This window comes from Heterodontus francisci, chromosome 14, assembly GCF_036365525.1.
Source record: "Heterodontus francisci isolate sHetFra1 chromosome 14, sHetFra1.hap1, whole genome shotgun sequence".
Lineage (NCBI taxonomy): Eukaryota > Metazoa > Chordata > Chondrichthyes > Heterodontiformes > Heterodontidae > Heterodontus > Heterodontus francisci.
The window spans coordinates 67,881,413-68,025,591 of record NC_090384.1 but is presented as its reverse complement, the minus strand read 5'-3'; the positions used below and the strand labels follow the sequence as shown (position 1 = coordinate 68,025,591).

General features: G+C 42.5%; 1 protein-coding gene and 1 long non-coding RNA gene across 6 annotated transcripts; both read right to left on the bottom strand.

Annotated features, from left to right (window-relative positions):
• Positions 1-30,410: 30,410 nt before the first annotated feature.
• Positions 30,411-98,243, bottom strand: chka (choline kinase alpha). 4 transcript variants are annotated; one of them, XM_068046402.1, is made up of 13 exons: positions 97,633-97,722; positions 94,403-94,511; positions 80,279-80,366; positions 76,497-76,553; positions 54,631-54,744; positions 53,470-53,603; positions 51,430-51,534; positions 47,511-47,569; positions 47,156-47,243; positions 45,771-45,879; positions 36,675-36,781; positions 33,801-33,882; positions 30,411-33,597 (listed from the first exon to the last, which is right to left on the bottom strand). In XM_068046402.1, exons 2-13 carry the CDS (start codon positions 94,447-94,449, stop codon positions 33,538-33,540), a joined length of 1,050 nt encoding a protein of 349 aa, XP_067902503.1. In that variant the 5' UTR covers positions 94,450-94,511; positions 97,633-97,722; the 3' UTR covers positions 30,411-33,537. The 4 variants fall into 4 exon arrangements, with proteins under 4 accessions (XP_067902503.1, XP_067902500.1, XP_067902504.1 ...); XM_068046399.1 differs by lacking the exon at positions 80,279-80,366 and having other exon boundaries at positions 97,633-98,243; XM_068046403.1 differs by lacking the exons at positions 94,403-94,511; positions 97,633-97,722 and adding an exon at positions 86,609-86,631.
• A 17,568-nt stretch (positions 98,244-115,811) lies between these two features.
• Positions 115,812-127,719, bottom strand: LOC137377317 (uncharacterized). 2 transcript variants are annotated; one of them, XR_010976388.1, is made up of 3 exons: positions 127,665-127,719; positions 122,598-122,664; positions 115,812-116,699 (listed from the first exon to the last, which is right to left on the bottom strand). It is a non-coding gene; the product is annotated as an uncharacterized lncRNA (long non-coding RNA). The 2 variants fall into 2 exon arrangements; XR_010976387.1 differs by lacking the exon at positions 115,812-116,699 and adding an exon at positions 120,125-120,192.
• Positions 127,720-144,179: the final 16,460 nt, after the last annotated feature.

Here is a 144,179-nt window from a genome sequence, read left to right as displayed (position 1 = left end):
CCCACGTCCTGTTCCTAATGTTTTTATTTTCCCTTCTTCATGAAGTGCTAGGTGGACTTCTCCTCCCGATTCTCCATGACGATACCTCTTTGCAGGGCAAAATTGTACAGTATATACCAACAATCCTTGAAACCCTCGCCAGGCTGTAGTGTAGCATGCTCCCAAATCTGAAGCACTGCTTGAATGTGCTAATGAGTATATACACAATGATCACTATTGTAGATATCAGCACCTGATATTCCTGTGCTCAACTGGTGTCCTGGGATATTGTAAGGGTGCCATAAGTTGCACTGCAGAGGCTGACCTTGATCTCCAAGAAATTTGCCTTTGTGGAGCAAATAACGATATGCCAGTGGACTGCCTTTAAATTAAGTTACTGTGACATGTAGGAACCAAATGAACCCTATTTTTAACCCTCTAAGCCTTTGGGAGTCCTGCCACTCTATAAAATTGCATGTGATTCTTGATCAGATCCTTTGTCCATGGGGAAAGAGATTAAATGTTTTGCTCATTCAAACAAGGCATTGATCATTTGTTTGACACATCTAACGGTAGCTGATTGGCTTATATTGCTGATATCCCCAGTGGAAGCCTAAAAATATCTCAAACACAAAAGCTCAGGGCAGTTGTGACCTTGATAGAGTTATTTGCAGTGTTGTCCTCTGCAGTACTTTTGCTGCAGGTCTGGTTGCAGTATGTAGCCTAGCTATATCATAGTGTCCTTTATAAATTGCACCCATGCAAGCAGTGGCCTTCTGATGCATGTACGCCTTAGTCTATAGATTCTGGTGGTGTGTGCGTGTGTGGGTACAAAGTGCTTCTATTGTAGTCTGACCTGCCTGGCGTCCTTCTATTGGCTCTTCTCATATTCCTCCAGGAAGCAAAGATATAAGGATATTGCCATTGGAAAACCTACAGTGGCAATATTGGAGCTGTTGGTGGGAGCTGGTGGGGGAGGGATGTGGGGCTGAAATGGCAAACAATATAACTGACACAAAGGCTCCTCGAACTTAAATCAAAGAGGGAGGGGTGGTGGCGGCGGTGGTGCGGGGGACAAGCAAAACGGTTGATAAATGGCCTTACAACTTGGCAATTTTTAAACTATGCCCCTTAAACGATTTTCTTATAAGCACGGTGTCTAGCAGCTCAGTTTATATGAATGAGTAATGCTAATCTGCTGGAAGTAACAGAAAATCATTTGTCAAGTGTCCTGATATAATTTTAGCTTTATCTGCATGCATCTGGCCACAAACTGCCAGATGCTTCCTGCACACATGAAAAATTGGAATGAAAATAAAGACAGATCCAAAAGTGGGTGTGAATTCAGTATAACGGGCCTTTCTGAACAAGATTCTTTAATGCTTCATGTTGACACACTCATACAAGGTGGCTATTGTTCTGGGCTTTTCAATGTTTCATGTCAACACTTACATTCCTCTTTCTAAAATGTGTTGCTTTAACATCTGCTTGCAGGGAAAAACTGCACTAGGCAGAAGACAGTATCTGCAGACTGGAGGGGGTTCTCCGAAGCTGCAAACCTTGACTGTTTATGAGAAGAGTCAACATCGATGCAGAAGGGGAAGCGTGGAAAGCCCTATGATGTAGTGTACCAAGATTTCCAAAAAGGATTCAATAATATTCTTAACCAGATCAACTGGTTAAGCTCAAAATTGTGGGCCCAAGGATAAATATAAAGAATGTATTAAAAACATTGGTTGAAGGGTAGTAAATAGCAGGTACTTATTCCCCTTCACGTCCTTGTACTTTTTCCTTCCTTTCCTTCCTTTCCTTCATCCCTGACCCCTTTCCTTTGTCATTGGTCCCCTTGTTCATTGTCCCTACCCCTTCTTACTACCCTTCCTCTCTGCTCCTTCTAATGGCTGAACAGGCTGAGGCTCTTTCCTCTAGAAAAGAGAAGTCTGGCAGGTGAAGGGTTTCAATCGGGTAGAAATAGAGAAAATGTTTTCACTTGTGGAAAGTCAAAAACTAAGGATCATAAATACAAGATAGTCACTAGTAAATCCAATAAGGCTTTCAGGAGAAACCTTTTTTACTCAAACAGTGGTGAGAATGTGGAGCTTGCTATCACAAGGAGTGGTTGAGGCGAATAGCATCAATGCATTTAAGGGGTAGCTGGCTAAGTACTTGAAGGAGAAAGGAATCTGTTGATAGGACGAAATATGTTGGACCAAATGGCCTATTTCTGTACTGTAAATTCTATGTAATCCTATGTCCTAAGCTGAGTTTGAGTATTTACAGTAGAATCTGGGAGGTGGAAGAATTCATGGTAAATGTCAGCTTTTAGAGGGCAGAAGAGGAGAGTAATAAATACCATTCTGAGCTGGGGATATAAAGGAATAATAACAGATAACTAAAGATGATTTTGCAGACGTGCAGTCTATTTCTTCCACAGTGAAATGCATTTTAGTTTTGCACACAGTGAAAATGTTATTTTTAAATGTGCCTATCTTGTATACATAACAGAAATGTGTATCTTTAAACTACTGTGGTTATAATTTTTAGAATAAATCCTGGGTGCAAAATGCGGATCCGTAGCACTGTTGGAGATGACACCACGTAAGCTGATTGCCTCCTGAGGGTGCGTGCTATTGAGAAGGGCGCTCGCACTGGTGACACCTGCGTGCACTGGAAGCAGCTGAAGTGGTGCTATTATAATGTTACACAGCCCGACTGGCTGATGTGACACTTCTTTTCCAAATTTGGACCACACAGATCCATTCAATGAATTCAAGTGTCACTCACCAAAGATCAAGTATTCATCTGCAGGAGGGGCCCAGCACTAGTTTACCTATTCTTAACTTACCTGTAAGTCGAACTATGTTGTTGCTATCCCGAAGTTAATCTTTGTTGTACCTGTCTCAGGTGTACAAATAGTCGTTTGATAGTACAGAACTTGAGTATTGCTGAAAATAGAGAAATGTTATTGAAGCTTACAGGTAAGTTAAGAACAGGTAAGCTGTCTATCGAATTTCTCCAAGAGTGTATTAAACCCAAGGTTGTGCCAGTTTTCATTTCCAAATGTAATGATAACAGCTATTCGCTGGTTCATTACTCAGGGCAATGCCTTGACCAATCAGGGTCAAGCTGCCTGGTTTAAATTTCAAATAAAGCTTGACAGTTAACTGTTAGTCACCACAAACTGATGCATTCTCCATGGCAACGCCTCTACCAGAGTTCGCTTGACAACCAATCAGCACTCTCTTCTCATACAGTATAAGTTGTTGCTTTCCTTTACATTGGTATTCTTGCGGATTGTCCTGATGAGTGCAAGATGAAAAGCTTCGACAACATAACTCTATTTTCAGCAATACTCAAGTTCTGTACTACCAAACGACTATTAATCCCTTTTTTCTTTTGTGGCCATTTTGCAGCATTGTTCTCTTTTTAAAATAAAGGTTCATTTTTAAAAGACAAAATCAGCTTTTTATAACTCTTCCAAATTTGTTTCATAATTTGTATCATCACACTTCTTGTGTGTATGACTCCTCTCCCAAAAGAGAAAAATAAAATTCCTTGGATTTCATTTTTATGTTGTTTGTTTTTTGGGGTTTAGAAAGAAGGAAAAAAGACAGTAAGAAGGTTTAGGGTCACACCACTGTGCACATTCATTTCATTCACTCCTCCATCTTACAACTGCTACAGCTGGCATTGCTGGTAACAGCCATTTCATGGTCAAGTTTAAGTTTTTTCATCATCCTACCTTTAGATGAAGTACCATTAAAAAATTGCATTTCTTTTGGTTACATGTTGTCAAATCGGGTTGTAGTTGCTCTCATATCAGTTTGTACTATTTAGGAATGATAATCTCCATAAACATGCGATATTGGTGAAGTTTGTAGTAAGGACAGCAGATTTCCTTCCCAAAAGGACATTAGTGAACCAGATGGGTTTTTATAACAATCGTCAATGGTTTCATGGCCATCATTAGACTAGCTTTTAATTCCAGATTTATTAATTGAATTCAAATTCCACCTTCTGCTGTGGTGGGATTCGAACCCATGTCCCCAGAGAAATACCCTGGGTCTCTGGGTTACTAGTCCAGTGATAATACCACTACGCCACCGCCTACCCCCATTTTAACTAAGGAAACCTTCAAGCATTTTCCAGTAAGCCTGTTTACTAATATCATGCTATTTGTTCTGCTTTCAGATGGCATTTCTGTCAATTTGGCTGCCAGTAAGGTTTGAAAACAACCGGTATCCCTGAGGGTGGTTTTCTCCTTGCCTTGGGCCTATGTCACAAAAGGGGTTATTTTTCCTTTGTGTAAAATGTTCTGGTCTGTGCTCTGCTCTTGAGTTATATTGGAATATAGGCTTACCACTTTCATAGCCACACACACAGGCTTGACTGCTGCATATCCTGTTGATTTATTGCCTGGACAACCCCAGATTTGCCACACTGGAAACATGTCGGGCAGACCTGGGTTCCTTCTTTAAAAGTTGGAGACTAATCTGGTCTTCCTTCCCTATTCTTCTTTTCTCTCAAGTTCATTTCTGCTTCATCTGCATCCCTGCTATCTCTCCCAATCTTGTTACTGGACCCAAATTTATTTGGAGTTAGGGATTTGTGTATTAATTCATAATCGTCAGCCAATTTAGCTGCTTCCCTTACTCTTGTGACTCTTTGTTCTTCGATGTGGGCTCTTATACGATTTGGGATGCTATTTTTAAATTGCTCCAGCAACATCACTTCTCTCAAATTTTCATAGAGGGGTCTAGCTTGATCGACCATACCCAGCAATCAAAAGTCATATGTTAATTCTTTTGAATTCAGTGTAGTCTGTGTGGGTCTTTTCAGATGTGTTGGAATCTTTGTCTATATGCTTCTGGCTCACATGCATTTAGAATTGCAGTTTAACTTTGTTCATAATCGGAGGAACATTGTTCTGATAACAGGGAAAAGTTTCACGAGCCCTACCCAACAATTTGCCTTGTAAGAGGAGAGTCCAAAATTCTTTCGTCCATTTTAGCCCGGTAACTATTTTCTCAAATGAGAGAAAATATGACTTAACCTCCTCCTCATTAAATTTTGGCACTAACCGTGAGTGTCTCAGTACATTAAAGTTTTGCTCTTGTTACAACCAGGTGAGAAAGGTGTCTAGGGTTCCCTCTCAGCCTTCACCTGGTCTTACCGTAACAGGTTTTAGCTTCCCCTTAGTGAATCCTTGTTCACTAACTTCCAATTATAAGGCAAAGAAACTGGCCAAATAGGTTTTCTTAGGTTCAAAGAAAAAAGGTTGAACTTTATTGAACTTAAACTCTAATTCGGTTAACACCTACGGATACGTGATGCGCCCACGCTAGCGTGCATATACAAATAGAGACAGAAAAGAGCATAAGCAATAAAGTGGAAAAGTTTGAGGCAATATCTGAAGATGGTTTTGGTTACTGTCCTTCGAGCTCGTTGTAGACTCCTTGATTGTAGGTAGGTCTTGCTTTTCGTTGGGATCCAGTATTCTTCTTAAACCTTGTTCGATGTAGGAGGCCTTTTTCTCTTGAAGTTCATGTGTCCACAGTGGGTCCAAAGGCTTGTGAGAAAGAGATGGAAGCAGATAGGAGGTCTTCTCACTCCAGGAGCAAACTGTAGTCTCTTCTCTGTTCAAACTCTTTGTACAACTTAAAAAACCCAGGTTGCCAAGCAGGTTAGTCATGTGACTAGCTAGTCTGACCACGTCTGTTTGTGGATTCTCTTGTCTTAGCCAACCCTGGAATGTCTCTTCTTACACGCAATACCTGGAGCTCAAAGTCCATTATGGGTTAAATTAGAGCAGGGAATAGCCCCTTTGTCCCTCCAAGCACTGTCTGTTAGTATGCAAAATATGTTTTTCCCGTCAAGTGTCTGGTGATTTTTTTAACAAGTTCTTTCTTTACTCCAGCAACAGTTTAAAATCAATGTTCATATGACAAAATTAATATGGCTCATTCTTGGCAAGTGGGAGCCTGCATGACACTCTGAATTGGGGATAAGGTTTGAGTGGCTGGCAGCATTCTCATTTTGGGTTTGCAGCCTCTGTAACTCAGTCCTCTGCAATTTTACTTTGTCTCTTTTCAACTGAAACTCTCTTTCTTTCCTCTTGAAGCTGAAACTGTATTTCTTCCCTTTTCATTTGCAACTGGATATAATTAGAATTATTTTGCAGACTCTGATTCCATGCTGTCTGCTTCCAGTTCAGAGGTAAGTTTAAAATGGCTAGCTAGACTTTTCCCAGTTCAGGTTTCTTTGTTTTTTTTTATCTGAAAGTGATTCCCACTTCTGTAGCTAAGTTTTTTAAATCTTCAACTCTTAATTTGTTTAACTTATCATGGGATATCTCTCCCTGCTCTAAAAACTCCTTAGCATTAAATGTGGCCATCTCTTTTGTTTCTAATTCCATAGAGAAAAAACAGGGATACAAGAAAACCTGTTTGTTTATTTTTCCACAACTTTGGCAGTCAGTTTTCCTCCCGTTTTCCAAATCTGTTGTTTGTCTGGCGGTTTAGATCCTGGCTTTGAGCCCCCAATTTGTTATGGCCATGCGGTGAGATGTGGGTGGTTCCCACTGTTCAACTCCCCACCTACTGCAGGTTATTAGGGATTAACCCCTTCGTGTTTTATTTGTCAAATAAACAGATAATGACAGGTTTTCTTGTAGTTTTAAAACCAGAAAAATCAATTGTTTATTGATCAATACGCCTTATCCCAAAATTGTTGCAATCGCATCCACTGATGCTTTCGCTCACACATGTGCGCACACACACACACACACACACACACACACACACACACGAAAAAGAGGTAAGTGTTTATAAGTGAGGGTTAGGTTTCAGGGGAGGTCACATAAACCTGTTGAATTCTCATGGAATTCGAGTTCTTGTGGGTTACAGGCCTGAAGTGATTGTAGATTTCTCTCTTGGTTAAAAGTTCAGTTGAAGGTGGTAGATCACTTCTAGTTCACTTCTTTCTAGTGTAAATGTTCTACAGCAAGGCACGTGCCTTCTGGTTTGCTGGAAACAAGCTTCTAGAGGCTGCTTTTCTTCTTTCTCTTTCTGCCAGGGTTTCTCTCTAGGCTGCTGTTTTAAGGTAAAGCTGTGTTACTTCTCACCTCCTGGTAGGAGATGCTTTGGTCTCTTCCCCATGGTGATCGCACAATGGCCCAGGACAGAGCTACTTCACACTTTCTTTGTTTCAGAAGAAGACATTCAATTCTGGAATGTTTTGGGATGGGTGTAGGATGAGTACAATTGACACGCCTTAGCTTTGAAGATTTTCCTTTGTCCCTGTCAGTTTGACAGGCCAATCTCTTTTTTTCTTCAGTGGCCATTTTGGAACATAGTTCACTTTTTAAAATAGAGGTTCATTTTTAAAAGACAAAGTTTTTTTTATAACTTTTCCAATTTTGTTCATAATTTGTATCATGGCATTTCTTGTGTCTGTGACAATATCGTTGGCAAATTTGGCTAAATGAGAGTCAGTTCTTTCATCCAAGTCATTAATGTAGATTGTAAATAGTTGAGGCCCCAGCAATGATTACTGTGACACTCCACTAGTTACAGTTTGTCTTCCTGAAAATGACCCATTTATCCCGACTATCTACTTCCTGTTAGTCAGCCAGTCTTCTATCCATGCTAATATACCACCCCCAACACCACAAGCTCTTATCTTGTGTACTAACCTTTTATGTGGCACCTTATCAAATGCATTTTGGAAATCCAAATATGCTACATCTACTGGTTCCCCTTTATCCACCCTAGTCATTACATCCTCAAAGAACTCATAAATTTATCAAACACAATTTTTCTTTCATAAAACCATGTTTACTCTGCCTGATTGTATTATGTTGCCTAAATGTCCTGCTACTACTTCTTTAATGATGGATTCCAGCAATTTCCCTATGACAAATGTTTGGCTAACTGGCCTACAGTTTCCTGCTTTCTATCTCCTTCCTTTCTTGAATAGGGGTGCTATACTTATGGTTTTCCAATCCACTGGGACCTTTCCAGAATCAAGTGAATTTTGCAAGATTACATCCAATGCATCCACTATCTTCTTTTAAGTCCCTACGATGCATGCAATCAGGTCCAGGGGACTTGTCAGCCTTTTGTTCCATTTGTTTTCCTAGTACTTTTTCTCTAGCGAGTGATTGTTTTGAGTTCCTCCCTCCCTTTTGCCCCGTGATTCATACTATTATTGGGATGCTTTCAGTGTTTTTTTATCATGAAGATAGATACCAAATATTTGTTCAAAGTCTCTGCTACTTCCTTGTTCTCCATTAATTCCCCAGTTTCCAGTCTCCTCCTCTAAGGGAGCAATGTTTACTTTAGCTACTCTCTTCCTTTTTATATACTTGTAGAAGCTCTTACTGTCTGTTTTTATATTTCTTGGTAGTTTACTCTAATATTCTAATTTTTTCCTTTTTTTTAAGTCATCATTTTCTGGTTTCTAAAATTTTCCCAATTTTCTGGCCTACCACTAAACTTTGAAGAACTGTACACCTTTTCTTTCAATTTGATACCATCCTTAACTTCCTTCGTTAGCCATGGATGGCACATCCTTCTCATAGAATCTTTCTTTCTCATAGGAATGTATCTTTGTTGAGAGTATGAAATATTTTCTTAAATGTCAGCCACTGCCTATCTATTGTCTTACATTTTAACCTATTTTCCCATTCCACTTTATCCAAAACTGTCTTCATACCTTTGTAATTGCCTTTAAGTTTAGGACATTAGTTTCAGACCCAAGTTTCTCACCTGCAAACTGAATGTGAATGTTACCATATTATGATCACTCTTCCCAAGAAACCCAGTCCTTGGTATCTTCCCCACTAAACTTCTTAGTTAAGCCTGTAAGACCAGCTGCTATTACTCTTCACAGGCCCAGGATTGTTGCTGATTCTCAGCACTTATTAGAATTTCCTGTGCAAATTCCATCCTTAAAAAATGGTTTCTATAACTGGTTTCAAAGTAGAGCCATCAGAAGTCCCAAATCTTTTCCCAAAGACAAAAGGAAACAATGTATATCTGAGGGATTTTCATTCTTTATTTAAATTTATGCCTAATTGGATTTCATCTTGATCATGAATGAGAAACAACCCTCTTCTTGAAAGCTCATGACCATTATAATAAGTTCAGTGGGAACAACAAAGATAGTTTCAGAAGTGATGAGAATAACATTATCTCCTTTTTGTATAAAGTGATTAGCAACCAGTCATATTTTCAGGGACCAATAAATCATCAACTTCCCTCTAGCTGGCCTGAACCAGTAGCAGATAATCATGGTTTACCTCAGAATTTTCCAATCTTAAGAAAGGATAATTTTCAAAGCAAGAGTTAAAGTTAATTTGTTCCAACAAGGAGAAGGGCAGCAGATGCATGGGAACACCACCACCTGCAAGTTCCCCTCCAAGTCACACACCATCCTGACTTGCAACTATATCGCCGTTCCTTCACTCTCACTGGGTCAAAATCCTGGAATTCCCTTCCTAACAGCACTGTGGGTGTACCTACCTCATATGGACTGCAGTGGTTCAAGAAGGCAGCTCACCACCACTTTCTCAAGGGCAATTAGGGATTATTAGGCAATAAATGCTGGCCCAGCCAGCGATGCCCACATCCCACGAATGAAGATGTACTCAGTTCCTTGAACAATGACTTAATTTTGGGGCAGTCAGAATGATTTCCTTTCCTGATGCTGCTGCGCTACTCTTTGTTCACAATGGAATTGTCACTCTCCATCCAATTTTGGGTTTACCTTTAATTTCTTTCTTGGTTTTTTGACTGACCATCTAAAACCAAATCACCTGGGGGTGGAATGGTGACACATCTTCCATTGACAACTACCTGATTCCAGTCTCTAAATTTAGGCTGCTATTACTGTATTATGAGACCAATCAAGGGTGAGTGGCCTCAATGTAATGCTTCATCTAGGCTTCTTCCCAAGAACAATTAGATTTCCCACTCTCTCTGTGGGGAGGTTATCTATTATTTAATTTCGGAAGCTGTACCTGTACATATTAATTAGGGATTCATGTTTGATCTATTGATATGAAGGAAGAATTATCTTTCTGATGTTTGGGATACCACAATAACAACAACTGGATAGATCTTTTAAGATAAGTACATGAAAATCATTCTCGGGTGGGGGTGGGGGCAGCGTCAGTGGGTGTGTGGTGACAGTTTACAAAAGAATTGTGGCTCTTTTCTTCATTGCTTAAAGCTTCTTCAAAAATTCTCATCAACTTCCCTCCTTTATTTTTTTCCATCAATTTTTGTTCCCTCCTTCTTTCCAAAAGAAAGACTTGTATTAATATCGCACTTTATTGCATTTCGTGGGAACGTCTCCAAGTGGTTCATGTGAATTGATTATTATCCCTTGGCTTGTAAAATCTATGAATGCTGTTCAGCTAGATGTCACACATCACAAGTGCGATGATACAATGTTCATGGACGATCTCTGAAGAGTTATGAAACAATGAACTTTCTCTTTAAAACATGAACCTTTATTTTAAACAGTGATCAATGATCCAAAATGGCCACCAAAGAAAAAGGGGATTGGCCTTTTGTGTATTCAAACTGTCTGACAAAGACAAAGGACAAATCTTCAAAGCCAAAAAGTGTTAATGAAATTTATTTTATACGTATTCTAAAAACATTCCAGAGTAGAATGTCTTCATCTAAAACAAAGGAGGTGTGAAGTAGTCACATCCTGGACCATTGTGTGATCACCATGGGAACAAAACCAGAATGTTTTGAAACAAGAGATGAGAGATGGCAAACAAAGACAGCCAGAGAGAGAGAGAGAAAGAGAGAGACTGACCCAGAAGGTGAAGCTACTTTTAACAGTAGGCATTCCAGCAATCCAGAAAGCACCTGCCCTGCTGAAAAAATCCAACATCTATATAACACAGCAGAGAGAGCTGGAAATGACCCACCATCTTCAACAGAACCTTCAATCAAGAGAGAAATCTACAATCATCTCAGGCCTGCAACTATCTGGAACTTGAGTCTCAAGAAAATTCAACAGGTTTATCATAATCCCTCTCCTGCACAAAAATTCACCTACCTCATTCCCTTCTGTCTCTGTTTCTTCTTGTTCGTCTGTGTGCGAGTGAATGCGTGAGTGAATGAAGTTGTAATAATGTTAGGATAAGGCATATTGATCAATAAACAATTGACTTTCTGTTTTTTAAAACCTAGAAGAAAACATGTCGCTGTCTGATAATTTGAAAAATAAAACACCAAGGGCTAAACTCTTAATGCAAATATGCTTGCTGCAGTCAGGTGGGGAGTTGAACAGGGGGAACCACCCATGTCACACCATGTGGCCGTAACACAGATTTCACTTTCTAACCCAACGTCCTAGCCATCACCAAGACAATTAACATCCAGGTCTGTAAGGTCACATTCTTTAGGCCTTACTGGAACCTTATCAGAGTTGAACTACTGACCACATATTTTTCCATCCCCAAGGCTGCTTACTTCCACCTTTATAATATTGTCCTTTTCTGCCCCTGCCTTCACCCATTGGCTGCTGAAATCCATATCCATGCCTTTGTTACCTCAGACTCAACTATTCCAATGCTCCCTTGACCAGTTTCCCATCTCCCAGTTTTTGTAAATTAAACTCATCCAAAACTCGGCTGCCCATAACCAGAATGAAACCAAGTCCTCTTCATCCATTACCCCTCTGCTCACTGATCTACATTGGCTCCCAGTCCTGCATTGCCTCAATTTTACAATTCTGATCCTTGTTTTCAAATCCTTCCTTTCCTCACCCCTCCCTATATCTGTAATCTCCTCCAACCCTGCAGCCATCCAAGATCTCTGCACTCCTGCAATTCTGGTCTGTTGTGCATCCCCAATTTCTAACTCCCCAGCATTGATGACCATGCCTTCTGTTGTCCATGTCCTAAGTTCTGGAATTCTCTCCCTAACCTCTCCAGCATTCTACCTCTCTTTCCTCCTTCAAGTCACTTCCTAAAATCCATCACTTCAACTAAACTTTTTGGTTACCTGTCCTAATAACTCTTTATGTGGCTTGGAGTTAAATTTTGTTTGATAATGCTCCTGTGAAGCTCCTTGGGATGTTTTACAATGTTAAAAACACCATACAAGTGCAAGTTGTCGTTATTACCTCAGCTGCACTCTGGTCAAACTCTTATTCATGTTTTTATAACATCTAAATTGTTCTCGCCACCATTTTCCTTCTGACCTTTCATCCTTAATCGGCTGATTTTTTACAGCTGATATACCCTTCCCCCACCTTCACTCCAGCTTAGATCAGGTGCTGTATCTTATTATGCGCATTTCTGACTTCAGGTTGGCTGAATGCCAGGTGGCCTTCTGGGTTGAGCTAATTATCATGTGTCAGGTTAATATTAGATTGGATTATTGCCTCACTCACCTGTAATGGGGGCAGAAGTTTATGGGTTTTATTCTATGGGCAAAGATTCTACAAGCGAGGCATTAATCTTTCTTTTCTTTTAGACTGCGATGGATTTACACTATATTTCCAATATTCTTTGGTGATGTTTCAGTTTTCCAGTTTTACCTTTTTAGGATTGAAATTCAGCCTAATGTCCTAACTGGTGTATACTAGCAGACCCATTCATTGTAACCCCATGAAAAGATGTAAATTGCTGTTCACACCCATTTCCCTAGGGGTTCCACCAGTCTCCCACTGGAGTTACAGTGGGAAATTAATGAAACCCCTGTAGATTTTTAGTTCCTTTATCTCATCAACATCATTTCACTTCTATTTAACCCTTATTATCATTGTTTCATTGTCAAGAATATGCAATATTAAAGACAATTACAGATTGTAAAAACCAAGTATGGACAACATTTATAACCAACTTGTTAGTGAGCCACATGAACTCATAGAATAAATTAGTCTATTCCTATTAAGCACCCACTGTTACATGTAGCCTGCAGATATCATATTGATATCAAGGTAGCATAGTTGTTATGTTACTGGACTAGTACTCCAGAGGCTTTGACTAATAATCCAGAGATATGAGTTCAAATCCCTCTATGACAGTTTGCAAATTTGAATTCAGTTAATTAAATAAATTTGGATTAAAAAGCTAGTACCACAGATTATTGTAAAAATCCAATTGGCTCATTAATCTCCTTTAGAGAAGGAAATCTACTGTCCTTAACCAGTCTGCCCTACAGGTGACTCCGGACCCACAGCAATGTGGTTGACCCTTAACTTCCCTCTGAAATGGCCTACCAAGTTAGTCAGTTTATAAAACGGATACAAAAATGTCAAATAAGAATAAAACCGGATGGACTACCCAACATCAAACTAGACATCAGATACGACAGAAGCACACCCACCCCAGTTGACCCTGCAAAGCCCTGCTCACTAACCTCTGAGGACTTAAGCCAAAATTGGGAGAGCTGTCCACAGACTAGTCAAGCTATATCCTGACACAGTCATACTCACAGAATTATACCTAACAGTCAACGTCCCGGACTCCTTCATCACTATTCCTGGATATGTCCTATGCCGCTGGCAGGACTGATCCACTGGAGGTGGCAGAACAACAGTTGGGAGTCCTCAGGATTGACTCTGGATCCCATGAAGTCTCATGGCATCAGGTCAGACATGAACAAAGAAACCACCTACTGCTATCTACCAGCCGACGAATCAGTACTTCTCCATGCTGAATACCACTTGGAAGAAGAACTGAGCAAGGGCACAGAAAGGAACTGAGCAAGTGTACACTGGGTGGGAGACATAAAATGAAAGCTAAACAGCAAACAGATCTAAGTGATCCCAGAACCAATGGATCAGAACAAAACTCTGCAATCTTGCAGTTCAGTTGTGAAGGGCAGTGGACAGTTGAACATCAGGAGGAGGTTCCATGAACATCCCCATCCTCAATGATGGTGAAGCCCAGCAAGTGAGCACAAAAGACAAGGCTGAAGCATTTATAATCTTCTTCAGCCAGAATTGGATGATCCATTTTGGTCTCCTCTACTGTCACAGATGCCAGTCTTCAGCCAATTCGATTCACTGCCTGCTGAGTGCTGTTAGGGATGGATTTTTTTACCCTCTTTCGGGGTTGCTCACCAGCTCCTTGAACATTGCTTAGTTTTCCAACTCACAGCCTGTGCTCACAGGACTGGATTTCTACTGCCAATTCCCCGACTCTCTATGGCCTCTTCCCGAGTCTTACAGCTTTGGTGCTTTTTGCAGGTCAGACCTTTTGAAATAATTGCTTTAAATTCTTTCAAATTCTTCTTCTGGGTGTAGTACAGTAAGAACAGCCCCCCCCTCCCCCTCAACCCCCGCCATTGCTCTCAATCTCATCACTGATCACCATGTTAGATGTTTGTTTGGTATGCTGCCACCTTAGTTAGTCTAGCTTAGAGAGATTGTTTAGTCTGGAGTAATTAGAACATTAACCTTTATGACATTATAACTGTGAACAATTCCACACTTGTCTGTGTGACTCCTCCAAAGCCACGCTGCATCTCTCTTCAAGTCTCTTTCACATGTGATCTCTTATATCATCATGGTGAGAGGCATTCTTTACACTCTCTCAAAATTAACCCTTTCAGCCCCTTATACTACAGGGTGTACCGCCCAAGAGTCAGCAACCTACAAATGACAAAGTGCCAGTGCCGTAGGATGCTGCGCCTATCCAAGCAGATGGTCCTGGAAATTTGTGCCCTGATCCACAATGACCGGTAACTGTGGCATTGAATTTTTATGCAACTGGGTCATTCCAGGGATCTGCTACGGTCTTAGCTGGCATCTCACAGTCGGCAGCTTATCATGCCATCAGGCACGTCAGGGATGCCCTATTCCAGATGGTGGGGGACTACATTCATTTTGACACAGATGGGCCATTGGAGGTACCGAGGAATTGGGGTTTGCCGCCATAGATGGATTTCTTCAAGTCCAGGGCGTCATCGAATGCATGCACATAGCCATAAAAGCACTCCACACCAGCTTGTCAGATTCCTGAACAGAACATGCTACCAGTCTGTGACCACAGGAAGCAAATCTTGGTTCCCAGGCAGCTGCCATGATTCCTTTATTCTCCGAGAGTCCCAGGTCCTGCACCTCTACAGGCCCACATACAGACTCCATGGGTGGCTGCTGGGATAAAAGAGTTATCCCCTAAAGATATAGCTCCTGATGCCCGTCCGCTACCCAGACACGGATGGAAAGAGGTGCTACAGCCAGAGCCATCTATTAATGTGGACTTGCACTGAACAGATCATTGGCATCTTAAAGATATGCTTCCATTGCCTTGACCAGTCAGGTGGTGCCCTCCAGTACGAGCCAGCCAGAGTGTCTCATATTGTGGTCATCTGCTATCTCCTGCACAACATGATCATACAAAGAGCTCTGAAGTTGGATGAAAAGGAGGACCTGGAACATCACTCCACCTCAGAGGAGGACTGGGAGGAGGAAGAAAAGGAAGAAGAGGAGGAGGAAGAGATTGCTCCAGAAGTGGCCGGTGCCCAGGCATTGGAGGGCACCTGCCGATGCCATCCCAGACCTCAGGGTGAATGGCAGGCTGGCATGGCCACAAGGGCCATGCTGATTCAGCAGTGTTTCACCTGATTGCCTCCGAACCCTTATGACAGATGATCCCAAATCCCACCTTCCAGCATACAGAGCTATCATTCTGCAATGACCCAAATCTGAGGAGTCCCATTGCCAACCACGACCATGGAGAATGAGGTTTCCACCGCCAGCATTCTCCAACATCATAGAGCATGGAAACAACAGCAATCCCAGGCCCCCCGCCCCCACCCCCCCATCCACCCACCGAAACTCCATCCCCTTTTGACATGAAGCAGCAATAACATACAGACTTGTCGGCAAGTTAGAGCCCATGGAATAAAAGGGACAGTAGCAACATGGACACAAAATAGGCTGAGTGACAAGAAACAGAGAGTAGTTGTGAGTGGTTGTTTTTTGGACTGGAGGAGGTATATAGTGGGGATCCCCCAGGGGTCGGTGTTGGGAGGCCTGTTTTTCTTGATTTTTATTAATGACCTAGACTAGGATGTGCAGGGTGCAATTTCAAAATTTGCAGATGACACAAAACATAGAAGTATTGTGAACTGTGAAGAGGGTACTAATAAACTTCAAGAGGACATAGACATAGACATGTAGCAAATGAAATATATTGTGAAAAGGTGCGAAGTGATTAATTTTGATAGGAAGAATGAGGCGAGGCAATATAAATTAAAGGGCACAATTCTAAAGAGGGCGTTTGCAGGGCAGGTTGAGAAAACGGTTAATAAAGCATACAGGATCCTGGGCTTTATAAATAGGGGCAGAGAGCACAAAAACAAGGAAGTTATGATAAACCTTTATAAAACACTGGTTTGGCCTCAACTGGAACATTCAGCTGAATTTTACCGGCCCCTCGATGCTGCGGGTCGCGGCGCGGGGGCCGGTAAAATTCTGTGGGGAAAGGCCCACCTTGACCCCCAACGTTGAGATGCGCCAGCCACATATTACTGGAGGCGGGGGGACCTCGGTGCTGCCCCCCCCCCCCCCCCGCCGCTCAGTGGCGGCACCCCAATATTCAAAACAATACTTACCTCTGCAGATTATGCAGCCTGCCGTCTCTCAATGCACTCTGCCGCATTTTACGTTGAATGGTTGGCCGTCGCGTCCCATGCCGCTCACGAACAGAAAAGCCAGCGGGTCATCAGAGGCGGAAGTTTTCGCTGGCGAAGGTAAGTTCAGATATTCAGGGGTCTCACTCTGCAGACTGGAAGGGAGGAGGAAGGAGGGAGTATTACAGGGGTCTGACTCTGCATATTGGAAGGAAGGAGGAAGGAGGGGGGATTACAGGGGTCTCACTCTGCATATTGGAAGGGAGGAGGAAGGAGGGAGTATTACAGGGGTCTGACTCTGCATATTGGAAGGAAGGAGGAAGGAGGGGGGATTACAGGGGTCTCACTCTGCATATTGGAAGGGAGGAGGAAGGAGGGGGGATTACAGGGGTCTCACTCTGCATATTGGAAGGGAGCCACTGAGATTCCACTCTCCATAATGGTTGGCAGCTCTGTGCCATTGACTGTCTCTGCAAGTGAAGGAGCAATGGTACTCGAGCCACCATGTATGTGCGGAGTGTGCCAGAGACAGTAGGCGTGTGAAGCTTATACGTCTTGTGAGCCAATAGATGCAGCTTGAACAATCTTTATGTGGTCGTGCGGTGCCACTCTTAGTGGGAGTTAAGACGGGCAATTCCATGCCATGCCACTTAGCTGCTGCATGAAAGCACCTGATGTACCACTCAACATCAATCTCTGCCCTGTCAGAAACCTTCAAAGAATTGAAGGAACCGAGTTGAATTGCAACTTGGAGATGGGAATGGTTCACCCTATAGTCATTGATGTGCTTCTTGAGAGGATCCATATGCACTGCAGTCAAAACCAACAGGCAGTTGCAACACACATAGAGGCCCCGGCCATGAGCAGCAGCACCCAAGGAGAGCTCGCCACTACAGATCGCTATGCATCTACAGGTGCCGCATGACATACTTGCAGATATCAGAGCGCCAGTATCAGAGGCGACTGCGGATGTCGAGAGAAGTGGTGACACATCTCTGTGCCCTGCTGAATGATGACCTGCAGCCCAGGGGCTTCAGGGAACATTCTATGCCTGTGGCCCTCACATCTGGTCACAGACCTGAAACGTTAACTCTGCTTCTCTCTCCACAGATGCTGCGTGACCTGCTAAGTTTCTCCAGCACTTTCTGCTTTGCTGCCAGATTAACAGCAGCCCCACTCTTCAACAGTGAGGTATTTCTTTGACAGCTGTCAAAAAGTTCCTCACTGCATCAGATGTCCTGCCTCTCCCCATGTAATATGGGGTGTGGGGGAGGGGTGGCGCTTTGCAGTGATGCTAATGAGCACTCGCGTGTAATATCGCGGGGGCTCGGTGGCGGCCGCTGAATGCGGGCATCCCGCCGAGTTCAAAGCGGCCGCCACGGAGCGCAGCACATGAATAAAATTCAGGCCATTATATCCAGTTCTGGGCAGCACACTTTCTGAAGGATGTTAAGGCATCAGAGAGGGTGCAGAAAAGATTCATGAGAACAGTTCCAGGGATGAGGAGTTTCAGTTATGTGGATAGATTGGAGAAGCTGGATCTGTTCACCTTGGAGAAGAGAAGATTAAAAGGAGATTTGATAGAGGTGTTCAAATTCATGGGTCTGGACAGAGAGATAGGCAGAAACTGTTCCCATTGGCTGAAGGATACAGAAGCAGAGGACACTGATTTAAGGTGATTGGCAAAAGAAACAACATGAGGAAAAACATTTTAGGCAACGTGTGCAATGCACTGCCTGAGAGTGTGATGGAGCAGGTTCAATAAGGCCTTTAAAAGAGAACTGGATAATTATCTGAAGAGAAAACATTTGCGGAGCTATGAGGAAAAGGCAGGGGAGTGGGACTTGGTGAGTTGCTCTTGCAGAGAGCCAGCACAGACACAACAGACGAATGGCCTTCTGCTGTGCTGTAACTATTTTATTACTCTGTGATTCTGCAACAGATTGAACACATAAACAATTGATATTGAAATGAAAACAAAAGAGCAGACAAATATAAACAACAGCACCCTGGTGACCTATTTAAGTACAATCAATGGCATGGCATATTTCTCTCCCTACAACTTCTACGGGGTGCTCCCCCTGAGGCAGAGGATGAGGTGGAGGCAGCCTGCTTCCTACTCTGCCTTGGGCTGAGATACCCGTGGTTTCCGTCCTCATCGTGCAGGTGCCTGTGGGGGCTCCTCCACAGGCTGCTATGCCTGCATCATTGCAGGGGTTTCTCTGTCACAGGGCCTTGTGGCACAGATGGTTCCTGAGTCGGAGGGAGCGAGGGATCAAAGGGTGATCCCAGTGCCTCCTCAGGGGGTGGCCCCTTCATCCAGCTCTTCGATTGCCTCAGCCCTTTCCTGGCACCCTTGGGTGCTGGATGGAGCCACCAACTGGAACACGACTGGCATCCACACTGAGCATCTCAGCACTAACAGCGATACTGAATGGTCAATGCTACAGAAAATTTGACTCTTACTGAGCGTATCAGCATGCTGCTCCTGCACCCGCTCAGAGTGATGCTGAATTTGGTTCTCCTAGAGATTTCCCAATCTCTCAATGGAGGAACTCATGCAATTGAAACCCTGAGTCATGATGGATCACATGCACTGCATGGACTCCTCCATTGCCTGCCCATGGCTCGTCAAGGTCTCAGGGAACCCCGGACAAACAGGAACTTATCTGCCTCTGGTTGTCAAGGAAGACTCTTCTTATTTGTGACACCTGAGGCCCAGCACTTTCGCCCAACGAAGCATTGCTTTGTCTGTCCTCCGTCCTCCTCGGGGGACTGCCCACAGTTGACTCTGCCTCACGGTCCTCCTCCTGCTCATGTGTGCTATGAGGTTCACCCAGTGCTCTCCATTCGAAGTTACTTTAGGGCCCATCCGAGGTGAGTGTGTCTGCGCTGGTGGAAGGTGCAGAGGAATGATGTAGTAGTGCTGGCTCCGTTGAGCCTTTCCCTGCTGAGGAGGGTGGCAACCATTGTGTTTGGACACTTTCCTCCCCCTCTGCCCTGTGGGAAACAAGAAGGTAGTTATGAGAACTTGGCCCACTCAGCAAGTGCTTCAGCACAACCAACCCCATAGATGATAGTGGTTGAGGAGCCACAGTACGCATTGGGTGGGAGTGTCCTCCATGCCCTTCACCTCAGGATAGAGCTATTAACTGACCCTGCTGTTCATGGCCTCCTGCCTCGCCATCATCCCATGGACTGACGTGTTGTCACCCTGGTGATTTTCAGCGCTGCCTCGTCCATCAGTGTCAAGGTGTGGAGGTTGGCTACACCACCACCCGTTCAAGCCATTTCACCTGAGTTGTGCACTCTCTTTTGTTACAGGATGACGGGAGAATGATTCATGAGTAAGCTGTTCTCCTTCACCTATTCCAGCATGACATTCACATGAACTGCTGCACGCCTCAGTGATGCCCCCTTCTGAATAGCGCCCCACACGTGAGGGTGGCTGCCCTCTCAGTGATACAACTGGACACTTGATCTGACAATGTTCGGGAGGACTATAGACATTCTGTGAGTTCAACTCGTCTGCATGTGCATGCTGCTGTATACAGAGTTGGTCACCTGTCGCTCGGATGCCACCTGTCAGTCACCTTTCCAGACTTTATCAGGTCATTGAATCTTTTCCGACATCGTCCATCGTGCCCACGTCCTTTGGTTCACTGCTCGTCTGCTGACCTCCATCCAGGCCCTCTTTGTGTCTCTAGGAGGATTCCTTTTTCCAGATGCTGGGAATCTCGCCTGTCCCCAAATGCTTTGGTTAATGCCTCAAGGGAGGTATCAGAGAAGCATGGGGCCTCCTGTGGACCCCTGCCCATTGCAGCGCTGGCCCTTTCACTCTCTTGCAGATCCATCTTTTCAGCGAGCAGCAAGCTGCCATTCACCTTTTCAAAAAGCCCTCATTTTGCAAGTCCCGCCTCCATGCCGGTTCCGCTGTTACTAATGGGGCACCACACTTGCCCCCATACCAATTAGGATGTCTATATTTAAAATAGCATGCACCAGTGTTGCCAACACAGCGCAGGGCCAGGTCTGGGCTTCGGGTTCCAGACTCTGGAACGAAAATTCAGGCCTAAGTTTCTGTGTATCTATTGGGTGGAATTTTCAAGTCGTAGTCCCTGGAGAAATGATAGGAGCTCTAGTGGGTTGGAAACACGATTCTGCTGGAGCAGGCTTTGTCATGACTGTTTCCTGGTCAATCAGAGAGGATGGGGGGAGGATCACGTGCCAGATCTGCCAATGAAGGCTTTTTGTTTGAAGGGACCCCGGCAGGGGTCTGAACGGCTACAGGAAATCTTGCTGGTGAAGCATCCAGAAAGGTGCAAAATGGAAGGAAGACATAGAAGACTGCCCTCAACTCATCCCTGAAGGTCATGCTGGAGGCAGTAGGGGCCAGGAAAGAAGTCCTCTTGCCTGAGGACAGGAGGAAAAGACCAGCCAGCTGAATGAAGCAGGTGTAGTTGTCAGCAGCAGGAATGTGGTGCCCAGGACCTGGATTCAGTGCCGCAAAAGGTTTAATGATCTCACTAGGTCCAGCAAGGTGAGTGTCATACTACACTCAGCTGGCAGCCCTCACTCTCTCACCTCCCAAGCATTCTGTTTGACACACCTTTACACACATTCCTTTCCTCTCCAGCCACCTCTCAAATCTCCATCTGAACAGACAACACTCACACTCAACCTCACCCTATTGCCCTCACACCCATTCCTCACTGTCACCTTCCTCAAATGTTCTCATTCCATTCTCAACATTCATTCCACTTCATAACTCTGCCTTTTCTCATTGCAGAGGAGACTACACAACTCCAGGGAGAGGTAGAGAACTGGGGTGTGGACCGGCAGCCATTGCCACCCTGACCTCAATGGAGGAAGATGCCCTTGAGATTGGCAGGGTGGCATACGTACTGGGCAGCAGTGATGTAAAGGTGGGAGTGGGGCAGGAACCTGGTCACAACATTAGATGATGCACTGCCACTTGGCACTTAACTGTCAGTCATATTGAATTGATGTCACCGGTAACTGAAATGTCATGATCTGAACTATGCTGAATTTGTACCCTTTTTCACTTTGAACACTAACTCATGTTATTTGTCTTTCATCTCCCACAGGTCCTTCGCAGTCCTGATAGAGATGATGAAGTATCTGCCCAAGAAGTCCTCAGAGGAGGACAAGCACTCTGAGGATGTGCCATCACATGACTCCTAGATACACTTCAACAGCACAGATACACACACCTCAATGGGTCCAGCCTCTCAGATTGATTGGGCGGTACATGGCGAGGAGCACATTGCACGTAAGCAGGAGCAGATGCTGAGCCTCAGATGTCATCAAGGAAAAGGTAACTTGTGTACTAGCACCAGGAAATGTGTGTGCTGCTGTTAGCATTTCCAGAGGCAGTGCACACCCTTGGAGAGACAATGGAGGTGCCCATCTCAAGCATCAGTGCCATGATGTCTCAGGCATTTGTGCTGATGTTCACCTCCTTGAAAAGAGTGGCCTTCCTCATGGAGAATCAGACAGGGATGGCCGTTGAGTACATGCTGGCCTAGGCCAATGGCCTGCACATGCTTGACTGCCACTTTACAATAGATGGAGCAAAGCCTTGCCCTGGTGGCTCAGCACCTGACTGGCATGCAGCCAAGTACTCTCCAGATCCTGGCTAGCAGGGAAATGCAGGTGATCCTTGAGACGGAGGATGGAGAAAGGACACATGGCCTCTCCCCAGACAGAGGTGCATGTGCTGCCTCCTGCCCCGATGACCAAGTCTGCCCCTGCACAGGTGCAGGTGGGGCAGTCTTTGTTGAGGTGCTCCCGGCCTTCATAACCCAGAGAACCTCTGCCACGGGTATCTCATGTTTCAGAGCAGGGGATCGGGCAGCCTGTCTCCCACTCAGCTGAAACCCCAGAGTTTGCACTGCATAGGAGTAAGAGGAAACAGATCTGAAAAATGACTTAGTTGCAAAGGGGGATTCATTCCTGTGCTTATAACAGTGTTACTCTGTCATTAATGATAATTGAAAGCAAGAGTTGATGTGAACTCCTCATTGTCATGGCCTCTACTTTCTTGCATCCCCCGTTTGCCCTGGTCAGTTTCCTTCCAGTAAATGCTATGATCAACTTTAATGAGGAGGGAAGGGTGTGACTGTGATGGTTAACAGTTGACTGCTGCAATGAGGTCTGCCTTGGAGCAGGATGGGGGCACAGGGTTTGTGATGGAACTCTCAGATGGCTGCATGCACCCATATTAAGTGGTGTGCCTGGCTGTGTCCGTCGCGGGCTTTTCTGGCCAACAGGTGTGCAGCTGCAGGCTCTTCTTTCTCCTCCTGCTGCCCTTCTTCAGATGCCGGCTGCTCTCCATCTTCCTCTTGCTGTAGCTCCACTCCTGTGCAGCACCATGTTGTGAAGAGCACAGCAGATCACAACAATCCTAGGGACCCTTGCTGGGGCAATTGAAGGGCACCTCCAGATCCGTCAAGGCACCTGAACCACAGCTTGAGCAAGCCAATGGCTTGCGTTATTACACAAGCAAAATACTGCAGATGCTGGAAATCTGAAATAAGAACAGAAAATGCTGGAAATACTCAGCACGTCTGGCAGTATCTGGGGGAGAGAGAGAGAGAAACAGTTAACATTTCAGGTCTATGACCATTTAGATGAAAGGTCACTGACCTGAAACACTAATTCTGTTTCTCTCTCTCTATACAGATGCTGCCAGGCCTGCTGAGTATTTCCAGCATTTTTTGTTCTTAATTTGGCTTGCTTTATTGTTGCCCTGGTGGGGAGATGGTTTCTGTTGTCTCTGTCCTATGGTTCAGTGGTAGTGTTCCTCTGAAGGAGTCAGCAGCCAGGTCTTCAGTGGATAGCCCTTATCTCTCAGCAGCCAGCCGCTGAGGCTGTGTGGTGGATAGAAGACCTGCAGTAGATGAAATTGTTGAAGAATGAGGGAGTCATGACAGCTCCTTGGATATCAGGTGACCTTGTGGTAGTCACAAACTAGCTGGCCATTAAGGGAGTCAAAGCCCTTCCGATTCAGGAAGACGCCTGGCTGGTTTGACGGCACCTTGATTGCCACATGCGTGCAATCAATCACACCACCCACCCCACCCCCCCGACCCCAGACCTGTGGGAATCCAGCCGATAATGCGAAGCTGACAGCCCTATGGATTTGAGGGCAAAGTTGATATAATTAGAAAACTTGGCAAACGAGGCATCAGTAACTTGGGTGATGCACTTGTGGACAGCTGATATCCTGAAGATGTCTCCAGCAGATCCCTGGAAGGAGCCAGAGGCAAAGAAATTCAGGGTTTTGGTGACCTTGCAGACCTCTTTGGAAGAGGCCTGCTTCCAGAAGACTGCAGATGTCTGCCACAACCTGCCATGAGAGCCTGAGCCTCCTGAGGCACTGTTGCTGTGTCAGGTTGAGGAAGCTCACCCTCAGCACAGGGTATAGAGGCAGAGGCTATCACCTCCTTCAAGCTATAGCTCTGTCCATTCCCTTTGTCTCTGGAAGAGCATGTGGCTGCAGAGAAGGCAGCTGCTGCAGCTGGAGTTGCTACTCCTGCTCTTGTTGTCGTTGCTCCTGCTGCTCCTCCTCAGAGGTTCAAGCTACTGCTCCAGTGATGTCGGACAGCGAGGAAGGTGAGATGCAGGTCAGTATGCTCCAAGGCTCCTGAAAGCAAGCCCAAAAAGTTGAAATTGCCTCTGAAACTATTGACTTTCAGGCTGACAGACGAGATCCTGTCAGCACAAGCCTTTCACCGTAGCTAACCACAAGCTTGCTGATTTCAGTCTTTAAAGCCTTCCCAGCAGATCAATTTCAGTAAGCGATCACTCCTCGCTATGCACTCACCTCCTGCACCCTGGCGAGATGCAGAGCTTAGGGCGGCACAGTGGCGCAGTGGTTAGCACTGCAGCCTCGCAGCTCCAGGGACCCGGGTTCGATTCTGGGCACTGCCTGTGTGGAGTTTGCAAGTTCTCCCTGTGTCTGCGTGGGTTTTCTCCGGGTGCTCCGGTTTCCTCCCACAAGCCAAAAGACTTGCATGGTGGTAGGTAAATTGGCCATTATAAATTGTCACTAGTATAGGTAGGTGGTAGGGAAATATAGGGAAAAATGGGGATGTTTGGTAGGAATATGGGATTAGTGTAGGATTAGTATAAATGGGTGGTTGATGGTCGGCACAGACTCGGTGGGCCGAAGGGCCTGTTTCAGTGCTGTATCTCTAATCTAATCCCACGCGCTGGCTGTTAAAGCCAGAATGCAGTGTTAAAGTGGGACTTAAAAAACTAATTAAAATGTTCAAAGAGGTTATTAACTGCTGCATAGGGGTTTCCTGCTTGCCTCTGAATCGGCTTGAGTCAAATCCCTTTTTAGGGATTTCACCCCACATCTGCACCAGTGTCCACCTCCCTTTATCCATTAACATTTCCCCTATGTTTCTCAGACTAGTTCACATAAATTCATTGTTGATGCAGTTGACAAGGTAATGGCCAGTCAGAACCCTTCTCCTACAATGTAAGTTGGCTTACCTTGCAGGCATGCATTCCTTATCTTCCAAGTAATACAAACAAAAGGATTCCCATAAGGACATCAATTTTAAGGGGGCTTCTGCAGTATTTTGCCTTTATTTTTTTTTTTGTTTAATTCACTGCCACTTCTCTTCCAGGAATGCCTACCTTGAAGAAATTCTGCTCGGCTCTCCGATGGGATTTCCATTTGTCTTTATCCCTTTTGTTCGCTTCCCCACCCCTCTCTTCACTTGCTTAAAACCTAGTTCTGTGCCAGTTCTGATGAAAGGTCACAGACCTGAAACGTTAACGCTGCTTCTCTCTCCACAGCTGCCTGACCTGCTGAGCACTTTCTGTTTTTAATTTGGTTTTAAGGGGTATGGTAGTAAAGACAAACCCAAAAATGTCCTATAAAGCTCCTTGACCTACATATTTGAACAGGAAAAAATGGTAAAAAAAAATTATCCACAGCTGAAGAAACTGGGGCTGTACTTCTTGATATCTATAGCACCATGGTATTGAAAGGTTTATTAGTTTGTGTATGTTTCCCTCTCAGATGTAATGCAGGTTGGAGATTTTCAGATTTTATCCAATAGTATGTTAATATTATGGGATAGTTTTCTAGGGATTTTCTCTCCACAGGTACATGAAAAGCAGATATAGCTAGTGTGTACACTCAAACTAAACCACAGCTTGAATTTTCACTGAGTAGTTCTTGCAGGAAGCTTAGTTTTTGGGCCACTGCACATCCTAATGGTTTAAGCCCCGACCAAAACTCCACAATGTGAACCTTTTCTCTATCAGGAAATTTCTACCCAGATACCATTCCTCTAGAAGCTTTACCAGTGGTTGGGAATACAGCAATGGAGTAGAATTTTTTCAGCTTGCTATCTGGGCAAAAAAAAATTAATCAATGAAAATTAGGTGCTTTCCATAACGGGCAGCTGATCCACACACCAGTTTTACATCAGGCGGCAAAATGAAAACCTACTCCAATAGTTGAAGTAGCATCTGTGAGATTAGTTAGAACCACCCCAGTAAAGCCTGGCTACCCCACCCGAACACGACTAGACCCGCAATATGTGTCGGGTTTGGTTCGGATCAGGTCAGGTCTTTCTTCCGATTCCAGCATTCGGATTCAGGTCGGGTCGGGCTGGACAGTATTGCCTCTGGGAAGTAATCTTCAATTCAACATTAAGGTCAAGGCAGGAAATGTGCAGTCCAGACTCTGCATGAGTGAGTGAGCGTCTCTATGACGCCATCGCGCTCATGCTGTAGCTTCTGTGTTCCAAAAGTGATTCAACACTACAGTACACTATGGATGTAAAACGAATACTGTCTACTGGAGAATGTTTAGCAGTGGAAAGTCCTGTAGCCGGAAAAGGTTTGGAAACATTTCAATGCTGTTGTTTTCCGCAATAGTAAAAGTTCAAGTGGATTTGTACAATGAAATTCTTGCAAACTTCTACTAAAATATGACAGCAAAAAGATGGGAAATTCATCTTTGCAGTGGCACACTGAAAAAGGTTGTTCTTGACCCGCAGCAGGGCCAAGTCAGTCGTACTGAACTTTGTTTGTACAGATGAGTGAAAAAAAATACCCGCCCACAAGAAATCAGAAATTACAGACAAATGCGTGAATCTGTGTTGCAAGGATATCCGATCTTTCCAAACTGTCTCTGGTGAAGGGTTTGTTGAGCTAGCACAAGAGCTCATCAATGTGGGTGCTACATACGGTCGAATATCAGCATCAAGTGTGTTACCAAATCCAAGTACAATTTCAAGAAGGTGTCGTGATGTGGCTGAAGAAAAGAGAAAACAACTAATGTCTCAGACTACTGACATACTAAAGGATGTGAATGTGGGAATGACAACTGACATGTGGACGGACGACTACCGTAAAATCCATTATATGTCGATAACTTGTCATTATATCACTGTAGATTTTAAACTTAATGCCAAAGTTTTAACAACAGCAATGCTTCCCCTGGAGGACGCCAAAACTGGCAAAAAACATCAGGGGTGAGATTTTAAAGCTGCTAGTGAATAACTTTTGGATTTGACCCAGCAAATCTAAATAAATTAGTCTGGGTGACAGATCAAAGCGCTAACATAGTGCTTGCTCTTAGACCATATTGACATCTGGATTGTCAGCACCACATATATAACATGGTAAAGGCCTACTTAGGTTGGGAAAAAGAACCCGTCCATCCCTTTAATTAACTTCCAACTGGGAAGCTCCAGGAAGCTGCAGCGCATGCATGATGACATCATTGTGACGTCACCTGCTCACTGTGCAAACTCAGTTTCATCCCGGACTCCCAACTCAGGTAAGTTTTTTATTTTTAATACTTACTGGCAGAGCACTTACCATATGTGTCCGGCCCGAACTGACCCGAGCACGACCCAGACTCAGCCCGACCCGACCCCGAAAGAGGGGCCCGATCTGACCCCAACACATGCCGTTAGGTCCTGTCAGTTCATGTTGGGCAGTAGTCCATTATAACACGGTCCTTGGACATTCACTTGATCCAAAGGAATTAGCTTCTGAAGCTCTGGATATTGTGGAAACTATACATTATGCCAAAACCTTGGTGACATATGTTAAGCAGTCTGGTCTTGCTGCATAGTTGTCTAAAACTTTAAATCCAATGGGAGAAATGGGGCACAGTACTGTGTATCTGACACTGAATTCAATTCAGGATATTTATCATGAGCTGCACAAGAAACTGGAACAGCGTGGGGAAAACTACAGGCTGGAAAACATCGTCCCCGATGTCTTGCAGTTTTTGGTTGATTTCCTCCAACCATTTTATGAAGCTTAGAGGGAACTCGAGGGAAGCTAGAATCCTACATTGAACAATTCTGTATACAACTTTCTTCAGATACTCCAATGCAAGTAGTTGTCAGGCAACGGCAAAGAGAGTGGCTTCTGAAGAAAGTTGAAGTAAATGACGTGTTCAAGATAGCAACATTTCTCTGGCCTAAATTTAATCAGCTGCGTATGTTGCCCAGCCATGATAGGGAAGAGGTTTATTCTGAAGTGCACAGACTGACCAACAACTTTAAAACAGAAGACACTGTGCAGGAAATGAAAGTGGTTGACAATGAACCTACAGCTGCCAAAAAAGCACTGATGGAATTTGCTGAATGGGAAAATGTTCATGAAGAAATGAACACAAATGAAGTGCAGCAGCACACAGCACAGAGGGCTGCTGTGTTGGCGTTGGCAGACAAGCGTAATCTGTTGCGCTGGTGGAAGGAACACAGTGTTGCATACCCTAAATTGGCCAGGCTGGCTAGAAGTATACTTTGCATTCCGGCGAGCAGTAGCAGCAGTGAGAGGAACTTCAGAGTAGCTGGAAGGATAATCGACCAGCAGAGGACTGCCCTTAAACTTTTCACTATTGCCTTTTTTTTTAACATGACCATTTATAAGACCTTTTGTTCTTTCCTTTTTTGTTGCCATGTCTGTAACTGAGACTACTAAATCTAATGTTCACCTGCCTATTGGGTGCTTCATTGGAGTAGGCTTTTTAATCTACGGTTTGACGTGATTTGTTTTATCTGGTTATCAGTGCTGTTTGTGGGAGCTTGCTGTGGGCAATGGCTGCTGCGTTTCCTATTTTACAATAGTGACTACAATTTACAAAGACCTTCACTGGGTGGAATAAAAACAGAAAGCATTGGAAAAACTCTGCTTCTCTCTCCACAGATGCTGTCAGACCTGCTGAGTTTTTCCACCATTTCTTGCTGATATTTCTGACAAGAGAAATACTATGTGTATTTGAAAGTTATCTACAAAAACTTAGTTAGGCTCCTAGAGTTGGGATATTTAATTTTAATTACTCAAGGAGTTGGAAGATGTTCCAATAAATACATAACTGTATTTGATAGCAGTTAGATTTTTTTGCATTTTAATACTTCAAATCAGGGCTTCTGGGATGCTTTATCTCTAAAACTGAACTGTAATTTTCGGGGAACAAGACAGTCCAGTGTGTAAAAGCAATTAACAAGCAGGGCTTTCTGATTTTTTGTAGGACTGCCAGATAAACACAAAAGATCTCAAAGGATGGATGGACACTCTGAAAGCTTTGGAGGGTTGAGATTCACTCATGACATCAAATAATCTAGGGTATTATTTTTTTTTAAAAAAGTGATATTAACCTTTAAGTAAAATTGTATTAAATGTGAATGCTAGAAATTGTTCAACATACTTTGTCAACAAAAATATCTTTTTCTTTTGCTTTGTTAGCTATTTGAAAAAGCCTGCTATCTGAACTGCCATTTTTCCAATCAATCAATCTTTCCTTTCATTGAAATTTAGTTTCCAGTCCAATGTCTCTGTATTGAATTCACTCAGCTTAGGAATAGCTGTAAGAAAATGATAATTGGCCTCTGCATTGCTCATATTCAAATCTTCATGGCCTTGCACAGTCCCCCTCCCCTCCAAAAACTGTGTTGACTAAAAAAAAAAGAGGGTAAGGAAATCACGAGGTTTGTACCCGATCACTATCCAATGAACTCAGCCACAAAGTACGCGTGTGTGAAAGCTGGTGGGGGGGGGGGGGGGGGGCGTGGTGTCAGGGCGTTGGTTCCTGGTGACAGCATCAGGCTCAGATTCCCAACTGCATCTGCACAATTCTGCAGGAATAGCCTGCTGCCAGAATGGATGAACAACATCAAAACATTTGGACAAGGTAGAGCACAATAACCTGCTTGATATCATTAACTTTATTACTGTAGTTAGGTCGGGTGCGAAAAGAAATTAAAGGACTCGGGCCCAGGTCAGGTTGGATGTGGTCGGGTCAGGCTTCAATTCTATACCGGAGCAGGTCACCCCAATAATTACAAGCTAACTAGAGGCAAAATTCTTCATGCTTCCCCAAGATAGCAGGCCCACTTGACAGTGAACAGTCACCAGGAGGAAGAAAAGGTCTAAAAATTATGGTTTTCACAGTAGTAAAAGTATATTATGGTTTCCATTCTGGATTTTGCCATTGTCTTGGAAAGGAACTATAGGAATTTTCATTTTTGTTTTATTAGCATTGTTCACATTTCCTATTTCAAAAGGGACTCAGCAACAAGCCCTGAACTGCTTTACCACATACTGTAAATATATGATAGGCCACATTGAATTGTGGGAATCAATTTTAAAAGGACAACAAAGTTGTATTCACTTGAGACTTTAAGTTTCAATGCTCTGCATTCATTGTAATCACCGTACAAAATGGAACTATTAGAAACGTCCATTAATTTAATCAGAATTCATGGTCATCTTTAGCTGCATTGAGACAGTAAAGTGCAACTAGTATTTCCTTATGCCATTAGAAAAAAAGCTTTAATAAAAGATTTGATGTCAGTACATAAACTGTGCATACAGTGACATTTTACAAAAATACAACTGATTTGGCATTAACGTAACAAACATAATGCATCACATCACTGCATTAAAAATTTAAAAGCATTCATCACATTTTCTTTACAGTAACAAATCAATACCTCAACACACAAGGTAAAATTCTGATTGCTTATACTGCAATTCCACAAGTGCAATTACTCTGTCTTACAGAAAAAAATCATTATGACCCCGCATCTTCCCAGTAAAGCAAAAGTACTTACTACACAAAAGTAACATTGTTGGCTATTATCAGAAACAGTGGCCAGAATTTAACTTCACATCAGTGGCCCTGCCCACTGGCTGAACAGCTGGGTAAGAGCCTGCCTTTGGCAGGCCTGGAAGCCATGCTGCTATTTTGCATGGCCCAGGCCCTTAATTGGCCTCAGTCGGGGCTTCTACCCTTCCGAGGCAGCAAGTCCCACCTCCAAGAGCTGCTGGCCGCTCTTCAGTCCCTGCAGCATCACCAGGAGCAGTGGTCACTGCTGTGACTGCACCCAGCAAGAGGAATAATGGAGGTTGCCCTTCAAAGAGTAAGTGGGAGTCGGGCCTCGCCAGGGACAATTGGCAAGGCCTTGGTTGGGAGGGGGAGGGTGGAGAATGTGCGTCAGAAAGCAGGGCATGGGGGGTAGTTTTAGTGGAGTCAGCCCAACGTGGGGCACACCAGCGGTGGCAGGAAGAGGCCCTTAAGTGCCTATTAATTGGTCTGGGGCAGATGGGCAGACCATTTGCCACATTCCTCCCCCACTGGTAAGATAGCAGCAGGGGCAGGTAGGCGACAGGCACACCACCCCCACCTCCCACATGATTATATGCTCTCTCGCCCATCTCCTAGCCCAGTCTCGGGTGAGTGCGTTAAATTCCAGCCAGTGCAACAGTTATACCCAGATTTAGTGTTACCAAATGAAATACTGTACTAAAATTTTACATTTCAATCCTAGTTTATTAGCTTAGTTTGACTTGGGAATAGCACTTTAAACAGTATTTTAACAAACAAGTTATTACAATAGGATTTAGTACTTTACTGGACACTGGCTTTTATTAAGTCTGCATCTTAGTAAGAAATTAAACAGTTGAGTTAAAACCTAGTCATCTACTGTGTAATCACCTACTTCAAAAAATGTACAAATATATATGTACATATTAACTTGCATGTTAGTGGCAGCATTAATAATATTTTGCTCAAGATACTTCAAGTAGTAGTGTCAATGCAGACATATCACTAACTAGTTTGCAAAGTACCTCATTCCAATCAGTTTTGGCTTTGGTCTTAACTTCAGAGCTCAATCGTACTATTTACACAATATACCATGGTCAACGAGAAAGAAATGGCTCAGGTGTTAGCTTACTTGACTCCATGTGATGCATCAATTGGGTTACAGACAAGAAACAGAATACAAAATCATGAATAAATATTTGTCACTGTTGTTCTACCTCATGCACAGCAAACTGAAAACAGTAGTACTAGACGTTCACAAAGCAATTGGCCTGGAAATTAGAAGTTGCGACTGAAACTGCAGAATAGGTCACCTCAAAATATTAGAAAGTGACATACTGGGGCTGAAATGCAGTTTCAGCAAGAACGCAGAACATGCGTAACAAATTGGCTGTCTGTTATCCTGCCCGATTTGCTCTGACTTGAACAGAAAGAAAGAAATATTGGGCAGGGTATATAATGGGCAACCATTTTTCCACTGTGCATTTTGGATTCTTGCTGAAATTGAATTTCACCCCCATTGACATTTCAGAGATGTAGCTGCAAATAGTACAGGTTCCAAACGCTCAACTCCTGTTACCAACAATTAAAAGCATATTATCTTTTTTATTCTACATTTGTTATTTAGTATGATGGAATAGCAGAGACTTAACTATGTAATGGCATACAACATACAAATAAGAAAGGATAAACAATCATAAAACCATGATAACTTGATACCCTAAGCTATGATTTTTATGATGTCAGCTGGCTGTCTGACAAATCAGAAACCATCACCACACTTGAGTCTCTAAATCAATCTACAAGAAATGTGGACTTTCTGTTGCACACTCTCCCCATAGTAACATACCCCATATACCGAAGATCAGAAAATTGTAGGCACAGGTTGGCACTAGCTAAGAACTAGAGATTACCCTTAGGTGTAGGGATACTCCTGAAGTTTAACTAGCTAAAACTGCGCAGATATCAGCACAGATCACTGAAAAGCATTCTGGTGCTTAAGAAGCTAGGACCACCCTATTGCAAAGTTTTTCTAGAGACGAATGAGAAGCTTCTAGCCCCCCAGTGAGAGGTCTATCCCTCTGGGGCACTATCAGTCAGCCATGCTAACTGGTTAATCATCAAAGCCTTGGGTACTGTTCCCCTGTCTGGCTCAGATATCTGCTGTATTAGAACAGCTTGGTTTCAATATTCTTTCACGAGGTGCGTCATCATTAACAAAGCAAAATTATATTGTACTGTATATCCTAACTTAACTTCAGTAGCATTACTGATTTTCACATTGTACTACAAAAAACAATTAATCTGTCTTTTAATCTAGATTTATAGGCAAGTATTTTAGAGTTTAAATTAACTTTTAGCTCTCATTCGTATTTCTACTTTACCTAAAAGTTGTTCTGCTAACAAAAAAAAAGGAACATGCAAAAATCATTTTTAAAAAGTCAAGAAAAGTCACATTTTCCAGCTGAAGGATTATCTTGGTGTACATTACTTAATTGCTCACTAAACATCTACCTAACAAATGAAGTTGTTCCAGAGAATTAATCAGCAATTTTGTACAGGATTAATGTTACATTACTGCACTTCTCAAATTCTATTCATAATCTATGAAAAAAGTAAACAGGTCATCATTTTTGCAGTCCATAAATTTGCATTATTTAAATTCTACAGATCCATTTTCTAAACTTCTACCACATGGAACAAATCCACACAGTCCACATCTCTGCTGGACACTGCTGTGGTTTTCCATAGTTGGTCCTGACACTTAATTTTTCTCCTGTCCTTGTCTTTACTAAACAGCATTGGCTCCTCCCACAGATTTTCCAATCAAATATCCAGCTGCTTCTTCTGTTCAAAGTATATTTCAAATCTTGCTAAAGCATAATCCTGTGGGAGAAATCCATTACAATTAACAATTAAAATATTTCAGAATGGGAATTTATGTTCTATTTATATTCTGTCTCCTATTATGGAGAAAATGTTTTATTCCAATAACCAAACTATTACTTGTTTGTATAAGAAATGTATAAAAGTAAATGAAAGCCACTAGTGCCTGTGTTTCAAACATTTAACCATTATATTTCACTCACCAAATATCCAAATTCAATTGCTGAAATCCGAGCCTGAATAATGGACCACAGGCCCCAAAAGAAATGTGATGCCAGTGCATATCTGGAAAGTTTAAATACATACAATATCAATACATGTGCACAGTTGAATTAACAGATCACAAAGGAATAGCTTTACTTAACACAACAATGTAGGAATGTACAGGACTGGAAAGGACCATGACATACCATTTCACTAGTCCCAGAATTCCAAATGTACCATATACACACTCTCATTATCCTCATTAGTACTTTTTGTCACTGAAAAGCTATCCTAATTTGCCAATTATTCATCTCCACAAGCTTATTTCAAAAGCTGATGTGTATTTAAATATTTCAAGAACAATGTACCATAAGTATCTTAGATACAACTTATTTGCTAATTACTTGATTAAAATGGTTAAATGCATTACAATGAAAATAAAATCTCAATTTTGACCAGTGATGTCTTAGTTATTAAAATATCACTTAAAAGCTTGCTAGAATTACGATTTCTGATCTGCAGTTGGGATGATGGAAGCTTGTAAAATGCAGATCTGGCTGTGTTGCTTTTGCTGCCTATTGATTTATCGTGTTATAGGCCACATTCCTTGTGCTTTAAATCACAGCATAGGACAGATTTTATATTTTAAAAACCATTTGGAAGCAACAGAATTTAAAAGAAACTTACACAGTAAAAAAAAAAGCTATATTTCATATACTTTTGATTCAGAGAATGCTCTGAATGACAGATAATAGTGTGCCAGAGGACTTCAGATTACACTGGGTTCAATAAGGTCCTTACAGCACTAGAGGTTGGGTTTGAATCCAGCTGGATCCAATGGGATGAAAATCAACTTTGTCTCTGCTAACTGCAATGATCTTAACTGACCTCAGAACATTTCCAAATTGACCGCATAGATGACACAAAGCTGATCATAATTCAGCACAGATGATACCACTGAATTTAAAAATTAGAATACTGAAAAGGATACAGAGTGTGGGTAATGAAAAATTTCACACAGGCGCATTTAAATATTTGAAAAGAATGATGTGCCATAGGTATCCCAGTTTCCTTTCCTAGGGGCTTCTTTTCTTAAGATTTGTTGTTGGAGGAGGAGCTTTATTGTGCATCTGGCCAAATGGTACTTGGAACAAGGAGTGCTTGAAGTCCAGGGTTAATTAGATAAACTTTCAGATCAAACATTAAGCAGGCAGTGCTTTATTAGCATCCACCAAGTTCTCAGTGCACTCATCTTACTTGATGTTGTGCCGTCAATTGCACTTACATATTGTGCTTAATCTCCAAGCTCACATTGGGCCTGGTGTTGGTAGCACATAATTGCATGTTGTGACTGCTTACAAGGGGTACAGCCTCCTAAATATAACTAGCCACATGTTGAAATATTCATTTCAGTAGCCTTCACAATGGCTAATAAATATTATGTATATTTCAGCCTCTGCAAACAGTATTTGGGCAAGAATGATGCGCAAAAAGCAAAAACCAGTGGCTGGCACAATAAATTTTGGGGCAGGAACCACAGTCCGTGGCAGGATAACACTCAAATCCCTCATTCAATGGCTGGCAAAGTAGCGATGATGCAGGTGGTTAGTAAGGAAGGGAATCCTGCTGCCTCTCCGGCCACAGCATTGAAGCATACTTGGAAGGAAGTGGAGGAAAAGGCTGAAAGGGTGCAACGGAGTCTAATGCCACTGGCACACTGCAATGCTGTCCATGGTCATTACCAGGTCATTACACCTGTACTTGCAAACATAGATGGTTGGGTATCAGCAGATAGCCACAGTCAACCTTTAGTGCAGCCTGACCTGCCTAATATTTTCCATTAGTCATCCGTTTCCAAAGAAAAAAAAAAGTGAGCCAATAGACACTGGATTTGGAAATCCATTGTACCATTAATGTAGATATACAAGAGCAGATTTTAATTCAGGGTAGTAGTAGTAGTAGTGTGGTTGGGATAGGGAGGAGAAGTGGACAGCAAACTGTCTGGACCTCTACACTACAAGCCTTGGGATCAGGTACCAACACCAGGCCGCTGTGCTGTGCTTTGGCGATCTTGATCGGGACGCGTGGGACTGGTCCTTAGCAGACAGATCTAAATTGCCTTTCAGAGCCCGAGAAGAATACTTCTGTTCCTCCTAGGCCCACAAGAAATAAAAAGGTAAAATACTTACCACTAGGCTTCCCCAACAGAAAACTCACTTCCACTTCTTGCTCAGACAGCTGAGTCAAAACCAATGCACATGCAAAAAAAGTACCCTGCTGACTGTTTGTGGGCATTCCTTCTGCCTACTCAGCAGAGCAGCTTAAAATTCCAATCAGTCAACTTTAGGGTGGGTAACCTGGGGAATTTTATCTACCCACCTATCCAAAGTTTCAGAAGTATCCTTAAAATGGTGCTACAAATCTTACAAAGGGCACTCCTCAAAAGTAATATCCCAGTATGGGCACCCATTTTCCATGACAGCTAGCTGACTAAATGCTCGAACATTAAGTAGTCTGAAATCTGGTATAGCAGCTCTCCCCCCATATTTCTGATCAGTTACGTGCCCTTTGTGTTCATTAATTTTGTATAACCAATCGGAAAATCTACAAAGGTGTTCAATTTCCCTAATACTGGCACGCCCAATCTAGATCAGCATAAAAAATTCAAAGTAGTAGGTAGTAAGTTTACTTTAATTGCAGCCATTTATTTGTTAAGTGAATTGATTCACTGGAATGTTTTCTCACTTTGAAATTTGGTTTTACAAGTTCACGATAAGCAGGTTGCACTTTTTAAAACATACTTGTGTGTACTGAACTGCACAAAAGATAAACAAAGGTTATTTTTTAAGAAAAGTACCAATTATAATAATTACCTATTTATTTCTTCCAGCATTTGGTCCTCCATAGTTGCCATCTGTTTGTCATCTAAGTTGTCAAATTCATTCTGGTACTCAGCATGGTAAACTCTGATAAAGTGGAGCTGTCATGGAATACAACAATAAAATAGATTTTTTTTTAATGATAAACCAGACTGGTATGCTTTATTATAATGGTCTGGAACAAGGGTAACCAAATTAAACAAAGCAAATGCTATTTGTAGATCTTTTAATTTGTTGGTTGGACCTCATTCGTAAAGTCCAAATCAGAACACTCAGACGTTAGTAACCGCAGTTTGAGATATGTGCAGACTAGAAAAAATTAATCCCAAGCACTATTTTGTGTTAAACCACAATTACAAGATAAAAGGCATTACCGGTACAATTTGGTAAAAAGCAAGTTCAGAACTGATGTTAGGAAGCACTTCTTCAGACACAGCATAATTATTACCCAGAATGGTTTTCCAAGTGGAAAGGTAGATGCAAACACAAGTTGAATATTTAAGAAACAACTGGATGTTTTGATATATGGAATTGTAGTTTTAATGGGGATGAGGTAGATGGGCCAATTGCCTCCCTCATCATTATTATCTTTCTGATCTTTGTGCAATAAAACATCCAACCTGCATTGCTTTATATTAAACAGAAATTTCTGCAGAATTTTTGGATCTTGTAAATAAAAGCTCAAACTGACATTTTGAAGAAATTTAACATTAAACTGGTCTGATACAATGAGGTCTATTTTCCATTAATAAAGTGCCTGGAGCTTCACTTCCCCAAACTGGGAAAGGCTAACCATGTTGGATCCTCCAGAATCAAAACTCACTTACCTGGCAAGACGGGCTCCCACCTACAGGCCCAATCTAAGCTGACTGTTACTTAATTCTCAATTTGGGTGACTGAAAATTGAAAGGACAGAAAATAATGTGCCTCATTAGTCCTTAAAGGACTGTGCACCCAAATTCTTCTGCAGTCTTTTCAAAAAGGGAGCATGGAGCAAAAGAACTGACTGGCAAAGAAAACAGTGGAGGATAGAACGAATAGAGGCAGGAAACTTGAGTCTGAGGGCAAGTGGTGTCATGGTGCGGCACTGAAACCCTTGGATTCATGATTACAATGTGGAGGGACTACTGCATTTGTTGGTGCAAGGAGAGTTGTGATACTTCTCAGCATCCTCCCCAGGGAACAATCATGTATCATGCTTTACAGCAGGTGGCAGCTAGAATCAATACCATATAGACTACCAACTGGGTCCAGGAACAGATGCAGAAGATGATGGCATGCATTAAGGAAGCTAGACTGCCCAATAGTACTATTTACCAGGCAGGTTGTTGAAGTAAACTTTTTCCCTCCATACATGCTGCTGGCATAGGCCAAGCTTCAGAAATCAGTTCTCTCATGGCTTACCATGCACAACCATATACTGGCAGGACACACATTCAAGCAGCAAGTGACACATTTCAACTGCAAATTACAACTGAAAACAAAGTGACATTCTCAAAAGACTTCAGACATTATGGGCTAAATTTTCACACTGGTGACAAGAACCAGGACTGTTCCTGGTGTTACAAGATTGTTTCAGTTTGTTTTGTAAAATCTGTTTTAAGAACTTATATTTGAATTATGGACATTGAGCCATCTGGAGATTGCTGAACTTTGTGTTTTTTTAAAAAAGGGGAAGGTCAACTAGTAAACAAGCCTTACTAGCAGTCATCTGTTTTCCAGTAAAAACTGGAAGGTTTTTTTGGGTTGAAGAAAGAATGACAGGTTAAGATTTACACATGTCACAGGACTTGCTGTTGAACTCCTAAGACTAGTGGCCAACTATTTTTCCCCTGACTCTGAAGTAGTAGAAACAGTGTTGGAAGCAGTCTCCAACAGGGTATTGTTAGCAAAGATACAATTAGAACAGAGGAAACTTGAATTTGAGGAAAGAGAGGGAAAAAGAAAGAGCCTTCCAGAAAGAACGTGAAGAAAAAGAGTGACAGCGGGAAATTGCGAGAGCGCGCTAGAGGGAATGCGCAAGAGTGGGAACACGAGAGAGAGAACAAATGAACGCAAAGAGTTCTCCGGAAGGAATGCGAAGAAAGAGAGCTTAAGTGGCTTGAGTTAACTAGGGGACGACATAGTAACCCCAGTGAAAACATGGCCAATATGGAGGAGCATAATTCAGGGCTGGGTACAGAATTGTTAAAACTAGCTCAACTAATTCCAAAATTCAATGAGGAAGATGTAATTTTGTGTCCTTTGAGAAACTGGCAAGGCAGCTAAAATGGCCAGCTGAGACCTGGCCTCTTTATTACATAGCATGCTAACTGGAAAAGCCCATGAGGTTTATTCCCTGTTGCCAGATGAGTGTTTATCAAATTATGAACTGACAAAAAATGCTATCCTCAGGGCATATGAATTAGTACCCAAAGCCCATCGCCAAACGTTTAGAACCCTCAAGTAGCAAGCTTATCAAACTTAGCTGCAGTTTAAAAGAAGTAAGCAGCTGGCTTTTGACTAGTGGCTGAGGGCTCTTAAAGTACAGCTCAGCTATGAAAATCGCAGAGAAGTAATTCCGATAGAGGAATTTAAAACCTCTTTCCCACTCTCCATAAAGACCCATGTAGAGGAGCAGCAGGTTCAGGGAGCTCAGCAAGCAGCTGTTCTGGCCGATGAGTTTGCTTTAATTTACAAGTCAGTCAGTTTGCCAGGGGAGAACCTTTCCGAGTCACCGCCACAAATCCAAAAGGGACAAAGGGTGGGAAGGTGATAGGAGCCCAAGCAGTCCTGGGACAGAAAGGAAAGCAGGAGACACAGGAGGCCCTCCTCTAGCCAAAAAGGAAGGTGCGGTGAGCAGGAGTGAGGCCTGGAGACCTGTGTGCTTCCATTGTAATAAAGCAGGGCATTTAAGAGATGACTGCTGGAAATTAAAGGAAAACCCTATAGGGTTAATCAGGGCACACCTGCTCAGTCAGGATGATGTCTTTAACTGCAGTAAGAGTGAGACCCAGGATGTCTACTGCTACAAGTGCAGGAAAAGTTAATAGGGTTCCTGAAGGTTATCAGAGTTTCATATCTTCAAAGGAGAGTAACCCCATACCCCTTGAGTGTGGCAAGCAAGCCCATAGTAATTCTCAGGGACACAGGGACCATTAGATCCTTTTACTGGGAAAAGGCCTGACCTTTCCCCCCCAGATAGTGCAGTGAACACCAGAATGGTGGTGAATGGTATTGAAGGGCAGTGTATGCCTGTGTGCCAGGTGCACCTGGAGTGCGACCTAGTTTCGGGACCGGTGACCGTAGGGATTGTCCCTAGTTCGCCAGTGGACGGGGTTGACCTGCTCCTAGGTAATGATCTGGAGGGGGCAAAGGTGATAGCCCTCCCCAGTAGTGAAAGAAAGACCGCAGGAGGTCAGGAGAGACAGGGCAGTGGCAGGAGACGGACCCTTGCAGTTTCCTCGAATGTGTACTGGATCAAGCCATGATCAAACCAGCTCCCCCAGAGAAGACTGCATTGGCACTGCAGGCAGATGATCAGGTCTTTCCATCTGATACTTTCTTGGAAAATTAGGAAACCCAGGGAATGAATTAAATGGATTTTCCCTAGCTGAGGCTCAGCGAACCGACCTAGTATTGAGAGAGCTAGCACAGGCTGCCCAGTCTGAAAGTGAAGCAGACAGAGTTCCTGATTGCTACGATTTAAAGAATGGGGTACTGATGAGGAAATGAAGTTCTTCTCAGACCTGAGAGCAAGGAGTGGACAGCAGTTCACCAGTTAGTGGTGTCGCAGAGGTACTGGAGAGAAATATTAAGAAGGGTCCATGAGACTGCAGTGGCTGTACATGCCGGTATACGAAAGACCAAAGCCCGCACAAGACAGCAGTTTGACTGGCCAAATCTCCACAAAGATGTGGTGGAGTACTGCAGGAATTAAGGGGAAACCCCAACCTATAATGAAACCTGCAACCTTAAGTCCTGTACCGGTGTTAGGAGGACCCTCCAGCAGAGGGCTGGTGAACTGTAAGGGACCCCTGCTGAAAACAAAAAGGGACAGGCAGCCACAAGGTTGACAAAAGGTTAGACAAAGAGGGGGAAAAAGTGACCAAGATGGCCGGTTAAAGGAGGTCTGGGAGGAATCCAGGATGAAAACTCTTACCCTCCAGTTAGCCAACCCCAAAAAATGTGAAAAGTTAGCCTCCACATCCTCCTATGTAAATGCAGACACTAGAAGCACCCCACCAGAGTTTCTAACAGGATTTACAGGAACCTGCGGAGACAAAGAAAGACCTCTAGGAGGCAGAGAAACTGAGGGCGATGCCTCACCTAGTCAAAGTGCCACAGGGCAGTGCAGTAGAGCCTGCACAAATACCTGCTGGCAGGAGTGTCCCGGAAGACAAAGGAGTGATTAGCAAAGAATCCACCCCCACAGTCAGAAAAAAATGAACCACCCATGACTCAGCAAAGCACTGAAAGAGTTCAGGATAGACCAGTCCACTATGGAGTCTCCTGAAAAAAAAACATTCCAACTCAGGGCTAATTAAACCCAACCATCTCAAAGATTCTAGGCAGCCATGGAACCGGGCAATTTGAAGAAAAACTTCCCCAAGGAACCACATGTTTATTAGGAAGCCAAAAAAGGGGCAATTTTAACAAGTTTTAGGATTTGTGAATGAATGAGAGAAATGCATGTTTTCTCCCCCGTAACACATTTTTTCTCGACCCTTTGAATGAAATGCGCTTTCTGCAAATCGCATTTCATTCCGCTGGGTGTGGAGGTGCCATGCTCGGCCCCCACCTGCCAAGAACGATGCACATTAATTTCTAACTGTTGCTGCAGCAAGGAAATGATTTACTAAACAGATGAGCCGCAGCTGGAAAAGACAGTTGCATATTAAAAGACAGTGCTTGAAAGGACAAAGGGCCATTCCCTGACACACTGAAACCAGAATGGACCTTGATCACCAGGTAGTGGGTGTAAGAGGAGCATTTCAGAGACTGCTAAGGAGATCTAACCAGTCCTGAATTGTACCATCTGGTCACATGTCTAACTGGCTGTTACAGGGGTTTTTTGAACTAGTCAGAGAGTTTGAACTCAAAGACTGTTTGCTCCTGGATTGAAAATATCTCTGTCTGCTCCCATCTCTTTCTCACAAGCCTCTGAATCCACTGAAGACACATGAACCCCAAGAGAGAAAAGTCTCCTACAGCGAACAAGGTTTAAGAATAACACTGGGACCCAGCAAGAACTACCTACAATCAAGGACTCTACAGAGAGCTCGAAGAACCGTAACCAAAGCTCTTCAGATATTGCCTCAAACATTTTCCACTTTATTTTTCTTCTGTTCTTTTCTGTCTCTATTTGCATGGGTGTATCGTGTGTGCATGCTAGCGTGGGCGCGTCGTGTATCTGTAGGCATCAACCGAATTAGAGTTGAAGTGCAAGTTTAATAACTTTCAACTTTTCTTCTTTAAACCTAAGAAAGCCTGTTTGTGCTGGTTTCTTTGCCTTATAGTTGGAAAGCAGTGAACAAGGATTCACCAAGGGGGAGCTCAAAACACGGTGTGTTTAAAATTAAACCCTGTTATTGTGAGACCAGGTGAAGGCTGAGAGGGAACCCTAGACACCTTTCTCACCTGGTCGTAACACTACCCAGACTGATCTTCAACATTGTCTGGAAGGGACTGTTCTGGGAAGCTCCTAGTGACAGCCGCCTTTTTGCATTTGGGACATCTTTCCATACCTTCTTTTCAGCACAAGTTTTTAAAAAATTCCTTCCATTTTTTTGTAACAGCTGTAAACAAAAATCCCTCTCCTCCCCGCCCCCCCCCCCCCCCCCCACACCGGTTAACTGGTTGTGTGTGTGGGTGAGAGAGAGAGAGCGAGAGGGGGGGTGCTGGGATAAATAAGGGATATTAATATTTCCATTTGTGTGTCTGCTTTACTTCATTATTGGGTAAGACTTGGTTTATAATAAATGGATAGTTTAGTTGTTTATGAAAGAAACCTGGTTGGTGTGCTTTATTCTGGGAGAAAAAATAGAGTATCTAACTGACGGTTAGGTTGGCAGACAGGCTTGTGAAGCTGGTGGGCCAGAGGCCTTTCAGCTAGAGAGCAGTAGCTGACTGCAGTAAAGAGTAAGTAACTGAGGGTGCTTCAACATGAAGATGTCCTCTCACCAACTTTTAAAAACAAAATTCAAATAAAAATAGAAAAAGCAGCCAGGCCACCACTGTGGGTGGGGGTGGAGAGTCCCTCTATAGAGCAGCCTTCAGCTGCACCCGCACCCAGGCAAGCAGGGAGGGCCTGTAGGCCTGCCTGGAGCACTGGCATGCCATCCTGCCGCTGGGTGCCCACCTTGAGGCGGTTAACCTGCTCCTGTCGCGTTGGGAAACCGGAGACCAACTGGAAAATCCCAGTTGGCCTCCTTTAACTATTGTTAACAGTGCTCTTAAATGACCCTAATTGGCTGCCCTCCTTGTGGGGGACAGGCAGCGTTGTCAAGCCCTGAACCCACCTCCCCCAAAATAGCTGTCGCCAGGAACGGAGTCAGCAAACTGGCACGCTGGAATACATTGGTATTTTTGGGCTCCGTCTGTCTCAGTTCCTGACATTGGTGGGCTCTAAAATCCTGCCCTGTGGATGGAATTTTCCCTGGTAAGGGTAAGTGTATTTGGGTGTGTGCAGGGAGTTAAATCCTCAGTGATGTCAGGTTGGGAATTCCTCCCACTTCCAGGTTTGAAGGAGAGTGGGGAACCCCTGTGCAGCTGTTGGGTAAGGTAATTAAATATTATAATAGGTGCTTAACATAAAAACACAAGAAATAGGAGCATGAGTAGACTATATGGCCTAGTGAGTCTGCTCCGCCATTCAGCATGATCATGGCTGCTCTTGGGCTTCAATTCCACTTTCCCACCCACTCCCCATATCCTTTGATTCCCTAAGACACCAAAAATCTGTCTATCTCAGCTTAAATATATTCAGCAATGGAGCATAAACAACCTTCTGGGTGAGAATTCCAAAGATTTACAACCCTAGGTGAAGTAATTTCTCATCTTAGTAGTAAAATGATCGGCCCCTTATCCTGAGACTGTGCTCCCATGTTTTTGATTCCTCGATCAGTGGAAACAATCTCTGTGTCTTCCCTATCCAGCCCCTTCAGAATCTTGTATGTTTCAATGAGATCGCCTCTCATTCTTCTAAACTCCAGAGTATAGGCCCAATTTACTCAGCCTCTCATCATAGGACAACTCCCTCATCCCAGGGACCAATTTACTGAACCATCGCTGTACCATCTCCAATGAAAGTACATCCTTTCTTAAATGTGGAGATCAAAACTGCATAGTGTTCCAGATGTGGTCCCACCTAAACCTTGTACAATTGTAGCAAGACTTCTGCATTCCTGTACTCTAATCCCCTTGCAATAAAGGCCAATATGCCATTTGTCTTCCTAATTGCTTGCTGTACCTGCATGTTAACTTTGTGATCCTTGTACAAGCATACCCAAGTCTCTTTGAACATCAACACTTCCAAGTTTCATTACTTAAAAAAAAAATCTGCTTTTCTATTCTTACGACCAAAGTGAATAACTTCACACTTCCCTACATTATACTCCATCTGCCATCTTGTTGCCCATTCATTTAACCTTTTTTTTTTATTCATTCATGGGATGTGAGCATTACTGACTAGGCCAGCATTTATTGCCCTCGAGAAGGTGGTGGTGAGCTGCCTTCTTGAACCGCTGCAGTGCTTGGGGTGTAGGTACACCCACACTGCGGTTAGGGAGTTCCAGGATTTTGACCCAGCGACAGTGAAGGAACGGCAATATAGTTCCAAGTCAGGATGGTGTGCAACTTGGAGGGGAACTTGCAGGTGATGGTATTCCCATGCATCTGCTACGCGGCACTTCTAACTGAAGATGGATACAAATGCTTCAGCTTTGTCTTTTGCACTGATGTGCTGGGCTCCCCCATCGTTGAGGATGGGGATATTTGTGGAGCCTCCTTCTCCTGTTAGTTGTTTAATTGTCCACCACCATTCACGAGGGAATGTGGCAGGAGTGCAGAGCTTATATCGGATCCATTGCTTGTGGGATCACTTAGCCCTGTCTATTGCATGCTGCTTCTGCTGTTTGGCATGCATGTAGTCTTGTGTTGTAGGTTCACCACGCTGACACCTCATTTTTATGTAAGCCTGTTGCTGCTCCTGGCGTGATGGTAATGGTAAAGTGGGAGATATGCTGGGCCATGAGGTTAGAGATTGTGGTTGAATACAGTTCTGTTGCTGCTGATGGCCCACGGTACCTCATGGATGCCCAGTTTGGAGTTGCTAGATCTGTTCACCATTTAGCACAGTGGTAGTGCCACACAACACAATGGTGGGTATCCTCAATGTGAAGACAGGACTTTGTCTCCACAAGGACTGTGCAATGGGCACTCCTACTAATATGGTCATGGACAGATGCATCTGCGACAGGTAGATTGGTGAGAACGAGGTCAAGTAGGTTTTTCATTCTGGTTGGTTCCCTCACCACCTGCCACAGACCCAGTCTAGCAGCTATATCTTTTAGGACTCGGTGCTACCGAGCCACTCTGGGTGATGGACATTAAAGTCCCCCACCCAGAGTACATTCTGTGCCCTTGCTACCCTCAGCGCTTCTTCCAATTCGTATTCAACATGGAGATGCACTGATTCATCAGCTCAAAGGGGCGGTAGATGCTGATCAGCAGGAGGTTTCCTTGCCACTGGTTGACCTGATTCTAAGAGACTTCATGGAGTCCAGAGTCAATGTTGAGGACTCTCAGGACAACTCCCTCTTGGCTTTATACCTCTGTGCCACCACCTCTGGTGGGTCTGCCCTGCCGGTGGGACAGGACATACCCAGGGGTGGTGATGTCAGGGATATGCAAGGTTTGATTCTGTGAGTATTGCCCTATCAACAGTAACCTACTAAAAAGTGAATGATTTACCACCAGCATGATGATTGAAAACTTTAAGCTAAGATGTAGAATCATTACTGATTGTGCTCCGGAATTAAATAATTTTGTGCACGGCAAATAGGATTAAAAAAAGGACTCACTTGAAAGTCCAGTACTCAAAGAACATACCTGCTGCATTTTGGTCGGGTAATTCTTGATATCAGCTTTGAAAAATGGATACTCATCACAATTGTAGTCATACATCCATTCACAGAAGTGATTCCCAAAATCAAACCCTCTAGAATACAAAAGAAAATTATGTGCAACTGTATTGCTTTATTTATTCAGAAACACACTCATTACTGCATGCAATGAAGAACCAAGAATTGTCACAGCCAAATATTTATGGTGATCTTGTATTAATGTTAGGGAACTGCTCACAAAAATAGATAACCGTTACTATAAGTAAGGTTACTTAATAGCCTACTAGCACCTTCTGAGAATATCTACTTTATACATAGCTCACATTCCTCACTAACCGAAGACCCATTTAACCATTAACCAAGACTCAGTTAATCATGTGAAGTCAAAGGAGGGAATTTTATGCTCTCCCCTGTGTTGGGTTTGGAGGCGGGGTGAGCATATAATCAGGCAGGATGGTGGCAGGGGGGAACCCCATCACCTTTCCACCTCCACCCAAATTATGTCCAGGGCGGGAAGGCCTGTGAATGTGCCAATTGTGGCCCTTAAATGGTCAATTAATTCCCAATTAAGGGCCTCATCCTGCTGCCAGAATTAGCCCAGCAGTGGGCAGATGAGTCTGTCGCTATATGGGGAGCATACCAAGCAAACCCTTACGGGTTGCTTGCTGGCTCCAGGACAGGGGTCCCTCATTAATAGGCACTTAGTGCCTGAACGAGGGACCCAGCATCGGGAAGGGTGGCCCACTGAGAGCCACCCATTTGCTCTTCCTGCCGACCCTACAAAACCCCTCCCAGTGAGACTTACCTATGGCCTGGGTTCAGGGCCTTGAGGGAGTAGAGTACTGGCAGCAACCACCGCCAGTGCAGTGGCGCTCCTCACTTAAAGAGCTGCTGACCTCCGAATGGCCAGCAGCTCTCAGCAGGTGGGGCTTCCATTGCTGGGGTCCTTGATCCCAGGGAAGGCCTACAGTTAACTATTTAGGTGCCCAACTGGCACCAGATCCGGCAGGCTATCCCCGTCGCCCGGATAAAATCCAGCCTTAGTTTTTATACTAAATTGAACACAGTCTCTGAAACCATAAGGTTCCTTGCAGTAATATTCTCTGAACTGATGAAAGGCCCAATGAATCTTTTGGGACTTTATAATCAGGAGGAGATCTCCAACATCCAAAAAGAAATGCCATAAATACTCTCAAATTCCCAAGGTTAAGGGTTCAGCAGAATAGGTTGTGCAAATCATTCTAAAAGTTATGATTTCCTAAAATGATATTGCATAACCAGTGATAGCCAAGTAACCAATCTCATATCCTGAATTACAGTACAACTTCCTTTGATTAATCTCATCTGCATGTAAAACAGTACTACAATTACCTAAAGTTGTAACTGCTGTATTCAAAGTCAATGAGCATCAGCTTCTGATCGTCAGAGTCCTCAGTGTTGTTCAATAGCAGGAGATTACCTGGGATGAAAAGCAAAAGTCAAATGATATATTGGATACAGGCTGCACTGCCCCAACAATCTGCCATGATCCAATCTGTACTTTCATTTTCCACACCAGGTTATTGTCAAGATGCTGAGATATGACTTTAAAGTGAGGAATTTACACTTTGACCTGATTGGGCATTGCAAATATTTTCAAATTAAAATATCTTCCAAAAGAGTAAACATTGTAGCACAGCAAATGAAGCAACTTTTAATTTAATGCATAAAATCTAAACAATCTTACCTTCCTGACAGTCATTGTGACAGAAAACAATCGGTGAAGGAGTTGCTTGAAGCAAAGACCTGATCAGAATGAAAAAAAAAGTGTCACATTAAATTACATGGTAAAAAAGTTGTGCTCCCAATGCTGGATTTCCAAAAAACAACAGATACCACTCCCTTGGAATATTCACTGCTCTGTCTGAAAGGAACCATACTTTACCTTGACAGTGGACAGAATGTACTGACACGCCAGTTCATGTGAGGGATTGGCAGCAAAACAGGTACAAATCTCACTATTTAAAAGTTGTGCTCATTAGAAGCACTTTTTCAATTTAAAACATTCAAGCTATCTTCTCCATAAAACGGTAGATAAAAATTTGTTATTTCTGGTAGTAGTAACTGCCGCATTCACAGCAAATTGCACAATTATAAACAGAGCTTTAATTAGAAACTAGCAGAGATGCACAAAACATTTGCGGTCAAATTAGTACCTTTATTCCAACAGTACATCTTTAAATACAGATTTCTTGTTATTCTTTCACCAAAGACTAACAATCAAAATTTCTCTCTGGAAAAAGCTACATAAAGCTATGCAAGTGGAAAAACAGGCTTAGGAATATAAACACAAATCTTGTTAAGAGTCTGGCCTTGTTACCAGTTAATAGTCAAAGAATATGAAAGTCTAATTGGGAACTGTATTCTCCTGAGTTGAAAAAGCAGGTTCAATATTATTTGAGGAATAAACACTATTTCCTTGAAATTTGCCTGTTATAATTTCAGCATTGCTCATCAAAGAAAACAGCTTCCCAACTACCAATCTTGTTCCATGACAAAGTTCTTGTTTAGAATTCAAGTTTCGTAGCAACATTATAACTGCTCTGGCCTGGAGTCCAAGTTTGTGCGGTGGCATGTGTCATAACTCTGGAGCGTAGAGACGGTTATCATCTTCTTTGTCTACAAAATCAACACTGATGTATTCTTCGAATTCACCGGACAGCTTTTCCAGAACTTTTTTATTCAAATCTAGTGAATCTTCACTTTTAGCACAAAGAATAGCTTTCAAATAATAAGTTGCATCAAATAATTGTTTCTGCCATTTTGTCACACTTAACAATTCCATCATCTCATCCATCCCTCCCATGCCATCCCATTCCTTCCATCAGTCTCACACCACCGCCCTCATGTTCTCCAGCCAGGGTAATTTTGTTGTTGGGCTCCCCTCATCTTCTGCTGTTTTTGTTCTCCACCAACCCCCCCTACCGCCACCAACCATTGGCAGCTACATGTGCATCACACGCTCCAGTCCTCCATGGGGTCCATATGCCTCCGCCTGTGCCAGGCACTGTCCACCAAATAAATCTGCCAAACACGCTCCTTAAAATGATCAAAATAGTCCGGACAGACAAAAACTGAGTCTTATTATAGATTTCTTTGATCTGAAATAAATATTGCCAGGACATTCCCTGTTCTGGCCAGTTTTAGTGCTTTGTTCATATATTTGAAAAAAGATTGGATATTTTATTCATGGCTTAAGTGTTTTATAGCTATTAGGATATACTTGAATTTTATGCACATGCACTCCTAGTGTGAGGGCTCAACTGCTTAGGTTAGGAGGGCTGCAGATCAAGAAATCACAGGTATACCCCATATGCCCATTGTCTGCTCATTCATAGATGAAAGATCCTGAGGAACTTGTCTGCGATTATTCCCAGTGAGCAAGGCTCAATGTTGGCATCATGCATTCATCACATTTACCCTACTGTACCAAGCCAGGCGATGCCTAATGTTGCACAGTTTCGGTTGAAATCAGCTAACCCCAGAAGATATAGTAACAAGGCTTCTGAAATTGAACTTAGTATAAAACACCCACCACTGCAGATGTGTACTGGAGAGCTTTTGAAAAGAAGGAACCTATCTCTGGAGTGAATGCTATGTGGGAAGCAACAGCATAGGCAGCATTAGTTTTAGTCTCCCTAAGAAGCCCCATTGCAATTCCACAGTGGGCAGGCAATTAACTGCCCACCATCAGGGACTCAGTCCCTTAAAGGGACTAGCGCCTACCTCTAAGAACTGCCAGCCAATCGGAAGGCTGCCGTGACTCTCCAGTACTGGCAGCATTTTAGGCAGCAGTGGTCACTGCCGGTACTGCAGGTGGCCCTGCAGCATTGAGGACAGAGAAGAATCCGGGAGAGTCGTTGTGGCCATTTAGGCAGGCCTCAGCAACGGGGTGGGGATGAAGGGGTAGGGTTGCAATCACTGCCAGGGACCCTGGATAACCCCACTAGGAGGCAAACAGGTAACACCTGGTGGTGTCTCCCTGCAGCGGCTGGCCCCTCTATCTTCTATTAAATTGAGGTGCAGGCAGGAAGAGGCCTTTAATGGTCTTGATTGGCCTGGGGTGGGTTGCTCGCTCTGGATGAACTTGGAAGGCGAGAGACACTCCGTCCCCCGCCTTCTGATGCAATTTTATGGACCCTGCCCAAACTCCTTTCCCATCCCAATTCAAAAATTAAAATGATACTTTTAAAAATAAGGCAGTTTTGCAGATGCGAATAACGTTGAAGGATAAATAGAATGCAAGATTCCCACATCCATATGCTATTTCACACTTGCTGCTAGTTGTGGAATGCTGGGACATCATTTATAATAAATATCATGCCATATTGATAATCGGAGAAACCAAACAACGAGGCCATGTGTTACAGTTGATATACAAAATTCAAAGAATAAACTGATTCAAGGGCACATAAAATCTACCCTTATTGTAGCATTTTTGCATTAATTTATGTAATGACAGCCAAAGACTTGCAGGTGATGGGTAAATTGGCCACTGTAAATTGCCCCTAGTGTAGGTAGGTGGTAGGCAATATGGGATTACTGTAGGGATAGTATAAATGGGTGGTTGTTGGTCGGCACAGACTCGGTGGGCCGAAGGGCCTGTTTCAGTGCTGTATCTCTAAATAAATAAAAAAGGTGAAATTCAGCTTATAAAGCATCACTTCCTGGGGACACAGCATTTTTTGACTTAACATTTAAAGTTAGTAGACATGAGACTAGCGTGATTTGATGTACTAATGTGGGACTGAATTTTATGGGGCCCCGGAGATGTGTTTGGAGTAGGGGGGGCACCATAGAATTATGACAGGAGGCGGCGTGCCCGTTGCATCTGAATTTAGTTGGGAGCGGTATTCCCTTCCAGAGGCCAATTGAGGCCCTAGAGAGGCCACGTAACGATGCTTCCTGCCACTGCTAGAATTTAACCAGCGACGTGTGGGGCCTCCAACAGAAGCAGGGAGGGTTGGCCAGTAAAACAAGGCGATCTCCCTTTGGGCTTGGGGGTGAAGACCAATTTCCGGGTGACACAGGAAAGTGGTAGAGACTAACAAAGGAAACGTTAGTTTAAGACTAGTTAGCTTGAGAATGAGTGCTTGCTTACAACAGTGGTAGAGTCGTGTGTTTTATTATTTTCTGGTACAAGAAGTGTGGGAAATAGCTGAATCACACTGTGAAAACTGCATTCTTGTTCATTTGTGTATTCATATAAACAGATTTATTGATTTACAATCATGCTTAATTTTGCTGAACTATTTTTCAGTCCACCTTCCAAAAAATTAGAACACATGTAGCAACCATAGCCACTACAAACAGTAAGAGTTCTGTTATAATCTGCAGGTCACTAATTATTTAAACTAAATAATAGTCAGCAAAAATGCACTCCAGATCATAGAGACACAAGATCTGCTAATGAGATTGACTGCAGAGACTAAACCTGAAAGAATACAGTGTCAGAACTGTTAAATTTGTAAGAACTGTGAAATTCATAAGGCCTGTTTATAACAAACAAGTTCCACTCAATATGAATTCATTTGTTAAAATGTAAAATATAGTACTTTAGATTTTAAAGGCACAAATGCAAATGTATTAACTCAATAAAACCCTACCTCAGCTTCTCAATTTCCTGTGGCAGGTTGTAACTGAGAAGTTTGTGGAATGCTTTAACATGAGACTCTCTTGTGAAGCTGATTCGCATCACTTGCTGCAAGTACCTGTCATTAATGATAAATAATAAGTAAACACAATGTTGAGATAAAAGTCAACTGTACATAGCGATACAAATGCTTTGTTTCTAGGAAAGTACATTTAAGCTTGAATTGCAGAAAACAATGTAAGCATTGATATTTACAGTATATAATTCAAAAATAAATCCATAATCCTCAAAATATGCATAAATATAGAGAAGCAATGAAGAATTTTAAAGATTTATGGATTGTAAAATATAAATTAGTCTCAAACAGAACTGCACAAATAGCTTGAGTGTTCCTCTTGTTTTGGATTGTGCTTCTGAGGTAAGAATTCCTCTGGTTACTATTTGTAAAAAAAGTTGTAAATGTGTGTGTCAAGATCTCTGTTCACAATTTCTAGTAGAAATCTATTAGAAATATTAAGCAGCGGAAATCTTCACAAACACACTGACATCATTACTCCAAATACCATTCTGAAGAATTCTTAATGCTTTATGTTTTGTTAAATACAACTAAAACATCTAGATAAATCAAATTGGTAAACTGAAATTAAATGGCAAAGGTCGGATCTGTCCAAATTCATTATTTTATACAATAAACAGCAACCAAAAACTGCCACTTAATTTATTAAAGCAGAAAGTACCAAAAATTAAGGTCAAATTGTTGTTTAATTTCAGCTAGGCAGTAGTGTGTAGTATAACAATTGGCATCAGGATTTCCAGGCTGGGGTGGGTGGTGGTGATGTAAATAACTATGATACAGTTCCCTCTCCCGATTAGTGTTCAGTGAACAAAGCTGTATTTCTGTGAATGAGGATTCAAATAGGATTACACTTGGCTTGATGATCTCTCCAGGCAAATGGCCCAGTAACAATGATTTTCCTGGTTCTCACAAATAATGGCCATTTACAGAAGGTACCAGAAAGCCAATGTCCACATGGAAGCATGAACCACTGTTTTCAGGGGAAGAGGGTAAGGGAAGAGGAAAAAGTAACTCTGGAGGTAAGTACTATAAAATCTAATGTCTAAGCCATAACTTAAAGATGCTTTTATGACTGACAAACCAAGGATGCAACTTATGCACATTTCCACAAATGTCAATGGCAATATATTCTCAACCACTTATTGCAGACGTGAAGGTGTTAGCCCAATTTGCCCACTTAAAGTGGTGGATGGTAATTTCTCAGCTTATATAGAGGAGATACATACACATGGTTTTAGTGGGTGAGTGCCCAAAGTACTTAATTCAGCAAAACATAAAATGAAATAAAAACAAATAAACCTGCTCATGACAAAAAATATCTATTTTGGGTGTTCAACACATCTTGCAATTTGAATGAATAGATGACTGGTATTTTGATCTAGTTCACAGTATAAGAAAGATACGCGACTTCAAGAATTAACTGATTCATGCAGTCAAAATGTTCTTTTTATCGCAAGTGCAAGTACAGATGGTTATTGTGACTTAGCAACTCATTGTTATTTCTGCAAAATAAGTAAGTTTCTTTTGATTTCTTTAATTCCCTCTCCCCTCCCTTAGTGGTATTGACACTGAAATATCAGTGTTTTAAGAGGGTTTCAAGTGACAAGGAAATCTGTCAGTGTTTTCAAAGTTAATTTATTCCTTTCAAAATGCAATGATCAGAGCCATTAAATGGTAGGTACAGAAGATTAAGTAAGTGCACTTTAACATGAAAATAACAGTGCCTTTGAAATATGGCGAAAGAAATGATTATTGTTGGTCATAACCATGTAGTGGAAGTGGTGGGGACTGAAATTACAGAGTTACTTTCTACTTTAAAATCACAGAATTTATACACATACAATCTTAACTACGAACTAATCCAAATCTTCCATCAAATATGTAATTTCTTTGCCCATAAACCACAGTCAAGTTGAAGATAATACTCATATTTTGTATAGGTTATACCCAAGTTAAATATGCCAGTTAAGTACTCACTTCTCCATTGTACAAAACAACCACGTTGGCTCTTTGTTAAATGGCATCGTCATTCTATGGAATGTAGCCATCTTTTTTGCTATTTCTGCTGAAATACTTGGAATAGCCAATTCTCTGGTCTCCAATTTCCGACTCTAAAGTAGTGATACAATATTCATGTAATAAGTCAAATACATATAATATGCTGAATTCTAGCTGTTGTTTTACTCCAGTATGCATCATTTATAAACAATAAATCCCTATCTATGCAAACTGCCAGCGTACTGTCTGAATGCCCTTCTTACATTTTCAAATTCACACCTTTCCATACATTTAAATGCCAAATGCTTTTTATAACTTAACATTAGTCACTACTTCTATGTACATTGAGGATAAAATACAGGGAAGTGCAATCTCAAACCTGAAGAAAAGGGCAAGTATCTTTACCATTTCTGCACATTCATTTAAACATTTGATACTTCTGGCACAGATAGATGCTCGTTATTATACACTGTCTGACAAATGTTATTAGATATTGTCTGCAATCAATTTGTTGGTTACCAAATTGGTAATAAGGGATATACAAACACAGGAGAATATAATCCTTCCTAAATAATGTCGCTATTTGGTAACACTTGCAGCATACTTACAAACGCATGAAATTCTAAAGGAGGTCTAACTGAAGTGAGGTTCTTGTTCAAGTCTCATGAAATTTAACTCAGTAAATACCTAAATATCTTGTTGACTACAAATTATTTTCAAGCATTTTCTAACATATATTCAGTCATCATACCGCTCCGTAGTTTGGCACAAAAGACAATTTTCTTACTTCCAGATTGGGAATCAATTTCCATTTTGGGGGTAGGGGGTGGAATTTCATCCTTTGTGCAGCCAGGTGTTACTACCTTCATAAAATGCAACTGTAGTAGCTGCTTTTTTTTTTAAATTAGAGTTTTTTTGTTTAAATGTGCTCATTTAAGATTGTTCTTTTGGAAGAGATGCAGAATTTTTACTGTGAAACATCTAATAATAGCAACACTAACAGCACACAAATAATGGCTGGTTGCCAAAAATATTTTTTCCCACGTCTTTCATTTTCCACAAGCAGCAGTTGCCTAGTGAAAGCTCAAAGGCAACAGAACACAATCAATGATTAACACTGCCAGAGATAATCAGACTTACTGCAATGAACTGTTCCAAACGACCCTGAGGAAAGATTCCATATAGCTTCGGACCAAGTGATCGTTCTGCCAAGATAGCAAACATAACACTTTCCAACACCATGGCTTCGGCTCCCTATGTGAAAAAGACAAATGACCGTCACATAATTTATGATTTTCTTACCAAAAAAAACTTGTACATTAGGTATCAGATATTCTGCAATGAGTTGTGTATCTAATTAAAGTCTTCATTCTCTTATTTAAAAAATTAACCTAAAACTAAATTTGGGAACCTTTATACTCAGCAAGATGAATAAAACAGGGGTTGGAATTGCAGGGTACGACCTCTTTCAGTAACTGAACACTATTTGATCCCAATTTTAAGAACAGCCTGTCCTACCACATCACCAGGTCATTACCACTGATTATTTCAAGTTCTCTGAATGATGAATGTCCTTCGAGGGGGAAAGCTACTCTTACAAAGTCAAACTGACTCCAAGGTGACATGATTGGCGATGGGCAATTGGGACCAAGTTGATGGTCTCGGTCTGACTTGTCAATCTAATACCCAAGCCAGGCAGGTCCTCAGTATTCCAACGCATTGCTATTGATGAGCTTGGCTCATTGATAGTACGTGATAAATAGACCAATGATGAAACATTGGAATATTTCACATATAGAGTAATCCTAACTGGACAAGTAGCAGGAGGTTTACCAATACTCCACAGTTCGAATACATGTTTTTAGCTAGTTAAACTCCAACAATATTTATGCACACATTTGGTGACTCCTAAACTTTGGCATTTGTTAACCTGTGCTCAATTTTAGTTTACTAGGGAACTTCCCTAGAATGACAAAGTCTGCACAACATATCAACCAAACAGAAACTCTATTTGCATGAATTACTCAATAGTTTGATTTGAAGACTCAAACATCAGACACATGGATGACCAAAACAGCTTTTCTTGTAAGCTGGAACCCTCCTTGCTTACACTTACATACATCAGAAGAAATGGAAGCCAATGTAAGTCTATGAAAATGGAGTCATGTTTATCAATTATCCAGGTTGGGAAAGTAATAATTAATGAAGCAGCCATTATATAATGGACATTTTTTCACAAGGTCGCCAATAAAAAAAAAATTATAAAAACTCAAATAAAATCTCAAGACATAGAAGAAATTAGCAAAATGAATAAGAGGTAGGTTTAACAGAAACCAGACAGTAATTATCAATAATAGTATTGAAATTGGCAATTTCTGATAAGCAGAATCCCACAGAGATCAGTCAAGAGTATCTTGGATATTCTCATTTTTCTTAATGGCCTTTAAGAGGAGATTATGAACAGATGTTAAAGTTTCAGCCAGCATTAAATAGTGTGCAATGACTGGGTGCACCAAAAATATTAGGATTTTATTGAAATTGTCTTGCAAATTAATATAAGGGATGAAATTGTACAACAGCTTAAATGGGTTAATGCTCAGTTAATAGCCAAAAGGGAAATTTGATACCTACATAAAATTGCTGAAAACATAAATTTAAAGCCATAGACATCAAGGTGGATTTCAGATACAATTCCAAATAAAAATATATAACTCATTAACAATACTATATTTATAATAACACTGCTGGGAATTTCCTCCGAGCTACTGCTTCTCTGCTGCTGTGATATTGCTGCAAGTTCAGCAAAAACCGCATTTAGTCTACCATTATGTTGCCCATTTACAGATATTATAACTCCTTTTGTAGGTCCCTGCCTGTTTTCTCCAACATGATTGTCTCGATGCTAAACTAAGGTGGTAACAGAATTAGCTAGGCTGGGCTGAATGGCATTTTCTTAATAGGAGTCATCAGTCTTTGTAATGTTGCTGCTACATCAATGCAAAAGCATTTCTATTCCCCACAATTCAAGTTCACAAACATTATCAATCAGAACTACATTTAAGTCATAACATGTGTCATTTTATTCAACTTAAACTTTGTATGTCATTAAAATTTCTGGAACTATGACATCAATGGACGAAATTTTAAGTCACTCAAAACCCATTCACTTAGGAGGTGCAATATGTTTAATGCAGCTCCAGTGATCTGATTTTAAGCTATTCACAAATACAAATGATACATCTTGTTACGACCAGGTGAGCAATGTGTCTAGGGGTCTTTTGCTGTCTTCACCTAGTCCTAACGTAACAGGGTTTAATTTTAAACACTGTTTTGAGCTCCCCTTTTGTGAATTCTTGTTTACAACTTTCCAATTATATGGCAAAGAATTGAGCACAAACAGGCTGTCTTTGGTTTAAAGCAGAAAGATGAAATTTAGTAAACCTTACACTTGAACTCTAATACGATTCACACCTATGGATATACGACGTGCCCATGCTAGCATGCACACGTGATATAAACATGCAGATAGGGACAGAAAAGAGAAGAAAAAAGATAGGTAGAACAGTTTGAGGCAATATCTTGTTACTGTTTCTCAAGCTCGCTGTAGTCCTTGATTGAAGATATGGTCTTACGTTTCGTTGGGGCCTAGTAGTCTTCTTAAAACCTTGTTCACTTAGTAAACATTTCTCTTTGAGTTTCACGTGTTTTCACAAGATTCAGTTCCGTGGGAAGTGATGGAGGCAGGCAGACAGGAGAGGAGATGTTCTCAGTCCTAGGAGAGATCTTTACTCCATGAGCACACAGTTTTGTCTGAGTTCAAATCCTTTTATTGAGTTCAAATTTAAAAAAAAACTCAGGTTGCCCAGCAGGCTACTCATGTGACTAGCTCCTTATATGGAAGAGTCTCTTCAACATTGTCTGGTACTATGCAAATGTCCTTCCAGTCAGGGCTTGCAATTTCAAGTTTTTGTTCATGTGGCGAAATAAGGTGTGCCTCAGTCTTGGCAGCTGGGCGGGTGGGGGGGGGGGGGGGGGGGGGGGTGGCGGGTCTTCCTGACAATTTGCTTCAAAATTTTTTTTTAAAAAGTGCAAATGCCTTCTAGCAAAGTGTTACAACATGCACATGCATGAACACAGTTGCACACTGAACTGCACTCTTTTAAATAATTTTCCAATAGATCAACGTGACATTCAGCAATGGTTTGAAGCCAACAGTATTTTTTTTTTTAATTCTTTCACAGGATGTGCACATTGCTGTCTAGGGCAGCATTTATTCCACATCCCTAATTACCAGAGAAGGCAGTGGTGAGTCAGTCCATGTGGTATCGGTACACCCACAGTGTGTTAGGAAGGGAGTTCCATGATTTTGACCCAGCGACAGTGAAGGAACGGCGATATACTTCCAACTCAGGATGGTGTGTGGATTGGAGGGGAACTTGCAGGTAGTGGTGTTCCCATGCATCTGTTGGCCCTGTCCTTCTAGGTGGTATTTCACAAACAAGCATATTACAGAATGTGACCTGTAGTTATCAGTCATATTCCTTTTCTCAATAAGATAGCTTGGATCTGAAAAAACGTCTCAGAGCCGATTCCTTAATTTGAGGTAAAAGCATCCATGATTGTGGCTTTTGGATGTGTTCCCATGCTCTAGACTGATGTGCAGATCTCAGGGCATTAGGCAAGATGATTCAATTTAAGCATTTTCAGTGCTCCCTGTGCATTACCCTGGTATGTGAAAAGAAGGAAAAAAAAAAGTGTCCAGAAGTTCTTAAAGGATTGCTGGCCATTTTGTGTGGAGCCTAACTGACTCGGCATAAATCCGGATCCAGTGGAAGAACAGCCCTTTCACTGAAGAAAGTCTAGTTGAGCTAAGGAGGGATGGGAGTGAAGCAGAAGTTGCCCATTTTTAGGGCCGAGAGGAATTCTCCCACCTAAGTCAATGTACAACCAGCAAGGCAAGAGATGGCCAACCATGTAAATTGCAGTTTCCATGTCCATAGGTTGAGGGGAAAAACAAACGAAAATCAGTTCTCCAGTCTGAGGAAAAAGATCAAGGTATGGTTTTCTGAAGTATGCCTATTCACGATGCATGGAATGAGCAGACAGCATGCAGCCATATCAACAACATGGCTAGAAAGCATTGGCCCTCTGGGAGGATTTTTAGCTCCCGATGGAGGTGAGCACTGAGGTAGGCGAGGGCGAAAATCCGCGTTACCGACCAGTGTACCGGTTTGCCATTTTCCTGGAGGCAGGATCAGAGACAGCAGGGTTACCCACCCGCAAGCCAAGTGAGCTACCTGAAGGCCAATTAAGGCCTATTGTCAGAGGCCGAATGGAATTTTCCAGAAGGCCTCCAGATTCCTGGAGACATTGGGGTAACAGGTCAGCTGCCTCGAGTTGGCCTCCTGGAGGCAGACTGGGAACCAGTGTCCCAGGCAGGCTTTTGAGGCCCTACCCGCCTGCCTGGCTTCAGCTATAGCCGCAGGCTGCCCTGTGGAGAGTTTGACTCATCATAATGGTGGCCCAGCGGTTAAGGGCATTTTTCTTTACTTTAAAGTTTAAAAGATTAGAGAGAGGGCATCTCAAAATGGAGGTGCCCTCTCTCTCTCGCTTGAAAAGGCAGCCTGCAACTTCTATGGTGCTGGAGGGCTTCCCACTTAGACAGCCTGCCCGTTGTACTCAACTGAATGGCAAGCCTGCCATCTGGCCACTAACTGTCCAATTCAGGAAAATTCATTGCCGAGTGACCGTTCCCGCCACCCCCCACCCCACCACCACCAACAGTGCGAGCTTCTGACCTCCATTTGACCCCAACGTTGGAGTCCCGAAGCATGTGGGGAAAATCCTGCCCATCACATCTGTAAAGTGTGGGTTTTGAAAGGAAAGTCACCCTTTGTCTCATCCAACTGTGGCATCTTTTGCCTGCAAATGCCTATGGATTCTCAAACTACTTGCACGATCTGTAATAAATCTTTCACACCTTTGGTAGGCTTGCCATTGAGGTGCAGATCATGTCATATCTAATGCTGAAAGCATCAGTTTTGTATGGTTTTAAAGAATGCTGCTCAAAATGATCACACTAGTGACAGACATGCCAACTTTCAATGCTTCACCCACCAAATTACTGGATGGAGGCCACAGAGTGGGTAAAGACTTTGATGGCTACATTATGCCGATGAAATCCCTGGACTTTAGGAAAGCCAGACACATGGTAAAAAGTAATGAATCCTCTAATACTGTGACCTTCTTTCCATGGGAAACAAAAGTATTATCTCTGACAAACAAGGTTTCTGTTACTTGCTCAACGCATCGGTGGACCAAAGTCTGATTGACGTAGCAAACTCGCCACTGGTGACTTGTAAGGATCCTGTATAATAGAAGTTCAATCCGGTAATAGCTTTCACTGCAATGGGCAGGGCTATCTATCTTGTCTGCCAATCAGGATCCAGTAGACAGCACAGCTCTGTCACCACGGGCTGGATTTTACTTAGGGCGGACAGGAGCTGGTCACCGGCGTAAAATTTGGTGGCGAACCTGCTTCCGCCTACAGGGATCCATCCCACATTTTACCCGGGCTTTAACTGTTCCGAGACGGGGCTGCCACCTGCTTGAGGGAGGAAATCCCGTCCCATTGAGCTGCAGGTCGATCATAGGGTCAGCAGCTTAGGCCCAGCAGCACCACTGGGAGCAGTGGGCACTGCTGGGACTGCAGCCCAACTGAGGGCATGGAGCCAGGACTGCAGGCATGTTTGGTTTGCCTCACCGGGGTAATTGGTCAGGCCCCAACGAGGCAAGGGTGGTCTTTTGGTGGTGGGGGAGGGGGGGGGGGGGGGTGGTGTCTTGGGTACTAGGGGGCGGCCCTCAATCCGATCGTCAGGGTCCTCTCCGCTCACCCCACCCCACCGGTGCACTGAGAGGCTTCCAAGTTTCACCAGGCGGCCTTTCACATCTCCAGGACATTCGCTTGCTGTTGTGTGGTGTAAAATCCTCGTGGAGGTGGGCGAAGGCCCTTAAGTGGCCACTTAAGGGCCTTGATTGGCCTGGGGCAGGCGCCCCATTTTTCGCCCCCCCCCCCCCCCCCCCCCCCCCCAGGTAAAGTGGGGCAGAGGCGTGAGCAGGTTGGGAAGGCCTCCTGAAGCCTCCCACTCAATTTTACAACACCCCACCGCCACCATCCGGCTTGCTGGGGTGGTGTAAAATTCCTGCCCATGTCTCTTGTGGAGTACAGAAGGCAGCTGATGTATCAGTATCTAAATACAGAGCTCCTGGGCCAAATGTAAATGGGCACCAGATGCCTGAGGTGCAAGCATTTGCTTGCCTCTGCCTGTATTCTCTGTTCCAAATCCATGATAGCCATTGGCACGAACTATTGAATGCTAACACTGAGCACTGTGGTTGAAGCTGAGGTTGACAGCCTGTGACAGCAACAATGCGGAGGATGGAGGTCTATACAAAGGGACCCTTGTATTGCAAAAATTCAGCAAAAAATTCAGGAACATCTACGTGGCAGGTCCAAAAAACAATCAATTCTGCCTTTAAAATTGGATGATCCCTTGGAGGATGCGACTGGAGAATTGATAACAGGGAACAGCGAAATGGCAGATAATTTAAACCAATATTTTGCCTCGGTCTTCACAGTGGAGGACACTACAAACATCCCACAGATATCAGATAAGCAAGGAGCTAATGGGAGGAAAGATCTTGTAACAGTCTCTATCATGAGGGACAAAGTATTTGACAAACTAATGGGACTAAAGGCAGACAAGTTGCAAGGACCTGATGGCCTATATCCAAGGGTTTTAAAGAAAGTGGCTAGAGATAGTGGAGGCATTGGTTGAAATATTCCAGAACTCACTGGATTCCGGGAGGGTCCCAGCAGATTGGAAAACCGCTAATGTGACGCCCCTGTTCAAAAAGCGAGGGAGACAAAAAGCAGGAAGCTATAGTCCAGTCAGCCTAACATCAGTCGTTGGGAAAATGCTAGAGTCCATTATTAAGGAAGAAATAGTAGGACATTTGGAAATGTTTAACGCAAACAGAGGCAACATAGTTTTGTGAAAGGGAAATCATGTTTGACAAATTTGCTAGAGTTCTTTGAGGATATAACAAGCAGAGTTGATAAAGGGCAACCGGTAGAAGTAGTGTATTTGGATTTCCAGAAGGCATTCGACAAGGTGCCATATAAAAGATCATTGCACTAGATAGGAGCTCACGGTATTGGGAGTAATGTATTAGCATAGATTACGGATTGGTTAACACACAGAAGACAAAGAGTCGGGATTAATCGGTCTTTTTCAGGTTGGAAAATGTAACCAGTGAATCCTTGGGCCTCAATTATTTACTATCTATATTAATGACTTGGAGGAGAGGTAAGAGTGTAATATATCCAAATTTGCTGAAGATACAAAAATAGGTGGGAGGGCATGTTGTGATGAGGAGATAAGGAATCTGCAAGGGGATTATAAATAGGTTAAGTGAGTGGGCAAAACTTGGCAGATGGAGTTTAATGTAGGAAAGTGTGAGGTCATGCACTTTGGTAGGAAGAATTAAAAAGGCAGATTATTTAAATGGAGAGAGACTCCAAAAAAAAGTGCAGCACAGAGGGATCTGGGTGTTCTTGTGCATGAAACACAAAGTTAGCATGCAGGTGCAGCAAGCAATTAAGGTAGCAAATGGAATTTTGGCCTTTATTGCTAAGGGGTTAGCATTTAAAAATAGGGAAGTCTTGTTACAACTGTACAGGGTGTTGGTGAGGCTGTACCTGGAGTACTGTGTACAGTTCTGGTCCCTGTATTTAAGAAAGGATATACTGGCATTGGAGGCAGTGCAAAAGAGATTCACTAGGCTTATTCCTGGGATGAAGGGGTTGACTTATCAAGAACTGCTAAACAGGTGAGGCCTTTATTATTAGAGTTTAGAAGAATGAGGGGTGATCTTATTGAAACATACAGGATTTTGAGGGGGCTTGACAGGGTAGATGTTGAGAAGATATTTCCACTAGTGAGGAAATCTCGAACTAGGGGGCATAGTTACAGAATAAAGGGACACTCATTTAAAACTGAGATGTGAAGGAATTTCTTCTCTCTGAGGGTAGTGAATGTCTGGAATTCTCTACCCCAGAGAGCTGTGGAGGCTCGATCACCGAAAGTATTTAAAGAGGAGGTAGATAGATTTTTGAAATATTGAGGTGTTGAGGCTATGAGGAGCTGGCACGAAAGAGGAGTTGAGGTCTGGGGCAGATCAGCCATGATCTTATTGAATGGCGGGGCAGGCTTGAGGGGCTGAATGGCCTACTCCTGCACCTATTTCTTATGTTCTTATGTTTAAATGAATCGGGAGATCGGCAAGCACCCATTTCCAACAAGCGAACAGTACATCGAGGTTAGAGACCAGTAATTGGCCTTTCAATCTCTCTTTAAAATGCAATACAACAAATTTTCCTGTTCCTGCGTCTGAAGGTACTGAGTCACCTAGGCACAGCACAAAGATTAAAATATGGGTGGGAAGGACCACACCCCCAGGCAGGAACAAGCCCAATTTTCTGTCCATTTAGGTGATTGGATGGGAAATTGGCTGGCTCCCTTATGGGGATGTGATCCTCCCCACCCGATTTTTCTCAATGTTCTGCACCTTGGAGATTTCATATGCCCAAGCTAGAAACCTGAACATCTGTACCATTTTTTAAAAAAAGATTCAATGAGAATAATACATAGATCGCATTCAATCTAACCTCAAATTTTGAGTGGCAACATTTCTTTGTACATCAGTTTTTCCTTTTTCAGCAAGCTTCGGCTTTGCAGAAATTATAATACTGCAGGCAGTGGAACAGCCACAAATAGCACAACAATGTGCCATTCTCATCATTATAATATCATACAACAGTTGAGACACAAACTCGCACATATAGAGCAACAGCACTAAAAATTCCATGTTACAGCAGGGAATGCATGGAGCAATGCAAATGCAATGGCACAATGCCACCTTCTGAAAACCTATCACAAGCTACTTGCTCACTGCATCTTTGGGTGTGCAATAGCATTACATAAAAACAATTCGTAAAAGGTTAAAACTAGGAATTTTACTATTATTGACATCTGCTGCAAGATTATAGATTGTTAAATGAATGTCAATTCTTTTCCTAAAATTTGCAGTTTTCCATCCTTGTTCTGTTTAATTGTGCCTACTTCATTTCACCTAGCCTACTTCAATGCAGTGTTTTTTCACTGTGGTTTATTGAAGCAGACTAAATGAGATTCTGTGCAAACATTATTCACTCCCCATGGTGTCACAAGCTCTAGACGCAAATGGGACCTGAACTGTTCCACAGAACATTGCTACACTGAAGCACTTAAATTGACCAATTGTTAATTGAAGTAATTCAAGGTCTTACCCTAGCCATAACACAGATATGACACAGTCTCACAGTAATAGCATATATATGGACAGATTCCAGAGATGTGTCTGAACACTGAATTCCAACACTGTTGCCAAGGTTTGAATGTGGCCTTGTTGAAAAATACAAAAAAAAAACACTTAGCACTTTGGGTCTGAACTACAGAAATCTTACTTATTTTAACATCTCAGGCAGCTTTAATGCAGAGGGATTGCAAGTGAACCAGTTTTCTTACTGCAAGTCAAAACTTACCATAGAAATTCAGACCTCTTTCAAAGAATTTCTGGGAAAGGCATGCATTCTTCACTGTAATCTAAGGTTTAACAGTAAATATGAATTTTTGGTGACAGTTGTCTGAAGACAATTAGTGCAGATCTTTTGCAGATTCCTGCATTCAAATATTATTCTCTGTGGAAGCTGGTTAGGGCAAGGAGCACACAGATGAGTAAAATATGCATACTTTATATGAGGGATTTTAAAATAGCCACTGTAAGTTTGCTATATCAGCACATTCTACAGAAAAGATTTTAAAATGCAAGCAATTGGCATTTGAACAAACCACAAGCTTTGAATTGAGTCTAACAAATTATAATCCTTCTGTGTTATCACAATGTTTCTTTCAGAAGCCAGACTAAGAACAGAACAGTACTTGCAAAACAGAGGACAATGGACTTTGGACTGCAATGCAATAGAAAATGTATCCTGGACTCCGAGGTCCAGTCAGCAAAATAACAGCACAAATCCTTCTGCAGTAAAAAAACTGAGATCAGATGATGCTCATCATCTCATGAATTGAATACTGCAGTTATTATTTACAGACTGATAATAAAACATCACAAGAGCATAAAAGTAGGTCTACCCTAAAAATACCCACTTCACCCATCATCTTAACAGAGTTAGTTAGTGAATGCCATGAGAAGGCAGGGTAGCACAATCCAGTATCCCCTGTTTATGAATCTGTGTTACTCCCCGTTACAAATAAGTTACATGTACACATCCTGCTTCAAACAAAACGAGTTGGCTATTCAGACTACGGGTCTATTAACTACAATGTGATCACAAAGTGATATATTGGTAACCAAAGATCAGAATTCTCTACAGATAAAGTTAGACAACATTTCTATCAAGCTATTATACAGTATTACCAAGGCAAACCATTAGTATAATGGTTACATTTTTCTTTAAAGACACTCCCTCAAGTTTACACTATTTATGAGTGAGTTCAAACATTTGTTTTCTTTTTACTTCTCACCCGCAAATTTAGTCCCCTTTAACATCACCATGCAGCAGTCTTTCCATATCTGCAATGGCAAGTCTGATCGAATTTCAAGTCTGTACAGCAGATGTGATTTTTTGTTTGTAATAAAATGTACATTTTCTTTTTAAAATTAGCTGCTTAGGTCATCAAGACGATAACTCATTGGCATCTGTGGTGCTTGACCATAAATGGACCCTCCTACTTGTTGGACAAATGTCAATGTATTTTGATTTTTTTTTAAAAGTTCTTTGATTTAAGACAGTTGCACTAGTACAAAAGATCTTACTAGCTCTTGTGCTTAATCCTGCTTCAATATTATGAAATAGCCATGGTGTGAAGTATTTAAATTTTAGTATCAGGTCAAATTTGTAGCCATAGTAACTAACAAATAAATGAATATAGTTAGTCATGCTCAAATTTTCCATCCAGGATTTCATAAATCTGCTGATTCAATCATAAGCTGTTTAGCCCTAATATTATCCCTAACACAATCAAAACAGCCCCTACACAGTCCTCATTTCAGTCATTCCTTCTTTATTAGAAGGTGTACATCTGCTTACATCTCTGAACATTTAGATTGGTTCGCAACCATTTTGATCAGTCTAAGTTTCTCTCAGACTGTCTCCCCCCCCATTTTCTGGAACCTAGAAATGTTTTTGCAACAAGTCACTTCTCTAGTAATCTTTGCTCATTTTCTGACCAAAGGCACTTTGTTCATAATTATGGCAAAAATGCCAGCTTTGGAATTTGACCTTTAAAACAATTCAACTCTCCTAGCCTCTTCTCTGCCACTGTTCTGATTGAAAATTTGTGAACAGTTTGTTAATTTCTCTCAAAGAAATCAGAATTGAAAATGTATTTTGTTGGTGATAAACTCTTTAAGACATTTAAAATGCACAGAAAGGCATGAAACATAACTGCCACTAAACTACTGGGATTCTAAAATAAACTCAAAATATACTTCAGGAGGTTAGTCAACAAAAAAACGGTTTACATTTTGTTAAACACCAAGTAGCCACCTTCCCTAAATAGTTTTATTGTTTTCTATATCTTAGATTAAAAAAATTATTTTTCCTTGATGGCTCAGTGAGTAAAGTAACTGCAAGATAGGCGGCACAGTGGCGCAGTGGTTAGCACCACAGCCTCACAGCTCCAGTGACCTGGGTTCAATTCTGGGTACTGCCTGTGCGGAGTTTGCAAGTTCTCCCTGTGACCGCGTGGGTTTTCGCCGGGTGCTCCGGTTTCCTCCCACAGCCAAGACTTGCAGGTTGATAGGTAAATTGGCCATTATAAATTGCCCCTAGTATAGGTAGGTGGTAGGGGAATTGAGGGAAGGTGGGGATGTGGTAGGAATATGGGATTAATGTAGGATTAGTATAAATGGGTGGTTGATGGTCAGCACAGACTCAGTGGGCCGAAGGGCCTGTTTCAGTGCTGTATCTTAAAATAAAATAAAAAAAAGTAAAAGAATGCAGTACCTAAATAGCCAGCAAGGTTCCAGGGTCAAATTCCGGTCTGGGTTGACCCAACGATCTCAGTCAGGATGCACCAGGGCTGCTGCAATTGCCCTGAGTTTGGGAGAGGGGATAATTACATTTTAAAGTAAATCCTTATTGATACCCCAATCACCCTTGCTTAAGGTTCATGTGTGTAATTAGATGAGGGCAGCTTTGCATTTTGCTGCATTGTCCCTTATAATTGAGTAACTCACATTAGAAATGCCATTTGGCTTATATCCATGCACAAGTCAGTATTGGCAGGAAATGAAGAAAAACTGGAAGTGAAGAAATTTATATGGAGGTCCAACATGTGCACATGTATCCTATAATGGTTTACCTTAGTGGCAGACTTGGCTTAGTGGTAGTACGCTTGGCTGAGTCAGAAGGTCTGTGGGTTCACCCCCACTCAAGGACTTGAGCTCTTATTCTATGCCGACACTGACGAGTACTCCCATCGTTCGGACAAATGTTAAACTAAGGTACCATCTGCCTTCTTAGGGGGATGTGAAAGACGCTGTGTAACTGTTTGAAAAAGTGAGTTGTCCAGACAATATTCGTTCAATATAGCAACTGCATAGATGCCAACTGCTTGCATAAAGGCAGGCCACTAGGTCATCAGGCTATGGTTAGAGAACCCAGAAGGTAGTGTAACACAGGTTGGGATTTTATGTTGTCCCGAGGCGGTGGGGGAGAGGGCACAGAGTATCACGAGGCGTGGAGGGCCCATTGCCAAGCGATCTTCCCAGGAGTGGGTAGGCTGACGATGGCCTTCCTGTACAGAGGCCAACTGAGACCATTAAGTGGCTTATTAATGACCAATTAAGGGCCTCTTCTCACATCCACTGGGATCTTACCAGCGATGTGGGGCTGCCTTGTAACATGAGGTGCACTTCCTGCAGGCTTGGGGATCCCTCATCCATGGGCAATCTGTGGCCCACAGAGGAACCCCACCAGGACTGCTTTACCCCCTGGGAACTCCCCTCCCCCAGACTGCACCAACACCCTCCCCTGCCCACACCCTCCTCTTGCCGGAGCCTTCCAGACTGGCCCCGGCGACCCCACTTCACTTACCTGATGTCAGAGTTTCCAGTGTTGGGCCTGGGTCCTAGGCCCCTGCAGTACCAGCAATGGCCACCATTCCCTCAGGACGGAGATCCGGCTCCTCAAACTTAGATTTAAAAAGACTGGAGGATCAGCCGGTGGGGTGGACGGGGAGGGGAGGGGAGGGGGGCGGGCACGAAAGGCAGAGGTGGGCTTTTCCCGGCCTTTTCAGCCCAGAGCTGGGAGCCCCACCTCTAACAAAATCCAGCTCACAGAATGCCAAGCAGAGACCAATTATGATGATCCTAGATATTCTACAAATTTCAATGTAAATCAACTGGCAGTTATCAGCCAGAAAGGGACAATGTAGCAATTAATACAATAAGTTATAAGTATTAACCAATAATCCTGTATGTTAGAATTACCGGCTTAATGATCTTATTTACACAATTTCTTTGCATACCAAATTTGCGGGCAGTGAATTTATCAGACAAGTTTCTTGCTACATTAACTTGTTCACTGGATCATGCAGTGCAATGTGATGGCAGATACTGGTTTAATTTCTACATAGCTATTAAGATCAGAGAACAAATGTCAACAATTTGTGGAAATTAGTTGTTAGTGTCTGTGCATAGCAGTAACAGATGGATCTCAGAGTAATGAGACAAATGTACACTCAGGACTTATAATACCACCTAAACCTCAGTTTGCATAACTCCATTAAATTTTTGGCCACAAAATTTCAGCTCCATAGCTTCAGTGCTACAGGTGCCGTTTTGGTTCCAAATGTTATCTGTGTGCACAATTCCAGCACAGCAAAGCACCAGATGCCATTTTGGGTAGGGCAGTAGCGAAGGAGTTTGCATCTGATGCAAGGTAGGCAGTTTGTGACATCAGTCTGTGTAACTTTGATTTGACGCCAGCGCTGCCATTTTTGATCTCGCCGCTCCAGCTAACGCCCTCAAACACGTTCAGATGTACATGTGTTCAGCAACAGGAAGCACCCCGCACAAGTGATATTTAAAGGGATCAAACACTCTTAGGTTAGGTGCTGATTAATTTGTACTGGCTCTGTCCGAGTTTGTAGAAGTGCTTGGCGCTTTTCAGAGTTGTTTAAAGTTGATGAAGTCATGGAGACATGAAGTCTTTGGTTCTGATTTCAAGGGTTCCAGTCAGAATACTTGCTCCCAGTTATGGGTACTGTAATCACCATCCCCCTTAGCCTGCAGCATGCCAGGGAGATTGAGCAGAGGTAGCACAGAAGAGGATGAGCTGCTTGCAGAGGGGAGGAGGAGGGTTCTCAGCAGGAGGCTTTATACACCCAGGATCATTTATCTTATTGTGACCCAAGGCAGGAACAGTGTGTGCATCACCTCCGTTTTACAAAGGAGGTGCTCACTGAAATATGCCACCTCTTGCGGGCAGACCTGAAACCTGAGCAGGGCAAGGATGGTGCTGCCAGTAGCGGTGAATTTCTTTGCTTTGGGATCCTTCTTGGCTGGAGCAGGTAACATCTCCCAGTTCGCCCTTTACTGTTACACAAAGGAGATGACTGACACTATGCCAGGAGAGAGAAGTACATCGTGCTCTTGCTGACCAGGGAGAAGAAAGCAGAGTGTGCATGTGCACCGCAAGGGCTGAGATGTAACTCAACCCCAAAGGCATCCAATCCCTTAATGTGCAGTTGGTGTGCAACTGTTCTCAGCATATCATGCAGGTGAATGCCTGGTTCCTAGCAGCAATCATGATGCCTTTATTCTATGCCAGTCTGCTATTCCCTCAGTATTTGAGCCACATCAAACCAGAGGCTGATGTTTAGGCGACCTAGTTCATGAGTCTGGTGTACAACCCAACTACATGTGGCCAGCATGCATACAATGACAGCCATATTGCTACACAAAACATCATAACAGCAGACCACTGGGGTGCTCAAGCAACAGTTCCACTGCCTGGACTACTCCTGGAAGAGCCCTGCTGTACTCCCCAGAGTGTGTGTCCTGATACACTATCATCTGCTGTATTCTGCGTAATTTAGCCCGTATTCTGCGGACAGCCATAAAGGCGGGGCTAAAGTGTGGCGAGTCGAAGAGACTTAGCAGTTGGCAGGAAAAAAGACAAAAGCGCAAGGGGAGAGCCAACTGTGTAACAGCCCCGACAAACAAATTTTTCTACAGCACCTGTGGAAGAGCCTGTCACTCTAGAATTGGCCTTTATAGCCACTCCAGGCGCTGCTCCACACACCACTGACCACCTCCAGGCGCTTACTTCTTGTCTCTCGAGATAAGGAGGCCAAAGAGATTCTGCGTAATTTAGCCATCATGAGGATACAGCCCTTGCCAACAGGGGATAGGCATGCAGCTCAGGAGGAAGAGAAGGAGGAGGAAGCCAACACACACCCTTTCCAGCCATGATTGTCTCATCTGACTGAGGTTCCACTGAGCACAATCCCAGATCTCCATTCTACAACAGTAACACACCTTAGCTTTTATTTCAGTCTTGTGACAGAGAAAAGGCATCACAAAACAACCATTACAACCCAACTTTATCTAACAAACCATCCAATATTCCTTGCAAGAGCCAACTAATCACACTTGTGATTTCCTTAGTGCCCATCTTGAAGGTGCCTTTGCCTAACCTAGTCTTCCTACAAGGTGCTACCTCAGTGGCTGCAGCATGGCTGGTGGAAGGCTGCTGATTTTTAGTGGAAAAGACAACAGATAGCCTTACAGGATGACCTCAAGCAGCTCTGGGCCTAGAAGGCCCAGCTTTGGATTGCACTACCTCAGCATGGGTGGCAGCAGTTTATGCAACACAGATAGGGCACTGGCAGAGTGGCAGTGGTGGGAAGATGAATGATGTCATCCTGAGAGGACAGCAAGTTTGTGCTCCATGGAACCACTGCCACTCCATTCGGACCGGACCTCGGCAATGCTAATAATCTGATGGAGAACAGGTTGCTGGACTGCTGAAAGACCGTGCAAGCTCCTTTGAACACAGATATCTGCAATCATGGCAGCAAGTTGCACTTACACAACAAGCTGAGATTTCATCACCTCAGTCTGAGTTTCCAGATAATGGGTGGCTTCTGCTTGTGCTGCAGTGGAAGCTGAGACATCAGCCATCAGATGCTGCATTATGGTCAGATCCACATGGTTTCTCATGGAGTTGGTCACCACTGCCACGTTGGAATGAATGGGTTCCAAGGTGTCTACAAGCCTCTGCCAAGTTGGAGCCTGACTCCTCCATGCTCCTCGACAGTGACAGCAAGCTGTATGGCAGGCCTTCCAATACACTAAGAATTTGATTGTGCATGCCCATCAGTCTTTTTCTGTACACTACCCCATCGACGTCCTCATCGGAGTCCTTTGCAGCAGAATTAGTGACCTTGTCCTCCGGGGTGCTGGCACCAGTGCAAACTTTCCCCCCGCCCTTGACTGCAAGATACTCGTGCCCACTTTCTCACCACGCACAGATCCTACCTCTGAAGTACACACAGTGTCAGTATCTGAGCTGGTGGCTACAAGTGTCAGAGCAAGCAACGGTGTTTCTTCATCATCAGTCTCTTCTCCCTCTACCTCTTCTTACTCCTGCACCACTGCCTGACCAAGCTGCAGTTCTTGGTATCAGAAAGGAGAAAGGCACAAGGGTATGGTTGTGAAGAAGGGAGATAGAGAAAGTAAGAGGTGTATGCTTACACCATCTGCAGATTATAAATCAGAAGAGATTGCAAGATGAGGGGGAAGTGGGATGCGAGAAGGATTAGGTAGGAGTATCCAGCTCAACGGTTTAAGCTCAGCTACTGACCACAACTTCAGTCATAGTGCTTGCCATCATTGGAGTGGTCATCTCCTCCGTAGGTGTAAGGACATGCAGCTGTTCCTTTCCCCCACCATTTAGTTCCTGCTGCCCCTAGTTATGTGCCACCTTGACCTGCAAGAACGAGTCCTTTAAGAGGTGCAGGCAAGCTTTAAGTGGTGCCAGCCTCGCATGAACGTGGGCCCCCTGCTGAGGAGCGCAACCATTCAACAAGGCGTTTAGCACTGGGCTGCTTGCAGCCATCACTTAAGTGAGCAGGCAGCATAAAGTTGCATGCTATCTGCATCTGAAGGAATGGGCGCAGGGTATCTCTGCATCACAATCCTCACACCTGTTCTTGGGGACTAGCGTATTTTGCCCCCAGCATTTCCCAACCACTGCTAGGGTTTGTGTTAATCTGACTTTCAAAGCACAGCAACTTGCATTTACATAGTACCTTTAACATTGTAAAATGTCAAAAAGCACTTCACAGGAGTGTAAATCAGACAAAAGTTGACACATACCAAAAAAAGGAATCATTAGGATAGGACACCAATAAAAAATAAAGTTTTACGGTGAGTCTTAAATGAGAGAGAGGTGGAGATGTTTAGGGAGAGAATTCTAGAGCTTAGGGCCAAGACAGCTGAAGGCACAGCTGCCAATGGTGGGGTGAAGGAAATGGGAGAAGATCAAGAGGCCAGAATTGGAGCAAATAAGAGGAGTTCTTAGAGGGCAGTAGGGTTGGAGGAGGTTACAAAGTTAGGGAGGACCGAGGCCATGGAGAGATTTGAACATGAGAATGAGAATTTTAAAATTGAGAGGCTCAGCAATTTGGAGCCAATAATGGTCAGGGAGCAGGTGAATGGGATTTGATGCTGGTTAGGATAAAAGTAACAGAGGTTTGGATGAACAAAGTTTATGGAGAGTCAAAGATGGAGGCCAGCCAGGAAAGCACTGGAATAGTTGAGTCTGGAGGTAACAAAAGAATGGATGAGGGATTCAGCAGCAGATAAGCTGAGACAGAGGCAGAGACAGGCAATATTACAGAGGTGGATTAGGCAGTCTTGGTGATATGGGGTCTGAAGCTCAGATCGGGGTCAAATAGGACACCAAGATTGTGAATATTCTGCTTTAGTCATAGACACTGACCTGAGGGGGGAATGGAATTGATGGCTAGGGAACAATGTTAGAGGCAAAGGTCAAAAACAATGGCGTCATTCTTATCAACATAAAACAGAAATCTGCCATTTTCAGTTTTTACTAGTTTCAGTAGTTTGGATGAGCTTGAGGATTATTTTCTGATGGTGCAAATATCAAAGGGTCAGTTGCAAATTGTAACTAATTTTAATCAAACATTTAATATAACTATCACAGAATACATTATAGGCTTCAAATGCTAAATCTCAATACACTTCAAAATGCAACAAGTAGTGTCAAAATCAAAACTTCTAGAGGAAGTTTGACTCAAGACTTCATAGGGTATATAACTTAAAAAAAATTAAATCCACCACACCAAAAATAACGTATATTTTACAAAAAGATTACAATTTCATGTCTCACTGCACTCTTACTGTAACCACTTCCTTTTGTGTGTCATGCATAAGGCCATAGGGTTTTGTTTTTTTGCAGAAAAGCAAACTTAATTGTGAATGTGATCTCACTAATAAAAAATCTCGAAATACAATGCAATAAAAAGTAATTTAATTTATTCAATGAACTTGAAACAATGACCTTGGTCACAAGACCTTTATTCGGGGATACTTCCCAGTTATACATTTTATTTTGGGTTGTCAGCTTTTTAGGATGCCAGATTAGCGGTTTAGAAATGGTTTTGTCAGCTTTTCTCACTGTTGTAGGTTGGCATAAAAACAACTGCTCTGACTGCAAACGTAGAACAAACAAATGGCAGTGGCAAGATCAATCTTATTAACGGCAACATTTTTAGATCTTCTTTAAACCAAATATAAAAGCAATTACAGTAGAATATTCTGGTTTACACGCTTCCAAATTTTAACAGAATTGAGGCAACTGGCAGCAAATGTGAGAACTGCTAAGGGAATAGGATCAAGAATGAGAAGACCATGAAGTAAAACACCCATTTACTATCACCAACCACCTTGAATGTGCATCAGGTAATAAAACCAAACCATCTTAATTATGCCAACATGATACTTAATGTTTACAGCTACAGTGTGTAAGGCTACAGACTATACTACAATTGACTAAACAAATAAAGCAAAATAAGCATGGTTCCTATGCTTAGAATTACTGATGACCTCAGGAGATAAGTGTTACTATGGTAACAGCTTAGTCTGTTCCAGTACGTTACCACATCAATAGCAAGCCTGCCTCTTCCCTTTTACAACCCAGTTGAAATACCTACAATTTCTGATGACTTTCTAAAATAGTAAGTGACTGTTTATCTCATCCACAATGTGGTCGACATTTAGCCCTTAGTATCACCAAAATAGATTAACTGCTCTCCATGTCATTTTTGTACATGGGTCCTCGATGTGCACAAGTTGGCTCCCAGATTTGCCTACCTAACAATGACTATATTCCAAAAATAATTTTGGTTGTGGAGTGCTTTGGGACATCCTGAGGTTGTGAAATGCATTATTTAAACGAAAGGTTTTTTTTTAAGTTTACAAGAATAGTAATTGCCTCCCCCTTCTATTGTGGTTTTTGCATGTTTGTCAAAGTTTAAGTACTTAAGTTTAATGACTGCTAGAAACTTTATTTTAAAAACATACATTGGTGTCATGTGTCTCAACTGTAATAAGCTACAGCAAAAGATTCTGATACTTTTGCCTTTTTCCTGAATTTTGTGCTGATCAACGAGGGATATTACTGCTGAGGAATGGAACATTTCAAGCATTCAGTCTTCATATCAAACAATCCCAGCTAAAATAGAGCTCCCTCTGCTCTGTACCAACAATATGCCTCAATTCAAACCTCAGTCACTTCCTACTATATCACTTTTACATTTCTGACAGCATCCAATCTGTGGCTTCACTAAGTGAGATGGTCAATTTAATGCAAATTAGGTGTAGTTTTATGTTGTAGACTAACATCCACTAGGAACTGCACTGAGACTGCCCAAACTCATTTCACATAAATCTCCTACAGTCATCAGACAGATGAGATGGTCATCCTAATTTCAATACTTTTAAAACATAGAAGCTATAATTGTACATCTACTACAACTTGCATTTATATAGCACCTTTAACGTGTAAAACGTCCGAAGGCACTTCACAGGAGCGTTATCAAACACAATGTGACATCAAGTCACATGAGGAGATATTAGGGCAGGTAACCAGAAGCTTGTTCAAAGAGGCAAAGGTGAAGGAATGTCTTAGGAGAAAAGAGAGGAAGAAAGGGAATTCCAAAGCTTAGGTCCTTGGCAACGAAAGGCATGGCTGACAATGGTGCGGCAATTAAAACAAGGGGTGCGCAAGAGGCCAGAATCGAAGGCGCATAGATATGAGGTTTGTAGAGCTGGAGGTGATTACAGACAGAGAGGGCAAAGTCATGGAGGGATTTGAAAGGATGACAGTTTTAAAGTTGAGGCATTGCTCAACTGACAGCCAACGTAGGTCAGTGACCAGCGGGATGATAGGTGAATGGGACTTGGTGTGAGTCAGGATTTCGGCAGCAGAGTTTTGGATAAGTTTAACTTTATGGAAGGTGGACAAAAGGAGTCCGACAAAGAGTGCACTGGAGTAGTCAAGTCTAGAGGTAAGAAAAGCATAGATGAGGGTTTCAGCAACAACTGAGCAGAGACAGAAGTGGAGTTGGGTGATGCAATGGAGATGGAAGAAGGTGGTCTTTGCGATGGTGTGGACATGTGGTCGGAAGCTCATCGCTGTGTTAAATATCACACCAAGGTTCCGAACAGTCTGATTCAGCCTCAGACAGTTGCCAGGGAGAGGGATGGAGCTGGTGGCTAGAGAACGGAGTCTGTGGTGGAAACCGAAGACAATGACTTCGGTCTTCCCAGTATTTAGTTAGGAGTACGTTTCTGCTTATCCAGTAGAGGATAAGCAGTCTTACAATTTAGAGACAGTGGAGTGGTTGAGAATTTATGGCAAGAAGGAACTGGGGGTTGTCAGCGTACATGTGCAATCTTACGTGTTTTCGGATAACATTGCCAAAGACAGCACATGGATGAGAAATAGGAGGGGCCAAGGATAGATCCTTGGAACTAGAGGCGGGGGAAGGCAGCAGAGGTAACCGTGCATCAGCAGGAAGAAGCCTTTGCAGGTGATTCTTTAGCTAAGACTGGATAGATAAGAATGGGATCAGTAAAGTGCAATCCCACCCAGCTGGAGGGCAGGGGAATGGCATTGGAGGAGAATGACATGGTCAACCGTGTCAAAAGTTGCAGCCCAGTCGAGAAGGATATGGTCATTGTCTCAAAAGGACAAGAGCCAATTTAGTACTGTGCAGGGGCAAGAAACCCAATTGGAGAGATTCAAATATGGATTTTCGGGGAGGACGGACACAAATTTGGAAGGTGACTGCATGTTTGACGACTTGAGAGGAAAGGGAGGTTTGGAGATGAGCCAGTAATTTGCAAGGACGGAGGGGTCAAGTATTGATTATTTGAGGAGAGGCGTGATGACAACAGATTTGAAGGGGAGGAAGACCGTACTTGAGGAGTGAGAACCCGCAACAGCATCAGCTAACACAGGGGCCAAGAAAGGAAGTTGGGTGGTCAGCAATTTATTGCTAATAGGGTCGAGGGAGCAGGAGGTGGGTCTCAAACAGGATGAGCTCAGAGAGGGCATGAGGGAAGATAGGAAAGAAACTAGAGAAAGATGCAAGTTCAGGGCTAAAGCAGGGAAACGTTACTGGCCCAGTAGGTGAGGGGAACAAAGGGAAGTGGCAGAGACAGCTGAACAAGTACTTGTCCAGCTTGATCAAGTTGGGGGGTGGGGGGGAAAAGGAACCTCCTTTGCAAATGTGCATAAAGATATATTAATTTCTGAAGACAATTTCAAGTTAAGACAAACTTACCCGAATACCAAATGTTTCCTGGTTAGTCTGTGTGGACTCCCCTTTATTACAGGTCATCTATCAACAAGACAGAAAGCAACTCATTTTAAAAAAATGTGTAAAGCAAGCCTAAGCTCCATTTATATTAGCTGCTCTTCTCCTTCACTCAGAAAAACCACTAATCTTGTTACTAAAACTGATGAGATCTAAAATTCTAATGCTAGGGCATAAATACAATGCTGTGCCATTAAATGTAACCAGAGTTCAGTTACTATAAATTTTGCAAAAAGTAGTGCCATCTGGGTTTGAGCTGGGTCTTTGAGAAAAAAGTACATTTATTATTTTACTGCCACATTACTTCTATGATGTTACCCTCCTCTAGAATCTTATGGTAACACTTGCTATCAAAAATGGAATCTTTGGCAAAAATAACATTGGTATAAGCACAGAAAGTGAGAGGGAGAGACACACACACAGCGTGCAATGAATGCACACAGAGCCATTCATAAGCTGAAAGTTTTACATTTCTGAATTTTAAAAAGGTAAAATAAACTAGACATCCATATAAAATCTGTGTTACAGCAAGATAGACACACAAATACCTAGAGAAAGGGATGAACAAGTGGGAGGTAAAGACTGGCACACATACAGAGCAAGTGCATAAAAGAGATACGCATGCACAGAGGCAGGGAACCATACTGGTAATTTATAGTAACATTTTTTACATAGATGTATTATATATGGATCACAATTACTTCAAAAAATTGGCATTTTTAACCATGGGATTTTTGAAACCATGGGGAAACAATGTATTTCAAACTGTAATTTTTTTTTTAAAATCAACTTCAATGAAAATTAGAAAGACTAAAGAATTCATATGTCTTCAGCTGACATACATAGAAACAAAGCTTCTGTGAATTAATTAGCTTTTTAATGAAATAAGTAGTTGAGATTTATTCAAGCATGTGAGTTGAGAGAATGCCACAAAAATTCTTATTCATTTATCTGTTCATGAGAAGAAAATTATGGTTGGGTTACAATGTAGAAAGCCATGCTAAGATGCTTTACAGTAAAAGTTCAATATCAGAATTGAGTCAATTCACGTAATTATCAGTATATGCAACTGTAAACTGCAGTTACCTATGGTCCCCTTTGACCTCACTAGCAATATAGATTCCCATAGATTGGAAAGTCATTTTAGTGCAAGATTCACCGGAGGCATATTTATAGTTAATATTTTGCCAAACATTCAGCACTATTGAAATGTGGGCTTTTTTGTTTTTCCAAGATATACAAACAATAAAACTGTATTTAATTAAACCAGTCACTCATTATTATTTACATGTATAATACTTTGCCATGTTTAGCTTTTCCCTAGGTGGCACATAACTTTTATACAAAAAAAAACTTTAATTCATATGTTCTCGTTTCCCTACAAGAGATCATTTTTCTCTATCTTTCTGTCCCCTTGCATTATTCTCTGACTGAGGGCATTTAAGCACCCTGTTCCCAGAGCTCTACCAATGCCACTCTTGGTCAGCTAAAGGAGCCATATGAGAGCAACCCAGGCTGACTTGCTCTTCAATTTTCGTGAAGGAAATGCTTTACTTTTCACATGGCAGTGCTCCTCTCTTCCGAGATTGGGAACCCGATGTGAGAAATCACAGGTTTTGGCCCTGTATCTGACCACTCTCTGACGCTCTCCTTTAATAAGCCTCCTTTAACTGCACTACATGGCCATCTTATTTTTGAAGTTTCAGAACAGAAAGACAATTTTTCTGCTAAACCGTACTGACTGTCTGCTAACAAGCATATTCCAAAACCATTATGTAAACCAGTTATATGAAAGCCCAAGTAGAAATTACTTCCAAAAGTAAGGAAAGAACTCATTACAGTTGAGCAAAATATTTTACAATGAACTTAAAGGTCCAATTTAAATAGAGACATAAATTAATAAAGTAGGATTTGTTTACAACTGTAGAGATGCTGCAACGTCAGAGATCAGATACTGTACCGTGAATCGTGTCTGTCACCTGGAAACCAGAGTGCTCAAGGCACGATCGCAAAGGCACGATCGCATGGACAAGCCTGCAGCAGAGAACATATGCAAGTACAGCCAAGGTGGTATAGAACCCCCACAACATACTCAACTCCACACAACAGACATTACGGCAAAGACTCGATACAGATAGAGATCTGGTTTCTTTCACAAAGATAATTTTAAATGATATCATTTCACAAGGTATGTTTAAAAACTGTCACCAATAAATTAACTAGTTTTTACGTCTCTTCAGATTTCACTAGGTCATATTTCAATTCTTGAGGGATGGCCCATCATGTTATTTCAGTCTTATACATGGGTCCAGATGGCTTTTCCCTGGCAAATTAACTAAACCCAGGTTGTTTTAAAAATAGTTTACCTGCTTATGTTAGTAATGTATGTGTAATTTTGAATATAAAGTTTATTTGAAAAACATCCAATTTATTAAGATATAAAATAATTGCCATCGTATACAAAGTATCGCAGCCTCAATGTTTTGTCAGTTGTAGCACTGTTCTTGTTTACATTTTGTCATTTTCTAAGCAGATTTAATTTATTTTTTTCACCCCCAAATACTTTTACTATTTAAACTTGGAAAAAAAAGTCCATTCTACACACTGTAGCTGGTTTAAATAGTGGAACACAAGGTTCAAAACTGTAAGAGATATGGCAACAGCAAAGGATTTACTGCGTCATCCAATTTTCTCCATTGTGTTTCAATCTTTTAACTCACTATCCAAACAGCAATTTACAAATCTTCCATTTTGAAATTCAAAGACATTGATGTTCAGTAACACTACCATGTTTCGCTCTTTGGATGTGAAACTTCTTACAAGCCACTACAACTCTTACATTCACCAGGTGACATTATAGAGTAGTAAAATGGAGGAGAGACAAATTTATGCTTTTTATCATGTTCCACAAGTTTCTATTAGTTAACAATCTATATGAAATTAATTTCCCACGCTATTTTAACTTCTGGCCATCAGAAGACAGCTAGATTTACTAACCAGTGCCTTTAAAGTTACAACTATACTTCATATTTTACTGCACTTGGCCAATTAATGAATTCTAGAAATTTAAGAAGTTTTTCCTGCGCTACACCAGTATAATTAGGTGACAAACCAGTGCTAGAATTTGAAATATTTATGTTAATCACAAATATCCTGTTTTTTTGCAGATTATGCAACTCAGAAGTAAAAATTTGTCACATGATTTCAGATCATGTAACTACCACATGCCTTTTATTTATTATAATCTTTTGTCTAGCCAATCTTTCTACAAAAGATGTTTCTCCAGGCACCAGGCTCCCTCAGATATCGTTTGCCCAAGTGGCCATTCATCATGTGTGAACCTAGCCATGAGTGTCAGCTGGCTATTTGGTGTAAGGGAGCATCACAGTTGAGATGACCATCATTTGATGTTCAAATTCATATACCTCAATCAGGGAAAACTAAACAGTGGTCAGGGACAGGAACCATGTAAAATTTCCCCACCCTAACAGAGAGGTGCCAATTGTAGTTCCCTACCTGAAATCAGTTAACTATGCATAGATTTGAGATCGGACCAGTGATCTGCTGCTTTGCATAGCTTGCTATTCACTGCATAAACTCACTAAGCCTTTAGGAGTGTCGATTGTTTTATTAATTTTAATGTTATTTACCTGTACAGAATAACTATGGGGTTACAATAAAACTATACTGTTGAGATCTACTGGAAACAAATTCAACTCATGACCTCAGGAATGACATAACTCACTCACCCATTGGGAATGTTGGTTAAGTCTCAGCACACCGCTTCCCCAATCAGAAATCTTCTGCAAGTGCTCAACAAAAAATGGCATTTTCATCCTAAACAAAGATTGTAAGCACTGACAGCTCGTACAGAACTCCTCCAACTATCCCCATTTTAGATCTCAGCAATTAAATAAAAAGACAAAAAGTGATCATGACAACTGTATGCCAGCATATGGATATTCTTAAAGGTGTAGTATACTCTATTTAAATAGCCTGACAAATCCAAATTGTATAAAGTGAGCTAACTATATACTTCTCCATGTCTCTCAACAGCACTTGTTACCACATTTCATGTTTCAAGACAGCCTAGAAGAAGACATGCTGTACAGAACTATCCTTCATGCAAAATTACAAAATTCTGCTTAATAAAATCAGGAACATTGTCCACTATCTATCGTACTTAGTAGTATCAGAGGAGGGATAGTTCTATACAAATTGTCTGCTTTTCTAGCCAGCAGTCATAAAGCATTAAACAGAGGAACAAGAAGTGGAGAGAAACTAAAAATTAGTACAGATATATGTAACATTTATTATGAGACAACTCAATAGAATATATTCACTATTTATTTCTTTGGAGCCATAAAAGTAACTTAACCAGGCACAACACAATAAAAACTAATGATCATCTTTCATACTGAGGTCATTTATTTCAATACCAGCTTGTACTGTAGAATCCACAAAGTAAAATCACAAACATATATCTATGATTTTCATTAATCAGTTGACTTTTTTTTTCAGTCATTAGTTAAATGACTAATGTAGCATTAGCACTAAGGTGACTGTATTATCACAATTTCACAACAATTATTTTTCAATTTAGTTTTTCATCTTTATGATTGTTACTGGAGTTATTAGAACTTTGCAAGTATTATTCACTTCTACAAAAAAGAAATCACGTACACAACAAATTAAATACATTTCAAATCAAACTTGGTTGTTAGAAAACCAATTCTTATAAACAGCCAGAACTGAAATTCTACACAAGTGAGCATGTTCCTTTGACAATAAGAATATTATTTGCTCACATTGAAGCAGTTTTGAAGATTGATTTGCCCTTATGAAAGGTATGTTCATTTTATCACTTTATAATATTTTATAAAAACAAAAACAATTGATATTCTATTTAAATAATAAAACGGCATTGAAGGTTCAATGGGTATATGCAATGTCAGATGTTATTTGAGTCATATAGTCAAGGAAGGTTCCAGGTTAAATTCCACCCTTTGCTGTTAGTTAACCTAATCCCAAGTGGCTATAAGGCAATGCAGTTGGCCACATAGTTCAGATTCGGAGCTCAGGAGTGGGTGGGGACAGGAAACAGGGGGATAATGGAAAGAAATCAACCAAGGAACCAACTCCTAATCACTACCCAGAGGTCCTTTTGGAAAACAGGTGCATTTGGGCAATGGTGAAGCTGAGAATTAGACCCAGGGCAAACAGCCTGCAACATTAACTGTTTAAGATGCATTAAACTGAGTAATGGCTGCCAGAACCCATCAAAACACCTGTTTGAATCAGCACATTCAGGAACTAGGCGAGAAAACTGGTGAACAAAATTGCATATTCTATGCTCTGTTAACTCTGAACATTTAGTAGTTTCAGGAAGAAAAATTATCTACTTTTGATATTTCCAATAGTTCTTTCCAAATCAAAAAACAACCTTAAGTTTGACTAGAAAAAGTAGTATTAGATGAAGCCTATAGCTCATTCTAAGACTTTAATCATGTGAGTGACCTTTGCATCCTCATTTGTAGTGCAAGGCAGAAGAAAATCGACTCCTGACAGAATAACTGGCATCTTGTTTGTTTAAATTAGCTTAGCAGGGGGATGGGAACCTCAGCATAGATTCAGAGGGAGTGAAGCAAAGCTGGAAAGGGAAGGCAGAAAATTACTAAGGTGAGTATGGGAAACAGAGGAAACAAACGCTAGAAAACAGACAACAAAGGAATTGTTCAGTGATTAATGGTACAGATCTCAATGTAAGGAGTCTAGTGAATAAGGCAGATAAACTGAGGACACAGATGGACACTTGGAAGTATGAGATCATAGTTATTACTGAAACATGGCTTAAAGGGCAGGGATGGCAGTTCAACATTCCTGGTTACAGGAATTTCAGACAGGATAGAGAAGGAGCTAAAAATGGAGTTGGGTGGGGGGCGTCACAATACTGGTTAAAGAAAGAACCACAGCTGTGAGGAGGGATAATATGCAAGAATCAAATGATGCCATATGGGTTGAACTACAGAACAAACAAAAAGAGACAAGCAGACTTCTTTGTATAGTATAGACCCTCAAACAAAGAGTCAAAGAGAAGAGCAAATATGGACACAAATTGCTGAGAAGCGCAAAAGCAATAGGGCAATGATAGTAGAGGGTTTCAACTACCCTACCATTAACTGGGTTAGAATCAGTGTAAAAGGTATAGACAGAGTGCAGAATTTTACAAATGCATTCAGGAGATTTTTTTTTTAAGCCAGTACATAGCAAGTCTGATAAGAAAAGGGGCAGTTCTGCATTTAGTTTTAGGGAATGAAGCTGGGTAGGTGGAATGGGAATCAGTGGGAGAGCATTTTGGTAGTAATGATCATAATTCAGTTTGATTTAGTGCAGTTATGAAAAAGGAAAAAAAAAAAAGACCAAGGGTAAAAGTTTTTAAATTAGGGAAAAGCCAATTTTGCAAAGCTGAGATGTGATTTGGCAAAAGTAGATGGGAAACAGCTACTTGAAGGTAAATCAGTGTCAGAGCAATGAGACGCATTCAAAGAGGAGATACAGGGTTCAGAACAAATATGTTCCCACAAAGAAATAGAGTAGGACTCCCAAATCTAGACACTCATGTCAAAAAGCATACAGGGAAAAAAGGGAAGTTTATATCAGACACTGAAAGCTCAATACTGCAGAAAGCCAAAGGGAGTATAGATAGTGCAGGGATGAAATTAAAGAAAAAAACTAGGAAAGCAAAGAGGGAGCATGAAAAAAATATTGGTAAGTAAATTCAAGGAAAGCTCAAAGATGTTTTATAAATGCATAAAGGGAAAGAGAATCACTAAGGAAAAAGTAGGGCCTATTAGAGACCAAAAGGGGAACCTATATGTGGAGGCAGAAGATATGGGCATGGTTCTTAATGAGTACTTGGCATTTACCCACACAAAACAGGGGGACCATGCAGGTATTGTAGTTGAAGGAGGGTGTGAAATATTGAATGGGATAAAGTAGTGCGTGAGGAAATATTAAGGGTTTCAGCACCTTTGAAAGTAGATAAATCGCCAGGCCTAGATGAAATGTATCGTAGATGTTAAGAGAAGCAAGACAGGAAATAGCAGAGGCACTGATCATTATTTTCCAATCCTCTGGCCACAGATGTGATGCGGGAGGACTGGAGAACTGCTAACGTTATACCATTGCTAAAAAAGGGAGAGATAGACTGAGTAATTACAGGCTAGTCAGTTTAACCTCGGTGTTGGGAAAATTATTGGAAAAAATTCTGAGGGATAGGATAACTCGTCATTTAGAAAGGCATGGGTTAATCAAGGACAGTCAGCATCGATTTTTCCTTCGAAGAGAAGGTCGTGTCTGACTAACTTGACTGAATTATTTGAGGTGGTAACAAGGAGGTTGATAAGGTTAGTGCATTTGAGAGAGTCTACATGTATTTTAGCAAGGCTTTTGACAAGATCCCACAGGCAGACGGGTCAGAAAAAGTAAAAGCCTATGGGATCCAAGGGAAAGTGGCAAGTTGGATCTAAATTGGCTCAATGGCAGAAAGCAAAGGGTAATGGTCGACAGGTGTTTTTTGACTGGAAGGCTATTTCCAGTGGGGTTCCACAGGGCTTAGTATTAGGTTTCTTACTTTTTGTGGTAGATATCAATGATATAGGTTTTAAATGTAAGGGGTATAGTTAAGATTACAGATGTGGCAAAAATTGGCTATGGGGTTGAAACTAAGGAATAAAGCTGTAGACTGCAGGAAGATATCAATGGACTGGTCAGGTGCGCAGAAAAACAGCAAATAGAATTCAATCCAGAAAAGGGTGAGGTAGTGCTTCTGGGGAGGGCAAACAAGGCAAGGGAGTATGCAATAAATTACAGGATGCTGGGAAGTGCAGAGGAACAGAGGGATCTTGGAGTGCATGTCCACAGATCCCTGAAGGTAGCATGACAGGTAAGTATATGGTGGTTAAGACGACAAACGGGATACTTTCCTCTACCCATCACTCCATTTCTACTTTTGCTTTTTGTTTAAAACTTCCTTTCCCTTTACCCCACCTTTCCAACATCCAGTAATGGATGAGCAGTAATTCCTCCAAATAAATATTGGCAAGTCTGAAGCCATTGTTTTCGGTTCCCCACTCCAACTCCGTTCCCTAGCTCCATCTCTCTTCCCTGGCAATAGTCTGAGACTAAACTAGTCTGTTTGCAACCTTGGTATCATATTTGACCCCGAGCTGGGCTTCCGACCACATATTCACCCCATCACTAAGACTGCCCATTTTCCCCTCCATAACATTACCTGACTTGGTCTGTCTCACCTCATCTGCTGCTGAAATCCTCATTTCTGTCTTTGTTACCTCTAAACTTGATAATTCCATGCACTCCTGGCAGTTCTTCCACATTCTATCCTCCATAAACTTTAGGTCATTCAAAACTCTGCTGCCAGTGTCCTAACTCGCAGCAATTCCCGATCACCTATCACCCCTCTACATTGGCTCGGGTCAAGCAATTTCGTGATTTTAAAATGCTCATTCTTGCTTTTCAAACCCCTCCCTATCTTTAATCTCCTCCAGCCCCACTACCGAGATATCTGCGCTCATGTATTTCTGGCCTCTTGAGCATCCCCGATTTTAATTGCTCCGCTATTGATGACCACGCCTTCAGTTGCCTAGGCTGTAAGCTCTAATTCCCTCCCTGCACCTCTCCACCTCACTTCCCTTCTTCAACCTACCTTTTTGACCAAGCTTTTGGTCATCTGACCCAATATTTCCTTATCTGGCTCAGTGTCATATGTAGTTTCATAATGCTCCTGTGAAGCGCCTTGGGACACTTTATTACATTAAAAGGCACTATATAAATGTTTTTTGTTGTTATTAGCTGAGATATAGAATACAACAGGGAGGTTATATTAGAACTATACGAAACACTAGACAGAGAGCATCTAGAGAACTGCATACAGTTCTGTTCACTGCATCACAGGAAGGATGTGACTGCACTAGAGAAGGTGCAGAGAAGATTTACGAGAACGTTGCCAGGAATGAAGAACTTAGATATAAGGAAAGATTGGACAGGCAGGGGTTGTTTTCTTTGGAACAGAGGAGGCTGAGGGGAGATTTAACATAAAATTATAAAAGGGACCTAGACAGGAAGGACCCATTTCCCTTAGCAGAGAGGTCATAATCAGACTGCCGTCAATTTAAAGTAATTGGCAGAAGGATTAGAGGGGAGTTGAGGAGAAATGTCTTCAACCAGAGATTGAAAATCACTGCCTGAAAAGAGTGGTCAAGGCAAAAACCCTCATCGTATTTAAAAAATACTTAGATATGCACTTGAAGTGCTGTAACCTACAAGGTTATGCACCAAGTGCTGGAAAGTGGGATTAGGCTGGACAGCTTTTTGGCCAGCACAGCTGAATGGCCTTCTTCTGTGCCATAAATTTTCAATGTTTCTATTTAATTTGAAACTTCCAAGCCCAATTTGAAATAAGTTATAGTATGGTATGTGTCATTCTACTCAGTAGCTCTAACATTGCAAGCTTATATATAATTTACCATTTATATTTGGAAAAAATTAAGTCAACTCTGTACTTTTTTTTAAAAAAACATAAAAGATAATTTTCTCTACTTTCTCATTCCAAACACCACCATTGAATGAGTTAAAGGACAGAGAGGCACTTTGCTCCTATGCCTATTCCACAATCTGACTGGGTGCAAAGTAATGTATTACGGATCGTGAGGCCAGGGGTGGGAGGCAAGGATTTGGTCACAGACCCTGAACATTTTCCTTTCCTCTGGACAACCACTTTATTTCCAATTTACACCTCCCTAAACACAGCAACTAAAATCAGATACTTTTTGAAAGGGAATATGGAGAAAGCACACATCGTAAAAAGGCTGTTACCATACAGCAATCAACACATTTTCAACACTGCATTATACAAATAAAAAAAAAGTATTCTTGTACAGTGAGAACTGCAAGCATGCATGTGACAGGTCATGTCAGCTTTAGCACGTGAAGTTCTGAAGCTATCCGGAATTTCTGTAAAATGATAAAATAGAAAAAAAGATATACTGTAGAATACTTACTGCATCATTCTGCAGAGAATGCAATCAGAAGTAATCGACATAAAATAGAATCTAGAGCTGCAATTACAAAGTTCGGGCACGTTGACTTTTTTTTTTAAAGTCGATTTTTCATTCGATTACAATCAACATTTACAAAACTGAAAATGGGTAATGTTACCAAATTGAAAAAATGCTCAACACCAATGTTCAGTTTAACATTACAAAACTGTCTTTTGCATCTACTCAACAATTGAATTGTAGGTTTACTAAATGTAATTCACTCCAAAGACCGTTTTAGTAACTAAGTATCATTGTCATCAATTTTGTATTTCATTTCCACAGAATTTCTAACCCTGTTGTCCAGTTAACCAAGAAAACCTTCTTAAAACTTGAACAAATATCACTAAAACATAACTTCTATCTATTTGTTCAGTAGCTCTACAGCAGGAATTGCCATCTAACTATTTTGGACAACTACACAGGAAAATTTGTATGATCTGAACTCCCTCGCAATTTGGCTAGGGCAGAATTCTGGGCTGGGGAAACTTTCCACAAATACTTCAAGTACTACAAAACAGACTTACTGGATGTGTAATTCAAGTATAGAAAGCCAGAAAAAAAAAATGCATTTTCTGTTCCCCTCTCTGTGGTGCATGACTGAAGTGCCCTTTTGATACACCTTCAATATATAACCTCCCACTGAAACTGAACATACAATCACTTGAGTTAATAATCATCCTTGATCTTGAAATTTTAACATATAAATGTTAAATTATTTTGTCACAAGCTTTTGTAGCAATTTTTAATAATTTTTAAATGGTTCATTACATTCCTGCCAAGCAAAATGTCCCTCAAGTTTTTTGGGGTATACTGTTCAGTTCAGATTTCTTATTAGCACTGTCATGCACAACAATGTAATCTATTTATATTAAAACTTCAGATTATAGAAACTTCACTTGGTCATAAGATTCTCTACCTTTTCCCCCAAAGAAGGGGGTGATTTCTCTAGTCATATCTGTTTTTGTTGGCACGGTCCAGTTCAAATGGCAAAAACAGGAGCTGTGTTTAGAAGAACTAAGCTGCAACAGTCTTATAAATGAATTTTAGGTTCCAATAAAGAAAAGTTAAGTGCTTATTCAGCTTTTCTCCAAGTGTGAAGATGCTGAACAAGTTAAGCTTTCCACTTGAACATGCTTGTTATTTCAAACACAAAATTCATATACATTGCTTGGAATGTTTTTGTTGGAATGTTTTTGAAGGAAATTAACAGCACAATTTCTATAAGATGCAGAATGAATAGATAAGTAGCTGTGGGGATACAGATCTGATATTTCGAATTGAAACTTGAAAAATGTGACGCAATTAGAAAGACAGCACTTCATCCAACTCATTTTTTAAAAATGTTATCATAAACGGTATTGAAAATAATTAGGAGTAAAGATTTGAACTGTTACAGCACGATGTAATACAAGAGCCACAGATTTCTTGTCAGGCAAAATGTGGGAACTATGCAAGTCTTCACCTAGAGAGAATGAAGTGGAACAAATAAGCTAGTATATGCCATAGGCATTTCTTCCTGGGTAATTATTGAACACCATGCATTCTTATAGAATGAATTGCTAAGAATCTTAAGATACAATTGTTTGACTTTCAACTTGTAATTTACAACAAGAATGTCTAAATTACTTTACTTTGTTTGTTTCATGGTCTACTTAAATCTTAGTTAACTAAACAAAGCACTGGCTAGAATCAGAGAATGAAAACTATAGCATATTTGAAAAATCAGGAGCAGTATAGACAGTTGGCAATAAATTACAATCAACCATTATTATTCAGTTTTTCCTCAAACAGAGGAAACGAGAATTGTCAGCAAAGAATAGTCACTTTGCTTTATTCTGTATAAAAGTTTTAAGAAACATTGTTCAACTTACTGTGCTCAACGTACTTAGGCAAAGCACTATAAAATATCAAAAAAATCAACAGTTGTGTCAAGATGGAAATACAGGACTCATCTCTCAAATAAAAACTCTTAAAATATCTGAAAGCTTACTAAAAAATGCCAACCAATTAGCAAACTGCTAATTATTTTTGTTTGACATTATGCTGCACACAACCCTTGTGAACAGTGCAGTCTGAAGTCTGTTGTGTACAACTGAAAACAAAGTTGGTACATGACAGTGAACAAACTAGATTCACAGGATCAATTGAAGGTCTGCCTGTAGTTTTGATTGTATTCAGAACATATTAGGTTAATCCCCAATTTGGATCCAAGCAGTACTGAAATTCTACAAGTTTATGCCAAGAAACCGCATTCAATTCTGGGCACTGCACCTCAGGAAAAATATATAGGTCTTGGAAGTGGGTGCAGCACATATTTACCAGAATGATATCAGGGTTAAATTTTGAGGACAGGTTGCATAGACTAGGCTTGTATTCCTTTGATAATAACAGATTACAGGATCTAATTGAGATGTTTAAGGGGATTAAAAGATTTGATAGGGAGATAGAGCAAAACTACTTCCTCTGTTGGGGAAGTGCAGAACAAGGGGACATAATGTTAAACTTAGAACCAGGTCATTCAGGGAAGATTTGTAGTCACTGCAATATAAACATTCAGCACTTTGAGCTTTTACCAATTGATAAGAAAAAGTCACAGTAAATTCACACACACACACGCTTGCTGGCTTACTAATAATTCATGAACTGTGGGGGAAACTATCAGCATGTCAATTATTTTGATCACCCTAAAGGTAACGGGGTTGCAGATCATACTTTTGAACCTCGTGTAGATTAAATATTTGTTGATGTCAAAGCATCAGTTGAAAATGTTCCATTCCGAATCATCAGATTAAAATTGTAACAGCTTACAAAATTTCTACTCACATCAATGAATAAACTGTTAAATGTTTGAAAGAAAACTTACTGTGCTTGGGATCAATAAGACTGTTCTATACAATGGTATATTATGGATACGTTCTTATTTTGAAATTACAATAGAAAGGCTTGTTACAGATCACTAAGTTTCAGTATGTCCCACAAAAAATTATTTTGCTGCTCTAGAATTTAGTTCAATATAGAATTATCTCCATTCTACTGCAATAAATATGGTGGTGCCACATATGTTGTTAAAGACCAGATCTGTTTATCAAAAATGCAGGTGCAGCTGTATATCCAAAGGCATACTCCCCAGCCGCACAGCTTTATTCCAAGGTTAAACCTAAGCAGCTTTTCTTCCCCTCCTCCCTACTCCACAATGTTACCTCTTTTGCATGATTTTAATAAATTTGTTTTTTTATAAAACGTAATGCTCTACAATTTCAACAAATCATGCCATTTTATCTGATGGATGTTAGCCCAATTGCTTCTTTGAGTTAATTTCAACCTTTAAAGTATTGATCCCATATATATTTGAAACATCCCATTTGATGAATCATACTGCAATGTTATGTGAAATAGCTGTTTCTAATGCTTTTTGTGTTACAAAATGGACGTGATGATTGATGGAAAGAAAGACTTGATAATTTTGTCTTCCAACTGTATGATTCAATTTTTGATGTGTACATGCCTACTCCATATTTTAAATATTTATCCACTTCTTTGAAACCATTAATTTGAACTTTTAGTGCATCAAAACAGAGCAAATGCAGCCATCAGAATATAAACCTGTAACTGAAAATCATCCACACCAGAAAAGGTACATATTCTTGAATTTATATAGGTATGTATGCTTTCACAGTTAGCATTAATTTGGTAATATGAAGTAAAGCAGCTAATGTTTTAATAATTACTTTGTACATGCATATTAAAGCACTATGGTAACAAGACCAAAGATTCAAATTTAATTTGCTACAAATAAAATACATGGCTGCAAGGGGAAATTTGGAATTCTCTCCCCCAAATGGCTGTGAATGCTTTTGTTTTGGAATTTTCGTGACTGAGATCGACATTTTTTGCGAGGCAAAGGTATCAAGAAGTATGACACAAAGGTGGGTAAATGGAGTTGAGGTGCAGATCAACCATGATCTCACTGAATAGCAGAACAGGTTCAGGAGTCAGACTGACCTACTCCTGTTTCTATTTTCCTAAGAAACCAAGTCACTATCAAAACAATTGTGACATTCATGTGTAATGAGAACTAGGAACATGTAATTGTAGGATATAGTAAAATGTAATTTCTATTTCTGTGAATATGGGAATAGCCTTGTGAATGTAACAGATATAATTATTTTTGCAGTTCCACAAAGATTAGATGCAATAGAAAAGATAATAAATTTGGACAGTCAGCTCCTTTGATGGTCAGTCAGTTAACATTTGAGGCAAGTCTACATTTTCACCTGAGAACAGTTTTGTATGCTGGATGCACATTTCAGGGGATCTGTACTCCCAGCATGGACAGGGTGGCACAGTGGTTAGCACCGCAGCCTCACAGCTCCAGGGACCCAGGTTCAATTCTGCGTACTGCCTGTGCGGAGTTTGCAAGTTCTCCCTGTGACCGGGTGCTCCAGTTTCCTCCCACAGCCAAAGACTTGCAGGTGATAGGTAAATTGGCCATTGTAAATTGCCCCTAGTGTAGGTAGGTGGTAGGGAATATGGGATTACTATAGGGTTAGTATAAATGGGTGGTTCTTAGTCGGCACAGACTCGGTGGGCCGAAGGGCTTGTTTCAGTGCTATATCTCTAAATAAATATATGATCATTTTGCTAATTTAGTGATGTCTTCCTGTATTTTCTTGTGGTTCACCTCAGCGTTGACCATTCCTCCCATTTGGTGTTGTCTATAAATTTAGAAATTTGTGTTTTTGGTTCCAAAGTCTGAGTTGTTAGTATAAGTAGTAAACAAGAGGTCCCATCATTAATTCTTGTTGGACCACATGTCCCATCTTTTGCCTCTGAATAGTTACCCTTTACTCCTACTCTCTGCTTTCTGTCTTGCAGCCGGCTAACTATCCATCCAATTTGTTGACTCATGCTGAGATATAAGAATAAATTCAGTGACACTTCACTCAAGCCTTACTTGACAGAAGTGCGGGTTGGGAATCTGGCACAGTGCCCAAGTCATGGCACTCCTGATTTTCTGATGATTTGATGTAGCATAGAGGTTTTCTTGCTGAGTATGGCTTGAGACCTATACCACATGGTAAAATTTTACCTTTTAATGTCATAGAGAGATACAGCACTGAAACAGGCCCTTTAGCCCACTGAGCACAGAGTCTGTGCTGACCAACAACCACCCATTTATACTAATTCTACATTAATCCCATATTCCCTAGCACATCCCCACCATTCTCCTACCACCTACCTACGCTAGGGGCAATTTACAATGGCCAATTTACCTATCAACCTGCAAGTCTTTGGCTGTGGGAGGAAACCAGAGCACCCGGCGAAAACCCACACGGTCACAGGGAGAACTTGCAAACTCCGCACAGGCAGTACCCAGAATTGAACCCGGGTTCCTGGAGCAGTGAGGCTGCGGTGCTAACCACTGTCAACTGTGCCGCCCTATAACTATCAAATGAATTTCAACATTTTGTAAGAAAAATAAAGAGGACATATATTACTTGTAAAATGAGAATTTAAATGGGGTAGAGAAGCAGAGGGATCTGGGAGTACAAATACACAAACCACTGAACGTTCCACAGCAGGTCAATAAAGCCGTAACAAAAGCAAACCAAGCACTAGGGTTTATTTCTAGAGGGATAGAATTGAAAAATAGAGAAAAAGTTATGCTAAATCTGTATCGAACCTTGGTTAGACTACACTTGGAGTACGGTGTACAATTCCAGTTACCATATTATATAAAGGATATAGAGGCAATGGAGAGGGTGCAAAAAAGATTTACAAATGAGGATACCAGAACTGCGAGGTTATACTGATGAACAGGCTGAGTCTCTTTCCTGAAAAAAGGCTGAGGGTGAGCTAATAGAGGTCTTTAAAATTATGAAAAGGTTTTGATGGAGCAGACACAGAGTGTGTTTCCATTTGTGGGGAGTAGCAAAACTAGAGGTCATCAATATAAACAAACAATCAAGAAATCAAATAGCGAATTCAGAAAAAAAAACCTTCTTAACCCAGAGAGTGGCGAGAATGTGGAACTCTACCATGGAGAGTTTGAGGTGACTGGTTAGATACATTTAAGGGGAGGCTAGATAAGCATGAGGGAGAAGGAAATAGAGGGTTATGCCAATAGTTAAATGAGGAAGGATGAGAAAAGGCTCAAGTGGAGCATAAATGCCAGCATGAATTAGTTGGGCCGAATGGCCTGTTTCTGTATTGTATATTCTGTATAATTCTATGCAAGTTCAGGAAAGAGGGATAGGGAGAAAATGGAGAAAAAAATTGGTATATTACAGGAAGATAATTTTTATAATGATTAGGGTGAGCTTCATCCAATCAGTACTTGAAAATAAATTTGTTTCATCACTCAGCAATCAGTGTTTCAAATTGAGCCATCTCATCAATGTATTATATTTACATACGTATTTATAAATAATTCAATGGTTCCATTATCATTGTTTCCATCAGTAATATGAAGGGATCAATAGGATCTGGGTGCATTATTGTTAGGGCTTTTAAGAATTGAGTGTGTGGCAGTCCGCAGATCATTTTCCCCTACAAGAGGGGCATTCAAAATAGCCTCAAACTACATCTTTTCCCATTAGTTGCCAATTATATGGCATACACTGCAAGCCAAAGGCAATTTGCACTTTTTGTAATGATTAACTACCATAGTCATACACATAGGTCATCAGGTGGAAGGAACTTAGAAGACTGAGAATCGTCTTTGATGTTTTCAATCTTCCACATATCCAACAATAAGCGCACGACTATCATGAATTTGTAGAACACTCAGCATAAAGTTCAATACAGCTGTGACGTATAAATGTAGAATCCTACCTTTAGACCATTTGTAACAGGTGTCTCTTCTAAACTCTTAAGGATTTGTTTATGGGTCTCTGTTCTAAAGAACATGAACTAAACCAAACAGTTCTGTCATAACGACCTGAATTCTGCAAAGCCAAATCAGTGACATGTCTAGCAGTTTACAGTATTCAAAATGAAATAAAAAATCATTTTTCCTTTGTATGAATTTTCATGATTAATGTTTCAGTAATCTGCTGGGAAAGTGGCCATTTTCACTTGCACATTTTCTGAAAAGAAGCAAATTTCTTATTAGCTACTATATTTCTCAATTCCTGTGAACTATTAAATATTTCATTAAACTTTACATCAATCTAGATTGCCATATACTCTACACCTTCTCCAGTTACTGGAGACTAAAATGTTCCATGCCTCACAAAATGACTAATCTGTATTATTTTTCTGTGCACTTCTCTGCAAACTGGAAAATATATTTAATTTAAAAGATCTGTAAAGACATTTTCTAAAGTTTTAACTAGCAACTCAATCTATTATGTGGGTCACTTTATGTTTCTGTTCATGTTGTAGATTAAGACTAGAACTGTAACTCAGTATATTGTTGAAATCTCAGTTGTAAAATAAGGAGAAACATTTGTTCCAAATTATTGGGTAAAAGTAATTTACTCTTGCTCAGAGCAAAGCAAGGTACTAGTTCGTGCAATTTTAACACTACAACATTTTAAAACTGGTTTGTTGACACAGAACGGCTTTGATTCACATTTAGACACAAAGATTCTTAAGCCAATAAAAATGGTGCTCAAAATGAAAATTGATTATTCAACCAAACCATTTACTCTACTACAATTTCCCACTAGTTTCTAACACTTAATGGAAACATCTTTAGCTCTCAGACATGCATCATAAGTGATCATCCCACGTCCGGATACACAGTCTCACCTGAAGTATTGCACCATACAATCGAAGGAGAACACAGCGTGGTTCATCCTTTACACAGCTTTTAGTATCAGGCAATGAGCATTGAAAAAGTAGATTACTAAGGCCACCCCTGCAAAATAAGAGGATGATAATATTAGATAAGACCAAAAATGGAACGGTTGAAATTTCCAGTCAAATTAGTTACAATACCATCTGTGGTGGGCAGGTTGCTGGAGTCTATAATCAAGGATAGGGTGACTGAACACCTACAAAAATTTCAGTTAATCAGGGACAGCCAGCATGGATTCATGATGGGAAGGTCATGCCTGACAAATCTCAGAATTTTTTGAAGAGGTGACTAAGGTAGTGGACAGGAGAATGTCTATGGATGTTATTTATATGGACTTCCAGAAGGCATTTGATAAAGTCCCACATAAGAGACTGTTAACTAAGGTAGAAGCCTATGAAGTTGAGGGCAAATTATTGACATGGTTAGGAAGTTGGTTGAGTGGGGATAATGGGTAAGTACTCCGATTGGCAGGATGTGACTAGTGGTGTCCCACAGGGATCTGTGTTGGGGCCTCAATTATTCACATTATTCATTAACGAATTGGATGATGGCATAGCAAGTCATATATCCAAATTTGCTGATGATACAAAGTTAGGCAGCATTGTAGACAGTCTAGATGCTGGCATAAAATTGCAAAGAGATATTGACAGACTAGGTGAATGGGCAAAACTGTGGCAGATAGATTTCAATGCGGGCAAGTGTGAGATTATCCATTTTGGACCAAAAAAGGATAGAGCAGGGTACTTTCTAAATAGGAAGAGGTTGAGTACAGTGAATGTCCAAAGAGACTTGGGGGTTCAGGTGCATAGATCTTTAAAATGCCACGAGCAAGTGCAGAAAATAATCAAAAAGGCTAATGGAATGCTAGCCTTTATATCTAGAGGACTTGAGTATAGAGACACAGAGGTTATGCTGCAGCTGTACAAAACCATGGTTAGACCCCACTTGGAATACTGTGAGCAGTCCTAGGCACCACACCTTAGGAAGGAGATATTGGCCTTGGAGGGAGTGCAATGTAGGTTTACACGAATGATACCTGGACTACAGGGGTTAAGTTATGAGGAGAGATTACACAAATTAGGCCTGTTTTCACTAGAATTTAGAAGGTTAAAGGGTGATCTGAGCAAAGTCTTCAGGATATTAACAGGAAAAGACAGGCTAGATAAAGATAAACTATTTCCACTGGTTGGAGATTCTAAAACTAGGGGGCATAGTCTAAAAATTAGGACCAGACCGTTCAGGAGAGATGTTAGGAAGCACTTCTTCACGCAAAGGGTGGTAGAGGTTTGGAACTCTCTCCCACATAACAGCATTTTAAATCTGAGATAGATAGATTTTTGTTAAGCAAAGATATCAAGGGATATGGGCCAAAGGAAGGTATATGGAGTTAGGCCACGGATCAGCCATGATCTCATTGAATGGCAGGACAGGCTCGAGGAGCTGAATGTCCTACTCCTGTTCCTATCTTCCTATGTAACTCATGTTTCGAGTTTTACCAAGTGAATGCTGTGCTACAGAACAAATTCTGGTGAATAACTCACAAATTGACGCAGATTTTTGTTTTTTTACAATCCGCAAACCTGGCAGTGTGATTTATGCATTGATGCAATTGATGTTTTTCAACATATAAACAACCAACTACAATATTTCCTCTTCAACGGAATGCCAGAATTCTAAGGCAACCAGATTGAGGAATCCAACATTGTAGCAAAATGCAACAATGGGAATAATTGGCAATGTATTCTGCATAGCATAGATGTTTTACACTCTGTAACTATGCCACGTAATTTTCCAGAGTGAACGTTCTGCATTGCCACTTACCTGTGTAGTGAATTTTTTTTTTGACTATCCGAGAAGGCAGAAAGTTACTGGGGCTAAGAGGGTTAAATTATGAGGACAGATTGTACAAACTTGGCATGTATTCCCTTGAGTATAGGAGATTGAGGGCTAATGTGATCAAGGTATTTAAAATGTTAAAAAGGATTTCATAGGGTAGATGCAAAGAAAAACTATTTCCTGTGGTGGCACAATCAAGAACAAGGGGTCCCAACCTAAAAGTTAGAGAGCTAGGCCATGCATGAGCAAAATCAAGCAGTACATTTTCTACACAAAGGGAGTAGAAATTTGGAACTCCCTTCCCCAAATTTTGTGACTTCTAGAACAATTTGAAGCTTTCAAGACTGAGATAGTTTTTTTTTTGGTAAGGGCATCAAGGGATATGGAGCAAAGGTGGGAAAATGGAGTTGAGTTGCAGATCAGTCATGATCCAATTGAAAAGCAGAGCAGACTCAAGGGGCTGAATGGTCTACTCCTGCTCCTATGTTCTTGTAACCAGGCCGATACATCTGTTAAGTGTTTACTTGCTGTAAAGACAATCACAACAGTTTTACATAATATATTTATTATATTCAAACCCCAAATTCTTGTTTCATAATACCCTCTGGCCCCAAACCCATGTGGAACCTTTCATTCCAAACTAGAATGAAACTAATTAACTCCACATCATTTGTATTTCGAACTGGATTAAACAAATAAACTTTAAGTTTCCATCAAATAAGCATTTATATGTCTAGTTGAAATAGGCTTCAAATGGAATGCATTCTCAGCATTTAAGGAACAACGCTGAGTGAGCAGGATCAAATTCACCTCAAGTCCTTGATAAATGCGCATTTAATTAATGTTATAATCTTTCAAATCCTCAATAACAGTTAAAAATCTGACAGGCCAAATTTTAAATAATCCAAAGTTATCTTCCCGCCCGAATATATTTCCTCATTTCCTTCACAATTCAAACACAAGGCAAAACGTTAAATGGATCGTGTCACCATAGAGCTATCTGAAGCCTTCCCGACCTTTCCGTTCTTTCTGTATTTTTCATTGACAGTTCCTTTTTTAAATCAGAACCCATATTGGAATATTAAACAAATATTATTGGTCTCGATGGTACTCGAGCGTATCCGGGATCCTCTAGCTCTGCTGGAAGGTGAAGATGTAGACTCCATTTTTAGACAACTCGTTTATTTTTTTTCTCTCTCTTTTTGCATATACCCCGTCACAAATTCAGTGTTTTCTTTAGATCCCACGGCTACTCCATTTAAAAAAAAAATCAAACAGTCGGGCAACAGAAAATCCCCAAAATACTACAACGAAGAAAATATTTTTAAAGCATTCACACACAAACCTTATGATGCTAATTTGAAATTCATCCTCTGTCAAGGTTTTCCAAGCACCTCGAAGAAACTCTTTGCACCAAAGATAAGCTTTATGCTTGGTTTGCTGATCGGGTGCGTCTTGTCTTCCGGCTTTGTATTCGGTGGTTTCTTCATGCTGGACGCGAATGCCATTCTGCGCGATCAGCAGCCCCATCCCGAGAGTGTCCTCTGCGCTGGAGAATTTGGTTTTCATTTATATTGACGGAAAAGAATAAGATTGCAATTATAACTTAAGGCGCAAAAAAAAACCCTAACGGTTGGAATAAATCCCCCTCACTCCAGCAGAGAAAATCAAACCTTATCGAAACAACCACACCTAACACCTAGTATCTCTGTGGGAGAGAAAAAAACTCAATATTTCAAAATTATTTCTTTTGAACTATATGTCAAAAAATACAATTGCTTTATATATATAATTAAATGTAAACGTCAGTAGATAATATAAATCTACAGCTATTGAAAGGATGAATCAGTTTACGTTTCCGAAAGCTAATCGCTGTAAACAGTAATATTCTTCCTATAAAAGCCCCAAGCAGCAGTGTCCGAGCGCAAACCTCACTACGCGCACCCACAGCATCTGCAATGAATATAACTTTTTCGTCACGTCTTTTACCAATAAGCATGAAGAATGTGATTGGAAATCCGGCCCTACCCGCCCCCACACCATCCAATGGCACCAGAGCTTTCGTTTCAATGAGGCCCTCACCTCAGCACACTTAATATATTTCTACTTTGCACTTGGTTTCCCTCGCCAAGTTTCTTAAAAATATGTTCTAAAATGCAGTGACCCTTTCCCCTTCCGAAGAATTCCAAAGTTTAACCCAGCATTCACCAACAGCAAGGATCCTTTTGTTTTTACAAAACTGACCTGTGGGTTATTACAGTACTGGCATAAAAAGACATAAAAATCTGCATTTGGAAAGCAAATACTGGGAAGGCACGCGTGAATAGAAAAGACATGGTGTAGAACCGATTGGGATTCCGATGAAGAGTCTGCATTTAAAACGTTTCTCATTGCAGATGCAGGAGGACCTGCTGCGTTTTGCAGCATTTTCCATCTTTAGGTTATCAGAGTGCTCTGCTACATGGATTGATGGAGGAGCCAAGCTGTTCAGAGTCCTGATTGCAGTATTACAGTTATAACAATGTTAGGATGATAGGTCAATAAAATAGATTTTTGAAAATAAGATATTGAAAAGTATAAACAGGAAGATGTCAGCATCTTAGTACTATATATGGACTGCCAGATTAAGGCATTTTAAACATTTTTGCTGTCATCTCTGAGCCAATTTTACTACCTTATAGGTTTCATAAAATTTTAACACATCGACTGTAGTAAGGCATCCAATTAGTACAGACAAACAACAATCATTATTAAGCATCTCCACAAGCAAGATGCAAGGTTGTTGAACCCACAAATATCTGAGTGGTAACCCAACTGTTGGAGCTCATCAGAATTTATCCTATGTTAGAAATTAGCAATGAAAACAGAAAATTCTGGAAATACTCACAGGTTTGGCAGCCTGTGTGGCAAGAGGAACAGAGTTAACATTTCAGGTCAATGACCCTTCATCAGAATTGGGAAAAGTTAGAAATGTAATAGGTTTTTAGTGGGTCAAATGGGGGCAGGTGGAGAAATGACAAAAGGGAAGGTCTGTGATAGGGCAAAAGATGGGAGAGATTAAATGACAAAAGAGTTGGTGGTGAGGGAGAGTTAAAGGGAGTAGGAATGCTACAAGTAAAGAGACAAAAGGGGAGATGGTGGCATAATGGTATTGTCGCTGGATTAATAATCCAGAGGATCTGGGGACATGGGTTTGAATCCCACCACGGCAGATGGTGAAATTTGAATTCAATTAATAAACCTGAAATTAAAAAGCTAGTCTAATGATGACCATGAAACCATTGTAAAATGTTGTAAAAGCCCATTTGGTTCACTTTAAGAAAGGAAATCTGCTGTCCTTACCTGGTCTGGCCTTCATGTGACTCCAAACCCACAGCAATGTGGTTGACTCTGAAATGGCCTAGCTAGCCACTTAGTTCAAGGGGCAATTAGGGATGGGCAATAAATGCTGGCTTAGCCAGCAGTGCCCACATCCCACAAACAAATTAAAAAATGCCACCAGAGGAGATGTGAATGGCAAAATAATGAATAGTTGCTGTCCAAAAGCAGAACAAGAGAAAATAAGATTAAGACTGAAACATGCAAAGGAAACAAAATAGGGGCAGAGATTATAATCTGAAATTGTTGAACTCAATATTGAGTCCAGAAGGCTGTAAAATGCCTTATTGAAAGATGAAGTGCTGCTCCTTGAGCTTCATTGGAACACTGCGGTAAGCCGAGGTCAGCATGAGAGCAACGTAGAGAATTAAAATGGCAGGCGACTAGAAGCCCAGGGTCATGCTTGCAGACTGAACGGAGATGTTCTGCAAAGCAGTCTCCCCAGTGTAGAGCAGACTGCATTGTGAGCAGCAAATACAGTTTACTAAACAGAAAGAAGTACACCATAAATTGTTGTTTCACCTAGAAGGAGTGTTTGGGGCCTTGGACAGTGAAAAAAGAGGAGGTAAAAGGGCAGGTATAGCACCTCCTGTGCTTCTGTGGAAACGTGCCCTGGGAAGGGGATGGGGTGTTGGGGATAATTGAGGAGTGGACCAGGGTGTTGCAGAGGGAACAGTCCCTGTGGAATGCTGAAGGGTCAGATGTGGAGGATGATCTGTTGGATACAGAGGCTGGAACGTGATGACTAGGAGAACTCTATCATGGCTCTGGGTGGGAGGAGAGGGGGTGAGAGCAGAAGTGCAGGAAATGGTTCGGACACGGTCAAGGGCCCTGTCAACCATGGTGAGGGGAATTCTCAGCTGAGGAAAAAGGAAGACATATCAGAAGCATGGGGTGGGGTGGGGTGAGGTCCCAAGTAGGATTAGAACAAGAAATGTTTCACATATCCCACAAAAAGGCAGGCATAGCTAGGACCCATGTGGCTACCCAGAGAAACACCTTTTATTTGGAGGAAGTAAGGCGAGTTAAAGGAGAAGTTGTTCAATAAGAGGACAAGTTCAGCCAGGTGAAGGAGGGTGGCGGTGGATGGAAACTGGTTGGGCCGCCACTCAATGAAGAAGCAGAGAGCCCTCAGACCGACCTCGTGAGCAATGAAGGTGTGGAGAGATTGGATGTCCACGGTGAAGAGGAGACGGTTACAACCAGGAAATTAAAAACTGTTAAAGTAAAGGAGGGCACCAGAAGAGTCAAGGATGTAGATGGGGAGAGACTGGTGTTATGACCAGGTGAGAAATGGTTTTGGGGTCTATTACTGTCTTCACCTGGTATTATTGTAACAGGGTTTAATTTTAAACACAAACTGTGTTTTGAGCTCCCCCTTTGTGAATCCTCGTTCAAAGCTTTCCAATTATAAGGCAAAGAAACCAACACACCAGGTTTCCTCATGTTTAAAGAAGAAAAATGAAATTTATTAAACCTTAAACTCTAATACAGTTGACGCCTAGGGCTATAGGACACACTCACAATAGCATGCACACGCAATATACACATGCAGATAGGGACAGAAAAGAGAAGAAAAGATAAAGTGGAACAGTTTGAGGCAATATCTTGTTGCTGAGCTTCAAGCTCACAGTATAGTCCTTTTGTAGGTAATTCTTGCTGTTTCATTGGGGCCTAGTATTCTGCTTAAACCTTGTTCACGTAGGAGACTTTTCTCTCTTTTAGGTTCACATTTTCACAAGATTCAGTTCTGTGGGAAGGAGATGGGAGCAGGCAGACAGGAGAGGGTTCTGCTTCAGTTCCAGGAGTACACGGCGTTCTGATTTCAAATTCTGTTTTCCCAATTTAATACTCCCCTAGTTGGCCAGCAGGTGGTCACGTGACTGAGTGGCTTGACCAGGTCTCTTCTGTGTATTGGGGCAGGGTCTGGTTCCTTTGTTTCAACACTGTCTGGTACTATGCAAATATATTTCCAGTCAGGGGCTTGCAATTTTAAGTTTTAATGTTCATGTAGCGAAATAATGTGTGCCTCAGTCTTGGCAGGTGGGGGGTTTGCCTGACACTGGACTAGGGGAGAAAAAATAGAGTCAAGATAGGAAGAAATCAGTTCAGTTGGGCAGGAACGGGCTGAAACGATAGGTCTACTAGTTTAGTCCTATTTGTGGATCTTGGGAAGAAGGTGGAAGCAGGCTGGTTGGGGTTGGAAGCTGTGGAGGGAACATCTCCAGAGGATATGAGTTCAGTGGCAGTGCTGAAGACAGTGGCTTGATGTTCAATGATGGGGTCATGGTCCAGGGGGCAATAGGAGGAAATATTACAGAGTTAACATTTGGCCTCTGCTAAGTGGAGGTCAGATCGCCAGACAACAACAGCACCACCCTTGTCAGCAGGTTTGAAACCAATGTTAAGGTTTGGACCTGAGAGAACGGAGTGCAGCAAGTTCAGAGTGAGACAGGTTAGAGTGAGTGAGGGGAGCAGAGAAATTGAGATGGCTGTTGCCACACTGGCAGTTCTCATTGAAAAGATCGAGAGAGGGTAAGAGGCTGGAGGGAGAGGTCCAGGTGGAGAGAGAATACTGGAGATGGGTAAAAGGGTCCGCTGTGCGGGCGAAGACACCTGGCCAAAAAAGTGAGAGCGGAGGCGAAGGCGACAGAAGAAGAACTCAACATCATGCTGAGCTCAAAATTCATTGAGGTGGGGCATATGGGGATGAAGCTGAGGCCTTTGCTAAGGACAGATCATTCTGGGTCAGAGAGGGGAGGGTCAAAGGGTATCATGAATGCACAGCAAGAGGTGAGATTAGAAGCAGGGGTCAGAGGGAAGTGAAGGGGAAGAAAGATCTGGGGGGGGGCATTGGTATCCATGAGTTGTTGGAACTTGCGATCCTTCACGCCTGAAAGGAAGAGAAAAGGTTTTTTGTTAAGGCGTCGGATGACATGAAGGATGAAATGAAACTGCGGAGCAGGACAGCTTTGAGATAGGGTGAGATAGAGTGAATGAGGAGGTGGTGATGTAGTGATAATGTCACTGAACTTTCAATCCAGAGCCCCAGGCTAATGCTCTAGGGTCACAAGTTCAAATCCCACCATGGCAGCTGGTGGAATTTAAATTCAATTAATAAATCTGGAATTAAAGAAGCTAGTCTCAGTAATGGTGACCATGAAACCGATGGTCGTAAAAGCCCATCTGGTTCACTTCCTTTAGGGAAGGAAATCTGCCATCCTTACCTGATCTGGCCTACATGTGACTCCAGACCCACGGCAATGTGGTTGACTCTTAAGTACCCTCCAAACTTCCAGAGAAAAGTCTAAAAGGAATGAAACCGGACGGACCACCCGGCATCAACCTAGGTACCAGAAACGACAACAGCACACCCAGTTCTGTCGACTCTGCAAAGTCCTCCTTACTATCATCTGGAAGTTTGTGCCAAAATTGGGAGAGCTATCAAGCAACAGCCTGACATGGCCATAATCATGGAATCATAACTTACAGATAATGTCCCAGACATCACCATTCCTGGGTATGTCCCATCCCACCGACAGGACGGACCCACCAGAGGTGGCGGCAGAGTGGTATACAGTCAGGAGGGAGTTGCCTTACGAGTCCTCAACATTGACTCCATGAAGTCTCATGGTATCAGGTCAAACACGGTCACAGAAACCTCCTGCTGATTATTACCTACCGTCTCCCCTCAGCTGATGAATCAGTATCCCTCCTTGTTGGACACCACTTAGAAGAAGCACTGAGGGCAGCAAGGGTGCAGAATGTACTCTGGGTGGAGGACTTCAACGTCCATCACCAAGAGCGGCTCGGTAGCACCACTACTGACCGAGCGAGCTGAGTCCTAAACGACATAGCTGCTAGACTGGGTCTCGGGCTGGTGGTGAGGGAGCCAACAAGAGGGAAGAGCCTACTCCCTCGTCCTCACTGATCTACTTGTCACAGATGCCCATGCATCTGTCCATGATAGTATTGGTAGGAGTGACAACTGCACAATCCTTGTGGAGACAAAGTCCCATCTTCACATTGAGGACACCCTCCAACTTGTTGTGTGGCACTACCACCGTGCTAAATAGGATAGATTTCAAACAGATCTAGCAACTCAAAACTGGGCTATGGACCATCATCAGCAGCAAAATTGCACTCAACCACAATCTGTTACCTCATGGCCCGGAATATCCCCCACTCTACGATTATCATCGAGCCGGTGGATCAACCCTGATTCAATGAACAGTGCAAAAGGGCATGCCAGGAGCAGCACCAGGCATACCTAAAAAAGAGGTGTCAACCTGATGAAGCTGCAACACAGGACGACTTGTGTGCCGAACAGCGGATGCAGCATGTGATAGACAGGGCTAAGCGATTCCACAACCAACTGATTAGATCTAAGCTCTGCAGTCCTGCCACATCCAGTTGTGAATGGTGGTGGACAATTAAACAACTTACACAAGGAACTGGCTCCACGAATAATCCTATCCTCACTGATGGGGGAGCCCAGCACACCTTTGCAAAAGAAAGGCTGAAGCATTTGCAACCAGCTTCAGCCAGAAGTGCTAAGTGAATGATCCATATCAGCGTCCTCCTGAGGTCCCCAGCATCACAGATGCCAGTCCTCAGCCAATTTTATTCACTCCATGTGATATCAAGAAATGACTGAAGGCATTGGATACTGCAAAGGCAGTGGGTCCTCACAACATTCCGGCAATAGTACTGAAGACCTGTGCTCCAGAACTGGGTGTGCCCCTAGCCAAGCTGTTCCAGTACAGCTACAACACTAGCATCTACTCGACAATGTGGATAATGACCCAGGTATGTCCTGTAAACAAAAAAGCAGGACAAATCTAATCCAACCACTAACCGCCCCATCAGTCTACTCTCGATCATCAGCAAGATGATGGAAGGTGCTATCAAGTGGCACTTACTTAGCAATAACCTGCTCACTGACGTTCAGTTTGGTTTCTGGCAGGGCAACTCAGTTCCTGACCTCATTATAGCCTTGGTCCAAACATCGACAAAAGAGCTGAACTCAAGAGGTGAGGTGAGAGTGACTGCCCTTGACATCAAGGCAACATTTGACTGAGTGTGGCATCAAGGAGCCCTAGCAAAACTGGAGTTAATGGGAATCAGGGGGAAAACTCTCCACTGGGTGTAGTCATACCTAGCACAAAGGAAGATGGCATTGGTTGTTGGAGGTCACTCATCTCAGTCTCGGAATATCACTGCAGGAGTTCCTCAGGGTTGTGTCCTAGGCCCAACCATCTTCAGCTGCTTCATCCCTTCATTATAAGGTCAGAAGTGGGGCTGATCGCTGATGATTGCATAATGTTCAGCACCATACCTAACTTCTCAGATACTGAAGCAGTCCTTGTCCATATGTAGCAAGACCTGGACAACATTCAGGCTTGGGCTGATTAGTGGCAAGTAACATTCGCGCCACGCAAGTGCCAGGCAATGACCATCTCCAACAAGAGAGAATCTAACCCTCTCCCGTTGACATTCAATGTCATTACCATCTCTGAATCCCCCACTATCAACATCCTGGTGGTTACCATTGACCTGAAACTCTATTGGACCTGCCATATAAATACTGTGGCTACAAGAGCAGGTCAGAGGCTGGGAATCTGTGGTGAGTAACTCAATTGGTTCCCCAAAGCCTGCCCACCATCTACAAGGCACAAGTCAGGAGTTTGATGGAATGCTCTCCACTTTCTTGTAAGAGTGCAGCTCCAACAACACTCAAGAAGCTCAACACCATCCAAGGCAAAGCAGCCTGCTTGATTGGCTGCCCATTCACAGCCTTCAAAATTCACTCCCTCTACCACCGACGACGACAGCAGCAGTGTGTTCCATCTACAAGATGCACTGCATCAAATTGCCAAGGGTCCTTCGACAGCACCTTCCAAACCCACGACCTCGACCACCGAGAAGGAGAAGGGCAGCAGATGCATGGAAACTTCACCACTTGCAAGTTCCTCTCCAAGCCATCTTGACTTGGAACTATATCGCCGTTCCTTCACCGTCACTGGAACTCCTTTCCTAACAGAACTGTGGTGTACCAACATCATATGGATTGCAGCGGTTCAAGAAGGCAGCTCACCACCACCTCTCAAGGACAATTAGGGATGGACAATAAATGCTTGCCTAGCCGGTGAAAGAATAAAAAAAGTCAGTGCTGCTGAAGAGAGAGGCTGAGAGTGTGCACATGGCGACGCATGGCACTGAGTGTGGATGTCAGGATGTGGATCAAACAGCAGTTCAAGGAGCACTAAATGTCTCAGAGATAACTGTAATCGTGGGTGGAACCGAAACATGAAGGGTAGCGTTTCAGTTGGAATCCACGTGGAATAACTTGGAGCTGGAGACAGTTGCTGAGGAAAGAGATGTGGCTGTGAAAGCAAGTTTTGGTCGATATCTAATCAAACATGAGAAGGGAAATAGAAATCAAGAAAAGTGAACAAGGTAAAAGAGCCAAACAGAAATCCTGTTGGAGAGAAGAGCAGAACTTCTACAAGGTTGGCAATCCTGGAAGAGAAGTGACAGTGAATTAAACAATAATATAGTAGCAAAATACTGCAGTTTCAGTATCTGCAGTACTGTGCTTTTGTATTAGAAATTAGCAATATGCTTAGGTATATGTATATATCTGTATTTATATTCAGCTTGAAATAGGTAAAGGAATAATTAGTGCTGTAAGTTTCATTTTACTGGGAATTGCTTACTGTTTCATTTCCCTCAAAACAAGTGGAATGATTATTCTTAGGTCACTATCATTAGCCTGAACAAGGGGTCATAGCTGGATACTTGCGTAAATAGATAACCATACTACAAAGCTGTGCTAGGCTTTTCATTTAACCTTGCTTAATTAGGATGCCTGCTGAAATGTAAAAGTTAATTGGTATGTAGGAATAGAATAGGAGTTACTTTAGTGAATTACCATCATTCAACAGTTGAATAAGAAACAAGGACACTGAACTGAATGGCAATTTATGAGCAGCTCATTAACAGACCTTATGAACAGCTTTGAACATGAATAAATGGTGATAGAACAGATACAGATAATGAAACTCCTGGGAGTTAGTTTGATGGCCAGAGATGGAATGTTACTGGGGAGGATGGAATTGATCAGGGAGAACAGCTTGAGATGGGATAAGGAAAGCACGATGAATGGGCCTGATTGATCGAGGACACAAAGTATGTATGAAGGCTCAAGAAAATATTAAAGGCGATTTTTTTTACCCATGGTTTAGACAAAAAAACTCAATGTTTTATAGTGTATTTCAAAATAAAGTAAATCTTTATAGGACAATAATCATCAAGGTCCACCCCTGAAAAAGGAGAGACATTGGGACCTCAGTGCATTAGGCAGTGGAGAGAAACTCCAAAGGGTGCATCTATGCTAATACTCTTGGGTAGTTTGAGAAGTCATGAAGATGTGAGGCACTGAGACGAGAAGAGCAAAAAGCAGGCAAAAAGCTGTTCACGCATGCCTGCCATCCTGCCTGATCTGGAACCGTACTCGCAATATTTCATGGTCATATGTTTTTACAGTATAACTAGTGTGTTATATTCTGTCTTCACTTCAACACAGGGGAGTCTGCCATTGCCCAGCAGCAGCAACATGATGTGAGGAGACAACTGACCATAAGAGGCCCAGGTAAGTTTTAAAATTTTGCATGTTTATGAGCTCCTTGTGGGCCATGAGGAGCAGGGCTGCTAACCCAGACCTCATAAGGAAGTCTTCAGCCTTCCCAACCCTGCCCTTCACCCTTCCTGATTGCTGTCATCAACAGGATCTCTCATCCCAAATGCAAAATCAGCTTTCCGCCCCTCCCCCTCCTGATGGTGGCCTCAGCTTTCTTCCTCCTCCTCCTCCACTTCTAATCATAGTCTGAGCCTCTCCCCTACTGACTGCAGGGACCATTCTCATGGGTCTTTGACTGCAGTCTCCTGTCACTAAATTTCCATTCCTATCAATCTGGCAGACTGTCACAAAGAGTTATTTAATTGAGGCCCTGTCATTGAGATTGGCAGTCTTCACATTCCCTGCCTTGTTAGATTCTTCACCGGCTATCGGGCTCCCCTGTAATCTACCCACATCCCATTAATATCTGGGCCCTGTTTCTGCACATAAGTGGGGTTCCTGCTGCACCTCCAATGAAATAACATTGGTAGTGCGGGAGCAGCTCTGAGGAAGTTCTTGGAAATTATCTCCAGGAATAAAAATGACCTGAAAGAAGTCGGGAAGAGATTAATGAGATTGTGTTTAATATCAAACCAGAAAATTAACTAGCATGAACCAACAAATCTGAAATAGTTGACATTAGCAGGACCAAGGGGTATTGATAGGAATCTGTAAAAGGTACAACACAGAAATGGGCTATGCAGCCCAAGCACTTTGTGTCAGCATTTACGCTTTGCATGAGAAAATAGTTCTAATCACATTTGTCCACCCTGTTCCTTTACCCTTCTGCCCTCTGTATAATCCAGTCTTGAATGTTGACAGTTCTACCTCAACCACCATCCCTGAAAGCAAATTCCACATCCTTACAACTCTCTGTGTGATGAAGTTTCTCCTGCTCACAGGTCTAAATTTCCAACATATAATCTTGTATCAATGGTTCCTTCAACTAGAGTGGGTTGGGTTCCAGGTCTTTTAGGCAACCTGAAGTCTGGCAGAAGCTGATGGTAATTTTGGAGGCGCTGCCATTTAATTTGTTATATACCAGCGCAATGTATGCAGCCTCTATATATAATGCGTATGTAACAGAAAATTCCAGACAACATTAAGATAAAGTTCAAGTCTTGCTTGTGAACCTGTTACACCACCTATGTTTTTTTCCATCTGTTCTTGGGTTGTGAACATCGCTGGCAAGGCCAGCATCTATTTTCCATCCCTAATTGCCATTGAGAAAGTAGTGGTGAGCTGCCTTATTTAATCACTGCAGTCCATGTGGTGTAGGTACACCCACAGTGCTGGTAGCAAGGGAGTTCCAGGATTTTGATCCAGCAACAGTGTAGGGACATCGATATAGTTCCAAGTCAGTATGGTGTCTTGGGGGGGAACTTGCCTTCTAGGTGGTAGAGATTGTAGATTTGGAAGTTGCTGTTGAAGGAGCCTTGGTGAGTTGCTGCAGTGCATCTTGTAGATGGTACACACTGCTGCTTCTGTGCACCAGTCATGGAGGGAGTGAATGTTGAATGTGGTGGATGGGGTGCCAATCAAGCAGGCTGTTTTGTCTTGGATGGTGTTGAGGTCAAGCTTCTTGAGTATTGTTGGAGCTGCACTCATCCAGGCAAGTGGAGAGTATTCCATCACACTCCTGACTTGTGCCTTACATTGAGGACAGGTTTTGGGGAGTCAAGAGGTGAGTTACACGCCACATAATTCTCAGCCTCTGACCTGTTCTTGTAGCCACATTATTTATATGGCAGGTCCAGTTAAGTTTCTGGTCAATGGTAACGTCCTGCATGTTGATGGTTGGGGATTCAGCAATGGTAATGCCATTGAATGTCAAGGGGAGATGGTTAGATTCTCCCTTGTTGGAGATGGTCATTGCCTGCCACTTGTGTGGCGTGAATGCTACATGCCACTTATCAGTCCAAGCCTGAGTGTTGTCCAGGTCTTGCTACATGCTGGCAAAGACTGCTTCAGTATCTGAGGAGTTGCGAATGGAACTTAACACTATGCAATCATCACCGAACATTCCCAATTCTGACCTTATGATGGAAGGAAGGACATTAATGAAGCAGCTGAAGATGGCTGGGCCTAGGACACTGCCTGAGGAACTGCTGCAGTGATGTCTTGGGGGCTCAGATGATTGGCCTCCCACAATCACAACCATCTTCCTTTGTGCTAGGTATGACCCCAGCCATTGGAGACTTTTCCACTTGATTCCCATTGAGTTTGGTTTTACTTGGGCCCCCGATGCCAAAACTTGGTCAAATGTTGCATTGATGTCAAGGGCAGTCACTCTCACCTCACATCTGGAATTCAGCTCTTTTGTCAATGTTTGGACCAAGACTGCAATGAGGCCTGGAGCTGAATGGGCCTGGCGGAAACCAAACTGAGCATCAGGGAGTAGGTTGTTGCTGAGTAAGTGCTGCGACATGTTCCATTACTTTGCTGGTGATTTAGAGAAGACTGATGGGGCAGTATTTGGCCGGATTGGATTTGTCCCACTTTTTGTGGACAGGAGAGACCTGGCCAATTTTCCTATTGTCAAGTAGGGTTTTCCCTCTATTTGGTACTCTCATTACCTGGCACAGGCCCTGTCTGGCAGATAAGTCCTTCAGGACTCAGCCAGTAGTGTTGCTACGGAGCCACTCTTGGTGATGTACATTGAAGTCCCCCACCCAGAGTACATTCTGTGCCACTGATACCCTCGGTGCTTCTTCCAAGTTGTAATAAACATCAGCTGAGGAAGGGCAGTAGGTGGTAATCAGCAAGAGATTTCCTTGCCTGTGTTTGACCTGATTCCAAGACTTCAAGGAATCCGGAGTAAATGTTGAGGATTCCCAGCTCCTTCCCAACTGTATACCACTGTGCTGCCACCTCTGTTGATGGACGAGTCTGGGACATTGTCTGTAAGTTATGATTCGGTGAATATGACTATATTAGGCTGTTGCTTGACCAGTCTGTGGGACAGCTCTCCCAATTTTGGTACAGGTCCCCAGAGATTGGTGAGAAGGAATTTGCAGGGTCAGCTGGGTCAGGTGTGCCTTTGTCATTTCCAGTGCCTAGGCCGATGCTGGGTGGTGTTATTTTTATTTGACTTTTCTCGAGTGGTTTGATACAACTGAGTGTCTTGCTAGGCCATTTCAGAGGTCAGTTAAGAGTCAACCACATCGCTGTGGTTCCATGTGATTCCATGTAGGCCTGGCCAGGTAAGGACAGCAGATTTCCTCCCCTGAGGGATATTAGTGAACGAGATGAATTTTTATGACAATCCAGTAGTTATGTGATCATTACAGTGGTGCAGTGGTTAGCACCGCAGCCTCACAGCTCCAGGGACCCAGGTTCAATTCTGGGTACTGCCTGTGCGGAGTTTGCAAGTTCTCCCTGTGATCGCGTGGGTTTTCGCCGGGTGCTCTGGTTTCCTCCCACAGCCAAAGACTTGCAGGTTGATAGGTAAATTGGCCATTGTAATTTGCCCCTAGTGTAGGTAGGTTATAGGGAATATGGGATTACTGTAGGGTTAGTATAAATGGGTGGTTGTTGGTCGGCACAGACTCGGTGGGCCGAAGGGCCTGTTTCAGTGCTGTATTTCTAAATATAAATAAATATAATATTAGCATTTAATTGAACTTAAATTTCCCCAGCTGCTGTGGTCGGATTTGAACTCATGGGCTGAATTTTCAAAGGGCCATGAGGTCAGGAGCCAGAGCAGATGCAATTTGAAGATCGCGGTCCCGGAGGTCATCTCTGGAAACGATGCCTCCGGGACAGTCCACAATTTTCAATGTCAGGGCGGGAGACAGGGAATGGGGGAAGCCACTTGCCTCTGATTAAGGGACCATTAAGATCCTTTAGGAGTTTGTTAATAGGCCGGGGAGGTTGGTACACAATTATGGAAGGGAATTCCAGCGAACTCGAGCAGTCTGGTGCACATTAGTGCACAGCTGTTGCCTTTGTTGTGGGGCAAAGGGAAGGTGTTTCTTTAAATGTTTAAAATTATCGGTAGCCCCGGTATCCTGCACGGGGACATGCGCAGTACCTTTGTTCTAGCTGTTTTGCCTCTGATCCATTTTATATTTGGTGCTGTTCCTCTGAGGAACTGCCTGATCTCAAAGAACAAAGAACAAAGAACAAAGATAATTACAGCACAGGAACAGGCCCTTCGGCCCTCCAAGCCTGCGCCGATCCAGATCCTCTCTCTAAACATGTCGCCTATCTTCTAAGGTTCTGTATCTCTTTTCTTCCTGCCCATTCATGTATCTGTCTAGATACATCTTAAAAGACTCCATCGTGCCCGCGTCTACCACCTCCGCTGGCAACGCGTTCCAGGTGCCCACCACCCTCTGCGTAAAGAACTTTCCACGCATATCCCCCCTAAACATTTCCCCTTTCACTTTGAACTCGTGTCCTCTAGTAATTGAAACCCCCACTCTGGGAAAAAGCCTCTTGCTGTCCACCCTGTCTATACCTCTCATGATTTTGTACACCTCAATCAGGTCCCCCCTCAACCTCCGTCTTTCTAATGAAAATAATCCTAATCTACTCAACCTCTCTTCATAGCTAGCGCCCTCCATACCAGGCAACATCCTGGTGAACCTCCTCTGCACCCTCTCCAAAGCATCCACATCCTTTTGATAATGTGGCGACCAGAACTGTACGCAGTATTCCAAATGTGGCCGAACCAAAGTCCTATACAACTGTAACATGACCTGCCAACTCTTGTACTCAATGCCCCGTCCGATGAAGGAAAGCATGCCGTATGCCTTCTTGACCACTCTATTTACCTGCGTTGCCACCTTCAGGGAACAGTGGACCTGAACACCCAAATCTCTCTGGACATCAATTTTCCCCAGGACTTTTCCATTTACTGTATAGTTCACTCTTGAATTGGATCTTCCAAAATGCATCACCTCGCATTTGCCCTGATTGAACTCCATCTGCCATTTCTCTGCCCAACTCTCTAATCTATCTACATTCTGCTGTATTCTCTGACAGTCCCCTTCACTATCTGCTACTCCACCAATCTTAGTGTCGTCTGCAAACTTGCTAATCAGTCCACCTATACTTTCCTCCAAATCATTAATGTATATCACAAACTACAGTGGTCCCAGCACGGATCCCTGTGGAACACCACTGGTCACACGTCTCCATTTTGAGAAACTCCCCTCTACTGCTACTCTCTGTCTCCTGTTGCCCAGCCAGTTTTTTATCCATCTAGCTAGTACACCTTGGACCCCAAGCGCCTTCACTTTCTCCATCAGCCTGCCATGGGGAACCTTATCAAACGCCTTACTGAAGTCCATGTATATGACATCGACAGCCCTTCCCTCATCAATCAACTTTGTCACTTCCTCAAAGAATTCTATTAAGTTGGTAAGACATGACCTTCCCTGCACAAAACCATGTTGCCTATCACTGATGAGCCCATTTTCTTCCAAATGGGAATAGATCCTATCCCTCAGTATCTTCTCCAGCAGCTTCCCTACCACTGACGTCAGGCTCACCGGTCTATAATTACCTGGATTATCCCTGCTACCCTTCTTAAACAAGGGGACAACATTAGCAATTCTCCAGTCCTCCGGGACCTCACCCGTGTTTAAGGATGCTGCAAAGATATCTGTTAAGGCCCCAGCTATTTCCTCTCTCGCTTCCCTCAGTAACCTGGGATAGATCCCATCCGGACCTGGGGACTTGTCCACCTTAATGCCCTTTAGAATACCCAAAACTTCCTCCCTCCTTATGCCGACTTGACCTAGAGTAATCAAACATCTGTTCCTAACCTCAACATCCGTCATGTCCCTCTCCTCGGTGAATACCGATGCAAAGTACTCGTTTAGAATCTCACCCATTTTCTCTGAGTCCAAGCATAACATTCCTCCTTTGTCCTTTAGTGGGCCAATCCTTTCTCTAGTTACCCTCTTTCTCCTTATATATGAATAAAAGGCTTTGGGATTTTCCTTAACCCTGTTTGCTAAAGATATTTCATGACCCCTTTTAGCCCTCTTAATTCCTCATTTCAGATTGGTCCTACATTCCCGATATTCTTTCAAAGCTTCGTCTTTCATCAGCCGCCTACACCTTATGTATGCTTCCTTTTTCCTCTTAGCTAGTCTCACAATTTCACCTGTCATCCATGGTTCCCTAATCTTGCCATTTCTATCCCTCATTTTCACAGGAACATGTCTCTTCTGAACGCTAATCAACCTCTCTTTAAAAGCCTCCCACATATCACATGTGGATTTACCTTCAAACAGCTGCTCCCAATCTACATTTCCCAGCTCCTGCCGAATTTTGGTATAGTTGGCCTTCCCCCAATTTAGCACTCTTCCTTTAGGACCACTCTCGTCTTTGTCCATGAGTATTTTAAAGCTTACGGAATTGTGATCACTATTCCCAAAGTAGTCCCCTACTGAAACTTCAACAACCTGGCCGGGCTCATTCCCCAACACCAGGTCCAGTATGGCCCCTTCCCGAGTTGGACTATTTACATACTGCTCTAGAAAACCTTCCTGGATGCTCCTTACAAATTCTGCTCCATCTGGACCTCTAACACTAAGCGAATCCCAGTCAATGTTGGGAAAATTAAAATCTCCTATCACCACCACCCTGTTGCTCCTACATCTTTCCATAATCTGTTTACATATTTGTACCTCTATCTCACGCTCGCTGTTGGGAGGCCTGTAGTACAGCACCCTTGTTACCGCACCCTTCCTATTTCTGAGTTCTGTCCATATTGCCTCACTGCTCGAGTCCTCCATAATGCCCTCCTTCAGCACAGCTGTGATATCCTCTTTGACCAGTAATGCAACTCCTCCACCCCTTTTACCTCCCTCTCTATCCCGCCTGGAGCATCGATATCCTGGGATATTTAGTTGCCAATCATGCCCTTCCCTCAACCAAGTCTCAGTAATAGCAATAACATCATACTCCCAGGTACTAATCCAAGCCCTAAGTTCATCTGCCTTACCTACTACACTTCTTGCATTAAAACAAATGCACCTCAGACCACCAGTCCCTTTATATTCATCATCTGCTCCCTGCCTGTTCTTCCCCTTAGTCACACTGACTTCATTATCTAGTTCCTTACAGGCTTTTGTTACTACCTCCTTACTGTCAACTGACCTCAATTGGTTCCCATCCCCCTGCCACATTAGTTTAAACCCTCCCCAACAGCGTTAGCAAAAGCACCTCCAAGGACATTGGTTCCAGTCCGGCCCAGGTGTAGACCGTCCAATTTGTAATAGTCCCACCTCCCCCAGAACCGGTCCCAATGTCCCAAAAATCTGAACCCCTCCTTCCTGCACCATCTCTCAAGCCACGCATTCATCCTGACTATTCTTTCATTTTTACTCTGACTATCACGTGGCACTGGTAGTAATCCTGAGATTACTACCTCTGAGGTCCTACTTTTTAACTTGGCTCCTAACTCCCTAAACTCTGCTTGTAGGACCTCATCCCGTTTTTTACCTATATCATTAGTGCCTATGTGCACAATGACAACTGGCTGTTCACCCTCCCCCTTTAGAATCTCCGTGGCAAGGCAGCGCCAGGGTCCATCATGGCTGTCGCATGCCTTTGCCTTTGGCGCCAGGCAGGCAGCTGCTACCTCATGGAGGTGCTCGGCACCTCTTATTGGGCCCCGAGCTCGCCTCCTGCCCAATCAGGACATTAGCATTTAAAAATAGTGTCATGTGAGCGATTCATGGGGGTGATGGGTCAGGACCTGGAAATTTATTTATTTATTTAGAGATACAGCACTGAAACAGGCCCTTCGGCCCACCGATTCTGTGCCGACCATCAACCACCCATTTATACTAATCCTACACTAATCTCATATTCCTACCACATCCCCACCTGTCCCTATATTCCCCTACCACCTACCTATACTATGGGCAATTTATAATGGCCAATTTACCTATCAACCTGCAAGTCTTTGGTGGTAGGAGGAAACCGGAGCATCCGGCGAAAACCCACGCAGTCACAGGGAGAACTTGCAAACTCCGCACAGGCAGTACCCAGAATTGAACCCAGGTCCCTGGAGCTGTGAGGCTGCGGTGCTAACCACTGCGCCACTGTGCTGCCCAAATTATCTGGGATTATCCCAATCCTGGATTGAAAATCAAGCCCCATGTCTCCAGAGCATTAGTCTGGGCCTCGGGATTACCAGTCCAGTAGCGTTACCACTATACTACCATCCCCAATATTCTGCAAGACTTTCTGTACTGCATATGGCACTAAACATCTGAGTAACTCCAGATGTAAAGCTTCTGCTAAGAATGACTCCTATCCCATAATTACCCTTTTTATGCCTGTTTCTGTCTTTCTTCTCTTGATTTTTCCATAGTTTTAAACCCATTTGCAGGACAAAGAAAGCAACAACAATAACTTGTATTTATATAGCATCTTTAATATTGTAAAATGTCCCAACATGCTACACCGGAGTATTATCAAACAAAATTTGATGCTGAGTCACCTAACGGGATATTAGGACAGGTCACCAAATGCATGGTCAAATAAATAGTGTCATAAAGGAGGACAGAGGTGGAGAGACGGAGAGGGAGGGAATTTCAGAGCTTGAGGTCTTAGCAGCTGAAGGCCCGGCCACCAATGGTGGAGCGATTAAAATTGGGGATGTGCAAAAGACTAGAATTGGAGAAGTGCAGAGATCTTGGAGCATGGTTGGGCTTGAGGAAGTTACAGAGATAGGGAGGAGTGAGGCCATGGATGGATTTGAAACAAAGATAAGAATATTTAAATCAAGGTATTGCCGAGCTGGGAGCCACTGTAGGTCAGTGAGCACAGGGATGCTGGGTGAATGGGCTTTGGTGCATGTTAGGATACGGGCAGCAGAGTTTTGGATGAACTCAAGTTTATGGAAGCTGGAAGGTGGGAGGCCAGCCAGGAGAGATTGGAATAGTTGAGTCTAGTGGTAACACCGTCATGGATGAGGATTTCTGCAGCAAAAGAGCTGAGGCAGGGCCAGGGGAAGGGCAATGTTATAGGGGTGTTATAGCCAGTTTTGGTATTGGTGAAGATATGGGGTCAGACACTCAGCTCAAGATCAAATAGGACATCAGTGTTGTGAATGATCTAGTTCAGCCTCCGATAGTGGTCAGGGATGGTGATGGAGTAAATGGCTAAGGAACAGAACTTGTGGACTACCATGTCCTTGGAAACCTTGGCTGGGTTGAGCTGCACTATCGTGTTTCCCTGCTTTAGCCAAGTAACTAAAGGTGTGTTCTGCTATGTTCCTAATCAAAGCTGATTTGTATCTCTTCCCAGGTTTTTGTCCCTTATCCCCTCAACAGCCATCTCTGCAGACTTGCTGCCTCTTCAAATAATGCCGCTGCCAATATCTCCTGAGAACAAAAGAATCATCGGAGCAGTAGGTTAATAAGTGTAGACATGTGGAATTCTATTCCTATGTTTGCATACCAACTGCATACTCAGAGTGGAAGCCCCTACTACTGACGAATGGAGTTGCATTGGAGGATAGTGGCACATATCGTCATATGACTTCAGTCAATAGAGCCCTGCATTTTTGAGAATCCTGTCAAATGATATAAAGAAGGAAAGAAAAACTTGCACTTATATAGCACCATTTAAAACCTCCTGACATTCCAAAGTGCTTTATAGCCAGTGAAGTGCTTTCCATGTGTTAGTCACTGTTGTAATATAGAAAAGGTGGCAGCCAGTTTCTGCACAGGGAGGTCCCACAAACAGCAATGTGATAATGGCCAGATTGTATGTTTTAATGATGTTGGTGAGGGACAAATATTGGCCAGGACACCAGGAAGAACTTCCCTGCTCTTCTTCAGAATAGTGGCATGGGATCTTTTACGCCCACCTGAGGACACACAGGTGATAGCATCTCATCTAAAAAACAGCTCCTTTGACAGTACAGCATTAAAGTGCCAGCTTAAACTTTTGTGCATAAGTCCTGGAGTGGGACTCAGAGGTGAGAGTGCTATCAACTGAGTCACAGCTGACGAAACAGAAATAGGGCAGAGGCAGCAGAGAGGAGAAGCTGTGCACAGAGAGAGGAAGTGGGCTCTCAACTGAAGGTCATTTCCACCTAGGGTATTAGGAGAGCACTTCTCCTTCCACCTCAGACTGAGTGACTGAGGTGGCTACGCTTCACCAAGGAAGTGGTCACAGAATTGTGCCACTTCCTCTAACTGAACCTGCAGAGCAGGGTGAGGACGGCTCTGCCAGTGGCCATCAAGGTCACCTTGCCCTCAATTTCTATGCCTCAAGATCCTTCCAAGCTGTAGCCAACATTTCCAACATCTCTCAGTTCAGTGTGCATCATTGCGTCAGGGTGGAAACAGAGGCCCTCTACACAAGGAGAAGGCACTTCATTGCCTTCTTTCTAAGCAAAGAGGAGCAAGAGGAATGGGCGCATGGCTCTGCCAGGATAGCAGGATTTCCAATGGTGCAGGCTCCATCGACTGCACACATGTAGCTCTGCAGGTGTCACATCGGAACACAGAAAAGTACTGGCACTGCAAATGGTTCCACTCCCCAAACAACAGTTGGTGTGCGGCCATGCACAGCCATCATGTTGGTGAATTCCTGCTATCCTGACAGCAGCCATGATGCTTTTATCCTATGCCAGTCAGCTATTCCCACTATCTTTAAGCCACCATGTTGAACTAGAGGTAGGTGGCTCATGACTGCCCTCCGCAACCGAACCATGTGTGGACGGTGTTCCTACAATGAGAGCCATGCTGTGACTAGGAATGTTGTGGAGTAAACCATCGGAGTTGTCAAACAACATTTCCACTACGTGGACCACTCGCGGTGGACGGATATCCTCAAATACTTGCCAGAGCATGTCTCCAGATTCATGGTGGTTTGCTGTGTCCTACACCACTTGGAAATCATGAGGATGCTGCCATTTCCACCAGACTTTCTGTGGCACCACAGGACTAGGAAGAAAAGGTGGAAGAGGAGGAGGAGGAGGAAGAGGAGGAAGGGAGGAAGCATTGGGACATCATCGCTCTAGACGGGCTGTCCGTGAGTGTCTCATCAGATTCCGGTTCCCCTGAAAACATCCCCAGACCACCACTGCTCCACAATTCTCCACCTTTCTATCCCTCTGCTACAGACAGTTATAGAGGCCTTTTGGCCAAAATCCTGAAATAAAAGGCAACACAAAGAACCATTTCATAACAACTTTATCAAACAATACTTCCACTAATACCTACAAAACTCAACTATTCACCTTTGTGCATTCCCTTAGTGCCTGTCTGGAGGCGCCTTTGCCTGTCTTAGTGCTCCTACGCAGTTCTACCCTCGTGGCTGCAGCATGGCTGGTGAAAGGCTGCTGACTTTCAATAGGGGAGACTGCAGATGGCTTTGCAGGATGCCGTCGAACAGCTCTAGGCCCTGAGGAACTGGCTTCGGATTGCACCATTTTGGCATGAGCGGCACTAGTCTAGGCTGGCTGGCTGAGAGGCAACAGCATGAGCACTTGTGGAGTGACAGTGATGACAGCATGAATGCTGTCATCCTGAGAGAGGAAAGAAAGTTTATGCTACATGGAGCCACTGCCACTCCCCTGAGGCAGCACTTCAGTATTCCTAATAATCTGCTGCAGCACAGGTTGCTGGACTGCTGTGACAGCCTGCGCAAGCCCCTTTGAACACTGGTATCTGCAGCCATGATAACAGCAGTCATCCTGCTTGACACCAGGCTGGGCCTACGGTTTGGATGACGTCAAGCTTATGGAGGGTAGGAAATGGGAGGCCAGCCAGGAGTGTGTTTGAGTAGTCAAGTCTAGAGGTAACAAATGCATGGATGAGGATTTCAGCAGCAGATGAGCTGAGGCAGGGACAGAGTCGGGCGATGTGGAAATAGTCGGTCTTAGTGATGGCGTGAATATCTGGTTGAAAGCTCACCTCGACATCAAGTTTGACACCAAACTTACGAACAGTCTGGTTCAGCCTCAGGTAGTTGCTAGGGTGAGGGATGGAGTCAGTGGTTGGGGAACAGAGTCTGTGGCAGAAACTGAAGGCGATGGCTTCAGTCTTCCCAGTAGTTAATTGGGAGGAAATTTCTGCTCATCTGGACATCAGACAAGCATTTTAGAGACAGTGAAGGGATCAAGAGAGTTGATGGTGAGATCAGATGGGTGTCATCAGCATACATGTGAAACCCAATGTCGTGTTTTTGAATGACATTGCCTCGGGGCAGCATGTAGATAAGAAATAGGTGAAGACCAAGGAAAGATCCTTGGGACACATCAAGGATCCATCCTTAACAACAGCAAAGAAGATTGACACCATGCAGAACAGAGCTGTTTGCTTGAAGTCTGCCTTTGCCATTGAACTCCATATCCTCCTGCTCCATTACTGGTACACTATGGCAGCAGTGTGTACGATCTACAGGATGCAGCTTTGGCAGCTTACCAAGCTTACTTCAAAAGCACCTCTCCAACCTGTGCCATCTGCTACTGACAAGGACATAAGCATCGATGATGTTGGAACACCATCACCACCAAATTTGTCTCCAAGTCAAACACCATCCTGAATGAGGCATATATCACCATTCCTTCATCATTGCTCAGTCAATATCTTCAAATTCTCTACCTAACACCATCATGTGAGATCTTTCACCACAAAGACTGCAGTGGTTTGAGGAGAGTGCATTCTCAGGGCAATTAGGGACAAGCAACAAATGTGGCCTTCCAGCACCACTCACATCCAGAGAACAAAAATAACCATTAGCTAAAGTGAATTTTATACCGCCATAGAACATTCTAGAAAATTTCCACTTGCTGCTTCGATTTCGTGTTCATTTTTGGATGAATTATTGCTGATTTAGGGAACGGTTAATAGTTGCTGTATTCTACAAAATAAAATATAAATTTCTTCAGAAGTTATGCTAATTTTATGCTAAAACCTTTTAAATACTTTGATTACAAAAAAAAGCAAATTCTTCAAAATTGATATCAATTCTAAACTAAACAGACATCTGGTTCAGGTGTTGTTCCTTAAGGAGCTCTTTATTTAAAACTCAAAAGGTGTGGAATGAAAGTAGGCCACTCAGCTCACTCTATCAGATGGACAGTGTTCCGTTTACAGTGATCTTTTTAATTGACTGAAACTTTGGAGGGAAGGGAATAACCCAAGTCATACTTTTGGAATAACAACCAATTTGTGCCAGACAAAAAACAGAATCAAAGCTTCCTCTGTTATGGCTAATCTCAACCCAGTCCTCAACCTGCTGTTATTTAGCAGCACAAGTCTCCTCTTCACACAGGAACAAAGAACAAAGAACAGTACAGCACAGGAACAGGCCATTCGGCCCTCCAAGCCTGCACCGATCTTGATGCCTGCCTAAACTAACACCTTCTGCACTTCCGGGGCCCATATCCCTCTATTCCCTTCCTATTCATATATTTGTCAAGATGTCTCTTAAATGTTGCTATCATATCTGCTTCCACCACCTCCCCTGGCAGCAAGTTCCAGGCACTCACCAACCTCTGTGTAAAAAACTTGCCTCGCACATCCCCTCTAAACTTTGCCCCTCACACCTTAAACCTATGTCCCCTAGTAACTGACTCTTCCACCCTGGGAAAAAGCTTCTGACTATCCACTCTGTCCATGCCGCTCATAACTTTGTAAACCTCTATCATGTCGCCCCTCCACCTCCGTCGTTCCAGTGAAAACAATCTGAGTTTTTCCAACCTCTCCTCATAGCTAATGCCCTCCAGACCAGGCAACATCCTGGTAAACCTCCTCTGTACCCTCTCCAAAGCCTCCACGTCCTTCTGGTAGTGTGGCGAGCAGAATTGCACGCAATATTCTAAGTGTGGCCTAACTAAGGTTCTGTACAGCTGCAACATGACTTGCCAATTTTTATACTCTATGCCCCGACCGATGAAGGCAAGCATGCCGTATGCCTTCTTGACTACCTTATCCACCTGCGTTGCCACTTTCAGTGACCTGTGGACCTGTACGCCCAGATCTCTCTGCCTGTCAATACTCCTAAGGGTTCTGCCATTTACTGTATACTTCCCACCTGCATTAGACCTTCCAAAATGCATTACCTCACATTTGTCCGGATTAAACTCCATCTGCCATTTCTCCGCCCAAGTCTCCAACCGATCTATATCCTGCTGTATCCTCTGACAATCCTCATCATTATCTGCAACTCCACCAACCTTTGTGTCGTCCGCAAACTTACTAATCAGACCAGCTACATTTTCCTCCAAATCATTTATATATACTACAAACAGCAAAGGTCCCAGCACTGATCCCTGCGGAACACCACTAGTCACATCCCTCCATTCAGAAAAACACCCATCCACTGTTACCCTCTGACTTCTGTGACTGAGCCAGTTCTGTATCCATCTTGCAGCTCACCTCTGATCCCGTGTGACTTCACCTTTTGCACCAGCCTGCCATGCGGGACCTTGTCAAAGGCTTTACTAAAGTCCATATAGACAACATCCACCGCCCTTCCCTCATCAATCACCTTCATCACTTCCTCAAAAAACTCAATCAAATTAGTAAGACACGACCTCCCCTTCACAAAACCATGCTGTCTGCATTAATTTGGTAATGTTCCTCAGAAAGGTGATACGGTCATGTACTTGGGAGATTTATGCATATTGTTAGAACTACTTAAAATAAAGTCAGTTCAATTTTCCAACATTGCCATCCTTCAAGTTCATGAATACAAGCACACATACCCATTAATCTGAGAAATAATAGTCAACAATCTTTTCTATTGAAATAAATGTGTAATTAGGTCAACACCCTTCACTTACGACCATATATGTGTTAATCAAAGGTCATTCTGGATTTCTCCACAATAGTGCATAGTACAGAGCATGTGGCAGGTGATTTTATGATTTTTACTATGCCACTTGTGTAACAGGGCAAAGTACAAGAGTGATTTAAAAGTGGTGTAATCATACTTGCATCAATAACTCAGAAAACTTAGAGGGAAGTCTACAACTGTAAGGCTATTAAGAAAATGATTTAACTAGTTATGGTAATCTGCCTTTGTCTACATAAGTTTGCTTAATTAGAAAAGCCAAAAACGGTATTATTCTTTTTCTAAAACTCGTGTTCTGAAAGCATTACAATTATTGTCCAAGTTTAGAAAATACTGTGGACTGCTATATCATGGAAACAGTTTTTCAGACTTACATAAGCCAGTATATTAAATGAAATATATTGCTTAGTCATCCTTCTAACAACAGAAAGAATCAAATTTATTTTTAAAGTCTGTAATTGTCTCACCTTTTCTCCTGAGGACTCTGGCTGCTGCTGTCGTACAGCTCCATGATTACAGGCTCCCTTTGGTCAACTGAAACAGTAAATATATGTGAAGAGCAGATCCTGAGTCAGTCCTCACACAATGTCCACATCAGTATACTTTCCAACATGGATTACTGTCCAATAATCTCTGGCTCACTGACTGCTTTCTCCACTTTCTAGTTCAGGGGCACTGAGGCCCCTAACTGTAGCCCCTACTGAGATCAACTAACAGCCCAAACTAGTCCCGGATGAACAAATGGCCTTCACTTGCTCACCATTCAGGTTATCAGGTTACCACATGAAGTACTGCCTTCTGGGTGAGATGTCGAAGGGCAGCCAGTATGCATTCAATATATCCTGCAAATGTCTGTTCAACAACAACTTTTAGATAGGAAGAGAAAATGTTTTGTTTTTAAGAAGGTAACATTTGTTTCATGTTTGAAAAACAGTCTTGGAAAAAGGACACTGTCTGCCGTAGGAGAGGGTTTTGTGCATCTTCTTGATACACATTATTCTGTTCTGAGCACATCAGCACAGCCAGAAAGAAATGCATAACAACGGTAGCAGAAGCAGGGAATCACAAGGCTTCAAAAGATCGCTACACAGAAATACACAGAAGTTGCAACACAGCAACAGGCCATATGGCCCAACTAGTCCATATTGGTGTTTACCCTCCATGTGAACAACTAGTCCTAAACACAGTTGCTTGCCCCTTTCCAATATCCTTTTATTTACTTTTCCTCCAACCACCTATCAAATCTAATCTTGAATGCTGACATAGATTCTGCCTCAAACATTAATTGAATGAATTTCACAAATTCACAACATTGTGTGAAGGAGTTTCGCTTGCTTTTTGCTCTAAATCTCTTACATTCAATCTTGCAACTATGGGCCCGCGTCCGAGAACCTTCAACTACAGAAAGGCATCAATTCCACTATTGTATCCTGTTGTTGCAATGTGTAAGTCTTTGCATTGCTAGATTGTTTTTTGGTAGCTAAGTATATATGACCCAATATCCAGCCAGATTGGTATATGAAATTATCCGCCTGGCACAAGGATATCACTGCAGGAGTTCCTCAGGGTAGTGTCCTAGGCCCAACCATCTTCAGCTGCTTCATCAATGTTCACCCTTCCGTCATAAGGTCAGAAGTGGGGATGTTCGCTGATGATTGCATAGTGTTTAGTTCCATTTGCAACTCCTCAGATACTGAAGCAGTCCGTGCCAGCATATAGCAAACCTGGACAACATTCAGACTTGGGCTGTTAAGTGACATGTAGCATTCATGTCACATAAGTGGCAGGCAATGACCATCTCCAACAAGAGAGAATCTAACCATCTCCCCTTGACATTCAATGGTATCACCATTGCTGAATCCCCAACCATCAACATGCTGGAGGTTACCACTGACCAGAAACTTAACTGGACCTGACATATAAGAGAGAGAGAGAAAATACAGTGCAAGCAGTGCTTTAAAAAGCGCGCCAAAAGGAACAGAGTCGGAGACCGCAGAGAGAGAGAAAAAAACACAGTGGGAGAAGAGCTTTAAAAAGCATGCCAAAAGGAACAAAGTCGGAGACCACAGAGAGAGAGAGGGTATTTTAAGGGAGTAAAAACAGAGAGAAAAAAAACAAAGAATGACATCGCAGGAAAACCGTAAGTTCATTGGTTAGTAAGTAACTGCTAGTTGAACTACATATTCTAAGTTGATTTCAGATTAAAGGTGAATAGGAAAAATATTTTAGAGATTAAAAACTAAAGAGCAGTTGGAAATTTAAAAAACAAATTAAAATCTAATTAAATAAAATCGAGATGCAGGGCCAGGTGATGTGTTGTTCCTGCATGATGTGGGAGCTGGTGGACCCCATTGTGGTTCCTAGTGACCACATCTGTAGCAAGTGTTGGTTGCTCGAGGAACTCCGGCTCAGTGTTGATGAGCTGGAGTCTGAGCTTTGGACACTGCGACACATCAGGGAGGGGGAGTGTTACCTGGACGCTGTGTTTCAGGAGACAGTCACACCCCTTAGATTAACGACCTTGAATTCAGCCAGTGGTCCGGGACAGGAGGGTGTGACTATGAGTGAGGCAGGTAGAGGGATCCAGGAGGTAGTGTTGCAGGAGCCTCAGCCCTTGTCCTTGTCCAACAGGTTTGAGATTGTTGCTCCCTGTGTGGATGAGAGCAGAGACTGTAGGGAGGATGAACAAACTGACCATAGCATCGTGGTACAGGGAGCCATTCAAGTTGGGGGAGAAAAGAGAAATGTAGTTGTAATCGGGGATAGTATAGTTAGGGGCATAGACACGGTTCTATGTGTCGAGGATCGAGAGTCCCGAAGGCTGTGTTGCCTACCTGGTGCCAGGGTTCAGGATATCTCATCTGGGCTGCAGAGGAACTTGGAGTGGGAGGGGAAAGATCCAGTTGTCGTGGTCCACGTAGGTACCAACGATATAGGTAGAACGAGGTTAGAGGTTCTGTTGAGGGACTATGAGTAGTTAGGAGCTAAATTAAAAATCAGAACCAAAAAGGTAATAATCTCTGGATTGCTACCTGAGCCACGAGCTAATTGGCACAGGGTCAATAAGATTAAAGAGGTAAGTGCATGGCTCAAAGATTAGTGTGGGAAAAATGGATTTGAATTCATGTGGCATTGACACGAGTACTGGGGAAGGATGGAGCTGTTCCGATGGGACGGGCTCCACCTGAATCATGCTGGGACCAGAGTCCTGGCGAATTGCATAACTAGGGCGGCACAGTGGCGCAGTGGTTAGCACCGCAGCCTCACAGCTCCAGGGACCCGGGTTCGATTCCGGGTACTGCCTGTGTGGAGTTTGCAAGTTCTCCCTGTGTCTGCGTGGGTTTTCTCCGGGTGCTCCGGTTTCCTCCCACAAGCCAAAAGACTTGCAGGTTGATAGGTAAATTGGCCATTATAAATTGTCACTAGTATAGGTAGGTGGTAGGGAAATATAGGGACAGGTGGGGATGTTTGGTAAGAATAGGGGATTAGTGTAGGATTAGTATAAATGGGTGGTTGATGTTCGGCACAGACTCGGTGGGCCGAAGGGCCTGTTTCAGTGCTGTATCTCTAATCTAATCTAATCTAGGGCTGTAGATAGGGCTTTAAACTAAATAGTGAGGGGGAGAATTCAGTTGCATAGAAAATTAGGAAATCAAAGTTAAAGGAGAAGGTAGGAGTGCAGGTTAGTGATGAGGCTGATTGTTACCAGAAAATAAAAGATAGGGACAGAACATGTGAACGTCATATTGCACCAAGGAATAGTACAAGAGTAGGGAAATTTGATAATAGAACAAACCTAAAGGCTTTGTATCTGAATGCACAAAGCATTCGGAATAAAATTAATGAGTTAACAGTGCAAATAGAGGTGAATGGGTATGATTTAGTGGCGATTACTGAGACGTAGTTGCAGGGAAACCAGGTTTGGGAATTGAATATCCAAGAGTACTCAGTATTTTGGAAGCTTAGGCAGGAAGGAAAAGGAGATGGTGTAGCTTTATTAGTAAAGGAAGAGATCAGTGCTGTAGTGAGAAATGACATAGACACTGGAGATCAAGACGTAGAATCAGTCTGAGTAGAAATTAGAAATAGCAAGGGAAAGAAGTCCCTGGTGGGAGTAATCTATAGGTCCTCAAACAGTAGTTCTGCAGTGGGGCACAGTATAAACCAGGAAATACTGGGGGCTTGTAATAAAGGTACGGCAATAATCATGGGTCATTTTAATATGCGTATAGACTGGATTAATCAAATTGGCAAGGGTAACTTCGAGGGAGAGTTCATTGAATGTATTAGAGATTGTTTTTTGGAGAATATGTTGTGGAACCAACCAGGGAGCAGGCTATTCTCGATTTGGTATTATGTAATGAGGTGGCATTAATTAATGATCTCATAGTTAAGGATCCTCTAGGGAAGAGTGATCATAGCATGCTAGAATTTCAAATTCAGTTTGAGGGCAAGAAACTGGAGTCCCACATGAGCGTTCTGGAGTTAAACAAAGGTAATTACATAGGCATGAGGACAGATTTGGCAGGAAGACTAAAAGGTAGGACAGTTGATGAGCAGCGGCAGATGTTTAAGGAGATATTCAATTCCTCCCAACTAAAATATATTCCAGAGAGGAAGAAAGATTGTAAGAGGTGGAAAAACATCCATGGCTAAGCAAGGAAGTTAAGGATAACATAAAGACAAAAACTAAGGCATACCATATTGCAAAGGCCAGTGGCAGGCTGGAAGACTGGGAAACTTTTAAAGATCAACAAAGGGTTACTAAAAAAGTAATAAAAAGAGCAAAGGTAAATTATGAAAGAAAACTAGTGCAAAATATAAAAATGGATGGCAAAAGCTTCTATAAGTATATAAAAGGGAAGAGAGTGGCTAAAGTGAATGTTGGTGCCTTGGAGGATGTGACTGGGGAGTTAATAGTGGGGAACACAGAAATGGCAGAGATACTAAATCAGTATTTTTCCTCTCTTTTCATGTTGGAGGACACTAGTACCATCCCAATAGTAACAGGTAATGCAAAGGTTATAGATGGGAGGAACTTAGAACAATCATCATGACTAGGGAAAAAGTACTGAGCAAACTATTGTGATTGAAGGCAGACAAGTCCACAGGGCCTGATGGCCTACATCCTAGGGTCTTAAAGGAAGTGGCAGTGGAGATAGTGGATCCATTGGTTATAATATTCCAAAATTCCCTAGATGCGGGGAAGGTTCCAGTGGATTGGAAAAATGCTAATATAACGCCCTTATTCAAAAAGGGAGGGAGGCAGAAAGTAGGAAACTATAGACCAGTTAGTTTAACATCTGTTGTTGGGAAATTGTTAGAATCCATTATCAAGGAAGTAATAACAGGACATTTAGAAAGTCAAAACGCAATCCATCAGAGTCAGCATGGTTTTATGAAGGGTAAATCGTGTTTGACTAATTTGCTAGAGTTCTTCAAAGATGGAAGAGTGGAGCGGAGCGGACCTGGCAGGAATCAGCATCGGCGAGAGAGAGGATAAATCCAGCCTGAGGCTCGAGGCCCACACTTACCTGGAAGAGCGGAGCAGACCTGGGAGGATAAACACAGACACAGTCCAAAGTGTCCGAAAAAAATCTACAGTGACATCACAGGAAAGCTGCAAGGTGATTGGTTGGTGAGTAACTGCTGTTAGGGAATAGCTCTAAATAGGTGGCTTAGTAACCAAGGTAAGAAAGGTCTACAGTTTATTTTCATAAATAGTAAGTAGTGTTTTTTAGGGAGTTCTGTACTAATGAGGACCAAGGAAGAAGGGCCCTAGAGTAATTGATATTATTTGCTATTAAGCATCTTCCAAAAGGTTTAATTTAAAAGGGTAAAGTCATGGCAGGAGAGCTCAAAGCCATGCCGTGCTCCTCCTGCTCTATGTGGGAAGCCAGGAACAATTCCAGTGCCCGGAACCAGCATGTGTGCAGGAAGTATCTCCAGCTGCAGCTCCTGGAAGCCCGGGTTTCGGAGGTGGAGCGGCGGCTGGGGACACTGTGGAGCATCCGTGAGGCGGAGAGTATCGTGGATAGCACGTATAGAGAGGTGGTCACACCGCAGGCTGAGACTCCACAGGCAGGAAGGAAATGGGTGACCACCAGGCAGAGCAAGAGGACTAGGCAAGCAGTGCAGGAATCTCCTGTGGCTATTCCCCTGCAAAACAGATATACTGCTTTGGATACTGTTGGGGGGAATAGCCTCTGAGGGGAAAGCAGCAACAGCCCAATTCGTTGTACCACAGTTGGCTCTGCTGCACAGGGGAGGAGTAAAAAGTGTGGGAATGCAATAGTTATAGGGGATTCAATTGTTAGGGGAACAGATAGGCGTTTCTGTGGCCTCAAATGAGATTCTAGGATGGTATGTTACCTCCCTGGTGCCAGGGTCAAGGATGTCTCAGAGCAGTTACAGGACATTCTGAAGGGGAAGGGTGAACAGCCAGTGGTCGTGGTACACATTGGTACAAATGACGCAGGTAAAAAAAAGGATGAGGTCCTAAAAGCAGAATATAGGGAGTTAGGAAGTAAGTTGAAAAGTAGGACCTCAAAGGTAGTGATCTCAGGATTACTACCAGTGCCACGTGCTAGTCAGAGTAGAAATAGCACGATATATCGGATGAATACATGACTGAAGAGATGGTGTGAGGGGGAGGGTTTTAGATTCCTGGGACATTGGGACCAGTTCTGTGGGAGGTGGGACCAGTACAAACTGGCTGGGTTACACCTGGGCAGGACTGGGACTGATGTCCTAGGGGGTGTATTTGCTACAGTGGTTGGGGAAGGTTTAAGCTAAAATGGCAGGGGCATGGGAACCTTTGCAAGGAATCAGAGGAGGGTGGGATCAAAGACAAGAACAAAAGACAGTAAGGGGAATAAGAAAAGTGATAGGCACAGAAATGAAGGGCCAGAATCAAACAGGGACACAGTGAAAATTAGTGGGAAGGGGACAAGTAATGTTAAAAACACAAGCCTTAAGGCTTTGTGCCTTAACACGCGGAGCATTCGCAATAAAATGGATGAATTAATCGTGCTAATAGATGTAAACAGGTATGATATAGTCGGGAATACGGAGACATGGCTGCAAGGTGACCTGGGATGGGAAATGAACATCCAGGGGTATTCAGTATTTAGGAAGGACAGACAAATAACAAAAGGCGGTGAAGTTGCATTGCTGGTTAAAGATGAAATTAACACAATAATGAGGAAGGATATTAGCTCTGATGATGTGGAATCTGTATGGGTAGAGCTGAGAAACACTAAGGGGCAAAAAACATTAGTGGGGGTTGTATATAGACCCCCAAACTGTAGTGGTGATGTTGGGAATGGCATTAAACAGGAAATTAGAGATGCATGCGATAAAGGAACATCTGTAATTATGGGTGACTCTAATCTGCATATAGATTGGGCAAATCAAATTAGTCACAATACAGTAGAGGAGGAATTCATGGAGTGTATACGGGATGGTTTTCTGGACCAATCCGTCAAGGAACCAACTCGAGAACAGGCCATCTTAGACTGGGTATTGTGTAATGAGAGAGGAATAATTGACGATGTAGTGGTGCGAGACCCCTTGGGGACGAGCGACCATAATATGACAGAATTCTTCATCAAGCTGGAGAGTGACATAGTTGATTCTAAGACTAGGGTCCGGAATCTTAATAAAGGAAACTACAAAGGTATGAGGCGAGTTGGCTATGATGGATTGGGAAACGTTACTTAAAGGGATGACGGTGGATAGGCAATGGCAAACATTCAAAGAGCGCATGGATGAACTGCAACAATTGTTTATTCCTCTTACGTGGGATCATCAGGTGACCCATCGGGTTACTGACCTGAAACGTTAACTCTGCTTCTCTTTCCACAGATGCTGCCAGACCTGCTGAGTGGTTCCAGAATTTCTTGTTTTTATTTCAGATTTCCAGCATCCGCAGTATTTTGCTTTTATTTTAATTGTTTATTCCTGCCTGGCGCAAAAGTAAAATAGGAAAGGTAGCCAAACCATTGCTTACAAGGGAAATTAGAGATAACATTAGATCCAAGGAAGAGGCATACAAATTTGCCAGAAAGAATAACAGACCTGAGGATTGGGAGCAGTTTAGAATTCAGCAAAGGAGGACCAAGGGATTGATTAAGAAGGGGCAAATAGAGTACGAGAGTAAGATTGCGGGGAATATAAAAGCTGACTGCAAAAGTTTCTTTAGGTATGTGAAGAGAAAAAGATCAGTGAAGACAAATGTAGGTCCCTTACAGTCAGAAACAGGGGAATTTATTATGAGGAACAAAAAAATGGCTGACCAACTAAATGCATACTTTGGTTCTGTCTTCACAAAGGAGGACACAAATATCATACCAGAAATGTTGGGGAACACAGGGTTTCGTGAGAGGGAGGAACTGAAGGAAATCAGTATTAGTATTGTGTGTTGGGGAAATTGATGGGATTGAAGGCCGATAAATCCCCAGGATCTGATAACCTACATCCCAGAGTACTTAAGGAAGTGGCCCTAGAAATGCATTGGTGGTCATCTTCCAAGATTCTATAGATTCTGGAACAGTTCCTACAGATTGGAGGGTAGCTAATGTAACCCCACTATTTAAAAAGGGAGGTAGAGAGAAAGCAGGGAATTATAGACCAGTCAGCCTGACATCGGTAGTGGGGAAAATTCTAGAGTCCATTGTAAAATATTTTACAGTAGAGCACTTAGAGACCAGTGGTAGAATTGGACAGAGTCATCATGGATTTACGAAAGGGAAATCATGCTTGACAAATCTACTAGAACTCTTCGAGGATGTAACTAGTAGAGTTGATGAGGGGCAGCCAGTGGATGTGGTTTATTTGGACTTTCGGAAGGCTTTCGACAAAGTCCCACATAAGAGATTAGCGCGTAAAATTAAAGCGCATGGGATTGGAGGGAGTGTATTGCGATGGATAGAAAATCGGTTGGCAGACAGGAAACAAAGAGTAGGGATAAGTGGGTCTTTTTCCGAATGGCAGGCAGTGACTAGTGGGGTACCTCAGGGATCGGTGCTAGGACCCCAGCTATTCACAATATATATTAATGATTTAGATGAGGGAACTAAGTGTAATATCTCCAAAGAGAGTTATGAGGAGGATGCAGAGAGGCTTCAGGGTGATTTGGACAAGCTAAGTGAGTGGGCAAATACATGGCAGATGCAGTATAATGTGGATAAATGTGAGGTTATCAACTTTGGTAGCAAAAACAGGAAGGCAGATTATTATCTGAACGGCTATAAACTGAGAGAGGGGAATATGCAACGAGACCTGGGTGTTCTCGTATACCAATCGCTGAAGGTAAGCATGCAGGTGCAACAGGCGGTACAAAAGGCAAATGGTATGTTGGCCTTCATAGCAAAATAATTCGAGCACAGGAGCAGGGGTGTCTTGCTGCAATTATACAGGGCCTTGGTGAGGCCACACCTGGAACATCGTGTGCAGTTTTAGTCTCCTTATCTGAGGAAGGATGTTCTTGCTATACAGGGAGTGCAGCGAAGGTTTATCAGACTGATTCCTGGGATGGCGGGACTGACGTATAAGGAGAGATTGAGTCGGTTAGGATTATATTCGCTGGAGTTCAGAAGAGTGAGGGGGGATCTCATAGAAACCTATAAAATTCTGACAGGACTTGACAGGGTAGATGCAGGAAGGATGTTCCCGATGGTGGGGGAGTCCAGAACCAGGGGTCATAGTCTAAGGATACGGGGTAAACCTTTTAGGACTGAGATGAGGAGAAATTACTTCACCCAGAGAGCGGTGAGCCTGTGGAGTTCGCTACCACAGAAAGCAGTTGAGGCCAAAACATTGTATGTTTTCAAGAAGGAGTTAGATTTGGTCTTGGGGTGAAAGGGATCAAAGAATATGGGGCAAAAGCGGGAACAGGCTACTGAGTTGGATGATCAGCCATGATCATAATGAATGGCACAGCAGGCTCGAAGGGCCGAATGGCCTACTCCTGCTCCTATTTTCTATGTTTCTATGTAACAAGTAAAGTGGATAATGGGGATCCTGTAAATGTAGTTTATCTGGACTTCCAGAAGGCATTTGATAAGGTGCCGCACAAAGGGTTAATACACAAGGTAAGATCACATGGGGTTAGGGGCAATTTATTGGCTTGGATAAAGGATTGGCTAACCAACAGAAAACAGAGAGTCAGGATAAATGGGTCCTTTTCTTGTTGCAAGATGTAACTAGTGGGGTGTCACAGGGTTTGATCCTCGGGCCCCAACTATTTACAATCTATGTTAATGACCTGGATGCAGGGATAGAAGGTATTATAACCAAATTTGCAGATGACACTAAAATAGGTGGGATAGTAAGTTGCAATAAAGAAATAAGAAATTTACAAATAGATATGGATAGGTTAGTTGAATGGACCAAAATTTGGCAGATGGAGGTTAACGTGGATAAGTGTGAGGTTATCCATTACATTGTTCCTTTCTCTTGACTTTGGCCTTGTGATGCCTAATTTTATTATTTGGTCCTCTCTGCTCAAAGATCACTTTGTGGACTCTTAGCATTTCCCCAATATCAGGCATACTCTTACTGATCCCCATTGTAAATAACTCAGCCCAGTTTAGACCTATGTTCTTAAGCCAATTTCTTCCCACCAGGGAGACTTTGTTTCCTCCTACTACTACCAATGGCAAATAATAGGATGCATCATTGTATTCCACCTTAACACCCACTTCACCAATACTAGGATACTGTTATTGGAATAACTAGTCAGTTTCACATCAGTTTTTCATGAGGGAATTGACTTAGGGACTTCTTATACTCTGCTTCTGAGATAACAGGCACTGCTGTGGCTGTATTGACGATGAATGTAAGTTGTGACCCTCTAACTTTCATTTTTACTGTGGGCACTGGAATTATATCTTCAGTCCTTTTTCTCTCAACTTCCATATGCTGTTTTCCTTGCACTCTGATTGAGTAGAACATTTGATCTTACTGCTCAATACATCAACTTTTGTTTCCATATCCATCATATGCGCATTTGAGGAATTCCAGGAGCCTTCTCTAGCATTATGTCTACCATGACCTCAACCTGGTACATTCCTGTGACCTGTGTTACGACCCGGTGAGAAAGGGGTCTAGGGGTTCCCTCTCAACCTTTGCTTGGTTTGACCATAACAGGGTTTAATTTTTTAAACACCGTGTTTTTAGCTCTCCCTCAGTGAATCCTTGTTAATTGCTCTCCAATTTTAAGGCCAGACATGTTTTCTTAGACTTAAACAAAAAAGGTGTAAGCTTATTAACCTTAAAACTCTTGGTTAAAACTGCTACGAATACGCGATGCGACCACGCGAGCATGCATACGCAATAAACACACATGCAGATAGAGACAGAAAAGGAGTAAGAATAATAGGGTAAGTTTGAAGCAATAGCTGGGGTTCATTTACTGTACTTTGAGTTTGGTGTAGAGTCTTTAATTGCAGTTAAATCTTGCCGTTTCATTGGGGCGCAGTGCACACTTCCAAACTTGTTTCAATGTTGGAGCCTTCTCTATTGAGGTTTAAGTGGCTTTAATGGATCTGGAAATACGTAAGAGAGAGAGGGCCAGGGAGAGAGGCTCTTTCTTCAAGTTCAGTTGCAGTCTGACCCAAGCTGTTCTGTGAGCAGTTCAAAACTAAACCTGGGCCGGCAGGTTAGTCATGTAACTAGTTTTTTTTTAACAAACTCTCCTGCGTTTCATCCTAGCGGACACCCACAGTGGGGTAGGGGACGGGAATGGAATGATGGCTTGTTGCACATTCAATATCTGGTGATCAAAATCCATTTGGGTTAATTGAATCACGGAGCAGTTCCATTGTCTTTTTCTAGGCAACTGTCTCTTAGAATGCAAATGTTTCCAGCCACTGCTGATCTCTTTAAACAATTCATCTCTTTAGTCCAGCAACAGTTTAAAATTAATGTTTCATATGATGAAATTAATATGCCTCTTTCGTGGCAGGTGGGGTATTTACCCCCATTGAAATGAAATGCAATTTTTAGAAGAGCATTTCATTAAAAGACTAGAGAGAAGAGTAGATACAGGAAAACACACATGCATCTCTCTCATTCATTCAGAAATCCTAAAAACTGTTACCGCCTGTCTGTTCTTGGTAGCAGTGCTGCTTTAAACTGCCCTTTTTGGCATCCCAATCAACATGTGATTTTTGGGGAAGTTTTTCAGTTTGCACATTTCCATCCTGCCTAGGGCGTCTTTGTTCCTGTTGAGGTCTACAGTTGGAGGGTTAGATTTAATTATCCTTAGGTTGGAGTTCTGCTTATGGGTGGATCCACTCTGAACTTTCTTTCAGTGCTTTGATGAGTCATGCAAGGGCTTTTCACCTCAGGGGATGGTTGGTTCCCTTTTCTCCTGATTGTGGGGGAGAGGATTCCTTGCTAATTTTCCCTTTGCCCTCCGGGACACCCCTTGCAGGTATTTGGCCAGATTCTACTGCACTCCCCTGTGGCATATCGACTTGGTGAGGCATCACCCTCATGGTTTCTCTGCCCTCTTGAGGACTTTCTTTGTCTCTGCAGGTTCTGTAAATGCTGTTAGCAACTCTGGTGGGGTGCTTCTAGAGTCTGCATTTACATAGGAGGATGTAGGGGCTAACCTTTCAAACATATCGGAGTTGGGTGACCGGACAGTAGAGGTTTCCATTTGGGATTCCTCCTGGAATTCCTTTAACTTGTCCTCTTTGTCCCTTTTCCCCCTTTCCTTTCGAACCTTTTGCCAGCCTTGTGCCTGCCTGTCCCCTTTTGTTCTCGGCAGGAGTCCCTTACAGTTCACCAGCCCTCTGCTGGAAGGTCCTCCAAACCGCCTTGGGGCGGCACAGTGGCGCAGTGGTTAGCACCGCAGCCTCACAGCTCCAGCGACCCGGGTTCAATTCTGGGTACTGCCTGTGTGGAGTTTGCAAGTTCTCCCTGTGTCTGCGTGGGTTTCCTCCGGGTGCTCCGGCTTCCTCCCACATGCCAAAGACTTGCAGGTTGATAGGTAAATTGGCCATTAGCAATTGCCCCTAGTATAGGTAGGTGGTAGGGAAATATAGTAACAGGTGGGGATGGGTAGGAATATCGAATTAGTGTAGGATTAGTATAAATGGGTGGTTGATGGTCGGCACAGACTCGGTGGGCCGAAGGGCCTGTTTCAGTGCTGCATCTCTAAACTAAACATAAGCTAATCTAAACACCGATCCAGGACTTAGAGGTGCAGATTTCACTGTAGCTTGGTGTTTCCCCTCAGCCTGGCACATGTGGCATCTCCTACAGTACTCCATCACATCTTTGTGGCGTTTTGGCCAGTCAAACTGCTGTCTTATGTGGGCTTTGGTTTTTCATATACCGACATGTACAGCCACTGTAATCTCCTGGGCCATTCTTACTATTTCTCTCTGGTACCTCTGCGGCACCACTAACTGGTGAACCACTGTCCACTCCTTGCTCTCAGGTCTGTGAGGAGAACTCCATTTCCTCATCAGTCCATCATTCTTTACACAGTAGCAATCAGGGACTCCCTCTGCTTCAATTTCAGACTGGGCAGCCTCTGCTAACTCTCTCAATACTGGGTAACGGCGCTGAGCCTCAGCTAGGGAATATTCATTTAACTCATTCCCTGGGTCTTCTAACTTCCAAAGAAAGTCTCAGACAGACAGACCTCATGGTCATCTGCCTGCAGTGCCAATTTAGTCTCCTCTAGGGGAACTGGTTTGATCATGTCCTGATCCACTACACATTCAGGAAAACTGCCAGGGACCATTTTCCTGCCACTGCTGTGTCTCTCTGACCTCCTGTGGTCTCTCTTTCACTACTGGGGAAGCTACCACCTTCGCCCCTGCCAGATCATTACCTAGGAGCAGGTCAACCTCGTCCACAGGCAAACTAGGGACAATCCCTACGGCCACCGGTCCTGAACCTAGGTCGCACTCCAAGTGCACCCAACGTAAAGGTACAGGCGTGCACTGCCCTCCAATACCAGTTACCACCACTCTGGTATTTACTGCACTCTCTGGGGGAAAGGTCAGGCCTTTTCCCAGTAAAGGAGATCTAGTGGCCCCTGTATCCCTAAGGATTACTATGGACTTGCTTGCCCTGCTCGAGCGGTATGGGGTTACTTTCCCTTCAGACACAAAACCCTGATAGCTCTCAGGAACCCTTTTAAATTTTCCTGCACTCGTGGTGGTATGCTTTCTGGGTCTTACAACTACTGCAGTTAAAGCCACAGCTTGATCTGCTGTACTTTCCATCAGGGTCCCTTCTCCTTCACTGAGCGGGTGTGCCCTGATTAACCCCACAGGCTTTCCCTGTAGTTTCCAACAGTCAGCTCTTAGATGACCTGCTTTATTACAATGGAAGTACACGGGTCTCCGGGTCTCACTCCTACTTACAGCACTATACATTTTGGCTGGAGGAGGGCCCCCTGTGACTCCTGCTTTTCCTCCTCTCCCAGGACTGCTTGGGCTTCTATCACCTTCCCCCCCTTTGTCCTTTTCGGATTTGTGGGAGTGACTAGGAAAGGTTTTCCCCTGGGGAACCAACTTATAAATGAGAGCAAACTCATCAGCCAGAACTGCGGCTTCCCTGGCTCGATGAACTTTCTGTTGCTCGACTTCTGTCTTTATGGAGAGTGGGAGAGAGTTTCTAAATTCCTCTAGTAAAATTACCTCTCTGAGATTTTCATAGTTGGGCTGCACTTCAAGAGCCCTCAGCCATTTGTCAAAAGCCAGCTGCTCATTTCTCTCAAACTCCAGGTAAGTTTGATCAGCTTGCTTCTTGAGGGTTTTAAACTTCTGGCAATAGACTTCTGGTACTAACTCATATGCCCCAAGGATAGCATTTTTTGTCAATTCATAATGATGGACTCTCATGTGGCAATAGGGATTAAACCTCCTGGGCTTCTCCTGTTAGCTTGCTTTGAGGCAGGAGAGTCCAAGCTTCAGCTGGCCACTTTAACTGCCTTGCAAGTTTTTCAAAAGATACAAAAAATGCTTCCATGTCTCCCTCATTGAATTTTGGAATTAGTTGGGAAAATTTTAACAATTCTGTATCCTGCCCTGAAATACAATCATTGGCCATACTTTCACTGGGGTTACTCTGTCACCCCCTACTTAACTCAAGCTGCCTCAGCTCTCTCTCTTTTCATTCCTTCTAGAAGGCTCTCTCTTTCTGTCTCTCTCTCTTTTTCTTCACGTTCCTTCTGAAAGGTTCTTTCTTTCTCTCTCTCCTCTCTTTCCTGTCTCTCTCTTTCTCTTTCCTCACGTTCCTTCTGGAAAGCTCTTTCTTTCTCTTTCTTCAATGTCTCTCTTTCTCTTTCTTCAAATTCAAGTTTTCTCTGTTCCAGTTGTATCTTTGCTAGCAATACCCTGTCGGAGTCTATTTCTAACCCTGTTTCTGCTTCTTCAGATTCAAGAGAAAAATGGTTGGTCACTAGTCTTAGGAGTTCAGACTTTCTAGCCTTGGCACGGACAGTAATCCCACACTGATCAGCCATTTTGCTCAACTCCTCCATAGACAGTGCTTTTAACTTATCCCAAGTTATTTCACTCTGGTTAGGGGAGCTACTAGCTTCAGTTGCAGACATGTTAGTATTCTACCACACACAACCACAAGAAAACCTGTATTGAAATCTTTTCTCTTTTTGATTGGGATCAATTATTGTTTCCCACTTCCACTTTCCCGTTTGTCTGTGGGTCGAATCCGGACACTAGCCCCCAAATTTCTGTTATGACCAGGTGAGAAAGGGGTCTAGAGGTTCCCTCTCAGCCTTTGCCTAGTTTGACCATAACAGGGTTTAATTTTTTAAACACCGTGTTTTTAGCTCCCCCTCAGTGAATCCTTGTTCACTGCTCTCCAAATGTAAGGCAAATAAATCAACCAGACAGTTTTTTTTAGATTTAAACAAGAAAGGTGTAAGTTTATTAATCTTGAAACTCTAATTTGGTTAAAATTACTACGAACATGCAATACAACCATGCTAGCATGCTTACGCGATAAACACACATGCAGATAGAGACAGAAAAGAAGTAAGAATAAAGGGGAAAAGTTTGAAGCAATAGCTGGGGTTCATTTACTGCCCTTTGAGTTTGATGTAGTCTTTGATTGCAGTTAAGTCTTGCCATTTCATTGGGGCGCAGTGCATGCTTTCAAACTTGTTTTGATGTAGGAGTCTTCCCTATTGAGGTTTAAGTGGATTTTGTGGATCTGGAAATTCGGGAGAGAGAAAGAGGACCAGGGAGAGAGGCACTTTCTTCAAGTTCAGTTGCAGTCTGACCCAAACTGTTCTGTGAGCAGTTCAACACCAAACCTGGGCCAGCCGGTTAGTCATGTGACTAGTTTTTTTTAAACAAACTCTCCAATTTTGTGGATTCCTTTCATCATAGTAGACACCCACAGTGGGGGAGGGGTGGAAATGGAATGCTGGCTTGTTCCACAGTCAATATCTGGTGATCAAAATCCTTTTAGGTTAATTGTATCAGGGAGCAGTTCCATTGTCTTTTCCTAGGCAACTGTCTCTTAGAATGCAAATGTTTCCAGCCACTGCTGATCTCTTTAAACAATTCATCTCTTTAGTCCAGCAACAGTTTAAAATTAATTCTTAATATGACAGAATTAATATGCCTCATTCATTGCAGGTGGGGTCTTCAGGACATCTGGAGCTTTTCCACAACCTTACTGTTTCCTCTACTCCTGCATGGCATCTGGATATGACCAACTTTCCCAGAGGTATAGCACTTCGACTGGAAATAGGAGCATTTGGATGGTTGGTGGTTACCTTGGCAATGATCGCATCTAATTTTCTGACTCTGAGTCTGTGAAGTTGGCTGCCTAGTTCCTGCTGAAATCTGGTGGTCCTCCCCTGCCGGCTCAGGAAAAGAACTTCCTTGCAATATGCAGCTATCGCTTCTTGACATTTCCATTGCTGTGGCCTCAGTGCAGGCCTCCTTCCACATCAGCTTATTGCCTTTACACAAAAGCTTGACCTGGATTTTACTGTTCTTTAGAGCTCCACTGAACACGTCTCTAAGGTTGACTTCTAAGTTGGCACCATAGTGTGCAATCACAGAGTACAATTTTGTTCTTAGTCAAGCCAAAATATGAGCCCAGAATCTCATTTATTTCAGTGTAGTCCTAAACACAAGGTCTTGTGTGCAACACCACCTCAAATGCATTTGGTCTCATCATGGTGAGACCTTATCCTCATCTAGGATTTTATTAGCTTGCAGGCATATGTGTAACCTTCGTTTGTAATTACATCAGTCCTCTTTGTTAGGGTTAAATTCCCTCATTGTCCCAAAATAAATCTTCAGTACCATATTTTTAAAATTACATACTCATTGAGTTGTAGCTAAACATGAATTGCAAACACATGAAGCAATCTTTCAAATTGCTCAAACTTCTTCAAAATCAACTTTGGGAGTCCCAAAAAGTGTGTCAGAATGTTTTTCAGACTGTAATCTCTTGATTGAAATGTAAATGAAAGCAAGAATCTCAGCTCAAGAATAGGAAAGACTGGAGGATACTAGTCAAGTTGTAAGTAAAGCAAAAATAATAAATATGAAATCTCATACAAATGTTCAGGTCAGTGAATTCATCTTCAAATGCCATATCCTTACAACTGAGCCATTAGCCTTACACACAGCTCAATTCACCACACCCTCATCACCTTGCCAACATTCTCTACTATGCATGACTTATGCCTCATGTCACCCTCACACACTTAGCACTGCTGAGGCATGCAGCCATGCAACAGCACGTTTAGTGCTGGGCTGCGCACCACTATCATTTAAGTGAGCAGGCAGTACGAAGTTTGCATATTGTTTGTGAAACAGCCTGGGAGCTTTTTTTATATTAAAGGTGCTAAATAAATTGCTGTTATTGACAATGACAGGGCTGTCCTATTTCACCAAATCTCTAGTTTCCCCAAAGTGGAGGGTAGTGGGGAGGGGCTGATCAGGATTGCGGGGGAGGTGTACGTTGATGGCACTCATAAATATGGCTAGTTGGTGTCAGGAACCCTCCATCACACAGACATAGTAGACAGCTTCATTATCCTTCCCTTTAGTTCATATTAGATGGAAACCTGTTAAGTAGTTGCAGCAACAATATTATTTGGAGGAAGATACAAGGTTATGTGGAGAATGCTGAGCAGTGAGATTCGTTTTTGGCTGTTCCATTAAGGAGTCAGCACAGATATTGTTGGGCCAAATTGCCTCCTCCTATGCTGTAAACTTATTTGGCTCTGACTTCCTGCTCGGTGGGTTTATAGGAAGTTGTGTTGGAATGGAAAATATATTCAATCACAAATTTCTGGCAGGCATGGTCATGCACCAAAAGTTGTCAACATCTCCTGCATCATGTCGTTCTGCCAGCCCTTCTTAAGCCAGTTTAGTGCCTTGCCTTAATATACATGTACAAATCTTTAGTAAAACCTCCAGTCACATTCAAGATTTTTTGACAGATTTGTTCCATGCACAACCTGTATAAGACTAGCTAGTTATTATTCTCGCTTTCTGGCCTGTATTCTTATATTTAAGAAAGCAGGTGCACCCATAAACCAATTTTCTAAATATTGTACTATCTGTACCATTATGACCTCTGATTCTGTCACTTCAATTTTATACGTGTAGCAGTCATTTGATGTTATAACCATCTATAACTAGTAAATGTCTGCACTTTTCTTCCTCCTTACATCACTTCAATTCCATGGAATTTATAATCTGCACTTGCCATAGCCATAGAGCATAGATGTGTGAAGCAATTAGGGAAAATCAAAAGACAAAATTCTACTAAGTCCCAACTGGTTTGGCAAACTTCTTTCCATTAGTATTATGAAGTTATGATTCCCAGGATTTCAGAGCCTTACAATTGGGCAGGCATTCCAGGTCCAGGTGTTACAAGTTGGACTTTTTTCCAACATATTTGTGTTGTGCATAGAGAAGAATGGCAGTTTTCATAGCAAATTGAACTGTAACCTACATCCTTGCCCACTGAAGTCGCTGTCATCTTGAAAAGGCAGTAAGTACCATATCATCAGACTTTGTGTCCTAGCCAGATTTAGTTTTAAGTTGTGTAATATACTTAAGCACAAATATACCATAAGATGTTAGAAGTATAATACTGAAAAAAAGAGAATGAATCCATAAAGGGTTAAAGTACATGCTTAAATGTATTGCTTACACAACTTTACAATTGTCAGGACTTTTGGACGAAGCAGCCTTTTGCAAAATGTTATGATGCAATGTTATAAAGGGCAATATGATTCTCAATTAACACCGGGAGATCAAATTCTTTAGTCCAAAACTAATGACATAAGTAATCTGTGCAATTACTTAGCCATGAGAATTCTTTCATGTTACAGTCAGACTTTTAAACACCACCATAACTTATGAAATGGGTATTAATATCAAGGTGATACCATCTTTCAGCAAACATTTATTAGTCAATATACCAACTGCAGTCGAAAAGTAATTTGTGTGAGCTGCTTTGAGAAGTTTTTCAGAGACATGATAAGGTACTGTATAAATGCAAGTCCTTTCTGATTGCCATGAGAAAGATCTGTCCTCCATTTTGAAATTTACTTAGGAAAGAAGGCTTCTATTTTAATCAAGCTTTTGCAAAGTGTTCATTGAAATGCAGGGAATTCCAAGTTGTGAGGGAACATAGAATGTTTGCAAGAGATAAAATTTAAAAAGATCAACAAGGAAGAGCAATCTTTAAGTTTAATATCGGGAAATGTGCAGTATGTGTTATATGTGTTATAAATATAAATGATTACAAAATGACTAAGTATATTGTTGGAACAGGAGAGTCAGCAAAAGGATTTTTGTACAACAGTTGAATATAGGTTAAAAATGTCAGCACAGTTTTATACATCCAAGTAGAATTTAACTTCAAGGAAAGTAGGGCTGCATTTTACCAGCTTTCAAAGATGGTGGCCTGCACGCACGTGCTTTACGCTGCAGAACCGCTCTGATATTAAACAGGGTGGCTCATTTACATGGCTGGGGCAGACCGCAACACCCCCGCACCCCCCCAACCGATGACGTAGAGGAGGTGGGCGTTCCATCCCCGGCAACATGGCAATGCGATTTCTAAAGGGCTTCCAGCCCTTACATTTATTTAAAATTTTTAAATTACGAGTGTTAAAAATTAAATCAAGTTATCCTGACCCTCTCCCACCACCCCTCCCCCAAATTATCATTAAATTTATTACTTGCCCTCTCCCCCCCAAAAAAACTTATCTTGTGCTTCTGACCTTCCCCCCCACATAAGTTACTAAACTATGAACTTGACCCCTTCCCACCACCCCCTCGACCAATTAAAAACATTTAAACCCCCCTCTCCACCCTGAAAAAATACACACTCCCCCCTTCCAACCAGTGTTCTGTCTCGGATCTCCCAACGGAGATCCGAAGGCGCGAGTGTGTTGGCCGCCACCACCAATACAGCAGGGACCGATGGCGGGAGCGGGTAAGTATTTAATTCATTAGTTTAACTACATTAACATATTCAAATTGTGATGCCGCCGCCAGGCGGCGGGGTGGGGCCAACACAACGCCTCACCACCACTGGCAATAAGGGGCCAGGCCTTCCCGATGGCAAGCCTCTCCCAGAGCCATTTTCCTGGCCTCCCCACCACAACCCGACATTGGCGGGCAGTAAAATCCAGCCCTAATATCCAGTATCCTGCAAAATATTATTGAACTCACATATAAAGAACTGTATGCAGATGTTTTTAACCATTCTTACAAAACTCAGACAGATTTTTGGTCTCTCAGGGAATCAAGGGATATGGGGAACAGGCGGGAAAGTGGAGATGAGGCAGAAGATCAGCCATGATTGTATTGACTGGCGCAGCAAGCTTCAGGCGTCGCATGGTCTACTCCTGTTCCTATTTCTTATGTTCTTAAAAACATAAAGGCAGTGGAAGGTACTCGGAAAAGGACACAGATTATTCCAGGTTCCTGATTATTGAGCCATCAAGAGAGGTTAAAGAAGCTTCTTTCATTGGAAATCTTTCTACCATAAAAAAGTACATTGATAGCAGAGAGGTGTTTTGTGTAAAATTAGGATAAATGAACCAAATAATGAAATTGTGAACCAATGAAACCACTGGTAAACCTAAGGAATTATTTCTCACATTTAATGTGATTTTCCAAGTAACTGCCACCTAGTATATTAGATATTGGCTGAGTTGAAGCATTCAAGGGGAACTGGATCAATTTTTGATTCAGGCAAAAGTAGAATTATATGGATTACAAGTTAGGAAAAACATGAAAACGTTAAGCAGAGCCTGAAAAAGGAATGGATCTCAACATAAACTTTGTCTAACTGTGGCTCAGTTGGGAGCAATCTTGCCTCTGAATTACAAGGTTGTAAGGTTCAAGCCCCACTCCAGGACTTAAGCACTAAAATCAAGACTGGCACACCAGTGCAGTACTGAGTGAGTATGGAGGTACCATCTTTCAGATGAGACGTTACACTAAGGCCCTGTCTGCTCTCTCAGGTGGACATAACAGATTTCATAACATTATTTCAAAGAAGAGCAGGGGAGTTATCCTTGGTGTCCTGGCCAATATTTATCCATCAATCAACATTACAAAAACAGATTATCTGGTCATTATCTCTCAATGTGGGAATTTGCTGTGCACAAATTGATTGACTGTAGTGTTTTCTCACAGTGGGAGACAGTGGCATAATTGTATTATCACTGGATGAGTAATCCAGAGGCCCAGGATAATGCCCTGGGGACAAGGGTTCAAATTCCACCACTGCAGCTGGTAGAATTTAAATTCAATTGAAACCTAGTCTCAGTAATGATGCCATGAAGCTATCATCGATTGTGGTAAAAACCCATCTGGTTCACTAATATCCTTTAGGGAAAGAAATCTGCTGTCCTTACCTGGTCTGAACTACATGTGACTCCAGACCCACAACAATGTGGTTGACTGTTAACTGCCCTCTGAAATGGCTTAGCAAATCACTCAGTTCAAGGACAATTAGGGATGGGCAGCAAATGCTGGTCTTGCCAGCGACACCCAAATCCC

What these genes read in the sequence shown, in the direction of transcription:
- chka (XM_068046399.1), bottom strand. Translation starts at nt 97,856, where the DNA reads ATGAAAACCAAATTCTCCAGCGCAGAGGACACTCTCGGGATGGGGCTG. An exon ending in TGTATGGTGCAATACTTCAG is followed by an intron (nt 76,554 to 94,402) that starts GTGAGACTGTGT and finishes TCTTGTTGATAG; the next exon opens with ATGACCTGTAATAAAGGGGA. An exon ending in CAGGAAATTGAGAAGCTGAG is followed by an intron (nt 47,570 to 51,429) that starts GTAGGGTTTTAT and finishes CATTCTGATCAG; the next exon opens with GTCTTTGCTTCAAGCAACTC.